Raw genomic sequence first — 116,943 nt, 5'->3', positions numbered from 1 at the left:
TTTGAAGAGTGTAAGAAAAGATACTGGAGGGGAAAGTGTGACAAGGGTCAGAGAAACTATGGAAATGGATGGAGAGGTAGAGGGGCACGTTTTAGCCTCTGCAGTCTCTGACTCCGAAGTAGGAAACCCACTAGGCCTTTTCAAAATGGAGATTATGAGGTTGAATAAAATGTGTGTTAGAGCTACTTAGAGCTCGGAAGGATATATAAAGTCTCTTTAAAATGAAAGGACCAGCAATCTCTGGAAACAGCAAGCTTCTCAAAAACTTACTTCATGGTATAATCACCTGGAGGGCGTTAAAAATTGGACCCTCGAGACATACCCCACAACAATTAAATTAGAGTAAAAGGCAGGTTCCAGTATTTTAAAACATACCACTGAATTTGGGAATAGGGAGCACAATGTCAGTGCCAGGGATGTGCCCAGGACCGAAGGCTAACCCTGTGGAGTCTAACGGCCCGGCTATCGGCAATGGGGTGCCACCCAAGGAATTTAAGGGGGGAAGGAAAGATGCCACAGTTTGGGGGGGCTGAAATGAGCGAAGACCAGAAGGAGGCGGTCTGCCGCGTGCTGGGGAGGACAGAGGCGGTGGGTGTCCCTCCGCCCCTCGACGCGCCCTGAGCGCTGGCCCGGGAGGCCCATGAGCCACCAGGAGGCGGCGTGCCAGGGCCGCGCCCTCTGATTGGGTCGGGGGCCCCCGGAGGGTGGGAACGCGACTCGGATCCCCTCAGTCTCCGGGACCACCCGGCGGGGGCCGAGCGCACATCCCGGTTCCCGAGCGCTCGCTTCGGAGCGACCTTGCGGTCCTTCTGCCAGGCGCCTGGACGGCGCCCGCCCCGCCTGACGGGGAATTCGACATGAGCGAGGCGACGAGCGTCGCGCAGCTCGGGGCTCCGCTGCCCGGTCCGCTCCCGACCTCCGGGGACGGCGCGGGCGCGTCGGACGCGCGGTGAGTGCGACGTCGGCGTCTGAGGGGACGACGCGGGAGGCCCGAGGGACGCGCGCCGCCGTGGTGTGCGTGCGGAGCCATGGCTTCCATGACCGCGGGCCGCCGCTGGCCTCCGAGGAGACGCAACTCGCGACGGGGCCCCACGCCGCGGGCCCGCACTTCTGGCTCGAAGCTCACGACCCCGGAGACCGGGCCTCCACGCCGCGGGCCTCTCCCGCGCCCTGGCGTGGGACGGGACACGCTCCTCGGAGCAAAGGCGACACCTTCGCCTCCCGCTGCGAGGCGACACCTGATGGCTCTCGGGCCCCCGCAGCCGCGTGGGAACGCGGACTCGGCCTGCGTGGCTCTCCCCCTGCCCGTACCGCACGAACCGCGGGAAGCAGCCTCCCGCCTCGCCCCGGTCCCGGAACGCGAGGCCTCCGTGTCACCTGCGCGCTTGTCGAGGAGGCGCCGGAGACCCCCGGCCATGTGGGACCCGCGCGCGGCCAGGTGCGTAGCTGGTGGCGTGGAGGGCGCCTGGGGCTTGGCGGGGCCCGCGAGTCCCCGCGGGGTCGTCCATCCCCCGAGACCGCGGCCTGGCGCGGGAAGGGCGCGCGCGGCGACCCGGCCGAGGCCGGTGCGGCCCAGCGGAGCTTTTCCTGCGGGGACGCCCCCCGTGGGCCTCTATGCCACCCTGCGGACGGACGCGCCTCGCGCTCCAGCCGGGCTCGAGGTGCGCGGAGCCGCGCGGGAATGGCAGCCCGGGATCGGCGGGGAGCGCGGGGCGCGGGGCTGTGCCCTGGGAGTGGGGAGGCCTCTGTCCTCCATCCCTGCGGCCTCCCTCCGCGGCCCACCTTCCGCGGCCGGCCCACCCGAGTCGCGGGGCGCTTTGCGCAGAAACGCGGGCTCAGCCTGCTGCTCGGCCGGGCTCGGCCTGGCTCAGCCTCCCCGGCCTCAGCCAGCACTCTTGCCCTCGGTGGCTCTGCGCACTCGTTACCCACCCGCAGCGCCCGCAGCGGGGACTCGCTGGCCGCCTGCCTCTGCTCCCAGCGGGGGGCGTTTCTCTGTGCTGCTGCTTTTGAACAGTTCGTAGGGAGATGTGCTACTTGAAAAACAGTAAAACAGAAAAATATAAGGAGAAGGAAGATAGGGCTGTGAGATCTGCAGGCTGGGGACCTCCATTATCAATGTTCCAATCTCTGCTTCTTTAGCTGGAGAGGGTGACCTAAAGAGGCCCGAAGTCCCTTACACCAGTGTTTATCTTCAGCTGCCTAGCGTTGAGCTTTTCTGGTGCCAGGCTTCGTTTTGGTTTTGAGGAAAGGCTATCACCCTTTTGGTATGGTCTTTTGTTGAACAACCTGTTTGGTGCTTTCTAGAAAGGACCTTCTTGTAGAGGGATGAGAAATTTTTTCTTTTTTCTTTTTTTCCTATCAGGTTTGTTTTGTAGGATTACAGGATGAGTTCCTTTTTGTGTGCGTCTTTAAAAAAATTGTTTAAAAAAACCTGTACTAGATAATGAGTTTCATGATGACATGAATATTACTGTACTTGGCTCCCCCTTGATTGTCTCTGCTGCCCTCAAATCGTCCCCCAGTTTCACATCATTTATTCATATATATGTATATATATTCTACATATGAGAAAACATACAGTGTTTGTCTTTTTTACATTTAACAGACTCTATTATTATTTCAGTATTTCAAGAAATTTTTAGTGCACACAGGGTTTTTCATACATATATGTCATTGTGTTTTGCTCAAATTCACTCCCTATCAGTCACCTTCCATTTACTCAAATAGTCCCTTTCTGCCTTCATGCTGTGTGTGTGTGTGTGTTAAATCTAGACTGTACATGTGAGAGAAAACAGCATTTGCCTTTCTGAGTCTGGCTAATTTGTTTTACTTGATGATCCAAGTTCCATTCATTTTCATGCAGATGATGTCGTTTGATTCTTTCTGGATGAGTAAAACTCATTTGCGTGTAGGACCACTGACCCACCTCTCTTGATGAGTGCCTCCGCTGATCCTGCTTGGCCATAGTGAATACTGCGGTAGGACATGAATGTGCGAGTGTCTCTGGTTTGCTGCCTTCTGCCTGATACCGCTGAGTGTCTAGGCCACACGCAAGCTCTCTTTTTAGTCTTTTGAGAACCTTCCACACTAGTTTCTGCAGGGGCTGCCCCACCGCTTTACACCGACACCACCAGTGTAGTAAAGTTCCTCTAACCCCACCCATCTCCTTACCAGATTTTGTCGACAAGAATTTTCCTGATGATACACATTCCGACCAGAATGAAATGGAATATCAGTGTAGCTTTGATTTGCATTTCCTGATGGATAAGAATGTTGAATGCATTCACCATATTTATTGGTCTCTTGGCAGTTCTTCTGTAACTCCAGTTTCATGGCTTTTGACGCCCTCTTCTGGCCTCCTTAGGCACTGATCATGCATGCTGTGCACATTCATATGTATATATGTATGTGTATATATGCAGACAAAACACAAACAATGAAAACATTTTTTTTTAATTTTGGAGTTCTTTACTGATTTCTAGAGATACTAATTCCTTATCAGATTTGTATGGTTCGTGAGGATTTTCTCCCATTTCACTCTGCTGATTGTTTTCCTTTGTTGGGCAAATGCATTATAATGTCATGCAATCCTGTTTGTCATTTAATGCAATTATTTCCTCAGATATTGACACTTTTCTCAGGAAGTCTTGCCTTTCAGAGTGTCAAGGCTTATATTAACCTGCTAGTGATCTAGTTTCATGTATCTACATGCGAATATACAGTTTTCCCAGCACCTTTGGGAAACCTTTGTTTCCAATGCACATTTTGACGTGTTTGTCAAAAGTTAGGTGGCTATAACTGTCTATGTTGATTTATGAGGTCCCCCTATTCTAATAAGTTGGTCTGTGTGTCCTTTTTGGGCCAGTATATTGTTTTTGTTACATTGGCTGTGTAATATCATTTGAACTCCGGTATTGTGATTAATACTTATGTCATTGTTCATTCTACTGATTGCTCTAGCTCTCCAGGGTCTTTTGTGCTTCCATATAAACCTTTGAAATCTTTTTTTAAATTTCTGTGAAGTATGATGGAACTTTGATGGGAGTTGCCTTGAATCTGTGGACTGCTTTCAGTAATACCGCAACATTCTCTTCTCTTCTGTGAATGTGGGAGATCTTCTTATCGTCTAGTATTTTCTTCAGGGTTTCAAAGTTTTCGTTATGAAGGTCTTTTACCTCCTCGGTTAGGTTTGTTCTTAGGTTTTAATTTTTTAGTTTTGAACTTTGTGAATGGATCCCCCCTTCCTGGTATCTTTCTTTGCATGTTCATTATTGTTATGTAGAAAAGCTACTGGTTTTGTGTGTTGATTTTGTGTTCTACTTTGCTGAGGGTATTTGTCAGGTATCAGAGTTTTTCAAGTATAAGATGATGCTGTTTGCAAATAGGAATAAGCTGGTTCTTCCTTCCCACTTGTGGCTTTTTCTCTTTCTTTTTTCATACCTATCGAGTTAAGACTTTGAGCACTATGATGAATGACAGCAGAAAGAGCGGACATCCCTTTCTCATTCCAGATTTTACAGAAACTGTTTTCAACCTCCCCTCACTTGGTATAGTGTTATAATAGCTTCTATTATATACTCTGCTCGTTCTTATTTCTTTGAGTCTTTTATCATAAATGGATGCTGAACTTTATCTGAAGTGTTTTCTGCATTGGTTGAGGCGATCGTATGATTTCTGGTCATAGGTTTATTATATGCTGTATTATGCTTACTGGTTTGTGTATGTTGAACCATCCTTGCATTTCTGGTATGAAACCAACACGGTCATTTTCTTGAAGTATTGATTCAGTTTGCAAACATTTTATTGAGAAAGTATGCATCTATGTTTTTCAGGGAAATTGGTCCATAGTTTTCTTTGTATCTTTATCTAGTTTTTGTAATTCAAGTAATTCTAGCTTCATAGATGAGTGTGGGAGTGTTTCTTCCCTTTCCATTTTATGGAGCAGTTTGAGGAGCACTGGCGTATTAGCCTTTTAAAGGTTTGGGAAGCTTCAGTAGTAAATGTGTTCAGTCTTGGTTTTTCGTTTGCTGGGGGGGGGTCTTTATTATTGCTTGAATCTCACTGATTACTATAGATATTCCACAGTTGCTTATATTCTCTTATTTTTTTATCTTGCTAAGTCATCTGTCTGACCCTAAGAATTTATCCATTTTGTATAGACTTTCAGTCTTTTGGAGTTGAACACTTTAAAGTCTCTCCTGTTGACCCTTTGAATTTCATTGGTTTCTGCTACAATGTGTTCCTCTTTAACTCTAATTTTATTAATTTGAGTTCTTATCTCTTTTAAGTCTGTTAGTATTTGTCTTATTATGAAATCGGAAGCCCAGTGTTTGGGGCTCACTATATTTACAGTTATTCTGTTATCTTGATGGTTTATCTCCTCCTTATGCTATGGCCTTTATCGCTCAGACTAATTATGTCTTGTAGTTTACTTTATTTGATGTAAGAATATTGACACTAGCTTGTTTATGGCTTCTATTTACTTGGTATATTGAATTTGCTGTGTGTTCTTGGGCATTGTGGTCATGCTTGTGTGCCTTTTCTTCTCTTTCTGTCTGAATACTGCATAACCCAGACCTTGTCTTTCATCCCTGATATTCTTCTCTTTGTCTCTTTTAGTCTATTGGTGACTATTTCTACTTAATACAAAATTGAGTGAAATATAATTTCTAACATTAACTTTTTTAAGATTTAGTTTTATTTTAATTTTATGTGTATGATTTTTTTCTGCATGTATATATCATGTGTGTGCCTGGTGCCAACAAAGGTCAGAAGAGGGCATCAGATCTCCGTGAATGAGAGTTACTGATGGTTATGAATCACTACGTAGGTGCTGGGAATAGAGGTGCTCCAGCCCTCTGCAAGAACAGCCAGTGCTTCTAACACCTGATCCATATCCAGCCTCACATTTTTAAAATGTCAGTTTCATCGCTAGGTTTGCCATGCTTAATTGATGCTTTCTCTCCGATGGTACTGACTTTCTCATTATGAACTGGGCCTGTCCTGTAGGTAGAACTGTCAGTCTTGTGGCATCCGTGTTGCCTAGCTCACTTTCCAGATAAACCCTTTGCCACCTGTCTTCTGTAGGACACCATGAAGCTGGAGCCCTGTGAGGCTTGTCCCTTTCTGCTATGCTGCCCCTCCGCTCATCCACACTTCTCAGTTGTCTTTTCTCTACCTCTGTGATCTTTGATGCCTTTCTACCATCTTTGGAGTATGATGCATTCTTTGTTAACCCAAATTCTTATGTACCATGTCATGTAAGTCAGTTTCTCAGCTCCCATCTTACCCTCAGGTTTCCAGGTTGGGTTCTTGAGTCCAATTATCCTTTGTGGGTGTTTAAATCCTTTAGAAGAGATAGCGATGGGGGTGAGTTTATGTGGCATGCCCACTCAGAACTGGATCTCACTACCACAGGCCTGTGGGTTTCTAGGTCTACTTTTTTTTTTAAAACCAGGGCCTACTGCAGAGCTGTTTCCATCAGCCTACATGCTTAGATGAGCCTAAGATAGAGCTAAGAGCTTCAGTATAGTAATTTCTTTACAATGATACTTATATTTAGACTTTTTTAATTTTTTAAGCATATGTGACCTTTTAAAAATCTGGTCATGATTCATTAACAGAATCACAGTCATTTTATAATGAAGGCGTTGATAACTAGTTATGGGTGCATCTATATTAAACACCTGTTCTCTTAACTTCCCAACCACGACAAACAGACCTTGTTCCCTTGGAACTTCATTTTGCTGGTTGGTTCTTGTTTTCTGAGGTTGCTATCAAAGACCAATTTCTATGGTCTGTGCTCTCTTGTTATTTTATCATTGCTCCTTGGGATGAAATTCCTCCTAGCTGTGAAGATCAAGCCTGCGGGTGTTCTGATGGAGGGCAGCAGAGAGATTCTGAGGACACTTGAGAACTGAAGTGGAGCTTGAAGGCTGACTTCTGGCCCTGCTTAGTGTTTTCCTCTTTTCCCAATATTTACTTGATAATTCTGAAACGTGTATATGACCATAACTTTCTTATATTTTGGTTGTGAGCCTAGCCTTTTACAGCTGAGCCATCTTTCCAGCCCGACCATAACTTTCTAATACAGTGTTCTACTATGTGTAATGAGTTATAGCATACATAAAACTTATTTTATAGGCTATGTGTGTGGATGCACTTTAATACTACATATATTTAAACTAATTTTCTTTCACTGGCCATTTTTTTTAAAAAAATAACAATGAGGAACAAGATCCCTCTGCTCTTTTAGATGGAGAAGTGGAGATGAAAAGTCAGTGCTCTAGCTTCAGAAAGACCACTTTTCCAGCAGGTTTCCTTAAGAGTGCAGAACGTTATAAGAAATTTTTACATGCAAGATTGGTAGACACACACACACACATACACACTTAGCAAAGATAATGCTTTAAAGTTATAACCAGCAATCAACAGTGGAGGCAGAGCTGGGAAAAGTGTTGAAAGAAAAAAGAGCCTTGTACTGGCTAAACAGGTACTTCTGTGATTGCAAAATGATGTCACTGTGTAGAAACCAAGAATTGTGTTCTTTTTTTTTTTTTTGGAGACAGGGTTTCTCTGTGGCTTTGGAGCCTGTCCTGGAACTAGCTCTGTAGACCAGGCTGGCCTCGAACTCACAGAGATCCACCTGCCTCTGCCTGCGCCACCACCGCCCGGCAAGAATTGTGTTCTTTTGATAGCTATGGCACTTGACCATTTTCCTTGACTGGACATTTTCCTTGTTATCATAGTGTATGAAATGAATATGACCTTGTTTCCTTCTTTTGTTAAAAATCTGAAAAAATAACCTTTACCTATGATGCCCTGGGCTCAGTTTGCTTGAATTAGCTCCATCCTTTGCCTAGATGTGGCCTACTCTCACTCACCATAGCCTGCTTCACTAAACTCCATGAACCTGGTAAGCTAGTGGGACTGTGTGTCTTGTACTCAAGGCAAATCTGAGTTTATCAGTATCAGCATTTGAAGGTCAAGTACCATTTATGTAGACTCTTGATTTGCTCAGCACTGTTCTTGAGGGCAGCACTGATAGTGGACAGGATTTCTAAGCTGAGAAACAAGGAAAGTTGGGAGGAAACAAAACTAAGGATGCACAATACAGCAAACACAGAGAATTACCTGGCCATCTTGATTCATTGATAAGAATGTTCAGCAACTTGAATATAACTGGGGTGAGCAAGGGTGGGTTTCTCCTTTATGGTCCAGCATCTTTCCAGGGCCCTCTCCTTTGCAAATGTCCATGCCACTCCTCTTCTCTTCTCTTCTCTTCTCTTCTCTTCTCTTCTCTTCTCTTCTCTTCTCTTCTCTTCTCTTCTCTTCTCTCTCTCTCTCTCTCTCTCTCTCTCTCTCTCTCTCTCTCTCTCACACACACACACACACACACACACACCATAACATGTGAATGAAGGTCAGATGATAACTTGCTGAAGTTGGTTTTCTGTCTCCACTATTTGGCTGGGTCCAAAGGATCAAACTCAGATGTCAGGCTTGGTGGCAAGTGTCTACCCACTGAGCCATTTCACTGCCCACAGGAACTGATCTTTACACTGCACTTTGTTCAGAAAGCCGCAGTCTGCGAAGATTTGTCTTCAACCTCATCTTTAGCATGTAGATTATTGTGAGAAGGGAAACGAAGGCTTCCACTCATGCCAAAGTTTAGTCTTACTCCTCTGATCAGGCCTTTGGCTATGTTTCTGTGGTTCTGTGTTCCCTCATTATTCTCTCTGTATATTAGGGGAGGATTTTCATGATTGACATCTAGATTGAAAGTTAATTCAAAACAAACTATTAGCAGTGTGTATGCATGTGTATGCATGTGTGTGTGTGTGTGTGTGTGTGTGTGTGTGTGTGTGTGTGTGCTGGACTACTTGTAGTTTCTTGCCCACAGAATGTGCAGACGTGATATTATAATTTACTGTGAAGTGAACTTGTAACTTTGGTCAACCCTGAACCAGCTCCTTCTCTGACCCTCAGGGCCCACCCTGCCTCAGGGGCACACACATTGCTAGTAGCCAGAGCCCATGTAAGCCTTAGCACACTGACCAGTACTAAGTGTGTCCTCGGGCTCTCTGACATATTTCTTCTTACTTGTTCTAAACTTATGTTTGATTTTTTTTATTTGAGTTAGTTCTGATCCTCAGAGATACTTGATGGCTCTGGTTTGAGTGAATAAGGGTATAAATTGACAAGCTTTGCTAAGAGTGATAGGACATACGTTCTGCTGGGCAGACCTGTTGGAATAGATGGGTGGAGATGTGAGCAAGCTCTCAGATTGTAGCTCTCAGCCTTCCCAAGAAGAAACACTGGAAGTCAGTTTTCAGCTGTGTCTAGATGAGGAAGAGGAGTTTAGGCATGCAGGATGAGAGGCGTCCGGAGGGAGAGAGGAAGATTCGAGGATATAGCACCAGATGTTTGTTAGGAGTCGTCATCCAGACATTGATAGTTTATACTATCCAGCCTGTGTGTAAACTATAAGGGCTCTGGGAATCAGCATTGTGTCTGTGGGAGTGTGGATGAACATACTGTGTAAGTGGCCCATGCCTGACTTCATGTTTGTCTTGAAACAGGTATGGATGTGCATTTTCTCTGTTTGTTTAGGTTGGTTTTCTGAGGATTTGCATTTAACATTGAAATTCATTGTTTATGTTTTTCTTGTCTCTGTCGCTCTCTGTATTTCTTGTCTTGCCGGGAGATCCTGAGCACAGATTTTGGTTTCATACTTGAGCTTGTGCCCTTCAAGGAGGCTTCCTTCTTGTGTAAGCCTGTTTCTTGATCTGTCAAATTGGAATAACTGTATGTCTCCTATCTTGGCTTTCTTCAGTCATGTTTCCTGGAAAATGGCTGAGAACGCTTTAGCATGGGGCTGTCAGGTAGGAAGTATGCAGCACATTTTCCTGTTGTCCTGCAGCTGCCTTGGGTTACTCTCATAAAAATAGTGACCAGAAAAGAGTGCCAGTCTGGGGAACATTCAGAGGCTTTGTGAGCTGTAGCAGTTGGAGTCTAACATGGCAATTCACTTCCTAAAGCAGCAAGAACGAGGGTCTCCCATCCAAGTACTAACCAGGCCCGACCCTGCTTAGCTTCCGAGATCAGACGAGACCGGGCGCGTTCAGGGAGGTATGGCCGTAGACAACGAGGGTCTTAATAGAAGCTTGATTTCTCATAGTCCAGGAACACCCGCCCCATTGCTAGATCTTCTTCATGAAGACCACTACTTTGATTAGTTTATTTAATTTTTAACTATGCATGCATATGTGTGTGTGAATGTGTAAATATGTGCACATTAGTGCAGTGCCTGTAGGAAATCAGAAGAGTGTGTCAGATTTCCTGGAGTTGAACTTGAAGGCGGCTGAGAACGTCCCAATGTGGGTGATGGGAAATGGGCTTGGGTCCTCTGGAAGAGCAGTATGGCAGTATGAACTCTTAACAGTGGATCAGCGGCCGGGAGATGGTGGCGCACGCCTTTAATCCCAGCACTCGGGAGGCAGAGGCAGGCGGATCTCTGTGAGTTCTACAGAGCTAGTTCCAGGACAGGCTCCAAAGCCACAGAGAAACCCTGTCTCGAAAAACCAAAAAAAAAAAAAAACAAAACAAACAAACAAACAAACAAAAAAAACAACAACCCAGTGGATCAACCTCTCCAGCCCCATTTTATTATTTCTTAAATGTCCTTGTACACATACACACACACTCTCGCCCTTACGTTCTCTCACTTCTTATATAAGTTACTGTACAAATTGTCCTTCAATTTGCTTTATTCAACTTTAATGGCATATTTTGACAGTTTTTACACTTCATATAGATGTACCTCTTATTTTTAAATATCTTAGTATCATTCTACTTTAAGATCTACAACACTTTACATAAATTTATCTGTTGAACTTTGCATTTGAATGGTTTTGCTTTTACAGGGAATCATACAGTGAATAAAACATATTTGAAGAACAAATTCCCAGCAGCTGAAAGCTCTGCTCCCTGTGTGAACACTGATGTTTCTGTGGACTGATGCTTTATCTGGTCACCAGTGTAGATGAGAGTGACCGCCACACCCTTGCTGACCTCAGTGCCCTCAGCTACTTTATGGTCCCTTGATGAACAGGAGCTGTGGTTTTTGTGGACTCATGTCTGTCACTTTCTTTAGGGTTTTGGCTTTTAGTGTGGTTAGAGTCCCCTTCTCAAATGTGAGAGAAGACTACCTATTTTTTTTTTTCTGTACTAAAACTGTTGTAAATTCTGGTAATTCAGGAATCTGTAAAAACATAAAAAGGTTTTGAAGATGAATCTCCTTCCTCTACTTTTCCCCCTGTCTCCAGTAAGGTTAAGTAATTTTACTTCTGAGTTAGTTAATTTTGTGTTATGTGTATGTGTGAGCACATGAATGTGTGTGCACATGTGCACATGTTTTGGAGGCTGCAGTTGACACTGCGTGTCTTCCTTGATCACTGTCTCCTTGAACGCTGCTCACTATTCAACTGGACTTTCTAACCAGTGAGCTCTAGGGATCTGCCTGTCTCCAGCTCCCCAGTGCTAGGGTTACGGACACTGTGGTGCTGTGTCCAGCTCTTTTATGGAGATGTCGGGAGTCTGAACTTAGTTTGTCATGCTTGTGTTGCATGCATTTTACTGACTGAGCCAGAATTTATGTTTATATAAACAAATGCATATTTTATATTCTTATCCAACAGTTGTCTACTTATTATTTATGTATTGCTTATTTTATCAGAAAAGGGAGCATAATACACACAGTATTCTGTATCTGCTTTCTTCAAATTTATTTTGAAAATGATTCCATATCAGCACATGCATATCTAAAATATTTTTGTAAAGCATATTATATAGTATGTTGTTGGGAGGCGAGTGTGGTGGCTAATGTTAATTGTCAACTGGACAGAATCTGGGAGATGGGAGATGAGCTTCTGGGCATGCCTGTGGGGATTATCTTGTTACTTTAGTTGAGGGTGCAGATCTGTCTACTGTGGGCGGCACCATGTCCACAGGTGAGATCCTGGACTGTGTTAATGGAGAAAGGAAACTGAGGAGCAGCACGCATTCATCACTGTCTGTTTCCTTATTGTGGTGGGTGCCAAGTGAGCAGTGTGGCCAGCTGCTCTGAGTTCCTGGGGCCCTGAGTTTCCTGCTGTGGTGGACTATATGGTGTGAGCTGTGAGCTAAAAGAAACCTGTTCTCCTCTAAGTGACTTTTGTTGGGGACTTTAGTTTTCTTTAGTTTGTTAAACAAACGCTCCTTATTGGGCGTTGAGGTAGGTCCCAGATTGAAGCTGTATGTATGCATCACCTTGATATCAACAGATGTCTTCTAGAACACTGAAGACAATCTAAAAAGATGGGACAACTGATGCAGCCACGGGTACTGAAGGAACTCTAGCAAATTTGTACACCTAGGTAGCCAGCCATCCTCCTTCTAGAAAGCTTACTCAGCTTTTTCTGAACCCTATCACTTTGTTGGCAGCATCTATTTCTCTCTTGTGGCCACAGACCTAAGCTTCCATGTTCTTTTTATCATCTGGGAGGCTATTTCATTACTCTATTAAAAAATTCTGGGTAAATTTATTTATTATGTATAATTTATTTATTTATTTATTATGTATACAATATTCTGTCTGTATGCCTGAAGGCCAGAAGAGGGCGCCAGACCTCCTTACAGATGGTTGTGAGCCACCATGTGGTTGCTGGGACTTACCACAGGGCAGGCAACCCTGACTGCTCTTTGGACTGGAGAAGGAGGGGGAGAGGAGTGGGGGGAGGAGGAGAGGGGTGGGAGGAGGGGGAGAAGGGTGGGAGGAGGGGGAGAAGGGTGGGAGGAGGGGGAGGGAAATGGGAGTCTGGGAGGGGGTGGAAAGTTGTTTTTTTTTTCCTCCTTTTCTCAATAAAAAAAATGGAAAAAAATAAATCTAATTTTAAAAAGAAAAAAAAAATTCTGGATATGAGTATTGGTCTGTGCTGTGGTTAGTGCCATGGAGACCAGAACAGGTCACCAGGTTTTCCTGGAATCCACAGTTACAGACAAATGGTTATGAGATACTATGTTGGTTCTGGGAACTGAATCTGCAAGAGCAGACAGTGCCCTTAACCACTGAACCATCTCTTCCTGTGATCCTTCACCTTCGAGGCCTGCCGTGGTGGGGCCCTTTCAGGCTTCAAACTGCACTCTCTACTGCTGCAGCTGCGGAGTTCTCTGCTTTTGCAGATCTTTTGACTAGATAGGGCTCATCCACATGTGCAGGTAATAGTCCTGTCTTAAGTACACAAAAATAGATCTATAAAGTTTCTTCGGCTGTGTGGTGTAGTCACAGGTGCTGGTCTGGTGACAAGGGGGTGGACATTTTTGGAGCATCCATTATTTGGCCTACCACAGAATGTGAAGGGGAAGTTTCTTTTCCAGGCTCTACCAAGTCATGATTCACTCCTTCTCAGTTTATTTAAAAGCTACCTTTACCCACAGGGAATTATGTGATGTCACATATTTATTTCTGGATATTATGTGCTGTTCCGTTCACATGCTTATTCTTTTACATATTAGCACCACTTCAAAAGATGTAGGTAAGTTTCTACAAATACATTTAAAATGCTAAATAATATTTTTCACTTAGCATTTCTTCTATTAAGAGTACCTTAGCTACTCTGACTTATTTAACCTCTTAAATGGATTTGAGATATATTTCACTAATTTTTTTATACATCTTTGTAAAAATTAAAAAATCAGTTGGGGTTTGGGAGATGACTTAGCAGATAAGGCCACTGTCAAGCTTGATGAGTTTGTCCCTGGAAGCACATGGTAAAAGAAGAAAACCAACTCTTGCAAGTTGTCCTCTGACCTCCATGCATGTGCCAAAGCACAGTCCACCATAGATAAATAAACGTAATTAAATTTTAAATCAAATTTTGTTGAATTACAATCATTAGTAAAATTATCTGACAATTTATAATCACAGATTTTCACAGACAGAAATGCAGGGTATTTGTAAAAGTCTAGACTGTATTAGGTAAGTAAAATTTATTTTACTTTTCCTATAAATCAGTCTTGTAAACTTAAGGTTGTTCATAGATATTTAATAAAGATTCTCTTTAAAAGTTCCTATAACAATTACATGCATATGTTTACTAAATTTAGTATATTGTTATTCTAGTTTTTCTTTCAAAATCTCTTTCCCCAGGCTGACAGATACAAGTTATTTTAGTTCTCTGTTAATTTCAGCTTGTAAACACTAAGTCAGACAGCAGAGTGAAGTTAATTAACCTCTCTAGGAATCCTGCTTTTGCTTTTCTCACAGGCTGAGCTGTTCCATTTGTAATCTGAAATTTAATGAAAACCATATTTTGAAGTACTGCTTAGCCAAGGAACAAGAGTGAGTCAGTCTGAGGTGAGTCAAGTCCTGGTCTGAGTGTCAGGGACATTTATGATCTAAAAATTGACTGTATTGAAAATTCTGCACAGCAACAAGCCAAGTCCGGAACAAACCAGTAAAATGTTAGGCCTTTTCCCATTCTACAAACAAACAAACAAACAAACATTTCATGAAATCATGTCAGATCATTTTCTTCATGTTTGCTTTGCAATGTCAACAGTGGTTTTATTGAGTTGCAGTTTGGTTTGCCAGTTATTGCTCATCTTTTAAAGGGAATTAGGTAGAACAGAAATTTAGTAGTTTGGAGAAGCTGTGGAGTAGAAAATGACTTCTAGCTGTTATGCTCTGGGTACAGAGAGGGCATCTAGGAGCTGTGGGCTACGTGTGCTCAGCACAACCTAGGACCCCACATTTATTCCAACTCTGGTTCTAGTTGTTCCAAGAGAACTTAGCCCGTGATCACAGGTATTACTTGTTGTACATTAAGGGATGGTCAGAATGGAAAGAAGCATGATGCTCAAGATGGCAACAGGAAGGTCAGAGACTACAGAGATATCCAGCCCTGGATGTTCATACATTGGTCATACAGGGAGTGGAGACTAAATTTTTGACTGAGTAAAACAATATTTTGATGTTTCTCCTGCAGTTTTGCCTAGAACTGCATTCCCCAGTAGAACTTTTTGCTATGATGGAAACAGTTTAGAACCACTCTTTAAAAAAAAAAGCCATAGCCACTAACTTTGTAGCCATGGAACATTTGAGATGTGGTTAGGGTAATTGGAGAATGGGAACTTTATGCTGGAGAGATGGCCCAGACATTAAGAGTGCTTGCTGCTCTAGCAGAGGACCTGGGTTGGATTCCTAGCACCCACATGACAGCTCATATCCACCTTTAATTCCAGTTCCAGGGAATCCAACACTTTTTTTTTCTGATCTTGGGCTCCAGGTTCATATGAACATGCAGTCAAACACTCATCACATATAAAAATGCATATTAAAAATAACGGGTGCTTTGATTGTATTTTATTCAACTTGAAGTGTCAGTATCTATATTTGGCTAGTGATGCCATGTTGGACAAGCTGTTCTTAGAACAGCATGGAAGCTAGATAGAATGGCAGTAGTCAGAGCAAAGCCACTGTGCTATTAACTATAAGAAAGAGCTAGGCAATAAGGACATTGGCTTATTTGGAGACACTTTGCTGTTGGAAACCCTACAGCTCCTGTCAAGCTTCTATTTGAATAGCTGTCATTAGAGAGCCAGATACTGACCTCCTCCCTACCTCTGCTCCCATTTCCACCAGTGGGACTCAGGTCTACCTAGGGGACTCTGGGAAAGTTCTACTCATTTACAAGCATTGAGTGGTGACAGAGCCAGGTAGCTCTTCTTGTCCCACTCTTCCTGCCTTTAGGATAATGCCTGGAGTTTCAGTGATTTTCTTCATCCTCGAGAAGACGAGTGTGATGGTATATACAAAGACAGATGCTGTCACAGAAGGATGAGGAGTTGTGCTCTTCCTGTCTAACTTCTGGTTATATGAGAAAATTACCCTTCTTGGTTCAAACACTGTGATATGTTCTGGGGATGCATCCTAACTGGTGCAAACCCATAAATGTGCGTCCAGAACTCCTCCATTCCTCAGACCAGTGTCTCCCACCAACTGTCTTGTGGTTCTCTGGGCTCTGTCCTCTTCTTTTGAGGTTTGACTTTCTGCTTAGTGCAGAAGGACATGGGGCCACACATCTACACATCTCAGTACTTAGCTCATAGTCTTATTTTCTCATTGCTCAAAGGAGCAGGCAGCTCTTCTTTGGAAACTTTGAAGTGTTTTTTAAAAAAAAAATCCTGTTGCAGGACTGGGGATTTGGCTCAGTGCAGTAGTTCTCAACCTGTGCCAAAGCACCCAGGAGTCACATATCAGATATCCTGCATGTCAGATATTTATATTGTGGTATATATCAGTGGCAAAATTACAGTTATGAAGTAGCAAAAATTTTATGGTTGGCGTCATTACAACATGAGGAATTGTATTAAAGGGTCACAGCATTAGGAAAGTTGAGAACTATTGCCTTAGGAGGAGCAATGCTTGAGGGGCAGACATTAGATATGGGACCCATCCCCAAAACCTATGTAAAAAGTCCAGACCTAGTGCTGCATGCTTGTAACCCCTGCTATAAGGAGGCAGAGATGGATGGCTCCATGTAGCTCGCTGGCCAGCTAGTCCAACTAAATTCCTAAGACTCAGGCCAATAAGAGGTCGTGTCTTAAAAAAAAAATAAAATAAACAAGGTAGACAGTATCTAAGGAACAACACCCAAGATTTTCCTTTGACATACACTTGCATGTATACCCACTCCTGTGCACATGAACATGTAAACATTACCCTCCTCCTGCAAGAAAGAATCCCCCTATTGTCTCAGAGTCCTTCTAAAAACATCTCTTTAGTCCTTCAAAAAAAATTTACACTCAGCACTGAACCATTCTCTGGCAGGGAAATACAATTTGCTCATCAAACCCTTGGCAAGTAGAGTGGAGCCAGCTTCTCTTAATGCCAAGGGACTTGGCAGTGGAAGTAGATAATAGAAGCAAAATTGGGCTTAGTTAAGCAAGAGTAGCTAATTTAAAGAGCACAAGAATGGCTCATTTAAGCCAAATGGAGAGGTCAGCTTCCTAAGTTCCAAACACCATTGTTATTAAGCTTCAGCCATCACATTTCTGCTATAAAAGTTTGATCTACTTTTAGTTTTTAATTACAAAACCATCCCGACACCATTCTTTCTAACAAAATAGAATCTAATGAGAACCCCTAAACCACTTACTAGTAATAGGTGTCTTTAGAAAATTTATTCCCTGAGCTGCTTAGTGCTTGTATGAATGACAGGTGTCAAGTTCCTGTCCAGGCCCCACTCTGCTCACAGCTGTCAGCAGTGATACTATTTGCTAACAAAATTAACTAACACAGGTCTGATATCCTGTTATCTAGTAATTATTTATTGAAAACAACACAACCAAAGACGTGTTCCTATTCAAAACTCTTAACAACAACAATAAAAAAACAAGAACCCAGCATGGCCTGATGATTGGGTCAGTTAGGAACTTCAAAAGGTGAGACCCATATAATCAGTAACTCAGGAAGAGACTCACAGGATTAGTCACCAGAGAAAGGCTGTTTAAAACCACAGGATACCACCTGGGTTAAATTAAAAAGACCGATAATACCTAGCATCAAAAAAGTATTGGTGATTTATGTTTCTAATATTCTCCTATTGAGAGCCTAGGTTGAGCCAGTTTGGAAAAGAGGCAGTATTTACTGACACTAAACAGTGCATTCTTCCCCACGGCCCAGTGATTCTATTTTCTAGAATGTGGACTTCTCTATTGAAAGACATGTACAAAGTATTTATAAAAACCTCATAATTATCTCATAATTGTTGGTATGTATTATCTGATGATAATATACACTTATTAATGTGCTCATTTTCATGATCACAGGAGGTAAATGTTGGGCACTGTAAGCTGTAACATGCAATGCCTGCCCCAGGATAGGCTTTAGCTGCTTTCTTGTCAGTCGGGAAGGACCCCAGCACGACTCCAAAACAAGTAGTGTCTTCCTGTCCTTTCTTTCCTGGGGTGCATGCCATTCAGCACTACCAGAGCTGGGGGAGGCTTGGTGAATCCTATCAGCTTCTGGGTTTCTTGGCATAGCATAGTGTACATGAGGAAATAAATACTTTTAAAGTAGAAATACAAGTTAAGAAAATACTCTTTTACACCGTACTTGTATTTGAAGCACAATTAATAAAAACTCAGAGAGAGAAATTGGGGTTCAACCTGAAGATCCGAAAAGTAAAGCAGCCAGCCACTGGCTCTTACCTCTGTTTCAGTCCAAAATGGCGATCCTGCTTCTAGGAATCTCAGAATGAGACTGTGTCTGAGATCCTCCCGTTTTATAATCCTCTCTAGGTATGGGATTAAAGACATGTACCACCTGGTTTCTATGGCAACTAGTGTGGCTACTGGGATTAAAGGTGTATGTTACCACTGCCTGGTCTGTAAGGCTGACCAGTGGGGCTGTTTTACTCTCTGATCTTCAGGCAAGCTTTGTTTATCAAAATACAAATGAAATGCCATTACTTGTATTTCCTCTGAACCTCAGTTTTATTTATTTATTTTATTAAAAAAAGAAACAAAAACTAAATGCAAAGCAGATGGGGTATGGCAGCACGTTCTATAACCCCAGCATTCAGATGGAGTTTAGGGGGATCCACAGTTGAAGGATGTTGTAATAGGAGCGGCGGGCTGTGTTCCTGCCTCCCCAGCTCCTGGTCACCTGGCTAGCTTATGCCCAGAAATAACAACACACAAATTATATTCTTTTAAACACTGCTTGGCCCATTAACTCTAGCCCTTACAGGTTAATTCTCATATCCCGATCAACCCATCTCTAATAATCTGTGTAGCATCAGTCTTACTGGGAAAGATTCTAGCCTACATCCATCCTGGGTCTGAGCTTCATGCGTCTGCCTCAGAGAGCAGAGCTATCGCGTCTGCCCGGAAGAGGGGAGCATGGTGTCTCTGAGCTCACTTCCTCTTCCTCCCAGCATTCTGTTCTGTTTACTCCTCCCACCTATGTTTTAACCTATGAGGGCCAGCCAAGCAGTTTCTTTATTTTTTAACCAATGACCTTCCTCCATCAGAAGGATCTAAGTTACAAAGTAAGACCTTGTCCCAGAATACAAAGGGCTGGAGCTGCAAGCTCAGTGGTAGAATGCTTAACCTGTTCAGTGCCCGGGTTTGATCACTAGCACTGTCACACACACACACACACACACACACACACACACACACACACACACGTGTGCACACACGCACTGCAAGTTTATCATCTTACCTTTCAATTTTGAGACAAGATTTCAATCATATTCATCTTGTTCAGCTGATCTAGAATGTTTCTACTTGCAAAACGGAACCTCCACGTCCCTAACAACTCTCCCTTTCTCCTTTCCCCCACTCCAAGCAACTTCATTTTGCTTTCTGTGTCTATGAATTTGACTACAGTGGTACCCTAGAGAAGTGAAATCATGCATTGTATGTCTCTTTGTGTCTGGTTTATTTTATTAACATATTGTCTTCAAGGTTCATCTGTGGTATAGACTATGTTATAATTTCTTCTTTTTTAAAGGCTAGCATTACATTGTACATATCTCACACAGTTGTTGATTTGTTTACCAGTAGATAAAATTTGTTTACTTTAAAATAGATTTTTTTTTATTTTATATGTATGGATGTTTTTGTCTGCATGTGTGTTTAAACCCAAGTTGTCTGGAAGAGCAACCAGTGCTCTTAACCATTGAGACATTGCTGTAGCCTCTGTAGCACATTTTCTTTATCCGTTCATCTATCGATTGTCACTTCGGCAGATTCTATAATGTGGCTATTGTGAACAGTTATGGTAAACACAAGTATGCAGGCTTCCCTATGGTAAGATGACCTTACTGAGTGTCAACTTTCAGTTAAATTGAATTGACCATAGAGATTTAAAAAAAAAAACTTAAAAAAAATCTCATTATCAGGAAGTGGAGAGATGACTCAGTGTAGAACATTGGCTTCTCTACCAGAGAACCTGAGTTCAATTCCCAGTGCCCACATGACAGCTCACAACTGTCTATAACTCCAGTCTCAGGGGATCTGATGCCTTCTTCTGGCCTCTGTGGGCTCTGTGTACACACAGTGCATGGACATACACAAAGGCAAAGCACTCATCCATATAAAAATAAAGTTGAAAAACAAAACCCAACAAATAAACAACCCTTGTCAGGTTTTATATGAGGTGGACCACAAATATTTTTAGCCATGTTTCTCTCCTGAGAATCATCAAGGTTTTCATTTTGAAAGTTCCTTAGGTGAGACTGGACATTTTATATCTTAAGATCAGAGAGCAAAAGTATGCTTTTACCAAGAAGGTTTTGGAAATATTCATATAGATTAAATATCCAGGAAAAACACTAGTTAAATGTTCTGTTTTTTTTTTCTTTTAGGGCAGACAGTGTCATTTTTAGTACCCTTTATATATTAATCTATTTCTATTTTTTATTTTTAAAGTTTCCACAGGCATTCTTGCCTCTGCCCGTGTTGGGGTCCTGACTTGCTGGTGGTTTATGTAGAGGACTAAGATATGCTTAGCTCTGCAGTTATAGCCAAGGTATCAGCAGACCCTTCATTGATTGATCATTGTTTTGGCTCTGGTCTCTTTCTGTCAGGAGGTGTGATATTGTCAGAAGTGTATGTAATTTTTTTCATAGAGAGACAAGTTCCCTCTCTGGCTAGCACCAGATGCCAGCCTTCTCCTCCCAGGGAGAGACTCTTGGGGAAATTCTAATTTCTTGGTGACCATTGTTTCAGTAGTCTTACAACCAAAGGAAGGAACTTGTGCAACTGTAGAATATCATCATTCCTTCTAGGCCTCTTCTAGTCTGAGATCAAGAGACAGACTTCATGGAGTTTTTAGAGGTCTATTCAGGACAGATTGTGAGACAAATTCAGCTACTTTTAATTCTCTTTACATCTCGTGTTACAGCATGAGTGAGTGAGGTCTGAGTTTCCAGTCAGTTGTATTGGATTATTCATCGTGTGGAATGACTTACAGATAAGATGAAAATTAAAATCTTTTTCTCTTTGCTAGATTTGGATTTCAGTGGCTTGTCTTTGAAATGTGTTAAATAATTTGTTTTCTTCTTTTTTGGATATTTAAGCTCCATTTCAGCTCTGGAGAAAAAGGTGAACAAAAGTTAATGTAGTGCTGTAAATATTAACAAAAGGCATAACCAAGCAGATGACTCAAACTCCAAGCCACACACAATGCCAAAACAAACAGGAAGCTGGGTTTCTACACTTGGAGCAAGTGCATCCTCTGCTAGCGAAAACGTGCTTGTAACTCAGATTTTCATTCATCCATATTCTGGGGGCTCTAGTCCTTCAATTGGCCTGTATGCAAAGGCTAGGTAACCCATGTTTCTCTTTAGAGGTAACAAGTCAGAAAGAGCTGCGAACAGCAAGTCCGTCAGGCAGTGGTGATGCACACCTTTAATTCCAGCACTCTTGAGGCAGAGGCAGGCAGATTTCTGTGAGTTCAAGGCCAGCCTGGTCTACAGAGTTAGTTCCAGAACAACCAGGGCTACAAAGAAGAACCATTTCTCGGAAAAACCAAACCACAACCAAAAATAAAACAAAACAATAGAAGAGCAAATCAGAAGCTGTCAGCAGGAGAGGAAAGTGTTACAAGGGTGTCTGAACTAAGGGGTCCTGTGAACAGTTCAGAACAATTTCAGCCTTTTTTCTTCTGGACTAAGACGAACTAACTAAGAAAGGAATGTAGGATGGGTTTTAAAAGTACAGCTGAAAGATGTAAGATTTGACTGAGAATAGCTGAAGGGCTTTCCTCTCTTTCACCACCTCTACTTCTCCCTTTATCCTTAAGTTCATATGGCAGTGGACAGTAGGGCTTAGAACATTTGGCCATGCTGGCCACAGTCCACTGAGAACTTTTCATTAGCATGTAACATTTTTGCATTGGAACAGGCATAATTAAATGCAAAGAGAATTGTAAGTCGGGGTATTGGGGACTCAAAACCAAAGGTAAACAGATTAATTGTTATAAACAGGCTGCCAGCAGGAGTTGAAGTTAGTATGGTAGCTGGATCAGAGAAGCCAGAGGTGTTCTTGAAGCTGTAGAAGCTGTGTCAGCTGCCATCCAAAATTTACTCTCAGACACAGACTAGGACAGTAAGTGGTTAAAGGTTATGTGCAAATGTCTCTGACCACACGTGACATGTGACAAGTGATTCCGGATTCTGATCTGAGACTTTCCCAGCACTAACAAGGCTAACGAAAGTCAGGGCAATAGACATGCCTACTGGAATGGAATCTCTTAGTTAAGACAAGCTCCTCTGAGAGCAGAATTCTGCTTAATGTCTTTGGGATCCTGAATTCCCAGCTCTTAGACTTGTTGAGAAGACATAGGCTAACACCTCTGACTCTTGTATGAGAGAGAGAGAGAGAGACAGAGACAGAGACAGAGAGAGAGAGAGAGAGAGAGAGAGAGAGAGAGAGAGAGACAGAGACAGAGAATGACTATGTATATGTAGTTTTTGGTAAGTTTTAAAGCCAAACTTGTATTGTGTAAGTGAAGGTGAGAAGGTGACCTCATCCAGTTTCAGTTGTTGTTGTTTCAGGGATCCACAATAAAGTTTTTTCTAAATAGACACTGGCATGATGGGAACCAAAGGACACCCAGTCTGCATGGATAGCTGCAGCAGGCTAGTCTAGCCCTACTCCTGTGTTCTTCCCTATGGACTGGACTCATTCTGTGACAAATGACACACAAAGATAATGGAATTCAAAGACTGTCTCAGAGAGGAGGAAGATCAAATCAGATTCAGAGTACTCATACCCAGAATATTTCTTTTGTCCAAAAACTAGTTGATAAAATGTTTAAAAATTGTTTTAAAAAGATTTATTTATTTTTATGTATATGGGTGTTTTGCTTTTATGTTTGTCTGCACATACTATGTCTGCCCTGCCAGAGGAGGCCAGAAGAAGGTGTGAGATCACTCAAGACTGGAATTATAGACAGTCATGAGCTGCCATGTTGGTGTTGACTCTCCAGCCCCACAAAATATTTATATTATCTATCATTTTATTATTATTGTTTTTTTTTAATAAAGAGCCAAAGAGTCCTCTCATCCTGGCCTTGGAAGTCACCTACTCATCTTTGGAGAGATTTTTGTCTGAGGTTGCTGTCTCTACTGTAGTCACCCTCTCTCCTTTTGACATGGTGCATAGAGGCAGTGCAGAGTGTGGGGCGGACTGTCTCCAGCATCTGCCCATGCAGCATCTACCTAGTGCTCTCTGTAGGTACAAGTGTCATTGTACATGTGAATATCAGAGAAACATTTGCAGTGGCGTTCAACTAAACTCTTACACTCTCGTTTTGATACTCGTAAATAGCATCAAAACGAGAGTGTAAGAGTTTAGTTAACGTCACTGATTATCAAGGTCATATATTGTAAAGTGCTGAGAATTCAAGAAAAAATATGACGAAAACCCTAACCCTACTTAGTCTCAGTGGTATGGCTGATGCCATTTTGTCATATTTTTCAATGTATTATTTACTGAAAATTTAATTTTGGATATATGACTTTGTGTAGCTCATATTTTTCTTTTACTAACTCTGTCATTAAATGTCTGTTACATGATTTTTAAAATAGCCGGTGTATGGCATTCCAGTGCATGGGTAAACTATAATTGCCTTAGATCTGTTAGGAGCAATGAAACACTTAGGGTTATTTCCAGTTTTCACTGTGGTAGACATCCATAAGGCTATTTCCCTGTAAACAGTTCCCCCAAATTTGAAATCACTTCTGTCTCATATGTGTAATAACGAGTGACCTAAAACTCACTTTCCTGCTTTAGCATCGGAAGGCTGGCATTAAAACAAACCAGCACAGCTGCTTGCTGGACTTTTCTAGCAATAGAAATATATTTTTTAAAAGGCAGGTAGTGGGGATTTTCATGTTCTAGCTCTCTGTTAATGGCCAGTTTGATAAATATTTGTTTGGCAAATGGCTGACAGTATTCGGTAGAGAAACATAGCGCTTTGTTCCCTTGTAAGTCAGTCCTTGACATTTTCTCCTGTCCTCCTCAGTCAGACCTGAAAAATGCAAGTCACAGATGAGAAGTGTGGGTGGAGTGTTGTGTTCTGACTGGTATAGGAATCATGGGTCTCATTTTCATAAAGTTCTACCTAAGGAATGCAGTGGGGTTCAGACATCTCCTTCCCAGCCAGCTCTATAGGTTATAACTAATCACCATCATGCTTGTTCAGTTCAGTTCCTTCCTCTAACTCCTTGACAACAAGATTTGAAATGATAAAAGTAATGAGAATTATTACATACCCAAGAATTGACTTATTTGATCAGCAAGACGCTCAACAAACTTTAGGACCTCATAGGTACGTGGTATACATGGACGCCTGAATTGTCATTATTTAATACTCTCCCCACTACTTTGCCTTCAGTGCTGCCACACCGGAAGGGGTATCTCTTTTCAAATACACTTTTCTCTGCATATTCTCGGTAGTTGCTTATTAAGGCTTTCTCAGGCCTCTCCGCTCCTGCCTTGGCTCAACAATTTTAGAGTCCCCAAGGTGGTCATTGTACCCTTTTCATGTCTGGCGTTAAAATGTTTCTACCACAGCTAAAACAAGTGGCCTTGTATGCTAGGTCACTGAACTGTAACAGTGAGCAGAAGAGACTATGACTGAAAAGAAGGACTTTTTGGAGGATGTAAACACTTCTGGGTCAAATGCTCCAAGGCTCGCTTTGTAGCGTTTTAAGAGGAAACCGGGGCTGTTTCCTAGCCACTTTCACATGAGGTCTTTGGAACTGCAGTGCATGTCTGTGTTGGTTTGTAATTATATAAGGTTAGAAGGGAAAGAAGGACTATCAGCTGAATTGTACTTGTCCTACATGCATGGGATCTAGGTCAGAAACTTGGAATTGATCAGATCTGGGGTAAAAACATCTCTAGGTAAGTGACTTGAATCTCCTTGAGCCTGTTTTCACATGTAAACAGTGGGTACAGTACCTCCTCCTGGGCTGTAGTGACAAGTGAATGTGACTGTCTTAGTGCTTGGCACCTGCTGGGTATATACTGTCGCGCGCTTGGGAGCAACTCCTAGCAGGCCACTGAGCACGTGGAATGTTCTTGCCACAAGGAAGCTGAGAAAGGAAAGGTCTTCTCAGGGTGTGCTCTCTCAAGGTGGGTGGGCCTAGAATGACCTGCTTCCGCTGACTCCATAAAACAGGCTTGAAAGTGACTGTACTCTACATGGGTCTGGTAGCAAGCAGGGCAGCCAGCTTCCCACTTTCTACAGGATGAACCTATTTGCTTGTGTTCATCTGTTGAAAGAATCTGGCATACAGGTTCTTAAGAGTGTGAACTTCTCTTTGGCTATCCAAAAGTGTGCTGAAGTCATCCAGATTCTTTTGCGTTATACAGTGCGGGTGAGTGTTGAGCTTTTCTAGCCTTTGTTTCCTTTGGCCTAAACAAGGGCTTTGTTATCTATGTTTTCTCCACACTTCTCATGGCCTAGTTTCTGTTTCCTTTCTCATATCCTGCTTCCTCTTTGTCCTCTATACATTGTTAGTACAGAAGGACAGGAATGCTATTGGGACAGGGAAAATGGGGTCTGCTAGAGAACACAACAGAACTTCCCCTCCCATCTGGTTAAGGGACTATAGTTTCTGGGTGGCTGGACCCCCAAGCTTTTTCATTGTCATTGTTTTCATCTGGTTGATTTTCTTTGCTATTTACCCATGGCCACAGGCCCATATTACAGGCTCTAAGGCCCACTGGACCTACATCACTTTAGAAACCTGTTTTTAAACATAGTAGTGTCATGTGACAGGCTTAGAAATGACTGAGAATGCCAGCGAGTTTTATTTCTATAGGTTATAACTATCAATATAGTTTGAATTATACTCAAAACTGAGAAAAAGTATTATTAATGTATTAAAATATTGGGGGACTATCTAGGTGGAGGAAGGGAACCTAGCCAGGGTAGGGTACGGATACAGGGGAGGGCAGTGGAAAGAAGGAGAACAAATGAGGACAAAGAATAGTGACCCATAAAGAAATAGTATGATGGAACCTATATTTGATAAGCTAGTCTAAATAACAATAATAGATACATGAAGATATTTTTATGAATATATTTCTCAAAATAAACAATATCACAAGAAATTTGCTTTTGGAAATCTTTTTTAAAAAATATATTTATTAATTTATTATGTATACAATATTCTGTTTTGCGTGTATGCCTGCAAACCAGAAGAGGGCACCAGACCTCATTACAGATGGTTGTGAGCCACCATGTGGTTGCTGGGAATTGAACTCAGGACCTTTGGAAGAGCAAGCAATGCTCTTAACTGCTGAGCCATCTCTCTCCAGCCCGCTTTTGCAAATCTTACCTGCTTCTGTATCTAGTTTGTTATGATGCCATTTCTGGAAAGTTCCCTGTGTGTATGAAAAAGCACATGGTGCCTCAGCATTATTGCTCTATTAGTTTCCTGTTGCTGAAGAGACAAACTGCTACACACTTAGTGCCTTAAGACTATAAATTTGTTCTGCTATGATTCTGGAGTCTGGGGTTAGCAGGGCTGCTGCTTTGCTGGGTGGGGGAGGGGGCAGAGGCAAGCTCTGAGGGGAAGCACTGTGTCCCTCCTACAGGTAGTTACTTGTGTAGTGGGGTTCTCCCTCATCCAGAGCCTTTTCTGTTTTGTGAGAGATGTCCTATGTGTGCCCTTTATTCCCTTCCCTCTTTGCTTAGTATCCGCTGCTGACCCCACTGCTGTGTGTTTCAGGGCTTACATCCCTCCACTTGGAAGGCTAGTTGGGAAGATTTGTAACCTGCTTTCCTTGATTTATTGGCATCAATATAGAATGTATGGGCTCCAGTTATTGGAGCATCACAGACGATTCGAGGAAGGATCTAAGAAGTTCTCTTTATGAAGTTAAGCCTCTTGCTTTTTGGATAGTTGTTATTAATGTCTCCCAAAAAAATTAGCACAAGCTCTTTGCCATGGTTCATTATCTTCCCATAATTTCTTTAGTTCATCAGCAGTGAAAGGCACTATAATTTCTGCTGGGTCTATGCCTGCTAGTTGACGAAGTTTCAACTTGCCTTTTATAATCAACTTAGAGACTTTTTCCACATAAGTTTTCAATTTCTTACTTGGTTTATGTGGTAAAAGATCCATTCCAAGATAATATCATCTCTCTGCATTAAAATTCCTGTAGGAGAAATTTTTGATGGTAGTATGACTAGAATACAATCGAGCTCTAGATTCACCCTGTCCACATGTGCCTGTTGTAATATTTCCTCAATCATTGTCAGTTCCTTTTCTGCTTCAGCTGTTAATTCTCTGGGACTGTTTAAATCTTTATCACCATCCAAGGTAGACAGATTGTAATAATATATACAGCTTTAATGGGGAAATAGACTTACAGAACCACAGGTTCCCGCAGAGAACAGGAAAACAGAAGGGGCGGTGGGCTCGCGTGCCAGATTTATATGTAAACATTAGCCCGAGGTGAACACGCCCCCTAATGGGCTGGGCTTATCCCTCCAGGGAAGTTAATGAAGGCAGATACAGAAGGTTGAGAATGGAGATAGTAACAGATAATTTTTACAGTTTTTGTTTTTTTATCCACAGTACGTAGATAATTCTTTTCATAGTGACTTGGACTTCCTTTTCATTTTACATGTGTGAAAATAGCAAGTCTTGTGTTCTCTCCCTGTGCCTAGCCCAGTGACACTTGGGCTCCCCTGACACTGTGGTGCATTTGGAACCTTCTTTCTTCTTCCATCCTGCTTCCAGCATTACTCTTACTGCCCTGTATGCTCTGGGCGCTTGTCCTGCCATGCTTCAGAGGCCACCTCTTTGGCTGTCTTCCAACTATGTTCCTCCTTACAAACAGTGGTTAGGAGCTAGTACCCCATTCACCTAGAACCCTTGTCTTCCACAATGGGTGCAAGTACCCTGGAATCCCCTGCCTGTACAGCCTGTGTTCTGAGAGGTTCTTCCTATGATATGGTGTGCATGTGGAATGGGTCATGCCTCATCTGCACTCTTTAAGGTCTTGGTAGGAATGCCTTCCCATCCCCATCTGTTTGGCATCATCATTTATACATTTTCACCAATGTTCTCTACAAATAAAGACATTTGTAGTGATCAGTGTGGCTGATGGGGTTAAGATGTTGAAAACATTTATCTTTAAAAGTATGAGCAGAGATTTGGGAGCAGGGAAACAGGTTTCTACATTGTAAATGCTCCAATCTTTTTAGGGGGCTACAAAAGACAGATCTCATATGCCTAACGGGTATTTCCAACTGAACTCTGCCTGCTGGCAGCAGCCAGCTTCAGAGTGGTGGTCTTTGAGGACTATGCCCTGAATTTGCAGAATGATGGCTTTGCTGATTTCTGGTTTGTTCTTGCTCACAGGGCTCCCTCTCGGGAATTGGCTGTGCTGTTGTGCAATAAATCCAATGCATTTTACAGCCTTGGGAAATGGAACGAGGCTTTTCTTGCTGCCAAGGAGTGTCTCCAATGGGACTCAACCTATGTGAAGGTATGGTAGCCGTGGCTGCTTCCCTCTTCTTACGTTGCTTGTTTTTCTTCCTTCTTGTCAAAGTGGATGTTCTAGGAATGCATCTCTTTGAATGCACTTGCTCTTCAGACAGAGGTCTGTGGGCTGAGAGAGCCTTACTCCAGAGGAGTAGGTGCGGGGTTGGTGAGTGTTGAGACTCTGCCTGGGACAGTGGAATCTGACTCCCTGGTAGATGGTGCTCAGTGAGAGGCTGGAGGAGCTCCTTAGACCTGATGTAGTTAGACGAAGATGCTTGTGCTTCATTTTAACAAACTCCACTTCAGATCAGTAAATCGTGGTGGTGGTGTATGTGTACATTTCCTGTTTGAGACAGGGTCTCACTATGCAGCTCTGGCTGGCCTGGAACTTACTATATAGACCAGGTTAGCCTTGATTTCAAACAGATTTTCCTGCCTATACCTCTTGGTGCTAGAATTAAAGACTTACACCACTATGCTCAGTCTGGTAAGCATTAATCTGATTTTTTTTCAGTTGAAATGGCCCAAGTGTTGACAACCTCACCATTGGTGTTTCAAGACACACAAAAGGAGTGTTAGACCCTGAGTAATTCATACTAAATTGAAGAGAAGTATAGCCAGGAAGTAAAATATGAGGCTTTAAGTTAAACAGTAGTCTGTAGCTATGTGACTATGAAGTGTGTGTTAAATGAGTGGTCTGAGTAGTTGAGAAAAGCTCCTCCATGAACTGGGAAAAACACCAGACGTTAGCCTTTCTGTTATATGCTCTGATGTGCACGAAAGAGTCCTGCTACAACTCAGGTTCCTTAACTGTAAAATGAGATGATGCCTAGGGCTGCAAGAATTAAGGGAATACTGTAGATGGAGGCAGCTTGTTCGTTTCTCAGCTGCCGGCACCCGAAATACTCACACAGAAACTATATTAGTTGCAACACTGTTTGGCCAATGACTCCAGTGTATTCCTAGCTAGCTCTTACATCTTGAATTAACCCATTTCTATTAATCTGTGTATCACTACGAGGCTCATGGTTTACCAGTAAGGTTCCAGGGCATCTGTCTCCTTCAGTAGTTACATGGCATTTCTTTGACTCCGCCTACTCTCTCTCTATATCTTTTAGTCTGACTTTATTCTGCCCTGCTATAGGCCAAAGCAGCTTTATTCATTAACCAATAAAAGCAACACAGAGACAGAAGGACCTCCCACATCAGGATACTAAACAAAATAGTTGGCAGCAGAACACAATAGGAAAAGGTGGGGAAGTTAGAGCCACAAATGACTCAAATATTCAGAGGGAGACTTGAAAATTTGCATTATAAGTAGGCATTTACCTTTAGTACATGCTAGGAAAGCACTCCTCTACTGAGCTCCATTCCCAGGGTGGAGGATAGACACTTTAGACGTTACTGAACTTGAAAATGGAAGCACATTTCTGAGACGTCTTCTCAGGTGTATGCTAGGGTGGAGAGTAGTTGGGCCTGGCATACATTCCTACAGTTCTGGCTGTGGCCTGAGGAAGTTTTGAATGATATTCCCGGTTTCCTTGTGTGGTGATTGTCCTAGTTTCTAACAGCATAGAAAGCACAGCCGCTCCTCCATTCTTACTCAGTGCTCCTAAGTGTCTTTTCTTCCCTGTCTCACTGTTCTCTGTAGTAGAGGAAAATGCTAACTTCTTTTAGTTCAGTGGCTGGAGCCTCAGTGAATTAAGCTGAGAAAAAGCATAAATTTGATTTGTTGCTATTTTTATGGCGATTTCTTAGAAGATTATAATGAAGGAGACAAGTCTGAAAGTTTATGCTATTTTTTTTTTTTTTTTGAACAAGAATGAAAAGACAAGGGAAAGGGGCTTAGGGGTAGGAACTGTAACCTGTGGAGGAAACACATGCAACTCAAGGGCTGTTTTAGGGAGCAGATTTGTGTGCAGCCACCTCAGTGCTGATGGCTGTTCTTCACTGTGACCCAAAGCTTCCTCAGTTGGGTTTATGATAATGGTCCCCCCAGGAGATTCTGTGTGCAGGGAGAGGGAGGCTCCAGCTCCAGGAAGGCTTTACTCTGCCTCTTTGAATCACAAATGCCTTCATCATAAATTAATCTTCATGCTAAAGCAACATGTGTAGAGTTAGAATATTCCCATTCTCTTCATCCCCACAGAATAAAAGATGACATTTTAGATCTGAGGAAACAAATAAATGGGAAATTCTGTGCTAGCTCACATGCTTGGGAAGACCCCAAAGCCCAACAAACCCAACACAGTACAGATATAGTTTTCCCCTTTTCTCAAGTTGCTACTGGAGCTCCTTAGACATTCTAAGAAAGGTTAATTCAGACAAATAAATACTGAGAGGTTTAAGATTAAGTGGAATTTCTAAGTGCTTGCTTTTGCATCAACCCAGGTTGTGATCCCTTCTGTTAATTCTGACAGTAGTCTTGGTGGGTCCCTGCCACTGCAGTTGACAGAACTGGGGAGGCAGTGTGCTTTTATTCTTATGTGGAATCCTACACTTGGGTATTTGTAAAACCAGACCATTCTTCCTCTTAAATATTACTTATGTTATGCTAATTAACTAATTTGTGTGTGGGAGCATAATCGTGCCCTAATATGTGTGGAGTCAGAGGAAAACTTGTGGATTTGGTCTTGCCTGTACATGTGGGTCTTGGACTTGAATTCAGGTCATTAGGCCTGTCAGTAAATGCCTTTACTCACTGAGCCATCTTGTTGGCCTCATCTCCCTTTTAGTTGTAATTTTCTTCTTTTCACAGAAAAAATAATATGTTTTTTTTTTGCTTCTTGTTTCTATTGCTTATAATACCGAGCTGAGTAGCTCTCAGTGCTTGTCATTGCAGTTTTTTCTTATATACCAGTGGAAATTGTGTTTACTTTGAGTAAAGGGAACAAGGAACAACTTCTGCATTTGCACAGAAGTCTCACTTTTTCTGAACCCCAGCCATAGGACACTTCATTCTCCTGCTCAGACTGTGATACACAGTATGAACAATAAGCTGTACTCATGCTTTCCCTCTCTGTCATCTGAGATGTTTCAGAGGCTATAGAGATGGACATGGTTACACATTTTCCTAACAGGTAAGAGGGATCAGAAAGACACAGCACAGAGTATAATGTGGAAAGCCATCTTAGAAGCTCTTCTTGGGACTGGGGACATGACTCAGGGGAGAAAGTGCTTGCTGTGCAAGCATGAGGACCTTAGTCTGGACCCCCAGTACTCCCATGCTTGTAACCCCATCACTAGTTGGAGAGGGAGATAGGTGGATTCTGGGGACTGGTTGGTCATCTGCTCAGTCTTGTTGGAATGGTTTAGTGAGAGATCTTGTTAAAAAATAGTAAGGTGGAGAGCAATAGGGGAAGACACCTGAATTCGACCTCTGCTTTCCACATAAGCCTCCCCCCCCCCAGTCTCGTGTACACACACACACACACACACACACACACACACACACACGGGGGGGGGGAGAGGATCAGAGACAAAGAGAGTGAGTGTGAAAGAAGGGGGAGAGCTTCTTTGAACACAGTGAAGGCTCTGGAGTAGGATCCTCATGTGCAGTCTTGCTGTTCTTCTCTGTCGTGGCTGCAGGCCAGAGGATGGAACATCAGCTTTACCTTTTCTTTTCCAGGGTTACTATAGGGCTGGTTACTCCTTGCTGCACTTGCTCCAGCCTTATGAAGCTGCTCGCATGTTTTTTGAGGGTCTGCGACTTTTGCAGAGAACCTCAGACCAAGTGCAGATTCCTGATTTCCTTGTCGGAATCTTCACAACTTTGAGCAGTAAGTCAAACTGGGAGAAAGTATTTTAAACCTGTCACTTACTTCAAATACCTCATGGGAAAATGACTTCAGGGTGTTCTTCAGGGTGACTAGAATATTCTGTTGGAATGAAATTGGTCCTACCAGAAAGCATTTTGGAAACTTCAGTGGCTTGTACCTTTGTAAAAACAGGAAAGTCTGATTACTTTAATGACTTAAAGCTTTTGGAGTCTTATTTTATAGCTTGTAAGTTTCCTTTGTTGGTGGGTAGAGATTTCCTACTTACTAAACTTGTGTTAGATGATTTTGTTCTTTTCTGTGACTTTCAAGTATTTTTCTCTAACCTGCTAAAATTATTTTTTAAATAACGCTATGCATCTCAGTGTGTATTTATCTTCTTTCTTAAGTTTTCAGACTGTGTAGCAAGCATTCATATGCTGTACCATTTCATTGACACCTTGTTTATTATGAAATTAACCTAGAGGGATGATGGAAGGTCCTGTGATGCCTCACAATATGTGTTTGGCATTATAGCTGTGACACTCCTTGCCCAGGGATCAGAGACCTTATTGCTCATTCCAAAAGGGCTCAGAGGGAACTTGTGTATTACATCCCTTGCCAGAGATGCTGCAGTCTGCTGCGCTGACAGTATCTAGCCCTGGGCAAACTTAAAATGATTGTTACCCATTCAATCAGAATGAACTTTATACTTTGAAGTGAGTATTCCTCCTGAGGTCTTTAACTTACCTTTTGACTTTATGTGGTCTTCATTGGGGAACATTTCCTCAAGGCTCTAGACTTCGCTCACTTGAAAGTTTCTAAACTATGGAATTTTTTTTCAGGTGACTCCATTGTTTTGCAGAGTTTCTTGCCCTGCTTTGATCATATTTTCAATGCTGGATTTTCAACAGAAGTGTGGCAATCTGTAATAGAGAAGTTGGCAAAGAAAGGATTATGGCATGTGAGTACAGGAGGTGGCTCTCACACTAGGATAACACACTCTTTTAAAATCATTTCTTCTCATGATACCAAAGGAATGTATTATTTCTTTATCTTGATACCAGAATAGCTTCTTAAAAACATATATTTTTATTTATTCTCTGTGTGGATGGCCTCTGGTATGTATAGTGTATGTGATGTGTACTTCTTTGTGTGTGCATATGTGCATGCAGATGCATGGGCATGTGTTTGTGTGTGTGTGGTGCTTGGGGAGGGACTGAGGTTGATGTGGAGTGCCTTATTCAGTCACTCTCCACCTTATTTTGTTGAACAGGATCTGTCACTGAACCTGGAGCTCATCATTAGGCTAGAGATTGACCTGTCTTCTCTTGTCCCGCTGTTTCTGTTTCTGGCTGTTTCTGTGCCTGGCTTTTTAAGTGGATGCTTAGGACCTGAACTTAGATCCCTTTACTTACATGACATGCACTTTACCAAAGGAGCCATCTTCACAACTCAAGGTTTCTGTGTAGTTTTAAGAAATTGCTAATTGGGCCAGGCGGTGGTGGTGCATGCCTTTAATCCCAGCACTTGGGAGGCAGAGGCAGGCGGATCTCTGTGAGTTCGAGGCCAGCCTGGTCTACAAGAGCTAGTGCCAGGACAGGCTCTAGAAACTACGGGGAAACCCTGTCTCGAAAAAAAAAAACAAAAAAAAAAAAGAAATTGCTAATTGGTGAATAACAGCTAAAAGAGGCTGGCGGTGTCCTTGAGCCTTAATCATCTAATTACTACTTAGATCTCAGATTTACTCCTTTGAATCTCAGATTTTCATTTGTAAGTTGCAGCATACAAAGTTACTTTACTTTTTTTCCTCAGGGTTTTGCTGAAAATTTAAAAAGAACGGTTAAGCGGGTGTTAATCTGCTAGTGTGTGTTGAAGTCTTACAATATGCTAAGCACTGAGATAACAAGTTTTTTTTTTTTGACTGCATGTATGTCTGTGTACTACATGTTTGCCTGGTGTTCAAGGGGTGCAGAAGAAGACATCAGGTCCTCTGAACTGGAGTTATAAGTGGTTGTGAGCTGTCATATGGGTGCTGGGAAATGAACTGTGATCATCAGGAAGAGCAGCCAGTATTCTTTTTTTTTTTTGGTTTTTCGAGACAGGGTTTCTCTGTAGCTTTGGAGCCTATCCTGGTATTAACTCTTGTAGACCAGGCTGGTCTCAAACTCACAGAGATCCACCTGCCTCTGCCTCCCGAGTGCTGGGATTAAAGGCTTGCGCCTTTAGCAGCCAGTATTCTTAACCACTGAGCAATCTCTAACTACTGAGCTAAGGATCTTTATAATAATCTGACATGTTCACCCTACACAATCAAGGGAAGGTTCAAGAATCCAGCCCAAGGGGGCAGGCCCAACATCCTAGCTGTGTGATGTCTAGGTCGTTTTCAAGTACTGGAGACTGAGGCATCTTAAAAGCCAAGCCAGCGGTGTTGACTGTCAGAGTCCTCAGTGTATTATCTAGGGCTGGACATGGACAGTGGGCCTGTGGAAGGCGAGCATTAACTGTACACCAAGCTGAAAGGATCTAGAAGCAAAATATGGCCTTAGTCTGAGTTTCTACACTCCTAGTCCAATGGCAAGGATGTGTATGGGAGAGGTGTCTCTAGGCATGGTTATACAGAGCCTGGAATTTTAGGTTTGTGTGACACCAGGCTGCCCTCATCTCCTGCTAAGATGTTTGATATTAGAGAATCTTGTCTTTAGCAGGTTGTGAGGGAATGTGGAAAGAGCTTTGCTTACAGTCAGCCAGGAAGGTGGCTAGACAGAGAGACTGGTTATCATGACTTAGTCTGACAAACTTTGTAGGTAGCTTAAAAAGTAGATGAATCTTGTTTTTGTTTGTTGTTGTTGGGTCATACAATAATAACCTTTCTGTTCTAATAAGTCATGGAGAAGATTGCTATGCCAACCTTTTCTTGTTCTTCCTTGCAAGCAGTCATTTCTACTCTTGTCAGCAAAGAAAGACCGGATACCAAGCAATATCTATGTCTCTGAGTTGTCACTGAAAAGCCTCTTTGAGGTAAGGGGGACGATTCTAGAAATGTGCCTTTATAGGAGACTATGTCAGTTGTGTTTAGGACTTCCCCAGTAGCTGCTTCATTGTAGATGTGTTATTTATGGTGATCTTGGGCTGAGAATAGTTAACTCATGTTTTACCGATTCAAAACTGCGAGGTTGAAGGAACTTAAGTTTTGTATTGATGTAGTAACTTTCATGACTTTGTTTGTGTGTCTTGTTTTTTTTTTTTCAAGAAGTATGTCTTCATCGGGCTTTATGAGAAAATGGAGCAAGTACCCAAGCTGGTTCAGTGGCTCATCTCCATTGGCGCAAATGTTGAAACCATAGGACCCAACCCTCTCCATACCCTCATGCGGCTCTGCATCCAAGCAAGTGAGTGTTCTCCTGTTTGCATACCTACCTAGCTTCTTGACAGCTCAGAGGCACAGGACTCTGCCCAGAGTTGAGCTACTTGAAGGCAGTCTATCCAAGCGATTCTGGTTTTTGGTGAGGACAAAGCATATTTATTTCTCCTGGCACTGAGTAGTTGACAGAGATTCAGCTTGCAAAGATCTTGTGTTTTTAAAGTCTAGACAGAAGAGTAGAGCTTCAGATATGGATTGGAAGAGAGAACTGTTATGAAAGAGGTAGCTTGTCTAGCTCTGACCCTCAGCATGTTTTTCTGTGTAGCCCAGAGGACCTGCAACTGTGTTTTGGGACTGTGACTGGAGGATCCTTGAAAGGACCATGAACTGATACTTTAACAGTTGGTTGTATTGCCAAGGACTGCACACACACTATCTTTCCCGTTCTTTTCTTCCCCCTTCCTCCCCGTCTCTCTCTTAGTAAAGAAAAAAGGGCCTTTATACATGCTAAACAAGCTGTCTGCCACTCAGCTACTCTCATCTCACACCCATTTAATTTTGAGTCTCTCTCTGGCTTTTAATTAACTCTTGGATTTGTCTTCCTCTTGCCTTGGCTTCCACAGTAGCTGGGACTACAGGCAGGTTCCACTAGACCTAATAGAACTTCCATTTTCATAAAATAGACTCCTTAAAGCTTTATCATTTGCTTTACAAAATTAAATATTTGAGTTTGTCATTAACACACAAACACTCATACCAACACTTAAGATAGAAACTTGTGTTTTTTGGGAGGTGTAAGTTTGATCTTCCTGGACCAGAAGGAGCTGAGAGAGCTCTGTTTAGCTCTTCTAGGCTGTGTCATCTTCCTGGAGAGGATTGGGGTGGCAGTGCTTGGGACTTTTTCTTTTGTCTTTTATTTGTACTCCACCATTATCCACTTGATATACTTGGGATTTTGTACACGATGCCATTCTTCCTCTTACACAGGGATTTGTAGACAAATATGTAACGGCAGAGCCTGACTAAAAGCAGTCTAATCCTGGACCCAACTTTTAAATGAGGAGACATGTGAAGATTAGAATTTGCTTATGTCCTGAAGGTCAAGACTCCGTCCTTTCTCTTCTGTACAATAGCTGGAACCAGATGTAGCTTAGGCCATGCCCTTGCTTAGCTCCTTTCCCTGCCCTGCTCTGCCTTGTTCACCCCTTTACTCCCAAGTTTTTCCCCTCAGTAAGCTACATGGGTGATGGAGGAAGGTCATTGGCTAATAAAGGAACTGCCCTGGCCTATTTTATTGGTTAGGACATAGGTAGGTGGAGTAATCAGACCAGAACACTGGGAGGAACAGGAAGTGAGCTCAGAGACGCGACAGCTCTCCTCTCAGGAGCATACGCCTGAGAGAGACGCCATGCTCCTGGATCCTGGGCAGACGCACGCTATGAAGCTCCGACCCAGGATGGACTAGGCTAGAATCTTCCCGGGGTAAGACCGGTTCTCACAGATTATTAGAGATGGGTTGATCGGGATAACAGGATTAGCCAGTAAGGGCTAGGGCTAAAGGGCCAAGCAGTGATTAAAAGAATACAGTGTCTGTGTAATTATTTTGGGCATAAGCTAGCCGGGCAGGCGGCCGGGGGTGCTGAGAATGCAGCCCCGCCGCCCCTATTACCACACATGGGTAAGATTCCTGTTAGCCTTCTAGGGTACCTAACCTGAGATTATAATGAAATGCCTGCTTCCCTTCATACCTTCTGCTGGAGAATAGAAATGTGTGCTATAGTCACCATTTTGCTCCCTTAGGGGGAGCATACAGTTGATTTGCTTTTTTAATTTTATGTAGAAATAATATTTGTAACTTATTTCTGTCCAGGAGAAAATCAGCTTTTCAGGTGGATAATGGAGCACAAGCCTGAGTGGAAAGGCCACATCAACCACAGAGATGAAGCTGGCTGCACTGTCCTGCATGTTGCTGCTGCTCACTTCCCAGGCTATTCCATCAAGCGTGAGTAGAGCTATTATGCTGGAAAACGTGTTGTGGGTCCAGTGCTTGCAGACATTAGAAAACCCACACAGAAGACCAGACTTTGCCTTGAATTGACTATGACTGGGAAAACAGGCGTAAGCAGGAAGGAGGTAGGTGAGAGGAGAATCACTGGGCTCTTTCAAGTGACTTCTGTGGGGTTAAATGACTCAAGAACTTAGACTTCTGGCTACACTCCACATACTTCCTTACTGTGTGCTACAAAGTGCCTTTATTCTATGCCAGACCTGTGAACCAGGCAACCACCATGGTCTTCATGGCCCTTAGAACCTAACGTGGGAATTACATCCTATTATACAACACAGTGCTATACAGTCCACATGTAGGAGAGAGAGAGATTGGCATAGCTGAAGAGAAGTTGGTTATTGTGACATGAAAAGCCTTGTTAGACTTTGAAGGAGGAAAGCTGCTCACTCCCATTGACTCTTTGATGACACTCTCTTCCCCCAAACTCTCAGACCCATCATTTTGTACTTTCTCTTGTTTATGTAAGAAAACTTTTTTTTTTCATCATGTGTGGTGGCACATACATTTAATCCTAGCATTGAGGAGACAGAGACAGGTGAATCTTTTTAGTTTGAGGCCAGTCTGCTCTACATAGTGAGATCCTGTTTCAAACAAATACAGAACATTTTTGTTTTCTACAATGGTAATGAATTCCCAGTGTCAGTGGATGGAGGTGGCAGGAATGGTGGCACTTATGCTTGGTGGTGTAGTAGTATCAAAGAGTACCACAATAGCCCGGAATGGAGTATAACAAAGGTTTATTTATTTGGGGATTAAACTCACAGTAAGGGTAGTGATCGCAGTCCTTTGTGTACACTGAGAACTGGAACTGAATCCAGCAGAAAAGAAGGGCTGCACCTACTTTTCGTCTGCACTTGTAGTGCATGACCACGTCCTAAGTGGGGTGGTATCTTAAAGGCTATTGGCTTAAGGAGTTCCCACAACATGGTGGTATTATCATCTGGAGCAGATTTGGTGAGTGAGACTGAGCTGTGATCTTTTGATGGCAAGCAACATTGGAAATAGAGATCTCTCTCTCTCTCTCTCTCTCTCTCTCTCCCTCCCTCTCCCTCCCTCCCTCCCTCTCCCTCTCCGTCTCCCTCTCCCTCTCCCTCTCTCCTTCTTCTTCTGTTTCTTCTCCTTTTTTAATCAACACCGTGTGTGTGTGATGTGTGTAAGTAGAAGACAGCTTTTGGGAATTGATGCTCTTTCTTCCATCATATGGGTTCCAGAGTTGAACTTAGGTTGTTAGTCTTAGTGGCAAGTGCCTTTACCTGCTGAGTCATCTTGCCAGCTCACGTAGAGCCTTTTGAAACAAGCCCCAGTTAGTTTTCATTGACCATCTGATACCCTGCAGGTAGGAAGTTTTTAACCTCCCTTGTTTATAATTGCTTTAGTTCCCTGTGCTGGGTAACAAAGTACTGACAGTGTGGGGACTTGTAGTGACACGCCCTTCCTTTGTTTGACACACATTTTTTACTCACAGACTGTTGTGGGTCAGTAGTCTGGCCTGGTGAGACTGGGTCTTCTAGTGGTTTTCCAGAAAGGCCGAATTCAACATGTTGGCTTTGGCTATGTCTCATCTGGAATTCCAGGTCTGGTTTCAGGCATATTTGGTGAAGCAGAATCTAAGATGCTGGGTTAAGGTCTCAATTTTCTTTTTTGAATGTCTTCCAGAAGTTGCTCTGAGTTTCCATAGGGCCACATATAGTCACTCTGTAGCATCCTCTACCTTTAAAACCAGAAGGAGAGAACTGGTGCATTAAGTCCCTCTCATCTTTGAATCTTTGATGATTGGTTTTCCTGTATGATCTTCAGAACTTTGGCATCTGACTCTCATAACTAGGTCATGCCTAACTGGATAATCTGTCTTAATCTCATTACTGAAGTACCTAAATTAATAAATACATGATTGGGTATACAAACACCATGAATCAGGACTCCTAGGGCTTAGTATTGTGCCAACCACACTAAGATCTTGATGTATAGGAAGTATAAGTTTTTAATTTTTGCATGGTGAGAGAAGCAGCTGTGAGTACAGAGATGGGAGATCCCTGTCAGACAGCAAGCTTTAGTGAATAGTACACGGGGGAGATGAAGGCTAACACTGATTTAATTCTCTGTACCTGCCTAAGTCCTGTGCTCCCCAGGGACATACCTGTTTCAATCCGAAGCGTGTCAAATCTGTGATCACTGAGACACCTTGATGCTTGTCAGATAGGTATATCAGAACTCAAATGGAGCTGATAGCCAGAAGGTTAGAGAGTGGTAACAATGACAACAATAGAAAACCCTGATGCCAAAGCAGTTGCTACTTTTTTCTTATATCACCAGACAGGCTCGTGTGTGTGTGTGTATGTGTGTGTGTATGTGTAGTGTAATATATATGTATATTTTATATATAAATAATTTATTTAATTTTTTCTGGAGCAATATTCTCTTTCCTCCCCAGGGGATAAAGAAATCTGAAGTCACAGCTTGCTCTTATCCTTACAGCTGTAACTGTTGCCTAGTAACCAGATTTCCCCTCTCTTTGCTTGTTGCCAAGGAGAGGGGAGAAAGGTAGAGAGGAGCGCACTTCTGAACCTCTTAAAAGCTATTGTCCTTCCCACTCCACACCAGGACTCCTTGCTTTGGGGGGGGCATTTGGGTGGACTGCCTAAACTGTCAGTTTAGGTTCCTAAATAAGAGGAACCCGAGTCCCTGAGCACTCATGGGGACTTCTCCTTATAGAAGGAACCATGAGCATCCCCCCTTTTCATTTTGGCCTGCCCTAGGACAAACAGAAGATGTGCAGATGCTACTGAGCTTTGGAGCAGACCCTACTCTGCTAGATCTACACTCTCGGTCTCCTGTGGATGTTCTGAAGAGGAACAAGAACTTCAAAGCTATTGAGAAAATTAACAGTCACCTGGAAAAGCTGGCTTCGAGTTCTAAGGGCCTATCAGGTACAGCACAGTGAATTTATTTTTCTGGGGAGGTGTTAGGGAACTGGTTCTGGATATTAGATGCAAATTAATTTATCTTTTCTTTGTACGTGTAGATGGAATTGAGATCTTTCCCCTCACTGTTCAGAAAATGTGTTTGTAATGACAGAATGAGATAACTCTTATAGAGCATCTCTAGTGTTCTTGGAACATTTCTAGGTCTACATTTCAATAGTATGTATGCACATGGAAAAAAGGGAAAAACATGTAGAATAGAAGACGACCAAAATTAAGTCTACTGCTCAAAAATGATCACTGCTGACAATTCAAAATAAACTTACACCTGTATTTCTTGACTGTTGATTTGTAGAGACTGCAGTGTAAGAGTGGATGGTTGTTCCAGTTCTACTGCTGGGCTTGTATGGTGATGTCGTTTGTATCATTTATCTTCTATCCTTAACTCTTTAAGTTTTCCCTGCTTCATCTATGGGTTGATTCTAAAATTGGAAACCAGTGGGTGGCATTTTCAGGGTAGTGTGATTGTATAAAATATTATTCTTCCTACCATAAGCGGCATGGCTGGGCCCACAGAAGTGAATCATCAACTGTTTTGAAACCGTTGCTTTTTCAATGTGATCCTCTTTAGGTAGTGCTCTCTGATAGCTCCTGTACTCATGTATGACTTTTATACTTCTATTGATTTCTTTTTCGATTTGTAAGACTGCCTACTCGAGAGAAGTTTTTCATGGAGGAGGCATGGTGGTCAAAATAAGGAGTTTATGAAAATGTCTTTATCTTCATATTGATTGATAATTTGGATATAGTTATTCTATTTTATTGATAGCAATTTGCTATCCCCTCTTGTTATCCTTTGTAGTTAGGCTGTATTTCTCCATCAGTAACCTGCCATCATTTAGTGGCAACCTTTTCTGGTATTAGTAAATATATCATCTCTTTAGTTTTAGACAATATTCTATAAAATTGTGTGACAACTTTGAAAAAATATTTAATTTCCTTTTAACCCTTGTTTCCACTGTTCAGAAGTCTGATGTTAGTCATTTCTTTTTCTAGAACATTATCTAGCCTCAAGTTCTCAAATTTCCTTGGGACATATCAGGGTAGAGGTCTTATTCTTTTGTGGCACTTGCTGGTTCCTTTTAATCTTTCTTAGCTCAGGGAAAATATCTCCTATCATTTTATTCTCTTGCAGCTTTTTTCTACTACTATTAAGTCATTGGATAAGTTTCTTGAGTTTGTGTGTGTGTGTGTGTGTGTGTGTGTGTGTGTGTGTAACATGAGGGGGCCTGCTTGTTAGGGTTTCTGCCCTGCCCAGTTCCCCACATCCGGCAAGCCCCAAAGAAAATCACACAGAGTCTACATTAAGTTATAAACTGATTGGCCCATTAGCTCAGTCTTCTTATTAGCTCTCGTAGCTTATATTAACCCATTATTCTTATCTATGTTAGCTACGTGGCTTGGTACCTTTCTCAGCAGGGCAGCTCACATGTTTCTTCGGTAGTCTGGGCTGGACTGGGAGGAATGGGCTTCCTCCTTCCTAGAATTCTGTTCTCATCGCCCCACCTCTGTTTCCTGTCTGGTTGACCTGCCTATACTTCCTGCCTTTATTATCAGCGTTTATTCAAAATATGATTGACAGAATACAGACAATTCTTCAGTACACACACACACACACACACACTTAATTTGGTCTTCGTCTTTTCCTTATGTATTTCCCATTGTGCACTGTTACATTTTAAAACTTGAAAACCATGATTTTAATTTCTAAAAACTCTTTCTTGTTTTATTTTTTCCCTCAAGAAATTTTATTTTATGTGTATGAGTTTTGCAGGCATGAGTGTCATTACACCACCGTGTGCCTGCTGCCCTCACAGGCCGTAAGAGTGTTAGAGCTCCTGAAACTGGATTACAGATGGTTGTAAGCGGCCACGTGGTGCTGGGGATTGACGTGGTTCTCTGGCAGAGCAGCCAGTGCTTTCAACCACCAAACCATCTCTCCAGCCTGTTTCTTACTGCAGTGGCTTGGCTTATTGTTTTATTTGCTTCATCTTGGATTGCATTTAAGAATGCTACTATATCTACGTACATTTAAAGAATGCCCCCCCCCCCCAAATTATTTATGTTACTGTTGAGGTTTTGCTGATCCCCTTCCCTTTTTCTCTTTGGCACTTTTGCTTTCCTTTAACTATCTCCTGATTTTCTCATCATTTATATTTGTAAAGGAAAGACTAGATTGATAATGCATATGAAATGGTCAGTGTCTGTATCCTGCAGATATTTAAGTTCCTCAGAAAGATTCACTCCCTTCAGTGGCTAAATGAAGGCAGCTATGGGGAGTGAGTTATTGGGGGTGGAAGATAGTCTGATGTCATCTCAGGATTATTGGAATTGTCAGAGTTTGGTGAGATTTTTGTTCTTGTTGTTTTGTTTTTAGAGACAGGGTTTCTTTGTGTAGCCATGGATGTCCTGGAACTCGATAGACCATGTTGGCTTTGAACTCACAGAGATCCACCTACTAGTGCCTCCTAAGTGCTGGGATTAAAGGTGTGCGCAATCACCACCCAGCAAGAGTTTTTAAAAAAGATTTATTATTTTTGTTTAATGGATATGAGTGTTTTGTCTATGTATGTAAGTGCACCATATTGCTAGAGTCTAGAAAATGGGTGTCAGATCCCATTGTTACATTGTTGGCTGTGAGCCAACCTACTGGTTCTGGGAATCAAACCTGGGCCCTCCTGAAGAACAATAAGTATTCTTAATCCCTGAGCAAGCTCTTCAGTACCCATAAGACAAACCTCTTATGCCGGGAAAATTGAACCTAATTTTCATGAACACCTCCCCCCCCACACCGTAGCATTTCCCCACTGTCTTAACTTTTACTTATTAATTTAAAATCTCTTCTGTTGTTTCCATGAGGCCATGGTAATGAGAAGAGTGAACCATATTTGTGGAGTCTCAACTCTCCCCATCCCATGGGCGTTCAAACTTCAGACTGATATACCAGGCTTTGTTTTTAAATGTATGCATGTTCTAAGTAAACTTTCCCTTTTGTAGGATAGTTTAATTCACCAACCATTGTGATGTGCTTTTTGATAACTTGTTTATATAATCTCGATTTCAGAATGACCTTCATACAATTTTAGAAATCTAAAGTTTTGCCTATGAATTTGGAAGTTTTAAGATAACAAAATTAATCCTAGCACTTGGGAGGCAGAGGTGGGCAGATCTCTGTGAGTCCGAGCCCAGCCTGGTCTACAGAGTTTGTTCCAGGACAGGCTCCAAAGCTACACAAAGAAACCCTGTCTCAAAAACAAATAAACAAACAAAAAAGCGATAATAAAAAAAGGACATTAGTTAATAGGAAGTGGTTGATGTGTTTGCATAATTATTATTAATTCTTATCTTCTTAGAATGGCTTGAATTACTTTTTTAATGGGACCTTTTAATATCATCTAACCCTAAAGACATGTCATCTGAGACAGGCTTTAATTTATTATGATGATAGGGTTGGAACCCAGGGACTTGTCCTTGCTAAGCAAGTGCTCTCTCCACCTCTGAGTCGCACCCTAACCTTGACACAGCCTTCCTCCTTCTCCTTGACATTAATTAAGCAGCCAGGTTTTGGAACCAGGTGAAGCTCAGTGAACTCTATGCTGGCTTCCATTGTGCTCATCAGAGCTAAGTTGTGCTTGCTAGCAGAGAAGCAGGTACAAGAGGAATGAATGTGCAGTATTCCAGGATTGCTAGTTGGCTTCCCAGGTAGTCTAGTTGACAGTGGTTGCTCCAGTCTAAAGCCCCAGTTCTCCCTGGCCCCAGCTCTCATTGGCCCCAGTTCTCTCTAGCTCCAGCTCTCATTGGCTTCAGTTCTCATTGACTCCAGATCTCATTGGCCCCAGTTCTCCCTGGCTCCAGCTCTTATTGGCCCCAGTTCTCTCTGGCTCCAGCTCTCATTGGCCCCAGTTCTCCCTGGCTCCAGCTCTCATCGAACCAAATTCTCATTGTCAGATATAGATTATACAGAGATGAAAAAAAATAAAAAAAAATAAAATAAAAAAAAAGATTATACAGAGATGTTTCAAAACATTGATCATGAAGATATTTCTTGCTATGCTGAAGGAATAGTGAAAGAAAGTTGAGAAATATAGAATTAAAAGTGAAAAAAAAACCCCAGCAAGATACAATCAAGCAAGAAAAGGAATTCAGTGTCAGAAAGGGATTGTTGAGTTCTCTGTTTACCAAAGTGTTCCTAGATAGAGCCCTTATAGAAGTCTGTCCATGAATGTAACTCTGCATGGGAACATTTCACACTGCTCCTTTGAATGTATATAGCTGCATGGAGTTGTATTTTGTTTTTAAGATTTTTTTCCTGTAGTATGATTTTAAAAACTAAGGAGACAGTTGGATAATTTTCTAGATCAGCTCTATGTAATGTAACATCTGAGGAGATGGAAGTGTTCTACATTCCTTTAGTCTGACGTGATATCTATTAGTCACATATGGCTATTGATGAATATGACTTATGGGTTTGGAGAACTTAAAATTTACTTTTATTTATTTAGACTGTATGTAAGTAAGTTACTTGTCACTATATCTGGCTGCTTTTAGATTTAAGCCCTTCAAGAGGCCTTTCTGTTCAAGTAGAAGTGGAGAAGATGGAAGAACCAAAGGAAAAGAGTGTTGGGGCACAGCCATGAAGATGAATCTAAACTTTAGTTGTGTGCGCCCTGCGTCCTCATTCTCATCATTTGCGAGGACAAATAAAGGTTCTAGTTTGTGGTGGCTCCTCCTGTAGGCTGCTTGATCTTCGTCTTGATCAGTCTAATCTGATACGTGCTGGTGTTTGCACAGGTGGTCCTGAGCGCAGCCCTGTTAGAACAAGTATTTGTTTTCCACCTGGGGGAATGAACAAGCTACAGAATAGAATCAAAAGGGCTTTCTCCATTTACTCTTTCCAAAGTCGTGTACTCTGTTTACTGGTAGTGGTACTGAGCTCTTTGGAGGGCAGCCTTTGGTATCACGTGGGAAACAAATGATTTTGCTAAACATTTCTACTGTTCTCAAGACCAGGGTTTCTCATTGTGTGCATGCAGATTGGGATTTGGGAGGTTCAGAGGGGACTCTAGATTTGGCATCTCTCACCAGTCACAGAGGAATTCTATTTTGAACAATGAAGCTTTAATCTTGGCCAGTCAAGATTATAAAATTGTCTTTGACAGCTCTTGGTGGCCACCACCAGGTGGCACCATGTCCACTTGCTTTGTTTGTTGTTGCTAGACCTTTTCTTAGGACCAGGAAGACTAAGATGGAGTCTTTGTCCCTGGCTGCCTGTGTTTTCCTCCCTACCTCCTGAGGCTTTGCCTTGTGAGTTTGAATCCAGGCTCTGGAAGAGCTGGGTGCTCTTCTGCTATGCTCTCTCAATACTGGGAGGGGGTTGCTTCTTTTCACTTAGTGCAGACTGGGGCATTGACATAGAATCAATTATATTTTCCTCCTTTTTGTGAGCCAATTAAAAAAAATGCATGAAATGTAGGAAAGAAAATGTTAATTTTCTACAAATTCACCTACCAGGAAAGTATCTATGAAGTGATCATTTAGTTTTGTATTCTAAGCAGTTATATTTTTATATTTCTTTTATAAAATGGGATTGATATGTTAGTTTGATGATTGAATTGTGTGTAATAAAACATACTAGTTTTGTCTTTTATACCTTGAGTGATAGAATTGGGGTAAAGCCAAAGTCTCTTTTGGAGATGATATATTTCTACTTTTTGATGACTTCTGAATTCTCTTACAACTTTAGAAACTCCCTTTAATTTTGACTTCAAATATTTTATAAAATTGGAGTTTTGTGTAACAATAACAATCTATTGTTAACTACACCTCTGTGTATTTTTAGTCTGTCTTTCTTACTAAGTTTCAGTTAATAGCCATATTTTTAAAAAGTCTGTGGGCATAAGCAACTTTGTTTTCTGATGTTTCTTTTGTCTTTTACTAAGCTGTGAACATTTTGAAAACAGGAAGAGAAAATTTAGCTAATCAAAGGGCACCTGCAGCCTTTAATCCAGGAACACCACTTGCCACATTTATGACGCCCCTAAGTATTGTGTTGTTTGTAACATTGTATGCCTCCCTGATGTCTGCACTGCCTCCTTCACTAGTCTTTGTCATGCAATCATGGGTTTCCTATACAGCCTTGTCTCTTTGAACCTGTTCATTTTCATCTGACTTTTATGCTGATTTTCTTGGGGGAGGAATGATCTTTTGGAAAGACTTTTAAAGGTGTGGTGCAGAGAGACAAGTAGCAAACTCCATCAGCCTGGTGGGAAAGGAAGTGCTCTACAAAGGGCCCTGTTCTTTCCTTCTTTACTGTGGCTCTTAGTGTGCCCATAGGCACTTTAGGAAGCAGGGAAGAGGCAGTCAGTCTCTGTAACACCTTGCTTATTTTCTGTCTCAGCATGGGTCTCCAGGCAGGGGATGAGGGGTCTTTGACAAGTGGTTGCCATGTCCTTCCTGTAGTATGTGGTGTGGTGGCTCCTCCTGCTGCTTTACAGCTGAGGCTCTTTGACTACTAGTCCGAGGGTATTTACCACAGACATTCGTGTGTGTGTGTGTGTGTGTGTGTGTGTCTGTGTGTGTCTGTGTGTGTCTGTGTGTTTCTGGTGTTTGACTTTATTTGTTAAAATGGGATCCAGGTGTATAGAGAAGGCATATTAGATAATGTTGTAACTCTTCAGGGACCCCTCAGGTCTCTTTTACCATTGTGTATGCCCCTGACGTTGGAGTGCCTTCACTTTGACTTTGGGTTTATGGAGGCTCTTTTGCTAATGTTCTTCAAGTGTTTTGCAGTGCTGGCAGTAAAAGCTGGTGCTGTAAGAAGTTTTTATATGCCTGTCTTAGTTAGAGTTTCTATTGCTGTAAAGAGACACCATGACCATAGCAACTCGTATAAAGGAAATACGAGTGATTAGGGTGGCTTATGTTTTCAGAGGTTTAGCTCTTTATCATCATGGTGTGACATGGTGGCAGGCAGAAATGGTGAAGTAGCTGACTGTTCTATATCTTTGATTTGCAGGTAACAGGAAGCAGTCTGAGACAGTGGGCGTGGCTTAAGCATATATGAGCCCTCAAAGATCCACAGTGATGCACTTCCTCCAACAAAGCCACACCTCCTAATAGTGCCATTCACCATGAGCTTATGGGGCCAATTACATAGTAAACAGTCCACCATCCTTCACTTAAAATGCTCATGCCCAATAGCTGTTAGGGTGAGGGTAGGTAAACTGGAGTGTATATAAGGTCAGCCTAGTTTTGTATATTAATGGGCCAAGGATTAATGACACCACAGACTCTAGGATGGGACCCTCTCCTTTGAGATCTTTTAGATGCAGACATTTTGGGCAAATTGCACTTAGAAAGCCTTTGGGCTTGGAACTTCATGGCACCTGAACTATCTTCGTGTAAACTTACTCAAGGTTGTGAAAGTAAAACTTCAATTACTGGAGTCTGGCAAAAATCTTCCCAAAGGCTCTGTGTTCTATGGTCTGTGGCCCCAGGCCTCTTAGCTTCTCTGAGGATTGTGTGTGCTGCTGCTGTGCTCCCTTTGACTCATCTGTCTCCCCTCCCCTAACATTGACTTCAATGGTTTGTAAAAATACTTTTTGACTTACACGCTAGAAATGCCACAATTGCTTCATTGTCACCTGAACCCATTGCCTTTTCTCTTTAACCCATCCTGTCCCCAGGCCTGCTTTCAGTGGAATTAAATCCTGTCTCTACCCTTTGACTAGTCCAGCATGCTTGGATTTGTGGACTCATGTCTTTCTTACAACACTTGAATACTCCCGCCCCTGCTTCCCTTTTGGTCATAGCAGCTGAACCAGTAGCTGTGTTCAGAGGGACTGTCTTGGCTAACTCAGGCCTGACTCCTTCTCTCTGGCAGGGAGTGTGCTGCTACAGGAAGACAGGAGCAGCTTCTGAAGGTCAGAGCTGCAAAGATCTGTCTGAAAACTTTGCCTTTATACTCTTTTTCTGATCCTTATTAAAGTAAGATGATAGACTAGCCTATATTTCATTTCTCTTGCATTAAAATGAATATTCATTTCAAAGATTTAGAAAAAGATGGGAAGCAAAAGCCAGCAAAAGGAAATCAAGTTTCTTTTATTTGGGTAATTTTTCATTTCTCCCATCTGCTCTAGTTGGAGGAAGAGAAATCATAGGAACCTTTTTTGGAGCGGTTTATTCTTATTTTGCATTTTCAGTGATAGGATATTCAGACCAAGTACAGAAAGCCCAGTAAATTTGAATTTCAGATAAACAATTTTTCTGTGTAAATATACCCACAGTATTACATGAATTTTACTAAAAATTGTTTGTTCATTTGAAATTCAAATTTAGCAAAGATCAGTGGCTCATACCTGTAATCAGTACCAGCTGCTTAGGAGTCTGAGGCAGGAGGATTTTGAGTTCAAGGCCTGTCTGGGCTACATAGTACATTCGAAGTCACCCTGTGTAACTCAGTGTGAAACCCCTTCCCCTTTCTCTCTCTTGCTCTATTTTATGTATGTATGTGTGTAATTTTACACGCCAGTTTCAGTTTCTCTTCCCTCCTCTCCTCAATTTCTTGAAAATAAAATGGGTCATGAATAGAGCTCAGTGGTAGTGCATACCTGTATGTACAATGCTCTGGGTTCCATCCCTAGGACCACAAAAGAAGGAGGACTGAGGGAGAAAGGGAAAGAAAGGAAAAAGAAAAGAAGGAATGAATTAAAATTAACTGGCCTTCCTTATTTTTTGTAATTTTAAAATTATATTTCTTTATTGGTTGGGCACAGTTTGCATATAGAGTTCAGAGGAAAATTTATGGGAGCCATTCCTTCTATCATGTGGGTCTTGGAGATCAAATTTGAATCATAAGCTTTGGTGGCAGATGCCTTTCCCTATTGAGCCAACTTTCCAGGTTCACCTATACAATAAATTTATATAGTAGGTTTGGCAGTCTCCTTACTGAAGGATCTATTACATTTTTTCTAACCTTAAGACTCACCAAGATCATGAAAAGGGATCTTCCCAGTTTATCTCTAGACATCAGCAGTCAGATTGAAATCCTGTGTCCCATGACCCAGTTAGGAACTGAAGACTAACGCATCTCTGACACCGTTTGGATTTTCAGCTCTTCTTTCATATTTCCTTGTATTTCAGTGTTTCCAAACAGAGTATTCTCTCAATGTTATGAAAAATTGAACACAGATCTTTCCTAACTCAAGTATTTGCTCTGAACCAAACATTTTGTCTTCAAACACATCTTAATTCTGGACGGTGGGCTAGGGTCTGTCTTTTCTACTGGACATTTTTAATCTTGGTCCTGAAGCCTGAGTCAGTACCTGTTCTGATGTTTGTTAGTGGTTAATGACTTGTCCAAAGTAATACATTTATTTCTTCATAAAACTTTCACAGTGCTTAAAAGTTTTGGTTTATAAACCATTTTAATAATGTGTATATGTTGGATTTTAGTTGGGTGAGGAAGAGAAATCATATGAACAATTTTGGAGTATAGTTTATTCTTATTTTTGAAAGAAACTCCTGCTGGCCTGGTTTATGACGTTAACCGAGATTGTGCCAATACCTTCATCAAATTCTTACTGGAGAGACAAAAGTGGTCTGAAGTCCTTCTGCTGCTCACCCGCAAAGTCAGTGGGCAGCCGCATCTCAGAAACTGCCTCATCAAAGACTGTGACCTTTCAGACCTGGACATCTGTACTGTCATTCCCCATCTCAGCTCCTGGGACCAGAGGAAGACCCAGCTTCTGAGCCGCCTGATTGACAGTGGAGGTGAGTGTGCCTGAGGGCCCTTGAGGTATCTGCATAGAGGCTCAGCTACAGCCTAGCTGTCCCTTCCTGTAGAGAAACCAACACATTGTCATCCTTTTCTCCCAGTACCTCCTTGTTTGGAAACAGTGAGGGTTTAAAGAATGTTTGACCGCTAAGCGAACTGCCTTGAGGAATGCTACATTCTTGTGAACTCCAGTTAGTCCTTTCCTAGTTTTCTCTTATGTGGGAAGCACTATGTATGTGGAGGATCCTTGACTCTGGCTTAGTCACACTGGTCAATTCCACCTGGCTTTTGTCTAAACCTTTTCTGCCCTGGATATTTTATGCAACCTTTGTCCACTCTTGTGGCATTCTTTCCCATGATCGGACTGGGACTTTATGGTACTTGTTTATAGAGAAACAGCCAAGTAGTTCATGGGTGAAAACATTGGATGCTCCAATAAGAGCACTGGTGGCTGTGTGTCTAGAATTGCAGTACATTATGCTAGATTGGATTTAATTTAAAAAACTAATTGAGAAATAAGAATCTCTTATTACCCAAATTCCCTACATCACTATTCTTGCCCTACTAGGTGTGTGGTCTTGAGTGAGCAGGCTGTCATGCCCTTACCTGTTTATATAACAGGAATAATAGCAATCTGTATTTCTTAGAGTTGCTTTGCATATTAAATGAGCTCGTGTGTGCAGGCTTTTGGAAGAGTTCCTTGGCTCTGTGGTTTTCTCTTTGTGTTGTAGCCCTTTATAAAGCATAGTAACACATTGATCCTCGTCTTTGACAGTGCTGCATGCAGCACAGAGCCTCCAGGTATTGTCTCCACTCACAGGGAGATGAAGTACCTTTTACAGGTTATTTCTTCAAGCCTTTTCCTTGTGTGTGCTATCTCAGAAATTACTGCTGTGACAGAATTTTTTATTCTTTTTATTTTATTTTATTCTGCTTTTTTTCTTTGATCCAGCCAACACTCACAAACAGGGATGGGCTGCTTCAGGGAAGGGGTTTTAGAGGCTGCATTGCAAAGGGAGTGTGGACTGAAGTGGTGAGTGGAGTGGAGGTGTGTCAGGGAGGGGAGAAGTGAAGAGTTAGGAAGTATACTCAGGTCCTGACTGTGTCAGGCAGGTGGTGTTAGAAAGCATTAAGGTTTCCATTGTTCTTGTGCCCTGTCCTCACTTTGTGGTAGGAACTGTGCTAAGACTAGAGGGGGGACAGGACAGATGAGGGACATGGCCAGAGAAGGAGCAGGGTTTTCCCTAAGGGCCCAGGAAATCTTACTGCTCAGAAAGGGTGTATGTGGTGGGGGGACATCTTGGAAGTCAGATCAGCAACTTTCCTCTCTCATTAGACCAGACTCCACCTCCTTACAGGGTCATGATCATCTTTTTTCTGCCTCTTTCCCCCATTCTACTCCCATCCTAGCACTGCCTGAGGGTCTTCAGGAGAGCCAGGACAGGCCACTTCTCATGTGCCTGAGACACGAGGACTTCGACTTGGCTTTTCTTCTCTTGACCAAGGGTGCAGACCCACGTAGTGTTTCTCTCATGGAAGGTGACACTCCTTTGCACGCAGCACTCCACATCTTTCTGGACATCAATGGTGAGCAGTCCATTTCTGGAGAAGGAAGCTGGCTATTAGAAATGATGCTTTGCTCTCTTATCTGGGAAAACGCCATCTGAAAAGGGCCTGTTTCCTCACCAGGTCTAAAGAAATGACCAATGCATATCACGGTGAATGATCTGATTATAGTGGGAGTGGGGTTTAAGTTCTCAGGTTGGTTGTGTGTAGCTTACAAATACTTTCCATGTTATTTTTTTTTTTATCATTTTTCAAGAATCCTGACTTACAGGATGTTGCTGTAATATCATTAAGTTACTTTAGGAGGTACCACTGATAGCCAGGATGCGGTTATTTGTTGACAGGGGCTATCTTGCACATGGCCTCTGCTTATTGGTTGCCAGTATACCTTCCTGATTGTGACAACCAAACTGCCGCCACATTGCCAGATTCCCCATGGGGCAAGTTACCTTGGTTAAGAACATTGCATCATTTAATGAGTATCACTTCTTTGGAGAGGGTCAGTGTTGTATGGTGCCTCAAACTGGCACTGCTTTCATGCCCATGGCCTGCTGTTCCCTGAGAAGAATGGCTTTGCACTCACAGGATTCTGTTTGTCTCTTTCAGCTGACATGGGCTTTAACTTCCTCAGCCACCTGTTGGACTTATTCTTGTCCAACCCTACCAAATTTTATTACCTTAATCCTAATGTTCAAGATAGCGATGGGAACACGCTGATGCACCTCCTTTTCCAGAAGGGTATGTTGAAGCGCACGAAGAAGCTGATAGATTTGCTGGTGAAGTTTGACATCAACTTCAACCTGAAGAACAAAGCAGGCAAAGGCATACGGCACCGTATTAAGAAAAATGATGCTCTGCTTTTGGCCTGGAACAAAGCTGTGACAGAGAATAGGCGGAAGAACCGCCAAGACCCTGCTGCCCACCTGGGGAGGCTCTCCAGATCTTCTGCCCCTGGCCAGATGTCTCAGCTCAAGTCCCAAACTCCCTTCAAGTCTCTGCCATGTGGTGCCACTGGCAAAACCCTTTCATCTGGAGTCACAGAGATTCTTCCTGATGTTCAGGTAACCAGGCATGAGCCTGAAGCCATCAGGACACGTTCCGTGAGAGACCGCCTTGTACAGGACATCACAGTTCTGATCCAGAAGGTTGAGTTGGATATGTCTCTACCAGAGGACTATCCCCAGCGAGGCTCTTTCAAGGTAGCAGCTGGTACAGAAGGGAAGAAAGACAAACTCCAGGGAACCCCGAGTATAGGAAGCTCTGACTATAGTAGAAACAACCCTATTGCCTCTGAGGCTGGGGATGGGCATGCTCAGGTAGACCCAGGGGCCTCCCAGCTTGTTCCTGTAGGTAACAGATTGGGAGTAGCCAGTGATAATCAGGACAACTGGACTATGCAGGAGATTGAGGCCTGTCTGCAGGACTTTGATAACATGACCTGGGAGATCGAGTGCACTTCAGAAATGCTGAAGAAGCTGTCCAGTAAGGTTATGACCAAAGTTATAAAGAAGAAGATCATCCTCGCCATCCAGCAGTTGGGGAATGGTGAATGGACCCAGGGCCTGCAGAAGAGGCTGAAACACTCAAAAGGAAACATACAACTCTTTGAAGCAAAGCTGGACAAGGGTGCCAGGATGCTATGGGAGCTTGCCATTGATTTCTCTGCTCGGTGCAGTGAGAACTCTGAGAAAATTATGGGTGCGGAACGGAGCACCTGCTCCCTGGAAAAATCAGGGCGGGTCTATACAGAGATCATCCGCATCTGGGACATTGTCTTAGATCACTGTAAGCTGTCAGATTCCATCATGGCCATCTGCAGTGCCTATACCCGCGGCTTGTCCTGTGTCCTCCGGAAGAAGCTGAAGGGTATCAACAAAGGGCAAGTATCAGCTAACATGAAAATCCAAAAGCGAATACCCCGATGCTATGTGGAAGACACAGAGGCTGAGAAGAGTGTAGAACAGGTAGATCCTGAGTACTTTCCCCCAGCCAGTGCTGTGGAGACAGAGTACAACATCATGAAGTTCCACAGCTTCAGCACCAACATGGCCTTAAACATCCTCAGTGACATGACAGCAACGGTGGAGTATCCATTCCGAGTGGGTGAGCTTGAGTACGCTGTGATTGACCTCAACCCTAGGCCTTTGGAACCCATCATCCTTATTGGGCGGAGTGGCACTGGGAAAACAACCTGTTGCTTGTACAGGCTTTGGAAGAAATTTCAAATTTATTGGGAGAAAGCCGAGCAGGCAGGAAGCCCATTGCTGTCGAAACAGATCTTGCCAAAGAAAAGGTTGGAAGTAGAGCCCGGAAAAGAAGGTCCAGGTAGGGAGGAAGAAGAAGATGAGGAAGAGGAGAGTTCCATTAAAGTGGAAACAATGGATAATATAGATGAGGAGCAAGAGAATGAAGCTTGTGCTGGGGGAGCCACAGTGGAGCCAGCAGGAGACAGCCAAGTAGCAGAAGGATGCGCGCCAGAGCACCCACAGCAGCTGGAACATCTGCACCAGATCTTTGTGACCAAGAACCACGTCCTGTGCCAGGAGGTGCAGAGGAATTTTATTGAGCTCACCAAGTCTACCAAGGCCACCAGTCACTACAAACCACTGGATCCCAGTGTCCACAAACTCCAGGACCTGAGGGACGAGAACTTCCCTCTGTTTGTGACTTCCAAGCAGCTGCTCCTCTTGCTTGATGCTTCTCTGCCAAAACCATTTTTTCTGAGAAATGAAGATGGAAGCTTAAAAAGAACCATTGTAGGATGGTCCACACAGGAAGAGTTTAGCATCCCCAGCTGGGAAGAGGATGATGAAGAGGTTGAGGCAGATGGGAGCTATAGTGAGGAGGACAAAGCTACAGAAACACATGCAGGTGATAGTGATCCTCGGGTCTATGTGACATTTGAGGTGTTCACCAATGAGATATGGCCCAAAATGATCAAAGGGAGAAGTTCCTACAACCCAGCACTGATTTGGAAAGAAATAAAATCATTCCTGAAGGGTTCTTTTGAGGCTCTTAGTTGTCCTCATGGGAGACTGACTGAGGAAGCCTATAAGAAGTTAGGGAGAAAACGATCCCCCAATTTCAAAGAAGACCGGAGTGAGATCTACAGTCTTTTCTGCATGTATCAGCAGATCAGGTCCCAGAAAGGGTACTTTGATGAAGAAGATGTCCTGTACAACCTGTCCTGGAGACTGTCAAAGCTCAGGGTACTCCCCTGGTCCATCCATGAGCTCTATGGCGATGAGATTCAGGATTTCACCCAAGCAGAGCTGGCACTGCTGATGAAATGCATCAATGACCCCAATGCCATGTTCCTCACTGGAGACACCGCCCAAAGCATCATGAAGGGTGTGGCCTTCCGCTTCAGCGATCTGCTCTCTCTGTTCCACTATGCCAGCAGAAACACAGTAGATAAGCAGTGTGCTGTTCGAAAGCCCAAGAGGATTCACCAGCTGTACCAGAATTACAGATCTCACTCAGGTACCTCAAGCCTCAGGCTCATCTGCTGGGGAGGGGCTGGAGCATTGGCCTTGGGCTGTGTCTGTATCAGAAGTCGGTGACTCAAGGTTTGCTAGTAAATATGTTCATAAATAAGAAAACTTATATTTTTTTGCCTCCACTCATCTGTAAATAGATCACTGAAAATGTGGTTTGATAGAAATGAATCTTTTTTTTTAAAGAATTTATTATGTATACAGTGTTCTGCCTGCATGTATACCTGCAGGCCAGAAGAGGGCACCAGATCTCATTACAGATGATTGTGAGCCACCATGTGGGTTCTGGGAAGTGAACTCAGGACTTCTAGAAGAGTAATCAGTGCTCCTAACCATTAAGTCATCTGTCCAGCCCTAGAAATGAATCTTTAGTGACCGTGTGTCCCAGGGAGTTTCTGTGATACAGACATTTCAGGGCAACATTCAAAGTGCTCTGGACACCTTTGCTAACTAACTCTCTCCCCTTTGTGGTGACACCAGTTGTCTGGCCAGGGCACATTGCTCTAGCCTGGCAGAGATTGTTGATGACAAGGAACAGTTTTTCATATGCTGGTCTTTAACAACTTTTGTATCTCTCAGAATTTTACAGAAGTAGGAAGTGACAGCAGGCAGGCAGGAGCAGCAGCAGGTGGCATTGTTGACTGGTACGTAAGTTCTGCAGAGGCACCAGGGAGTAGAATCTTTAGCTCTACAAATGCTACAGCTCGTGTGTAGGGGAGTTAGAGTTTCTTTTCTTTTTTTAATTTGAAATTTTAAAAATCAAAATACAAAATACACATACATCACTTTACCTACCTTATTATACTTCCCCCAAATTCTCCCACCTGCCCCCTCTTTCTCAAATTCATGGCCTCCGTTTCTTTTTTCTTTTGGTTTTTCGAGACAGAGTTTCTCTGTGGCTTTGGAGCCTGTTCTGGAACTAGCTCTTGTAGACCAGGTTGGCCTCAAACTCATAGAGATCCAATCCGAGTGCTGGGATTAAAGGCGTGTGCCACCACTGCTCTGCTGGCCTTGGCTTCTTTAATTATTATTTTTTACATGCACACATATGCATGCATGCAAACACACACACACAACCTACTCAGTCTGTTCAATGTTGTTTGTATGGATATGTTTTCAGGACTGACCACTTGGAGTTGGATAACTAAGTAGGGGTTTACTCCTGAGGAAGACTAATTATCTCTCTCTCCGCAGCCCAGCAATGGTGGTAGGCCTGCTTTCCCCCTTCCACATCAGCGTGTCTGTTGGTGTTAGCATTGCTCAGGGAACAAGGCTGAAAGTCAGGATTTCTTCACCCTTGGCAACATTTGGTGATGCACTTTCCAGGTGGGCTTAGGCACCAGGACTCTTCAGCTCTTGACAGTGGCCAATGTTATAACTCCCAGGCCTGGAATCTTGGAAACCATTGACTCTTTGGAAGCCTTGACAGCTCTTTGGAAGCCTTCCAGCCACCTGGGCCTGCAGTGTGTCTTTGGCTCTTTAATGGACTTTCTCCTTCTGCAGCCTCAGTTCCCTTCTTCCTGTTCATTCTATCCCACTTGTCCCTGTCCTGGTTGCTATGCAGAACTCAGTACTTCTTCTTCGTTGGCCAGCTACGTGCAACTGCTCAGCTGCTGCCACCTCTACCATCATGGCCTCCCTCTCTCCTGTCACTGTCTTCATGACACTCTACTGCTCAACTGACTGACTACTTTCTTCATATGACCAGTACAGTCCAACCCAAAGTAGAGGAGAAAAGATCATTCACTTCTAGAAGCTTTTTATTGTGTCCAATATTGTGCACCAAGGGAGGGAGGCAACTTAGGAGGATGCCTCTCAGCATCTTGAGCCAAACAGCCTGCTTATAAAGCCAGAGAAGGGGTACTTGTACCAATCACAGCACACCTGGAATGCAAACGAAGGCTGTCTCTTTAGTGCCATTTCCAGCAGCCCTTTTGCTAAGTCACGAGGGGAATTACTGTTCCTCTGTAGGTGGAAATTGTTGCAGGGCCATCTAGATTTTGTTGAACCCCTAGAAACTGAAAGAGTCTGGACTGAGGCTGTGCCTTCAGGAACTGGAGCAGTCAGCTGCCACCGTTGCATAGTTTCTCAAGGCATTCGTGGGATTCCAGATGGGCTGGCACTGGCACAAGGGTAATTTCTTGGGCTGTTGGACAGACATTCCTTTTGCTCAAGATGGCCAAGACAACAAAGGATAATCCAACAGCTGTTACTTAGGGGATCAAAGTGCCCTACCTCCCATCTTCCTTACTTATTTATAAGACATTAAAGAATTTATTAATGCTGGGTATGGTGGTGCACACTTTTAATCCCAGGATTCTGCAGCCAGTGGCAGGCAGATCTCTGAGTTCAAGGCCAGCCTGTTTTACATAGTGAGTTCCAGGATTGCCAGAGCTACATAGTGATATCCTATCTCAACAACAAAAACCAAAAGAGGACTTATTATTAACTCTAATAATGAATTTTGTGTTTTAACTATGCTTAACATTTGCCTAGTGCCATCAGGAAAAGGCAGGTCTGCTTTATCTGTCTCAGAAATACTCACTTAAAGTAATATCCAGTTAATAATTCATCAGTCCTTAAAACAGCTTTTCTCTCAAACTAGCCAATTGGGAAATAATATACACTTAAACACTTTTTTCCTTTTGCATTTTTCATGTGTCTGTGTGTTGTGTATGTGTGTGGATGTGTTCATAAGTTTGTTGGTACACGTGTGTGGGTGTGCAGATAGGTGTAGTGGGAGCTGTGGGGCTGCATTCTGCCACCCAGCTCCCGCCACCGGCTAGCTTATGCCCGAAATAACAACACACAAACTGTATTCATTTAAACACTGCTTGGCCCATTTCTATCTAGCCTCTTCTAGGCTAACTCTAGCACCTGGACTAGCCCATGTCTAATATTCTATGTAGCATAGCTAAGGTGCGCTTACCGGGAAGATTCTAGCCTACGTCCATCCTGGGTCGGAGCTTCATCGCATGTGTCTGCCCGGGAGCGGGGCATGCGTCTCTCCGTCGTCTGCCCCTGAGAGCAGAGCTGTCGAGTCTCTGAGCTCACTTCTTCTTCCTCCCAACATTCTGTTCTGTTTACTCCACCCACCTATGTTCTAAGCTATGAGCCCAAGCAGTTTGTTTATTACTTAGCCAATGAAATCAACAGATTGATATATGACACTCCCACATCAGATAGGTGTACATGCATGTGTGTGTAGAGATCCAAGGCTGAAGTTTCTCTAACTTATTCATTGAGGCAGACACCCCTTATTGTTGTCTTCTTTCTACTCCCTAGCAACAACTCATCTCTCTGTTTCTATGGAGTTCCCTGTTATGGATGTCTCATATGAGTAGAAAGATACAGTATGTGGCCTTTTGTCTGATTTATGTTAATTAATATTCCAAGATTTACCAAAGTTACATCCAAGCATAGCATGTGTGTATGTGTGTTTTTCCTTTTTTATGGTTGGCCTGTATTCCTTGTATATGGTGATAGCAAAAAATTACTTTTCTAGTTTCCTGGATGGTATTCTAGTTGTTCAGCACAGTACTTTTGTGCCCTTTTTGGGCTCCACTGTTAGTGTAAATCTTTGGCCCTTGCTAGCTCTTAACGAATAGGGAACCACAGTGGCAACAGGTTGTTTTAGGAACAGCAGTTGCTAATTACATTCATGATTGCTCTATATTGGAAACTTGTAATAATTAAAGAATCAGATAAAACGTTTTCTCCTTACTATTTGATAAAAGTAAGTTGTGATAACACATGGAATTTCATGGTATTCTGCCTTGATCATTATAATTTATCTGGTACTAGGCAAGTAAGGGACCTAGAGAGACTCAGAAAGATAGGTATTCAGTCTAACTTAAAATCCCATCACTTAGATGAGTCCAGTTATTTCTTAGCTGGTGGAGTCCATTAGTAGCAACTCCATTGTTTCATCTGTCGCATTGGGTTCCTGTAAGGGTTTCGTGGAGGGACTTTTATGAGGGTGACTATTCTATCTCAGGCTTTAGTCAGTATTGCTTCAGAGCATAAGTAAGAAACGAGACTGGCTGGAAAAAAGCTTTTTGCAAAGTCTGTTCTCTGGCTCTGACACTTTTCCTTTGTATGGTACTGTTTCAGCTGGGTAAACTTGGAAGAACAGGGTGATAGAGGCTGTGGTTGTCTCCAGGTAGCAATTACTGATGCTGTTACCATGGTAATGTTGCTTTCAGTGCTGTGGGGACCAATGAGAGGATTCAGTGATTCTTGATCTTACTATACTCTTATCATATTTATATGGACAGTCCAGTATCTGTAGTTGTGGAGACATATCTACCTTGAGTTTCTTAGGCAGTGATCTTTCCATTATTATCAGAAATTGTGGTTGAGGTCTCATAAATCTGCTTAGTACAGCAACACATTACTGCCTTCACCTACTATACCTAGAGTGATCTGGGTTAGGACCACATTGTTAACAAGTGGGAACGGGATATAAACTTGAAATGAAGTATTCTTCCTGAGTCAGTAATATATACTGCCTCCTCTGTGAAAAAGAAAACCAAACAAATAACCATAAACCTCAGCCTTGCTGTGTGGTATTTGACAGATACTTTCTGTTTCATCCTAGGAATCCTCAATCTTGCATCTGGAGTGGTGGACTTACTTCAGTTCTACTTCCCAGAATCCTTTGATCGCCTTCCAAGAGATTCTGGACTTTTTGATGGTCCCAAGCCAACTCTCTTAGACTCTTGTAGTGTAAGCGACTTGGCAATTTTGCTGCGAGGGAACAAAAGAAAAACCCAGCCCATTGAATTTGGTGCCCACCAGGTAAGCTTATTGGGATTATATGTTCTGAAATAAGTCAGTTTGAAGTTGCAGCCATGAAGCAGAGGCAGCAGCTGAATTACTGTATAAGAATCCAGTAGCTCTTGATCTAGGATGGGTGTGTGCTTAAGAGAGGCCATTGACTGGGACTGTCTTCCCAGTCCTGACTGACCATGTCCACCCTGGCCATTTCTCTTTAAAGTCATTACTTGTTTCCTAGGGAAACAGATGAGACTTTCCTTTATTTGACTTTGTAGAATCTGATATTGTTTGGGTTTATTTTACTTTAGGTGATTCTCGTTGCCAATGAAATGGCAAAAGAGAAAATTCCAGAAGAGCTGGGGTTAGCACTTGTGCTAACTGTTTATGAGGCAAAAGGATTGGAATTCGATGATGTCCTCCTTTACAACTTTTTTACTGACTCTGAGGTATGTCCCACTGAGTACTTCTCACACAGTCCAGAGCGGAACTTGTGCTCTGCAGAAGACAGTCTGGAGATAAGGCTAAGAGTTTGTCACAGGTGCCTGTGTGTGTTGTAGAACATCTTGTATTTAGTGCGGGGTTTGTGAGTTAATGGAGGGGTTAAAAGTAGTTGTGGGTTGTTCCACAGTATCTCATGGGCTGCTTTTCCCTCTACACATCCCTGGCTCTCTTGTGTTCATGTCTTCTGAATGGCTAGCACTCGAGGGCCAGTTTTCATTAGCTGCTCTTATCATTGGCTCCCAGGGATGCCTAAGTTGGAGCAGGTTCTAAGGAGAGCCATACATGAGGCAAGGTTTGCAGTGTCCACTCTATGAGTTCAGAGATGGGCAAAGCCAGTTGATAAAAAGACAATTCCACGAAGACAGTGAAATTTGGTTCCAGTCTCCTGGATCAGGTAATGTGGGTGACAGGAGCAGCCACCTTTTCTCCAGCCTCCTTTGGCATGCTTCACTGTCACAGCTTCACACCACAGCCACGGTAGCCAGAGTCCATGGATTGACCCCAGTGATGTCTCTGCCAGCACTGCCTTAATGTAGTTCCTGGGTCCTTGTCATGTGTTTTTCTTTTTAAATTTCCAAATTACTGTTAGGGGAATCACTAAGTCAAAGACCATTGCCCTTTGGCCTATATCCGCTGGTTTCCTTTCACTAGCGTAGTCTTTGTGTGGGGCCTCAGGCTGGCTGCTATGGGTCTTCTTAGTGCTACAGCGGCTGTGTTCTGGTCCCTGTTGCAGAGTTTTTGTTACATGCTTAGAAAGGCTGTTTTTTTTTTTTTTTTTTTTAAACTTAACTCTGAGCACCCTTTAGCTTTGATACCTTAAAATCTATCCCTAATCTGACCCTTGAAACAGAATCCTTCTTAAATGTCATGTTTGATTTAGCAATATTTATATATGGTACTGCAACAGATACCTCACAGTTCATAAATAACTTTTTGAATGCAGTGTCTCATCCCACCAATGCTCGAGGTCCTGAGTATTTTTATTACTTTCATTCTTTAGGTAAAGCCAAAGGTTATTGGGTTGAGTAAGTTGCCCATAGTTATGATATTTACAGCAGAGTCCGAAGAAAACCCAAGTTTTTTGAGCTCCAAATACTTTCCTTTGTCCTCCTTCCTTGTCACACGTGACTTGGCTTCTAGAAACTTCCACAATGAATAAATATATAGTGCCACTTCTTATGTGCAGCCCCTTCCTGGTAGATTTGTTAAGAAAAGCAGATGCATGCTCATTAATCCTGCTACCATTTTTCATCTCTGAGGTCTAACTTTTTTTTCCTAATAACACATCCACTGGTCATGGTTGGACTGAGGCTCTCCTGAAAGAGAAAGGGGTAAGAATTTGTTGTTCCTGTCCTTTATTAAGTGCCATTTGTATGCACATGCCAGTGATAAAGTCAGAGGTCAAAGATTTAAGGATCCATGTGGGGGAACTTTGCTTTCAAAAGAAAAATCAGTTATTCTTTACCTGCTCCCAGGAATGGCACAGGCGTCTCTCTGTCCTTCCACTGAATTTGGTGAAATTCAGAAACACGAAAACAACAAACACCTAAACAAATGGTAACATTTGTTTTATTCTGTGTACATAATGAGACATCTAGTAAAGATTTTGATATGGTGCTTCCTGGTGTAATGCAATTGTTCATTCCCTGGTGCAAAGTATGCCCCCAATTTATCCTTTACAATCTCCAGACCAGAAGAATGCAACTGGGAGAGGAAATGCATATAATAAAAAGGAGAGGGAAGGCAGGCAGATCAAATCTCCTCACCCTCCATGGTCTGCAATTCAGATTTCTTTCAGGTGGCTGGATGAAGGTTGCTGAACAGTAATTAATATTTGACATGGAACAGTGGAGATCGTCTGTCTTTGTCCCTCTTAGTGTCCCAGGCAGGCATTGCTTTGGAACATCTGGCATTTGGGCCTGGGTGGGGGTTTGGGCCTGGATGTGCATGGGCATGGGTGGGTACTGTCTGTAGTTCTTTTGTCTAGATTTATTTTGCCCGTTCACCACAATCTCAAGTTGTCTTCTGAGTGGGGAGGCAGCCAAGAGGTGGTCAAGCCAGACCCTGGCAGGATGTTTCCTCACCTTAGGGGAGAAGTTACTCTCTCAGAAAGCTGTAAACTATCCTCCTTGGGAATTGAGAAGGGTGAATGCTATTTATGCTACTTTTGAGGGCATTCTTTCTTGCACACTAATATGTGAGAGGGATGGGGGGAACTTGAAAACCACAAATTTTGTGGGAGACTTGCTAGTGGAATCCAGGCCTTTTCCTTGCAAGAAGCAGCTCTTTTCATTGCCCCAAGTGCTGCAGGCCTGTTATCTTGGCGATTAACACATATTCCCCTTCCTGTCTCCATCTTGAAAACAAGAAAATATTTGCTTCCTGGAAATATATAGCCACAAACCATCTGAGCAAGTTTGCTTCTCTCCCAGAAGTTTTAAAATATGTGACGCTTCCTTCCCTGGCCCCTCTGGCAGTCTTTTTGCCCCTTTGCCTGCCAGGCGGGTCCTCTTGAATGTCCGCATTTTACCTGCTTTCCTTGACTCTGCTTGCTAAGTAGCTTTACAAAGAGGATGTCATGAGTATGTCCTAAAGAGTTTTTCTAAACCTTTCACCTGTTCAAATGACTTCATTTATGGTTGGCATCACTTTTCAGAGTATGGTACTGAACCCCATGATTGATTTTTATAGCAAAAACAGCCAGCCCTGTTTATTAGATCGTGTTTTATGCATGTAGTAAAGCAGAACAACTTAAAACAAGCATCTGTCAGCTCTGTCCACTTCATGGTTTGGGCACCCTTGAACATTACAATGATGTCAAGTTGGCACACTTTATAAAAATGAAAGGCTGGGAGAATAAAGTGGCTACATTCAGAAGACATGGTGAATTGTGAAATTCAAGACTCCTAGGGATTTTTCATTTTAAGTACCACATATAACTTGAACAATTCAGCCTTGCGGGGGTCAGAAACCAGTTCTGAAGCTTGCTGACCAGTTTCAGCCCACTGGCTCTTTCTCACATCCTGGAACTAAAAATGGATTTTACATTTTTGAATGGTTAGAAAAAACTCAAAGAATAATATCTCATGGCACATGGAAATTATATGAAACTCAGTTTAGCACTGACCAATATCTTTATTGAAATATAGCATGTCCATTCATTCACATGTTGTCTGTGGTTACTTTAGCACTGTGGCAGGTTGACCAATGAAAGACCATGTAACATGCAGATATTACCCCTTGCAGTGGTTCTCAACCTTCCTAGTGCTATGACCCTTGAATACACTTTCTCATGTTGTGGTGACCCCATAATAATTTTTATATTGCTATTTCATAACTGTAATTTTGCTACTGTTATGAATCTTAATGTAAATATCTGTGTTTTCAGATGGTCTTAGGCAACTCTTGTGAAAGGGGTCATGACCCACAGATTGAGAACCACTGCTTTAGCATTGCTATCCCCTAGTCATACAATCACATTAGCTTTGGGGGTTTGGGTAAAAGAAAGAATACATTAAAAGCAAGTACTATACCATCAATGTTATCTCCTTTTCTTGACCAACAAAGTGAAGTTGTTCTGTTATCCACTATAAAAAACATCGTGTCCAAGGTCAGATAATAAGTGGAAAATTAGTTATTAATATGCCTCATCTACCTCATATCATGTCACATATAGCATCTGTTTTTCTCTCCATTCAGTGGTTGATTAATTTAGATAATTCTGCCACCTGTGCCTAAATGTTGTCCCTATGTGGTATTTCTTAACCACATTGTGAGAAGGAGTAAGGTTCCCTCTGTCCTTACTGCTTGCTGACATTCTTTGAATTACTGTAACACCTTGGGCCCTTAGCATTCTTGCCCATAGAGGGCACCTATGCCTGGATTCTCAATCATCTTACCCAAGTGTTGGTGTATTTTCATGGTAGCTTCTTTGACTTCTGCCTGTGCAACATTAGCTCTTCCCATCTATTCTGAGGCCATGAGATACATCCCTCTATACAACTTGTGTTGAAGGCTCCACACCTGTGCTTGGGGCTCAGTTTTCTGTGGAGCTTGGGAGGTATTTCAAAAGCAAATTCTGTTGTTCTTCAACTTGTTGTTGTTGTTGTTGTTTAGGCTTACAAGGAATGGAAGATCATTTCCTCGTTCATACCGTCATCTGACTCCAGAGAGGAAAACTGGCCATTGGTTGAAGTTCCTCTGGAGAAATCAAACTCCTCTCAGGCTCGGCCCCTTATGGTGAACCCAGAAATGTACAAGGTGAATATCTGCAATTTTTTCACACAGAGATTTAATATGGAACCAGCAAATAAGGCTTGGAAAGAAAATGAGAAGAAAAATGGAGCCTTGCACCTGGCTGGCCTTTCATTACATTGACAGTGGGAATGGGGAAAGAAAGGCAATGTTGTCTGTCTCCTCCCTCTCTGCAGAGCACTGGATTGATGGAGGTGGAAGGGCCTTCCATTCACCTCTGGAATCCAACTTTATTCATAAAAGTTGATGAAATAACAGAATGTGTCTGAACTGGTTTAGTAGTAATGATAGTTGCTGTACAAGTCATGGCTGTCTTAATTTTAAAAAGCAAGTAACACACACACAAAAAAAAAAACTTAAAGGAAAAGTAAGTCACAACAGTTGTGAGGTCCTGGTATCCTTCTCAAAGGTTAGCAGTAATTTTTTAAAATTTAATTTTAAGTAATGTTTATTTTAATGCTTATTTATGTGTGTTTGGGTTCCTGTGGCAGGTGGAAGAGGATGTTGGATCTGCTGGAGATAGAATTACATTTATTTATGAGTTACCTGTTGGGAACTTATGTGACTTGGAATAGAATTCAGTCATCTGCAAGAGCAGCTAGTGATCTTGACTACAGAACAGAACAAACTCTCTAAAACTTTTTTTTTTGTGGGTCAGTGAGATGGGTCAGTGGGCAAAATACTTGTAAGGCAAACCTAACTACCTGAGTTCAATTCCTAGAACCTATATAGAAGGAGAAGGAGAGAACTAACTCCACAAAATTGTTCTGTGACTTGTACACATGTGTCCTCACATGCACATATTCTACCCATACAAATAACAAGTAAAATTAAATTAAAAATTAGCTTAGTTTTTATACTTTTCTCAGATCAGAGTAAACCCCTTAAATCATGTTCACACTGTCACTTGGACACAAGGCTCATCATCTTTGTCTTCAATCTTATTGTTAGCTCCTCAATGGAGAGCTGAAGCAGCTGTATACTGCCATCACACGGGCTCGGGTCAACCTCTGGATCTTTGATGAAAACCTAGAGAAGCGGGCTCCTGCTTTCAAATATTTCATTAGGAGAGATTTTGTCCAAGTTGTAAAGACAGATGAAAATAAAGGTAAGATCTCATTAAACTATTCTTGCTGTTGGAGATGTGTCTCGTCTGTTCTGATGGTCATGTAGAAAGGGCAGTTTTTGTTGTTTTGTGTTTTATAGTGCTGAAGATTGAACCTGGGCCCTTATGCATGGGAGGCCAAGTGCTCTACCACTGTTCTGTGCTTCCAGTCATGGGGTGTAGAGTTTTGTTTTGCTTGATAGCACCCTTTCCATGCTTTTCTCAGAAAACGCATTTTAGCTTTTTTATGTTAAAGTGTCTGGAAAAGAGTATTTGTTGTGCATTTGGGGTGAGTTTGCTACTTTAGGGAAATCTGTTATTTGTCCTTTAAAAGCGAGTAATTTGAGTATGGGCTGCAGGAACTAGGTCACAGTGTTATAATACAAGTTACTAAAAACTTTTGGGTAGCCTGATTGAGATTGCCTATCAAAGTGAAAAACACATAGCCCTAGTTGTAATAACAAGAAAATGAAAGTAGTCCAAGCATCCAGTATGGGAAAGGCTAAAATGCCATACAATTATTAAAAAGACTAAGATGGATTTCTACTTATTGGTATGGAAAGATGTTTAAGATATGATATATAAAAACAAGAAAAATACAAACAGTATAGAATGATACATTTTTTTTTGGCATTAGGTTCTTTAATTGCTCTGGGAAGGAGTTTCCTCAATGATGGCAGGAAGTTATTGAACTGGATTTAGCATAGGGGCCTGAGAGCAATCCCTCAAGGAGTTTTGTAAAGGCAAAGGTGGTCTTGAATGTCTCTTGTTGATCTACATTCACTAGCCTAATGTTTGCCTTTGCCACATCTTCTGCATAATCAAGAAGTGACAGGCATTCTGCTTAGAATATGTTCAGGAAAAAACATTATTTCTAGGATCACCCTGTTTACAATCCCATTTAAGGTGACCATGTTTGCCAACACTATAATAGTTAACATTTTAATTTTTCCTTAAAACTCTGGAAATCAACTCTTCTATCCATGTATCATCATGATGAGATTTAATATAAGATGTAGCTCAGATCCAGAATGATCCAATTTTAAAGAACCTTATATTAACACAAATACAAAACTATGTACATCAGCATATAGCAGAATAGAAAATTTACATGTACACATATGTTATGTGTATGTGCATATGAAATCTGTTTGAGTGCCTATGACTGTCAAACCAAACTCATTTTGCACACCGGCACATTAAGAATTAGGTTAGTGAGTGTCTTAGTTACTGTTCTGTTGATTTGAAGAAATTCTATGACCAAGGGAACTCTTACAGAAGAAAGCATTGAAATGGGAGCTGCTTGCAGTTTTAGAGAGTTAGTCAGTGATCATTGTGGTAGTAAGATGGAAGGCTGTATTGGCGTAAATAAATGCAATGCAGATATTAAAGAATATTTACCACTTTAATGATAAACTTACAGAACCGAAGTTCCCGCGTAGCACAGGAGGTAGGAAGGAAAAGGGGAGGGCGCAGCCTCCGCGCGCTCTATTTATCCGTCCACAAACCCCGCCCCCTAAAGGGGCTGACTTAACCCTACATCTCCCCCTTTTTGTCTAAATAAGACAGAACTAAACCAAATATAACTATAAACAATAATAACAAATGATAAATATAACAAACAATATTGAGAACAAAAGTTTTGATAGACATTCTATCTCAAGGAGTCTAAATAATGTAGAGAGTAACTACAATTAAATAATCTTCAACTCCATCAAAGATCTGAGAAGGGAAAAAATATTACTTAACAAATGAGAGATATCTAAAATGTGCAACAAATGACAGAGACAACTGACTACCTGGGCAATCACCCAAAGTCTCATTTGCAATGTTGAGTCAACCAACTTTGGCTAAGGCCTAACATAACTGACATACATTATCAAATGCAAGGAACTTTCTTAGAATTATCTTACCCTGTCTTGGCAAGATAAGACAATCCTGTTTCATATCTTAGTCAGTAGTTGAGGTATGGGCTTTTCTTAACCCAAAGGCCAGTTCTGCCAAGAAGACAAGCTCCCAGTGGAGTGTCTTTGGTGCTCAACGATCTCTCGGGAGTAGGGTGGTGTTGCCAGGAGTAATTGTGTCTTGTTGGCACAGAATTCTAGGTTAGATTAAAGGCCATTTTCTACAGCTCTTCAAAGAGGCTGAAGATTATACTATCTATACTAAAAATAATCTCTATGTATCTAAAAGACCTGATTAACCTAAGAATAAATATGACAAACATATAATTCTTTATACCTATCTAATTTGAAAACTAAGAGAATAAACAACTGTGCAATATGAAGACAATGATCTTCACCTGTAAACAATGTCATTAGATATCAAATGTAAACAATGTTATTACATAAATAGTATCAGAGGTAGAAATGTACATTGTGATATGATAGATATATCCATACAATATAAGCATACTCTTATACAAAAATAGAGGTAGGAACACTCACATTCAATATTCAATATATCAATATACAAGGAACAGTACCAATATAATTTTCTAAAAACAGTAAGTCACAAATACCAATCATCCCATCAAACCAGTTAATCCCCCCCCCTTTTTTTTAAATATACCCCTAATTCCATACAATATCTCCCCATCCCCTTAACCCTAAACCAACCAGTAAAAGATGTCCCTAACCCTGTGGGCAAACTCTGTTGGGAGAGGAGACGTCGTCCTCTTAGATTGCTTCTAGCTGACATGGGGGCGACGTTCTTCTTAGGGGCCCCTGTGAAAGCAAATGATGGTAAAATTCCCAAATTAACCTTTGACCTAAGAAAATTATAACTAGTCTCTGATGTTTTGAGAAGGACCGGCCAGAGTGTTGTCAAAAATGTGCATCATTTGAAATTGTCTCCTGCAGTTGGTACCAAAAAACAGGTCTAATATTAGCGCTTAAAAAAAATCATGATGTCATAAAAACCAGATTGAGTTGATGTTGTGGGGCCCCATCTTCATTTTGGAAACTTTAAAGATTACTGTAGGAAAATATGTTGCTTGTTATGGGAAATTTAAACATTAACAACAAGGACATATAGTGACATATAAAGAAAGACAAAGATATGAGGAAAGGCAAAGAAAGCTTATCAAGTATAAAATTATTCTTATTCTGTCCCATTTCATGGCTCCTGACCTGAGACAGAAACTCTGAAATATCCCTTATTAACAGGCTTGGAATTGAAGAGGGACTGAGCCATAGTCCAACTCCAAAACCAGCTCTACACATTTATAAAGAAGTGTTCAATAAAACATATAAATATATATAAAAAAATCAATACTTACAATATGTATAGAATTTTATTGTTGATGTTTAGTGGGTCGTAACTATTTTCCATCCATCAGTAATTAAATATTCAGGGTCCCTTAAATTCTTTGGAGATGAGTATTTTCCTGTGGAGATAAGAAAAGAACCCTGCCCCCAACCTAGCTGTAATTCTTACCATCTGAATGCCGGTCATCCTTGTGAATGAATTGTCATGTGACCCGAGCGCCAGCGGAGGTGGGAGGGGAACAGAGACTGATCATGCTGTTACAGAGGCGCTGCCGATTTCAAACCGCCGGGGAGTGCTAGCTCTCCCGTCCCGCTTGATTCTCTAGCAAGCAGCAGGGAAAATCGAGTCACTCAGAATCTCAGCTGTGTCCCCAGCCGTAGTCGAGTTGGACCAGCTGAAAGGGTACAGTCTGCATCCCCAGGGAGACTGCCGCTAGGAGCGGTGGCCCCAAGAGACTCCAATTTGGGCCGGGTCTCGGCAAAGCCCCACGTTGGGCGACAAATGTATCGGCGTAAATAAATGCAATGCAGATATTAAAGAATATTTACCACTTTAATGATAAACTTACAGAACCGAAGTTCCCGCGTAGCACAGGAGGTAGGAAGGAAAAGGGGAGGGCGCAGCCTCCGCGCGCTCTATTTATCCGTCCACAAACCCCGCCTCCTAAAGGGGCTGACTTAACCCTACAGAAGGCATGGTGTTGGGGAGTAGCTGAGAACTTTACATCCTGATCCAAAGTAGCAGGCATCAGGCAGAGAGAGACACCTGGTCTGGCATGGGCTTTTGTAAACCTTAAAGCCCATCCCCATACCTCTTCCAACAAGGCCCCACTTCCTAATCATTCCTAAATAGTTCCACTAACTGGGGATCAAGCATTCAAATGCATGTGCCGATATGGGCCGTTCTCATTCAGACCACCACAGTGAGATTAGTTGGACTGTCTGACTGTCTGGCTTCTAAACGTCATAGCACAGAGACCAAGAATTCAGATAGCAAGAGAGTCATCATTTGTATCAATTTAACTCCTGGTTATTCAGGGCCCCATGGCTAGCAGGTCAGAATAGACAAAATGCATAAATATACATTTGCACAGTTGCTACTTCTGAAGTAGACTTTACAGTGCTCACCTTTGTATAGGTCTTTATGTGTTTGTTGAGTAGATGTAGACATCATTTTCTTCTTCAGAAGGGTTTAAAAATTATATATTATTATTGTCATAATTTTCAAAGACTAGCTAATTAAAAAATAAAATCCTCTGAGTAAGATAGTCATGAAGAAAAACAATCTTCCCTCTGTGGAGAAGAAGACCTCATTTTTTCTTGAGAATTAGTTAATGAGTTGGCTCCTCTAGACTGTGGTTAATTTCTCTAAGGAAGAAGCAGAGCTTATCTACTGTAGAGAGGTTTGCTGGTTGCCTTTCTATTTCTGGTTATTGCTCATAGCTCAGTTGGGGACCAGGATCCAATCTTCTTTTTTTGGGCTGTGGTGAGAAGGGTTGAAGGCTTAAAATTAAAATCTCATCTTCTCAGGGACCTTGCCATCTGAGTAGTTATATGACCTTGTTCAGGCCCAATTTCCTTATCATGGGCCCTTTTCCCTTCCCATTAAAAGGAAAAGGAGTCGGTTGGCCTAGTATATAATTTTCAGTTTATCCTGTAACTTTTTTTTCCAAGACAGGGTTTCTCTGTGTTCTAGGATAGCCTGAAACTCACTCTGTAGACAAGGTTAACCTTGAATTTAGAGATCTGTCTGCCTCTGCCTCCTAAGTGCTGGGATTAAAGGTGGGCACCACCACCTCCTGACTCACTCATATTCCTTTTAATTACCCAATATGCTCTAGTACCCACTGGAGGGATGATTAAGATAAGTAGTTTTACTTACAAAGTTAAAATGTTCAAGAATGACAGTTTCTTTTGTATCATGGTAGCAGTATTAGTACAAGAGCAAGGGCAGTCTTAACCATAAGCTATGGTTGGACACATAGACTCTTCCAGTGCATCTGTCTCTCCAGTACAGGGGAATATGAGGTGAGTATGGCACTGATACATTTTGGAATTTTTTAGCATGGTTACCTTGTCCTCTTCAGGTGTAGGATGGGATTTTCTTTGGGACTATACTCCCACCTGGTGCATAGAGACCTCACTCAGGGCTGTGGTCATTGTTGCATTGTGCTTCAGAAGACTATTGGAAGGAAAGCAGGGAGGGAGCAGGCTGTGAAGTCTGCTTGGTCTCTGATCCTTCTGGTTGAGACCCATTGCTTCTTTGGTTGCAACCCATTAGTCTAGGCATCTCTGGTCCCTTTAGCTTTGATCTGGCTTCCTGACATTGTTGTGGCGTTCACTGTATCTCTGGTACTTAATGAACTGTGCATTGCTGCTTGTTGCTGATGACATTCTGAGGGCCATGGGTGGGGAGGGTTGGTATGGAACAGAAAGGACAGACTGTAAGTGGTTATAGTAATGTTTTCCCACCCACAGCAAGGTGTTAGGCTGTCTACTGTGGTGAGGACAACATATGCACTTGGATGCACAAAAATGGATTTTGTTCAGCTTGGAATTTTCAGCTTTACAATGGTATAGAATTGATACACCAGTAGAAACCATATTTTGAATTTTCATCTTTTCCTCAGCTAGTAATAAGTGGGTACAATTAGCAACCACAGTGTCCTGGGTTGCTAAGACATGGTATCTTGTAAATTAGTTGTATTTAAAGCCCTTTTGAATTATGATATTTCCCGTTTACTGTGGGGTTTGTTGAGATGTAGCTCCATCAGAAGCTTAGTAGCATGTATTGTAAATGCCTGTCCTCTTGTCCCATGCTGAATTTTGAGAGCTTACTAAGAACTAACTGGCTTTTTATTTTCAAGGAATTAATAATTGCTATGTGTCTTCTTGTTTATAGCTACAGTCAAGAAAAGTAGACCAGAATTTAAAAAGCAAATTATGTGTTTCTCACTTTCACCTCCTCCTTCTGAAACATACACCAACCTGTTTTGGTGCTAAAATACTTCTTGATGAAGTCTAGAAGGTCAACACAGCGCATTGCCTGCAGTACAGCAACAAATGTGATTTCTCCCATTTCTACTAGCTAGAAGGCCAATATCAAGGAGTAGGTGGGGTTAGTTTTTTTCTGAGGCCTCTTTGGGCTTCCAGATGAAGAATACCTTCTTACTGTGTCCTCACATGGTCTTTCCTTTGTGTGGTGCAACTGTGGTGTATGTGCGAGTGTGTGTGTGTGTGTGTGAGTGTGTGTGAGTGTGTGTGTGAGTGTGTGAGTGTGTGTGTGAGTGTGTGTGTGCGAGTGTTTGTGTGTGTGCGAGTGTGTGTGAGTGTGTGTGCGAGTGTGTGTGAGTGTGTGTGTGAGTGTGTGTGTGTGAGTGTGAGTGTGTGTGTGAGTGTGTGTGTGAGTGTGTGCAAGTGTTTGTGTGTGCGAGTGTGTGTATGAGTGTGTGTGTGAGTGTGTGTGTGAGTGTGTGAGTGTGTGTGCGTACGAGTGTGTGTGTGAGTGTGTGTGTGAGTGTGTGTGTGTGTGAGTGTGTGTGTGTGAGTGTGTGTGTGTGTGTGTGTGTGTGTGAGTGTGTGTGATGTATATGTCCTGATCTTTTACTGTGAGACTGGTTTAAGGCCTATCCCAAAGACTTCGTTGTATAGCTCTGGTCTCCAAAGAAAGCCCTATTTTTGAAGTAGTAGAGATTAAGAATTCAGCAAATGAATTTCGGGGGATATAGTTTAGGCCAAACAGATGTAAGTCGGGGGTTACTGCCTAGAGAAACAAGCTCACTTTTCACTTTCATTTTAGACTTTGACGATAGCATGTTTGTTAAGACCTCAACTCCTGGTGAGTGGATCACACAAGGAGACTATTATGCCAAGCATCAGTGCTGGAAGGTAAGGAGCCGGGGCCAGAAGCCAGGGTGATGAATGTCTGTGACTGCTGGCCTTGGCAGACCTCATGGGAAGGTTTCCCACTATCAAATTGGTGACTAGGACACAGTGATGGTGGCAGTGATTGTGCCGTTTCTGAGTTTATCCTGACAGGAGGAGAGCCCCCTGCCCTGTTCCTTCCCAGTCAGTGCAGGCATGGTAGTCCTTCATTTCAGCAAAGTGCCGGCAAATAGATAGATAGATAGATAGATAGATAGATAGATAGATAGAGAGATAGTCAGTCAGTCATGGTCTGTCCCCTGCCAAGGGGCCTTCCTATTTATTTCCATGATTGATTTTTGCAGCTCAGCTAAACCATCACAGTCCCAATCTTACTTTATTTCTTCCCTTTGTCAGCTGCAGCTTGCTAGAGATGTTCCCCTCTGTAGCTGCACAGTGTCTGCTTCAGCAGCTCCAGACACCCCACTATCAGCAGCATCCCACACAGGAATGAGGGCAGGCACTAGCTTCTTTAGGATCTCTTTTTAGATCCAAAGTTCCCAGTGGACTTCCTCATGCTTCTTCTTGTCAGTACTAGGTCACATGCCTTTCACCTCTGCAAAGTCATCTGGGAGGGTAGTCCTCTTGACAGTTTAAGCCTTGTATGTAGAGTAGATTTTTTGATCTGGCAAGAAAGGAAGGAGAATGCTGTGGGTAGCAACGATATCTACCACCACCGACTGAGCTCAGGAAACTTACAGCTCTTGGAGCTGACTGCTGAGCACCTGGATGACTGGGTCGCCATGACTGCAGCTGAAAGCAGCTGCGCTGGTTTTGGCAGATGGCTTTCTTTCCTTCTCTGCAAATGGATGGGGTCCAGCCTCTCAAGTGTCCCAGAAAGATGTCTGCTGCTTCCCTTCCATGTCTGAACAGACACTGTGTGGCTCATTTTGTTGCTCTAGCAACTCTTATTGTTGGAACCTGTAAACTAGGTCTGAGTGAAGGCACTAGACAGTCATGAAGACTCTAGGACTGTAAGTCAGAATTGATCAAAGACAGGCCCTGTGGTATAGACAGAGACAGAGCACCTCACATTTCCCTTCATCTCAGTTCCTAGAAAAGTTTGGTTTGCTATGATGGGAAATAGTTACATGTACAGAAAAGGGATCATATCTGGGTTTTTCATAATAAGTACCCCCACCCAAACTTAGTGGCTTATCACAAGTCGTCTGCGCAGGTCTCTGGGCTAGCAGTTTGAACCAGCTAAATAGCTACTGGACCCACCGGAATTCGTGTGTCTACCCTTGGCCGCCATTCAGTTGTATTCTGTTTCTGGTGATTGGCCGGTTCCTGGCTCTGGTAATGGGGGGATGGGTGTGGGGTCAATAGGATTCTTGGAAAACTTCAGCAGATCTTGTTCCTTCAGCAGATAAATTTGGGCTAGTTCATATTATGCCAGCGTTCAAAGAAATATGTCAGTCCTGAAGGCCTGTTCTTAGAATTAGCCCTGTGGCACTTCTTATGAATTCTCTTGGCTACATAAGTCAGAGGCCACATTAAAGGACAGGGAGACAGACAGACTCACTAATGCTGGGGTAGAAGCAGCAAAAGTATATTCAAAGGAATGTGGCAGAGGTCAGAGGTGTGAGGGGCTCTGGCCACCCTTTTGATTTCTAACAATGAGGTGAAGAGAAAAACCATGCTATTATAGAGGTATGTATGAAAGGTTATTTTCAAAATATGCAATATTTAGCTGGTGAAATTGATAGAGCCCCAAAATTTTTCATTATTGATCCTTGTTATAATTGGAAAGAAGCACTGAACATTTGGCTATTGTTTTAAAACCAAAATATTTTTTGGCAGGGTGGAGGGAGGCAGCAGGGAGGGAATGGCAAGGCAGGCTGGGCAGCAGCAGGTGTGGGCACCAGACTGGAGTGTTATAATATAAAGTCTTAACTCTTCATTCCTTTCAGAACATCATTGATGTTGCCCATATGTGTTGTCCATGGGTTTCCAATTATTTATCCCTTTAAAAATACCTTTTGAATGTTTGAATCTAAAATTTTTTTAGGGGAGCCGGCACAGATGAGAATGTTATAAAAAGCCTTCTCCTCGCCCGACTTTATTTTGACCCCCGCTAAAGGACTTCAGGACTCAGGTGGCTTATTGAGTTTTTGGCTGCATGTCAATGAATGTGTCAGAACCACCATGCAAGATCATTCATCCAGCAAATAATTGTTGAGCTATGGGCCAGACATTATATTTAGATCCTAAAAATATGATGGTGAACAACAGTGATACACAGACAAGTGCACAGTTCAGCAGTTCCAGGTGTCACAGATGAGAACCAGCTGTCCCAAGAGCCACCTGTCCTGGACACAGGAGGTCAGGGAAGCCTTTGAGAAAGGGTATTGAGCTGAGATTGTAGAATAAGTGAAGTGAACTAGGCAGAGAAGGGAAAGGGGAGCATTCCAGCTAGAACAGTGCATGCAGAGGGCCAGCTGGGAATGCGGGTGGACAGGAGCAAAGAGCATGATGGGAGAGGTCGTTGTGTCTGATTTACCACAAAGCACCACTCAGTGTCTCCAGTACCAACATTGAGACCTAATGCCAGTGCAGTGTGAGCCTACTGCTTCTGTAGCTTGTGCTTTGAGACAGTGCAGGACCTCCTGTTTCAGAGAGCAGCTTTTCTGCTGGCCAGGATTTGGGTTGTGCTTGGAGACCTTTGACACTCCTTTGCACGCCTCATAGTCAGAGGTTTGTTGACACAGGTTTGCATGCTTCAAGGATCTTAGGTGCTCTGATGCCATCTCTACTACATTTCTACGCCACCACGTCTACACTGCTGTCCACCAGCACACAGGCTGCCACTATAGCTAGCAACCATGTCAAAGCCCAGAAAAGCTGCTGGGTAATTTTGGGCCCTTTGCTCCATGGCTCTGACTAAGGTTGCTACTACATACAGTGAGGAGGGGTATGTCTTCTGTACTTGGCCATTAGAAGATTATACAGAGTTGGTGTTGTGGTGGCCTATAGATCTACATGTTGTATTCACTTTCTTCATGGCTACTGACTATTTCCTAATGAAACCTTTGGATTGTATTAGCTGGTCCCACAGCTGGACTCTGTCTTTGGAGACTCCTCTCTTTAAATCACTTGTACTTTCCTGCTCTTCCGTCAGATTGGGCTGGGCCAGACACAGGACTCTGTCCATAGCAACATAATGCATGCATTAATTCTTGTTCTGTTACCTCCATTACCTTGCTGGGAATCAAACCTTTGGCCTATTCCAGGTTGCAGCTAAGTGTTACCAGAAAGGAGATGCAGTTGAGAAGGAGAAGTTGGCCCTGGCCCACTACACTGCCCTGAATATGAAGTCAAAGAAAGTCAGCCCCAAGTAAGTGTCTTAGGATTGATTCTCATGCTCTCTGATGAGAGTGTGAGGTTGGATATACCGGCCACATTTCATGACAATGCTGATTCTTTCCCTTTCCCCCAGGGAGAAGGAGCTGCAGTATTTGGAACTGGCTAAGACTTACTTGGAGTGCAATGAGCCAAAGCTGTCTCTTAAATGTTTGAGCTATGCTAAGGAGTTCCAGCTCTCTGCCCAGCTGTGTGAGAGGCTGGGAAAGGTATGGCCCCAACCCAAAGATGCTCCTTGAATAATGGTGCTTCATTTGAGTAAATGGAGGGGTGGGCCATCATTCTCTGCTTGTGGCAGGAAGAGACTCCAATCCTTAAAGGAAGGAGAGGCTGGCCCTGTCATCTGGGATCCTTTTTTCTCCACTTGCTCAAGAGTGTGTTGTATGTGTTTGTGTGTGTATGTGTGTTTATCCACATCTGTGTTACTATTCAAGTCCTGAAGTCAGCCATAGGGAGGCCAAGTCACAGACCCAAACCAGACGGATGTTAAAATATTCTTGCTTTCTCTTTGCCTAGGTTCACAGTCTGGAGTCACTTGAGTAAGTAGTTTGGTGTATGTATACGTGGAGGGTTTTCTCTGTTTCCAGTAATTACCTAGATAGATCATCATGGTCTGATCCTGTAATCATGTGCAGCTACTTGATAGAAAGTTAAGTTAATTAAAAGAAAGTAAAGTTAAAAACTTGACCCTCAGTGTCACTAGTCATATTGTGAATGCTCATCATTCCAGAATGGAATCATCACTCAAAGCTCTGTTGGGCAGAACTTCTAGTGTGGAACACAGCTTCTTAGTGGTTAGCAAGCTGACAGTGGGACACAAATGGCTGCTTGTCTGTGGCAAGATTAAAACAGGAGAAGAAAGTAAGCAGTTAGAAATTGTTCGTAGCTACATTGCATTGCTGTAACATCCAAGTTGTGGGCATTTTCTCAACAGTTCCTTTGCTTTGCTTTTTTCCATTTGTGTGCCTGTGCCCAAAAGTGATGTCAGGAATCATCTTCCATCTTTCCTTCACCTTACTCACTGAGGCAGGATCAGTGAATCAAACCCAGAACTCACTGATATGGCCATTTTGCTTGCTAGCTTGTTCTGGGGATTCCATCTTTCCTTTCCAAAGCCACTCCCTCACTGGGCATTTTAGTGGGTTTTGGTGATCAGAACTCTGGCCCTCAGGCTTGTGTAACACACACTTTAACTACCGAGCCATCTCCCTAGCCCTGCAGTTCCTTGTGAGGGAATCAGATTTGGTACAGTAAGAATTTAAAACAGTCTGGCAGTTGCAAAAAGTGTGCTAGAAAGCATGGGGCTGTGAACTGTTGTATTTTCTACCCAGGTTTCCTACTCCCTATTTGGAACATGGGTTTCTGTGTATCAGTGTAACAGTTTCTAGGATCCCTAGCACACCCGGGATATTGAAGTCAGAGTGGGGAATGGGGAATGAGACCTACTGAGAAGTTGGAGTTGTGGGCCCCATGTCAGTGTCTAAGAAGATCAGTCCCTCCCAATGCTGCAGCCCTGGCTCCATGTTTGTTATGGGGTGTGGCTTATCTGGGAGATGGAGTAGAACAGGGAATAGATGTTCTACATTCTAGGAGTTAAGATAGTTTCTATACTTTCCAGTTTCTTTAGTCTCTGCCCTCCAATCTTTGGTGTTACCATCTAGAACCCTAATGGGAGGCTACAAGATACAGGCCTTGCCTGTCACTTTCCCCTTTGCCTCCCAGTACTGTCCATGGGAAAGGGGCTAAGTATCGCTTGTCTCTTTAACCTCACCTCAGCCTCACATGCTTGCATTGCTGAACACTAGATCATGGCATTTTCTATACACGTGGGATTTAAACTTGTCTAAACTTGTCTTGTTCTGTGTTTTGGCTTTCCCTTGCCTCTTATGTTGAGCTCTGGCTGTGTCTCTGACCATGGTAACATTGCAGAGTGAGTGTTCTCTGTATCACTACCCCCTTTCTCCAGTGATGAAAGTTCAGGTGTGGTGTGGCATGACTCAGTACTACTGTACCATTTGTGATGTGTTGCTAGAAGTGGCCTGCAGCCCTGGGTCCTTAGACACTGCTATCTCATTTTACTAGGTATGTCTACTTTGCTGTCCAGAATGGCATGCCATGTTGTATGTAAAGATACTGTGTTCCCTATGCCCTTGACCATGTTTAGCAGATTCTTATTTTTGCAAGCCTCTAGATGTTTCTCACTGTGAATTAAATTTTCACTCCTCTAATTGTTACTGCAGCTGTTCACATTTCTCTATTGTAAATGGCGGTTTATAGCCTTCCAGTATCTTTAAAATTGTCTTTTCAAAAGTCTTTGTAGCTACAGGATTTTTTTTAATGTTCTAGAACTGTTAGATCTTATATGGTAGCTTCTAGTCAGATATGGCTACTTAAGATTAATTAAAATTAAATAAAATTTAAATTTCAGGTTTTAGGTTACAGTACCCTATATATCAAGGTCTGTATTGAGAGTTAGTTAGTGACCAGCAGATTGGGTCACACAGTAATGAGAAACATCTGTTCTCTTAGAGAGCTGTTGGACAGTTCTGCTTTCAGTGCTTAAACTGGTTTTCTTTCTTGCTTCTTCTCCCTCTTCCTTCTTTTCTTCTATTTCCAGTGTCGGGAATTGAGTCTGGGGCTTCATACACATCTTAAGCAAGTGCTCTATCACCAAACTGTATTCCAGCCCTGAAAATTGTTTTTCTTAGCTTTATTTCATGAGACTTTGTGGAGCAGTTTCAAGTCATAAAATTCATTTAATGTTTCTCCTAAGATTTGAATTGTTAGGTTTTGTTGGAAACATTTTACTTGCAGGTCACAGATAATCCCATACATTTTTCTCAATAATTTTTGTATCTAAACCTTTGAACTTTTATTTTTTTTGTATATGGGTGTTTTGCCTGCATGTATGTATGTTTACTGCATGTGTGCAGTATGGGAGGAGGCTAGCAGAGGACATTGAATCAATCCCCTGGGACTGGAGGTACAGATGGTTGTGACCTACTGTGGAGGTGCTGGGAATTGAACCTGGGTCCTCTTGCAAGACAGGCAAGTGTTGTTAACTGCTGAGCCATCTCTTTAGCCCCTGTATTTAAAACTATAATCCACCAAGACTCCATCTTTGTATATGATGTGACCTGGAATTTAACTTTCCCCTTTATTTTAAAAGGAATTAGTTTTTTATTTTATCTATACTAAGAAATAGATACATAATCACTTTTACTATTCATGTGTTAGTTTTTTTAAGATTAAGAAAGCCTAGAATACTTTAAATAAAAGCAAAACTTTACTGTTGTAGATAAGAGACGCTGCCTATTTCTATAAGCGAAGCCAGTGCTTCAAAGATGCCTTCCGGTGCTTCGAGCAGATCCATGAATTTGACCTTGCACTTAGGATGTACTGCCAAGAGGAGCTCTTCGAGGAAGCCGCTGTTGCAGTGGAAAAGTAGGTGGTTTTGTTCCTTCACATCTTTCTGCCTTCTCCCTTCTCTCAGGGGATGGCCTGCTGTGGTAGGTACTCTGATGCTTCTGAAGTGGCTGACCTGTCAGTCTCCCTCACAAGAGAGCTGCTTCAGTGCAGTCTCAGAGCTCCTTGAGAGTGGATTCTGCCTCTCAGCTTCGCTCTTCGCTCTGACCCGTCATCATAGGAGAGGACTGGAGATGAAGGATGTGTCCTGGCGTGTTTATAATAGGGTACACTGACTCTAACAGTGGAGTGCAAGTGCTCCTGAGAGCGATATCAGTGTAGCATGATTCCAGTCATGCACACCGAACAAAAGAGAAGAACTGCAAGCTAGGTAAAAACAAAGACTGCTATAGCCACCGTATGTCCTTTTCAGTGTCACAGTCATGTTTGTCAAAGCTGAAACCCAAAATGGTTATTATGTTTTGGTTTTCAGTATGCATAAATTTTTCCTGGACAATGAAACATTTCTAGAAATGTTTGTGTACCAGACAGCTTTAGGTCTTTTCTCTAATATCTGCTCGTGGGAGCTTTAAGTTGCTTTGTACTGCATTTTGGAGAGACTTCTCTTTTTGCTGATAACAAGTTGACATGTGTACTTTTTTGTCAGGCCCGCCAACAGCTAATATTGACATGGAGACTTACTATGAATTATAAAAGTTCAGCCTTAGCTTAGGCTTGTTCCTAACTAGTCCTTATAACTTAAATTAACTTATGTTTTTTAAATCTCCATTCTTGTATGAGGCTTGTTACTTCATCTGTACTGCCCATCCTGCTTCCTTCACATCCAGCTGACGATTCCGCCTTTCTTCTTCCCAGAGTTCTCTCTCTGCCTGGAGTACTGCCTGTATTCTCCTGCCTAGCTATTACACCAATCACAGCAACACATATTCACACAGTGTACAAATGTTCTACAACACTCTGTCTTTGCAGATATGAAGAAATGTTAAAGAACAAGACCTTTCCCATTCCCAAACTCTCCTATTCTGCCAGTCAGTTTTACTTGGAAGCTGCTGCAAAGTACCTGAGTGCAAATAAGAGCAAGGAGATGATGGCTGTCCTTTCCAAGCTTGACGTAGAAGATCAGCTGGTATTCCTGAAGTCTCGGAAACGCCTAGCAGAAGCGGCAGAATTGCTTAACAGGGAGGGTCGGAGAGAAGAGGCTGCCCTGTTGATGAAGCAACATGGTTGTTTCCTGGAAGCTGCCAGGCTCACTGCCGACAAGGACTTCCAGGCCTCCTGTCTCCTGGGGGTTGCCCGCCTCAATGTGGCCAGAGATTCTGACATAGAACATACAAAGGCTATTCTGAGAGAAGCACTTGATCTCTGCTATCAAACTAGCCAGCTGTCCGGCATCGCAGAGGCCCAGTTCCTGCAAGGGATTATCCTCAGGGACTTTCAGAAGCTTAAAGATGCCTTCATCAAGTTTGACATGCTCAACCACTCAGCAGGAGTGGTAGAAGCTCTCTATGAAGCAGCCAGCCAGTGCAAGTCTGAGCATCAGAAGGTTCTGGCCCTGGCTCCAGGGGGCTTGGAAGTCCTTCTCAACCTGGTCAGGGCCCTTAACAATGTAACAAACAATGCTGAGAGGGAAATGGTCAAATCTTGCTTTGAGTTCTTTGGAATTTCTCAAGTGGATGCCAAATATTGCCAGATAGCCCAGAATGACCCTGGGCCTATATTAAGAATAATTTTTGACCTGGATTTCACCTTGAGTGAGAAGAAAACAAAAGAACACTTCTTAATAGTGACTGATCAAGTGAAGTTAGCCCTGAACAAGCACCTCTTGAGCAGACTGTGTCAGATCACACAGATCCTGCTGGGGAAGACCTACCCAGGGGTCTGCATGAGATTTATTGTGGGTCTGAAATGTGAGGATGAGAAGTGTGAGGATTTCCACAGGCCCCTCAGGCGCTGCGAGGCCAAGTGCATGGTTCAGTCAAAAATGCACCTGGTGGCAATCAACGGATTGCTTCTGGAAGCCAAGAAAGTATTCCCTGAGGTCTTAGCTGAAGAACTTGAAGAAATAGACTGTATTTTGTCTCTAGATACATATGGCCTTTGCAAATCCTTTCTAAACCTCCTCTTCCCTCGGCATTTCCATCAGAGAATGCTGTCTGAAAACCCTATGGCATGCAGAGAAATCCTAAAGCCAAATTACAAGTTCTTCCGCTCCTTCCGGTTTGCCTTGAAAGAGTACATCCAGGACCTTTTTCATAAAGAAAGTGCACACAGCCGCAGGGAATCCACAGACCTGTGGCTGAGTGCCATGCAGGCTTTCCTGCTGTCCTCCAGCTACCCTGACGACTTTGAGAAGCTGCTTCACCAGGAGGAGGACAGTTACAACCGGGAGCTGAAAGCCCTCGAGTCTGACAGAGAGGACAGAAACAAGGTCAGGGGCTACAGAATGAAATGCGTTGAAGGGAAATTTGGCATGTTGGTGCCCAACAGGGAAGATGAGAGTGTGGAGAAGTCCTATCTGTGCTTCATCAGGCTGCTGGAGAGTTCCATGGACCAGCTCTATGTGCATAGGAACCCTGAAGACTACAAGAGGCTCTTCTTCCGCTTCATGAACGTCCTCATTAGGAGATGCAAAACACCTCTGGTCCCCAGCATTACCAACACGGTGGTGCTGCTGGAGTTGCAATTCATTCACTGTGGCGTGGTGCTGGCCCGTCTCTGGAAGAATGCCGTCTTGTGCCTCCCCAAGAGCTACATTGCACTCTTACACTTCTGGGAGTTCCTGTTCAGCAAGAAGGACAGGGAATCTGGGGACGTGTTCTCCATCATCCAAGAGTACAAGCCAAAGGATGTAGCCAGAGCCATCCGGGACTTCCGGTCCCACCTCTCCTACCTTGTCAAGGTGCTGTGTGGTTACGAGAATATGAACTTCAATGTCTTGCTTGATGCCTTCAGTGAAATAGACTATGTGATCTCAGGGGAGGCAGAACGGACACTGGTGCTGTGTTTGGTGATGCTGGTGAATGCGGAGGAAGTCCTACAGCCCTTCTGCAAACCGCTTCTATACCGCCGTTTCCGGGAGATCGAGACAAGGCTGCAGTTGATGAGTGGGAATTGGCCAGACCAGGTGCCCAAGAGGCTGCTGAAAGTGGTACAGCGGGTGCTGATGGCTGTCAGTGTGAAGTCTGTGGCTGAGGCGCTGCAGGACCTGCTCTTTGAGCGAGATGAAGAGTACCTGGTGGATTGTCACTGGCGGTGGGACAGTGTGCATACCAAAGGCACTGTGGTCCGTGGCCTCTGCCATGAAGAGGTCAGACTGAACCGCTTGCTCTGTATGGGCCCTGTGGACCAGTTTGCTGACCCAGAGTGGGATTTTGGTGAAGATGAGACACATGAATTAGAGGAGTTGGCCCTGGAAGATCGAGATCATTTTCTGGCTGCCATTCTTTTCCAGAAGCAGCGAAAAGCCTTGATCCAGCGCAAGCTGCGCAGAGCCTGCCTGGTGGTGTCACTGTGCATCAGCTGGAGAAGATGGATTCAGACAGAGCACAGCAGCGAGGAGGCTAGGGAGCTCAGGGTTGGGAACTTCAAAAGGGCTGATGTAGACAGGACCCAGTGTGACCTGTGTGGCGTGAAGTTCATCCGCAGCCCCGAAAGTTACTTCAGTTCTGGCAAAGCATTTGAGGGAGCATCGGAGGCTGTGATCATTTCCAGGGCTGAGCTGGAAGGGAGAGAGGGTCGAGAGAGAATCAGTGAGTCATATGAGCAGCACATTCACTTGGAAGGTCACCGGAGGCAGCAAGCAGCCTACCAGAAATATCTGGAATTTTTCCATGAAAAGGTGGACCCGGCCATAGAAGAAGGCAAAGTAGTGGTGCAGGACATTGAGCAGAGCATCTGGATCCGTGGTCACCTGGGCTCCAAGGAGCAGAGCCACATGCTGCAGAGAAAGGTGCAAGAGCACATCAGAAGGGTTTCAGATCTGGTGGAAGAGCTCTACAGGCGGAAGGCCTGGGCTGAAGGTGAGAGCCCGCCGAGGATTGGTCCAGGGACTGGTACTTAGGGTGTAGAGGTGGGATGTTAGTATTAGCAGAAAGACAAGAAAAGGCTCTTCTTAGATTCTAGCAATATCTCACTGTTGAGGCCATCCTCAGTTAAATATGTGTGATTAGTGTAAGCTGAGATAGTTTCTCTGGGTACTTCAGATGAGAAAGTGGCTTGCTGTCTAATGCTATGGAGCAGATACAGAGAGGATGTTTAAAGTCGTGAGAAAACTCCTTGAGGTGCCTTTGCATTACTCACCCAGTGATCTTTCCTGAGCATCAGCAAGATGCTGAACCCTAGGGTAGGAACTGAGGACACAATCTCTTCTTGGGGTAGCCTTGAGTCATGCTCAGTGTGAGCCTGTAATAGTAAGTGCTCTCATCTGCTCTGCAGTCAGGTTTCCCCTTTGCTTCTTTATTGGCAGTTTCTTAGCAGCACTGGAAATTAGCATAAAATGAACAAAGTTACATTGAAGAAGTTCTGTATTCAGTCTCTTTCCCCACGTTAGGGCTTAATGACCTTTTGAATACAAGTTTCCCAGAAAGCTTTGCTTTTGGTATTCCGCAGGTGCACAGCTGTGGCTCTGGGCTAGCATTTAAGGCAGCCTGTGCTTGTGCTGGCAGAGGCAGCTTTGGGATGTGGGGAAGCTGGCATAGTGCTTAATGCTCTAATACCTGAAGCCATCTCTTTACTCAGAGCCTCTGTTCTTTGGTTTCTGTAGCCGAGGAGGTGATGACTCAGCAGGTCAAAATTCTGGCTTTGTCCGTCAAGAACGCACAGGAGTGGCTAAAGAAGACAGAGCTCCGCTTAAAAGATGAAGGTAAGGCCTGTTCTCCTAGAACAGGTGATACTTTGGATCTTGTGGGTTCTGGTACTGCTGGCTTCCAGTTGAGTGTCAGGTGGGTTTGTCAGTGATGTCAGGAGTATCTGCCAAATCAGTGATAGAATTTCTCCATCTGATGAAGGGCATTATTCTGGACTTGTACTTGCTTATGAGTTATTATAGATGTTCAGTCATCGTTCAAACTCAGCACAACAACTCCCAAGGATAGGTAGTCCTGTAAAGCCATCCCTTGATAGGAGTGTTTGCCTATGCGAGTCTATCACGTCAGCCAGTGGGGCTCTAAAGTGTCCAGTAGAGGCCAGCATGGGCCAGTGACTAGGAGGGCTGCAGAGGGCTCCACCTTGTGGAAAGCTGACCAGGTTTCCTAGCAGGAGTCACACTTTTCTGTGATACAGGATTTCTTCCCTCTTGCCCTTCCCAACTGCCGCACCACAATTCTTCTTCCTCTGAGTGTTTTGTCCGCTTGGAGACCCTTCCAGATGCTACTGGAAAACCCTAACCTTCAAACTGAGGAAAGCTTGGAGAAACTTGGTACAAATGCCTTTGCTATGCTGTAGTCCCTTCTGGGTACCAGGACTTGGTGATTATTTCAAAAGAGATAATTGTCATATCAGCTCAAGGAGCCAAACTATGAAGCTTTAACACTGGAGAAGAGTGCTTGCTTGGGTTCTGCTTGGGAAGCAACACCAGTGCACAGTGGAAAGTTCTCTTCTCTGCCACCCTGGCAGGGAGCTTCATTTCTTTACCTAAAACAATGATTTCAGAAACATCAGGTTTTACCTGGATGTTAAACTCTGTTCTGTGGTAGAAGAGGAAGTTGCCGTTTTCACGTGGGTTTTGCTTTTTTGCTTCCTAACTAGGTATTGTTCAGGAAGAGGAATATGAAAACGAAGTTGAAGACTTTGGTGAACTCCGCCCTAGAAGGCGTTCCCGGAAATGTGGAAAGCAGAGAAAATACTAACATTTTCATACAGCTATTGCCTCTTAAACCTTCAGAACATTCCATCCTGTTTTAGAATTCTAAATGCTGGGGCAGAAGAGAAACAGAACATGAATTAGTATTTAAAAAGGACACGTTTGCTCTTCACTATTATTGCCCATTTAGTGATAGCATAGGGTCAGATTGCTCCCTCAAGTGTAGGGACCTCCAGTTTTTCAAGTTCAGGTCTAACAGTAGCCCTGCTCCCCCAGACACCACACATGTCCAGTTATGGGGGAAGTAGTTGAAAAGAGTGCTGGAACTTCTCTGCCCAAAGCTCAGACTCCCTGGCTCATCACCACTGTGTGATGAGTTGGCAGCAGAGGACTAGGCATTTAAGATTGGCACATCTCATCTTGGAGCGCCCCTGCTCCAGGTCAGGAAATTCCTCTGCGGATCCCTTATCTCCTGCCACACTGCTTTAAATCAGCAAGTAGAACCAAGACTTTTTGTGCCCAGAGTTCATTTGGGCCTTGCCATCAGCCACCCTGAGCCTAGACTACCTTCTGGTTGTCTCAGTGGCATCTGTGGTGTATTTTCCTTTTCTCCAGCGACTTTTCTGCCACCCCCTTTGTGATCATTCTCAGCTACTTGTGCAAGTCATGGTTAGACTACCTCAGTATGTAGTCAAGCATCCGCCCAGCAGCCTTTGGACGTCCTTTTCATTCAAGGAACCTTTGAGGGTGTTTCCAGCCTGCTCCAAGGTGGTCTTGCTTTTGCCTTGTGTAGATGATATGAGAAGCGCCTTGCGTATACTTTGTATGTCTATATTTTTTGGTTCTTCCCGCTATATTTGATACCCATGCTCAGGTTGACAGCTCGAGTTTCTGCCTGCTGGGCTCTTCAGGTGGGAGCACGGACAGAGGAACCAGTCTTCTGATGGTAGTCTTTGGGATTTGGCTGTGGATCACTGCCATGTGGCCTGTAGGCCCTGCCAGAGGACTTGCATGAGGCTTATGTTCCCCTCCACCCACTGCCAGCAGCTCTCAGCCTGGGCTCATTTGGGAAGCCTTCCTTCCTCTGATGGTCACTGCCTGCCCTCTTGCTACTCAGCCCAGGCTCCCATGGTCCCTGGAGGCTTCGTCTCACCACAAAACCAGCTTTTCTTCCACGTTGCTGCTGCTATTACTGCTCACGGTTGCCCTCCATCATCTTTCTAAAGATGCATTTCATCGAAATGTTTGTTTGGTAATTTTATTAAGTTATGTTTCTCATTTTCCAGATTTTTTTATGAACTTGCCAGAAAAAAATATCTAATCAAATATTGCTGTCCTATCACAGTTTTATAAAGTTACAGCATCTCTCTTATCTGCTGTTGTCTTTTGTTTATTTACAATTCCCTTTGAGAACAAATGTGTGACTGTTGGTGCTGACTCCCAGGCCGCCGGTTGTTGCTGACTTCCTGTGCCTGCTGAGATGGAGAAATTCAAGGTCAGAGAAACATAGCTGAGTGCAGCCTCTTATGTGTTGCTGAGGACCAGTCTTGTACAAATTCCTTTCAGTCTGAGTGTTTCTGTACAGTAGGTTTTGGAGTGCATGGACTTTGTCAATGCTGTGTACCAAGGATCATGGCCCTAGAAGGTGGGAGGCCTGGAATCAGATTCCTTCCCTGCCCATAGTGAGCTGAATAACCTGAGATGACCCGATGAGCACAGTGTTCAGGTGCCCACCTTCCACAGGGCCTCATGACAGAGATCTGGTGCAGTGAAGAAACAGTGATGACAGAGAGGCCAATTCAAGAGCTGGGCCTCAAGTTTCTCTTTAACAAATTGGCCTAAGATCCCTTCCCATCTGACAGAGGAGGCCTGTAAGTTGTAGAATTTGAATACCTTCCGGTCTTGGTGCTGTGATGTCCATGTTCACTTACATGAGGTGGCAGGACATGATCATCTGAGCTGGAGCACGCCAAGTGTTCCATCCTGGGATTTAGATTAAGGGTCTCAACTTTCCTGGGCACTGCCATCACTGCTGTCGTGTGAGCACCTGGGCTAGGGCCTGTGGAAAGGGTGAGATTGTGGATAGATGGGACTTACACTCCTCCCTCACAGGAAGGACCTGCAAGCCAAACAGTGGGGTTATTCCTATGGCCTAGGAAAATGATCCGAGTTTCAGACTCTTAAATCTTAACAAAGCAACTTGTGCATCTTATGCAGTCTTTATATGAAGCATTTCATTTGTATTTTTAAATGCTATTGGCCCAGAACATGGGAGCCACAGGCAGGAGAACACCCACAAGTTCAAGGCCAGCCTGATCTGTGTAGTAAGTTTCAGCTCAGCCAGGATTACCTAGATCATGTCCCCAAAACTTGAAGAAAAAAAAAAAAGAATATGGATGAAAGCTTCCTACACCTACCACTCTTTCCCCATTCTACTCCATACTATATTATGAAAGATCTCCTATGTGTATGTGTGTGTGTGTGTGTGTGTGTGTGTGTGTGTTTTGCAGTTATGCACCCAAACCCATTCTAAACAGCCAGACTTGCTGCTTCCTGTCCCCAACCCAGGACATGAGCGAGAAAGAGACTCAAAGCTCTGCAGGCAGGGGCACCTGGAAACTAGAATGGACCTGGTGTCTTAGTGTTTTTATTGCTGGGATAAGTGCCAGGACCAAAAGCAACTTGGAGGGGGAAAATATTTCATCTTAGAACTCTCAGGTCACACTCCATCCCAGAGAGAAATAAAGGCAGGAGCCTGGAGGCAGGAACTGAAGCAGAAGCCAATGGTGGAGTGCTGCTTATTGGCCTGCTCTTAGGGCTTTTCTGTGAGTGGAGCCCACCAACATCAATCATTAATCAACAAAATTTACTACAGACTTGCCTATCGTTTATTCTTACAGAGACATTTTTCTTTTAATTGAGAGTCCCTTTTCCCACACGACTAGCTGTGTCAAATAGACTAGCCAGCACAATGCAATAATGGATCCACTTTGCAGATTTGGGGCACAGTGCTGCACTAGCAGTATGGTAGTGTCCCCTTTTCTGGGTCATTTCTCCCCAGGTACAGCTTCCTTAGGGTCTGTGTGGCACAGGAGTCAGAATTCACAGGTTCTTCAGCCCGTGGAAATCAGAATTTTCTCAGTCCCCTCCTCCCTAACTGCTACACCTCTCAAAATGAAGGTGCGCTTCCCAGCAGCTTATCTGGGCCTAGGCTGCCTTAAAAGTGTGCCAGGGTCCATATCTATAACTGTCACTGTCTGTGTTCCCCAGAGTCACCCTCCAGTTTAGAATTTGGAGATACCCGTCTCTGATGCAGATGTTTTTTTTCCTAGGTGATTGAAACTGGTTTTTAGCCTGATCTTGTCACTATAAATCTGCCTCAGAGAGTCTGCCTCTGGAACAAAATGTCAGTGGAGTGGTGAGGTGCCATCTTCCCACTCAGCAACCCCTGTTCCCATCAGCACAGAGTTTAAGAGTTCATCGATAACTTTGACTCCACTCTTCAGGGAGAAGCCAAGTCTTTGACAGTGAGACAGTGGAGCCTCCAACCTGACACCCACTCACTCACCCTCCCTCCCTGGGAAAATGCCCTTCCTCACTCAGGTGGAGGGAGAAGCCATCGATCAGCAAGGTACCTAGGACATGTGTGCGTGCATGCATGTGTGCATGTGAGTGTGCACCTTTGTGCCAGCCGGTGTGTGGAGGACAATAATAGGTACCTGTACTCACCATCCACCTTATTTGAGATAGGGTCGCTCCTGTCTGCTACTGCAGGCTAGCTGGCCCTCAACTTCTCAGGGATTCTCCTTTGCTTCCCAGCTTCTCAGAGGAGCCCTAAGATTACGTGCGTATGTGCTACTGCACCCACATTTTTCTGTGGGTTCTGGGGATCAGAGCTTAGGTCGTCACGCAGTGTTTTGCCAGCTGAGCCGTCTCCCCAGCACTGCTGGGTGTTCTTTAGGTGAACTGTTTAGAAGAGCGTCTCCAGGTCCTGCAGGACTCCAGCGCTGGATTCTGCTGTCTGCTTAGGATATGCACAGTCACTACGTGATTATTTGCTGGGACTTTGGCTGCCACAGAGGAGCAAGTTGCAGCCACCACAGTATCTGGAGTGACACCTATGATGAAAATGTGACTTCCTATACTGACTATATGAATCCATACAACTCTTGGAGTCCAGATGGGCATTTGTAAAATGGAAGTAGCGACCTAGCTTCTGGTCTGACTGTAAATGCCTTTTCCTCCCTGCCTACCTTCTACAGATGAACCAAGAGTCTGAAATGATTTCAAGTAGGGATTTGTGTCCTGAGCAGGGAGGGTGGTCGCAAACAAGGAAGAACTCAAAGGACAAAGCTGGGCCAGCTTTTGTGTACCCTTTGTCGAGAGGGGAACGTTTGTAAGATGGCTTTGTTACCAAGGCCTATATCCTTTTAGAGCTGGAGCCTATTTTTAACTTAGGTTTTAATGGTTCTACAGGCCAGCTGTTTCAAGAAAATATGTAGGTCAGTCTGTGATTTTGGGGAGTCATCATTTTTAAGGTTAGGGAGTGAGATGGGGGAAGAGAACACAAATAATTCTGGAGTTTCTGGAGGCGTCCACGGAGATCTCCACCCGCCCTGTGGAAAGCCGCCACCCAGATGCACCGTCTGGAGGAGCTGCATGCGGCCTGGAGGAGGAATATTCTTTTGTTACACTTCAAGTGAAGCATGCTGGTTCTTATTCTCTCTCCACTTGCCATCACCAAGCCATGGCTGGGAGAAGACTGACCAGACCCATGTTGGGAGGCTGTGGGGAAGGGCTCCCTTGCCCACTGCACAGGGTGAAAACCCTGACAGTATCTACTAAAATGAACACCGACTTGCTTGCAGATCCAGCACTCTTTATTCTTTGCAAGAAATTTAATTTGTGTGTGTGTGTGTGGGGGGGGTTTACCTGCACATATGTACATGTGTTTGTGTATGTGTGTGTGTGCGCACGTATGTAAATGGAAACCTCAGTTATCATCTCTCAGGAGCCACCAATCTTCTCTTTTTGAGACAAGGTCTCTCAATTTTGCCTGAAGCTCACTGGTTCCCCCCATTCAGCTAGGCTGGCTAGCCACTGAGCCCCAGGAATTTACCCGTCTCTGCCTTCCCAATACTGAGATTACAGATGAGTGCCATGCCCAGCTTTAATTCCATATGAATTCTAGAGATCAAACTCAGGTCTTCATGAGTCATCTCTCCAGCTCAAAATAAAGTTTTGATTGTGGCAAATTTTATATAACCATAAGATTTACCATTTTGTTTTAAGCGTGCAGTTTGGTAGTGTTGGATATATTCATATTGCCATATAACCCACCTCCAAAACTTCTACAGATCTATGACAGGAGTCACCCACTGACACCAGCTCCAGCTCTCCCATCTCCGCAGGCCCCAGAAGCCCACTCTAGATGCTTTATACAAGTGTCTATTTGTGTCTGATTTCTTTCACTTGGTGTAACATCTTCATGGTTTATGCACATTGTAACATGTGCCAGAATGTTCTCTTTTTTTCAGGTTATATTTCTGTTATGTGTTAAGTAATTACCAGCTTCATTTTCAGGGATTCATATTAGAGAACATTTCTACAACTGACAAGTAGATGCTTACTTCAGGGTAGTCTTGGAGAATGCAACACTTGAGGCACTTTATTGTTGGGGACTGCGGACCACCAGACCCTGAATTTCTTATAAACAACTTGTTTTTGTCTGCTCGGAGCAGCCTGCAGCTGCTCTGAGCACAAGACCCTTATGGCAGGGGATTGGTTCTGATGAGTCTGCAGCTGAAAGATCCCGAGAGCTGTGGCATGGCCAGAGTCCTATAAAAGCTGCCCCTGAGCATAATAAAGTGGACATTCTTGGCATTCTTGTCTCAAGGAAGTCCCTGTGGCCCCTAGGTACGTCTGTCTCTGTCTGTGTGTGTATGTTTTAAATTTCAGCCTAGTTCCCATAGCGCGTGTAGCAAGTAGAGCGCGGAATGGAACTGGGTAGTTTTACAAGTGGAGGCCCTCAGTGAGATCGCCCTCGGGAATGGTGAGGGTGGATTAAAGATGGCGGCTATGTGTGTTATGTGTGTTTGAGTAAGCATTTAAAGAGACAGAGTATAGACAGTTTATAAGTCATGAAAGGATGGAATGTGCACAGAGAATTTGGATTATGTATGCTATTGTGTTGCCTTTTGGTTGGTTGACTGGAGAAAGACATTTGATTCTGGGAGCTTCTAAAAAAGGTATCTTGACTTTAAAATATGAGTCTAAGGATATGTTGCTTTGGAAAAAAAGGTTCTGCTTTTGTTTCCACAGAAGATGAGGATCTGTGGATTTCTTCTAGACTGGTGTGGTTTGATGGACCAAGACCCCTGAAATGTGGTTGTGAATATCTCCTAAGATACAACGCCCCCAAACAGCAGGAAGTAGTTTGGAGAGAGAGCTGCGCTCAAATTCCCTAAGTGGTTGTTTAATTGGGGCTTGGGAGTCTGTCCGCCATTGCGGGCCTGACTAGTGGTTTGCAGGAGTGCAGGCTGCCAGCTCAGGTCCCTTCTGCGATTCCTGAGTGTGGGGCCTGCTTGCTAGAGCCCCCATGAGCGGAGAGGCAGCAGCTGGAGCAGAGCTTTGTGAGGGAGGCAGCCAATTGCTGTGAGTGCACATGGAGAGGCCCAGAGGCACTGTGGTTCCTGGCTCTGCGGTTCCTGGTTCTGTGCACCCATGGCGTGAGTGGAGGGCTTTGGAAGGCACGTTGTCCTGGCCTAGTCAGTGCCCGGCCTGGTGGAGCTGTCCAGGCTGAGACTTCCGGATCGCTGAAGGCGGCTGCTGTTGTCACCACTGCGGCCTCCTTCCTGGCAGCTGGAATTGCCTTCAACCAGTTGGCTGCTGTACTGGTACCAGCATTGAATACATAGCATGAACGTGTTGGCAAGGGCATTTTCCAACCTTATGGCCATCATATTTGTGCCATGCCCATGCCAGTCCAAAACCTTTGTCTAATTATATAGAAAAGGGGGTTATGTTGGGGACTGCTGACCACCAGACCCTGAATTTCCTGTAAACAACTTGTTTTCCTCTGCTCTGAGAAGCCTGCAGCTGTTCTGAGCACGAGACCCTGATGGCAGGGGAGTGGGTTCTGATGAGTCTGCAGCTGAAAGATCCTGAGAGCTGGGGCCAAAGCCCTATATAAGCTGCCCCTGAGCACAATAAAGTGGGCATTCTTGGCATTCTTGTATGAAGGATGACCCATGTCCCCGTGTCTCTGTCTGTCTGTGTGCGTGTGTTTTTAAGTCTCCAGCTTAGTTGCCTGCTTGTGTACCTTCCTGTAGTGCAAGCACTACATTTTAGAAGGCTACAGGTGCATAAGAGACTTGGTAGTTCAACACACTTTTGTCAAAAAATAAGTAAAAGCGCAGTCCAGAATTGTAGATGGTGTTGACCTTGAGAAATCTTTAAGAGGCAGATTTCATAAAATAGTTTTTTTTTGTATTTGTTAACCCAAAGCAATGGAAATGTTTCTGGAAGTCAAACTGGAGAGAGAGCCAAGAAGATAAATGTTTGTTGTTCAAAGAGATGGTTGGAAGAGAATTTGTTCTGATGCTTACGAAGAGGCACCTGGGTGTCAGCAAAGCCCTGGAAGAGGTGCTGCCATGTGTTTCATGGTGTCGAGAAGCTAATAGGAAAAGCCACTCTTTGGGACACCCTTGGAGAACTGGCCTCCCACTCATCTGTAGCCTCTGTTGCATAAGAAGGAGCCTCACCCCTAAGGTTGTTTGTACAATCCTTCATCCCAGGCCCACCTTAAGTCCTGCTCTGGGTAATCTTGACTCTCTCCTTTCTACCTTCCTGCCTGAGAGCATCCTTGCCCTCGAGTCCCAGGACTGGCACTTCCTTCTCCTCCCTCCCCTGGGTTTCCTTCAGTAAAAACTGAAGTCCTTCACACTGGCTCACACAGTCTTTTCTCCGTGAATACTGCGACAAATCCAAGAGGAATGCCACTGCTGCTGAATCTACTGTGCAGGTGAGATGGGGGCTTAGAGAACTCTATGGAGCCCTGATGCCCGGCATTCCCTCCCTAGCCACACTCTATGTAACTTCAGGTGGTGTGGAAGCATGGTGGACTTGTTCATGAAGTTAAGCATACCTTCTTCCCTCTTCCACTCCATCATCGGCTCTCTCTCTGTCTCTCTCTCTGTCTCTCTCTGTCTCTCTCTCTGTGTGTGTGTGTGTTAGTATGCACACTGCATACAGGTGCTTGATGAGGTCAGGAAATGGCATAGGATCCCTGGGAGCTTGAGTTACAGGTGATTGTGCGCCACCTGCTGTGGGAGCTGGGAACCAAGCATGGATGTTCTGGAAGTACATGCTCTTAACCACTGAAGCATTTCTCAAGCTCTTCCTTTGGCTTTTTTTATGCTGTCCTTGCTGGTACCAATGGGAGTGGGAGCACATGTTTTCTCATGGTCACTGCCCAGGTGTAGGCCGAGCCCTTTTACAGAATCTGTTTTCCTGTAGAGCTGCGAGGACTTCTGTCATCTGATAGAGACCCCAGGATAGCAGCATTGGCCTCCTCCAAGAATGGAGAGCTTCTCACAGGATATGTTCCTGGGGACATAGGACTATACACAAGTATAGGTGCTGGCATTTTCATTTTAGTCATCGCTGGGAAAAAAGACTTCCTGGGGCGACATGATGTTGGAAGGTGGCTGTATAGAAGGCAGGACACAGTCTGTCATCGTGAGACTTTGTGGTCTTGACAAATATCAGAGTCCTCCTTGTCAGCCCAAAGCAGTGCCCTTGATCTGTTGTGTTGGCTCACCAGCACTCTGCTCTCAGTAACCCAGGCTAGATAGTGCTCTCAGGGAGGCCTAGGCTCTGACAGTTCACTTTTCCAGAATTCAGTATTTCTTCTATCAAGAGCTTTCTAATGGGCTAAGAACATAGCTCAATTAACAGCACTGGATTAGCCTTCCTGAAGCTCTAGCTTTGCTCTCCTGTGTATGCTTGTAACCCCAGCTGTTGGGAGGTAGAAGCAGGACGATAAATTTAAGGCTATCCTCAGTTATATAGTGAACTGATTAGAGGCTGCCTTGGGCTATCTGAGATCCAAGGTGACCTCTAATTGATTAGATTTATTAATAGAGATTATAGAGATTTCTGGTTCACATTTTAAAAGCAGTTTATTTTTATTTTATGTACATGCATGTTTTGTTGCATGTATGTTCATGAACCATACATGCAACTGGTGCCCACAGAGACCAGAAGAAGGTGTCAGATTCCTTGGTACTGGAGTTACAGATGGTTGTAAGCCACCACGTGTCTACTGGGAAGTCAACCCAGGTCCTCTAGAAGAGCATGTTCTTAAACCACTGAGCCATTTCCCCAGCCACCCCAAACCAACATGTAAACATTTTAGAGCAAAATTCTTTTAGAATGAAAATATATTCCAAAGATGCTAAAGCTGATAGGACACATGCACTAAAGGAGTTGGGACATGGCTGGGCAAAGCTGTGAAGAAGGCACCCTCCCTCCCCCCCTCTGTGTATGTACACACATGTGCATGCGCATGCATGTGAGGGAGCTGGGGCATGCAGGAGGGTACGTATAAGTGAATTTATTGCCTATTCTATTCCTTTATGTTATTTTCAAAAGTTCAAAAAATGCACAGCCTTCCTGAGGGTGTCCAGATGGAATTAAATCCACTGTAGATGAAATGCGTCGAATCTGGGAATGTTTCTGAGAAGCAGTCTTGGCCAAGGAACGAACTCTGTTTCGTCTACCCTCGCTACTGGAGATATTTTAAAAAGCGAAGTGGGAGCATGCAGTATGAAAGGATCTAAAAATCCTTTTGTCATCTTTGTGCTGACGGGAGTAGGTGTACGTGGGAGGGTTTTGCAGGGAGAGGGACATTCTGCTCAGTGTTGGGTGGGATGCCTGTCCTTGGCCTTACTGTTCCAACAGCTACCCTATCATCAATAGCCAGGGCCCCTTTAAGCATGGGTTGGGATAAAACAATTCTCCCATGTTGTCACCTGGCTATGAACTGCCCTAAGTTACTCCATATTGTATAAAACAATTCTCCCATGTTGTCACCTGGCTATGAACTGCCCTAAGTTACTCCATATTGTATAAAACAATTCTCCCATGTTGTCACCTGGCTATGAGCTGCCCTAAGTTACTCCATATTGTATAAAACAATTCTCCCATGTTGTCACCTGGCTATGAGCTGCCCTAAGTTACTCCATATTGTATAATACTTGGCTTTAAGGCTGTGCTTTGCCCCCAGATACTATCTTACAAACAGTATTTGGCTCCATCTTTGAATATAAATACTAAGATGACTGCACCTTGATGACCATGTAAACAACACTGTCTGGCACCATCCACAAGGCACAGACAGATTAAATACCCGTTCTGAAAGGAAAAAGGTGCTACCCTACATTTGTCAAAGTAAATTGACTGCATGCATACGGATATATTAAAATCATGCCAGAAAAGTCAGGTCTAAGAAGTTCAGAGACACATCAGACTGAGGAACATGCTCACTTGGACGCATAAAGAAGAGGACACACTGCATGACCATGAATTTATGAGAATGTAATTTGTTGCAGCAGTAGAAAATACAGATTAACATTCCTCCAGCTTCAGAAAAAATGTAAAATGAATAGTTCTGAGAGAAAAAAGGTATTATCAAGAATAGTCACAGGCCGTTTAGGTTGTACGTAAGCAGGGCACGACAGTTGGTAATATTTCAGAGGTACCAACAGCCCTACCTTTAAAATGGTTAACTTTGACATCAGAAAAATTACAGGTACTGGAACAGCTGGTACAGGAGCAGCTAAATTCTCAACATATTGAAGAATCGACTAGTCCTTGAATTCTCCAATATTTGTTATTAAAAAGGAATCTGGACAATGGCAACATATCTGAGAGCTATTAATAAGGTGATCCAACCAGTGGGCTCTTTACAGCCTGGGATTCCCTTGCCTTCTTCATTACCAAAGGGATGGTCTATTACAGTGATTGTTTTAAAAGACTGCATCTTTACTATATCTTTACATGAGCAGGATAAAGAAAAATTTGCATTCATAGTGCCCACTTACAATAATTATCAACCTGTTAGAGGTGCCAGTGGAGGGTCCTGCCACAAGGAATGTTAAACTGTTCCATGTTGGATGACAAATGTTGTTTTTCTGTCTGCTTAATGGTCACACCTGAAGCTACTGATATGTTAACTACCATCTGTGCCTCCTGGCCTGCAGTCAGCCCTTAGCTTTACAAATTGCAGCCTGCTGGGATTTCTGTCCTGCCAGCATCAGCTTGGCCTCGGCTATTGCCATTGTTTTTTTTAAATCTAAATTGTTTCATTTACCAGTAAAGACTCTGGGAGTCAGATGTTGGGGTGAAAACCTGCTAGATCAGAGAAGTTGGGAAGCAACCAGATGATCTTTCTTTTTGGCTTGAGATCCTGCAAAGAGAGCCTCTCCACAGCATCCCAAGCCAAAAAGACCAAGAATCTCAAAGTCCCTCCCTACTCCTTCCTGTGTCTATCTGTATTGCTTGGTTCTCTGCGGTTTCTATGGTTAGTTCTTGTAAACTAGTCACTGGCTTTGCCCCTGATCCAAGGTTAGTTCTATTAACACAGTCTCAGAGTTTCACAGTGTGAGTGTGAGATGTAACTTCAAAGTCACGAGGATGGCACAGATGGCCAATGTTAAGACGCTGAAGTGCGATTCTTCTGGAAAAGTCCACACACACACACACACACACACACACACACACACACACACTTTGGTGTGTATCCTTTCCCTAAGTGTTGTTATACTTCTAGTAAAGTCTAACTGTTTTATATTAGTTTGTCCTGAAATACTTTTCCATGCTATGACCAAGGATCCAGTTCTCCCCAAGTTGGGGTTCCTAAAATACTATGGGGACTCCAAAGCCTGCTGTGGCTACAGATCACTGTCTGTGCCTCCATCCTGCCCCTGCAAACATTTCCACTCAGCTGCAGCATTATATCCCTCCTTGAATGCCTCTCTCCTAGGCATCCAATTCCAAGAGAAATTTCCAAATCCTTGGGTGCAAATTTACCTCTTTCTGCCCTGGGATTCATGCTTTGCGACCTCAACCTCGGAGCCCCCAGGCTTCTTTCTGTTGTAGGACTTTGGAGCAGAAGGTAGAATAGGGTTCTGGAGTATGACTTGCCTCTTCCTGCCCTGAGCTATCCAATGAAGCAGCAGTACTGAACATGTGCAGCAATATAAACGGAAATGAAATCAAATGGACAACTCAGTTTCCCCGTTGCATTAACCACATTTAAGTGCTCTGAAGACACATGACTGCTGGTCACATGTCAGACAATGCAGGTAGAAAATAGAGAACACTCTGCTTACCACTAGAGTTCTGACGGCCAGCTCCTGACTGCCTGACCCCATGTTAAACATACCGCTGGCACACAAATTGGTGCCCAATGAATATTTGTTGAACTAAAGTTTCAGAAGGAGAAAGAGATCCAAAGGCCAATGGTAAAATAAGTCTTAGGGTCTTTGGGCCTGCTCTGGAGACGTCCAAAGTGAAGTTACAGCTGGCCCTAAGGTACAGAGGCAGGGGTGGATGGGGGAAGGGCCGGGAGGGGAGCATCTGATGCTCATTATGAGCACAAGTTTTATGGAGGGCTGGGGGTGAGCAGTTGCTAGTTGAGACACATTTTCCTGTCTAGATGAAACACGTTTTCATTCACAGCTTCACACGGGATCAGGGCCAAGAGTGTGCACTTGAGTGGGTACATGGGAGACTGTCATAATGTTTGAGGAGGGCTGTCTCATTTGCTCCTCATTCCTCTCTGCTCCTCTGCCCTGCCCATCCAGATGGCTGGATTCCTGGGGGACCAGGACACCCTGGGCTGAGCTGAAGCTGAGAGGGAAGCATATGGGTATTCTATTGAGATAATGAGATGTGGTCAATGGGGGAAAGAGCTGGGCTCCATGCAAGTCTGGGAAACCTTCAGCTATGTGTCAACCTAAGCTTCAAACAGACATCAAGAGCAAACTGGTTTCCTGGGAAATCCCCGCTGTGGGTCCTCGGCCATGCATGGGAGGCTCTAAGCTATGTCAGGCTCAAATCAAGAAGCATATCCCTCCCTTTCTGAACTCTGCTGTTGTTTCTATAGATGCTTCTGGGAATTAATATCACAAGATGATTTTTAGGACTGCATGATAATACCATTATGTACGTTACACACCCATTTTCCTTATATATTTATCAGCAGGTGGGCGTGAGTTGTTTCCATTTTGTGTGCGTGTTATCATTGCTAGTGCTGCAGTGAACATGAGTGCCCTGATATCTGTGATATACTGGTGACATTTCCAGTATCTATCCAGAAGGAAGGTTGCTAGCTCATACAGCATTTGATTGTCAGTTCTTTGAGGAACCTCATTATTGTTGATCACAACACTATCAAAGACTAGATTTTTCTGGACCAACCAGATGACTTCTTTGCAAGAACTGTTTTACTCCTGATTTGTCTTCAACCATAGGATATAAAAGTTATGAGTCTTGATGACTTCTGTACTCTATGTTTTAGACCCATGTCTTAGTTCGGATTTTTATTGCTGTGAAGAGACACCATGACCATGGTGTAAGAGAACATGGACACAGAGATACACAGTGGTCCTAGCCAGTGCTGACCATTGCTGTTCTTGACATTGTTGAGCTTGAAAGATGTTTCAGAGACTGGGGACTTAGGTCAGTTGGTAGTTCTGGATTTTATTAGCTTACACTAGGTGTTATCACATCGTCTTGGCGTTCATGAGGTGGAATCTTACAGTTCAGACGTTCATGGTCATCCTTGGCTACATTGTGAGGTCAAGGCAAGCCTTGAAAAAAATAGATGTCTTATTCTTATCTTTCTCCGTGTTCTGGTATGAGGGCTACTGATGCTGCCTCCTTCCCATCCCATGTGCTTGTCTTTTCTCTCCTTTATGATCCTAAAACTTAGCTGCATGATAGTGGCAGGCATACACCTTTAATTCCAGCAGTTGGGAAGCAGAGACAAGCAGATTTTTATGTTCGAGGCCAGCCTGGTCTACATAGTGATTTCCAGGATAGCCAGGGTTACACAGAGAAACCCTGTCTCAAACAAACAAACAAATGAAAAAACCAAAAACAAAGTTAAAAACCTATAACCAACCAATCAACCAACTAAACAAACAAAATCCCCCACCAAACAAACAAAAAACAACACACACACACACACACACACACACACACACACACACACACACACAAAATCCAAAAACCATGGGACCCTGGGAGAGAGCTCTTCTACTTGGTAAAAATGAGCTTTGCCCACTGGGTTGGAGGCTGTCTGTCAGGTTTGCCTGTGGCATGGCGCTGTTGCCTAGCAGCCTGGTTCAGATGGTGACAACAGTCGGCTGATGAGATATAAGACTCCCCCTCTGCCTGCCTCTCCTCGTGTTCTCTCCTTCACCTGGAGATTGATTATTGTAGGACCAGCCAGGGGAGAACCTTCCTGCCCCTCTGGCATCTTTCAGCTCCACAGCTTTTGTTTACTATTTATTTAGTGTGTGTGTATGTGTGCAGGCACGTGGAGGCCAGAAGTTGCCACCAGTTGTCTTTCTTACTTTTTTTTGAGACAAGGTCTCTACTGCACCTGGAGCTCACTGATTGGCTGGTCTGGCTAGCTGGTGAGTTATAAGGACCTGATTCTGGTGCCCAGGACTGGGGTTACAAATGCACACTGCTGCCCTGTTTTTTTAATTTATTTTTTATTTTTTTAATGTGGGCACTCGGGATCTGAACTCAGGCCCTCATGCTTGCATGGCTAAGTCATCTCTCTCTCCAGCCCCTTCTTGGTTAGTTGTTGGAGGGTCTCACTGTAGAGTCTGGGATGGCCTCCATCAGCAGTTCTCCTGCTTTTGGCCTCTGTAGCCCTGGGATGCCTTGTTTTCTTCCTCATTGTCTGCCCCCTTTCCACTGGGATGCTGTTTCCCAAAGAGTCAGGCATTTGTCTTCATCTTCCTCTCTCCAGCTCAGATGGTTTCTTTCCTTTATCAAACATTGGGGGGAGGGCAGTAGAAATGTTAAACCTTGGAAGGACAGTGCCAAGCCTAGAACTTATGCTGGCTCATGTGCAGTAGTCCCCAGATACATTTAGACTTACTGTTTTTCATTAGAAAAAGAAAGAAAGAAAATGTGTGTGTGTGTGTGTGTGTGTGTGTGTGTGTGTGTGTGTGTTGTGTGCATGCACACGCTCACATGTGCAGGTGCCCGTGGAGGTCAGAAGAGGACAAAAGATTCCCTGGAGCTGGAGTTACAGGCTGCTGTGAGCTGTCTGGCTTGGGTAATGGGACCTGAACTCACACCCTTTGCAGGAGCGTTTTCTTAACTGCTGAGCCATCTCTCCAGCCCTTTAATTTGTTATTCTCAAATGAAAGCCCATCTTTTCTCCTTGTTTCTTACTCAGAAATCCCTAGCTCTCTTTCTCCTTCTTCCACTCCCACACACCAAGTCCCTGGAGCGTTTTTTGGGAGCATGTGCGGAGCAAATGGGTCTGGAAAAGCCTGCCGAGATGTGCACAGTTGGTAACGGCTGTGTTTGGTTGTTGCCATAGCAACTGTTTATGAGACAGCACAGATAAATCCCCAGGGTGTTGCTTTGTCATGCTGGAAGATGGATTTTTAGCCTAACACCTATATGGCTTCCATGGACAAGGGAAGGAAAATTGAATTTGCTTTATTGGGAGTTGAACAATGCCTAGAGGTTTTATATGAAAAATGACAGAGACCAAGTGGCTTATAGCAAACAAAATTATTCCAATATACAAATATTGAGGGAACATATTCAGTCCATAGCCCCTGGAGAGAGATCTCTAAAGGAAGCATTATTGCAGAGGCCAAAAAGAGTGAGATTCCAGTTGGTATTAGACTTTATTTAGCCTTGACTGTCCCTTAGGTCAGATAACACGTAGAACACATTTGCAGCTGGTTATGAATATTTCATGTCATGTCCTTTCTGGCTCTTTGATTCTATTTGCATCTTGCCTCTTTCAGGAAGATCACCCCTTTTACTCAATTGAACACTAGCTCCGAGCACTTGTGTGCGCCCAGAAAATAGGCTGTGCTTTTCACTGCCCTATCCTGGAGATGAAAGGGTTTGGGATGGTTTGGGAATCAAGGGGAAAGTTGAGGTGGATTGTTCTTTTGGGTAAAAGATTTCTCAGAAGAGTTACTGACACCATGCACATATAGACAACAGCCTGGGGGAGGGTCTCAGGAGAGTTGGGGCCCACTAAGCAGAGTGGTGGGGGTGCAAGGGGTGTCTTTTCTTGTAGGTCTCAGAGGAAAAGGGATGTTTCATGAAGTCAAGGTGCCTTGATTCCCCTGAAGATAGCAAGGGAAAGAAAGGGTGGCCTAGAATGTGTTCCTCTGAGGATGTGGGGTTACTGAGGAGGAGGGATCCATCTAGTTGAGGTGGACCCATCATACAGATGAATAAGGGAATGTGTCACTATCAGTAACCCTCCCTCTGAAGTCCTGGAATCTGGTCTAAAAGCTTCATATGGGAAGTAAGGATGACATTTGCCTAGTCCAGGTCTGGGCACTTGGTAGTCTATTAGGAGGTTAGAGATCCTCAGACAGGTTCTCCAGGAAGGTGGCGATGAGAAGTCTGGTTTGCACTCTACCCCTGACTATGCCTATCTGGTTCACTTGTGTAGCTTCTGCACACAGCCACACAGCACTGGTGTAGCATGTACTTGGATAGCTGTGTATGAGGACATGTCCCCATAAACTCAGTAGGAGGGTCAGGAGCTCAAGGCCAGCTTAAGCTACACAGCAACTTTAAGGAATTTGGTATGACCCACAGTGAGATTGGTCCTCCTGCATCAACCAGCAATGAAAACAGGCATGCACTTAGAATGATCTTCCGGAAGCAATTCCTCAATTGGGATGAACTTTTTTCAGGTATGTTTAGGTTTGGGTCACGTCAACAGGAACACTACTGTAGAGTAGCTCGCGGAGGCCAGAGGAAAGGCTGAACTCCGTGGGATGCACAGGTCAGATGTACCATAGGGATTGTTGGGAAGGGAGGTGGTGGAGTGGGTGCGCAGATCCGCTTCCTTAGTAGGAATTAGCTGAGGAGCCAGCGAGATGGCTGAGCATTAAGGAAAGGTGCTTGCCTCTAAGGGTAGAGGAAGATACCCAACTTCCATAAGTTGTCCTCTGATCTTCATGTACATGACTGTACCTATATACATGCACACACACACAGACACACACACGGTAAATAAATGTAAAAAAATTCAGCTCCAAATGCCAGTAGTCTTAATGTTGATACACCTTGTACTAGATGTGAAAACAACATATTTTGGGTTCATTTTGGATGGTAGGAGGAGGTCAAATAAAGAATTACTAATTGCTTGTATATTAATTGCCTGGGAACATACCAGTATTTTTTGCTGTTACTGTCTTTAAAGGTTGGGTTCCATGGGAAACTCACATTGAGAGGGAGCTTAGTTGGCAGTATGTTTATTAAATAGAACCCTTGGGATCAGTACTGATGGAAGGGAGAGGAAAGAAGCAGAAGTGGGCCAAGGAAGAAAACTTGAGCTGCAAAGCAGAACAAATGAGAGCCTTGAACGACCTGCTGGGGAGCTCAAGAGCCCCAAAGAGACCTAATGGCACCGGATGAGAATGGCCAGGCTTGCTCAGTAAGTGGGCCAGTAAAGTGTAGGCGATGCCCCCAGGGCTAATAGCTCAGGACTGTCCCCTGCTGGGTCCAGGGCCAGCGCCTCCTTCTGCAGCCTGACACAGTGAACATCTTATTTGGAACTTGGCAGCATGAGGCAGTAGCTGGAAATGTCAGAGGTAGAGACTTCTGGAAGACAAAATATGGAGGAATGAAGAAATAGGACAAATGGCGGAGGTAGGTAGGGAAGCATACGAGTGGACATTCCAGGGGCCAGGTCAGATGCCTGCCAGATGAAGCACGATTAATAAAACCTCAGGGTCAGAAATTTAGGTTCAACCTGAAGATCTGAAAAACAAAACAGCCAACCACTGGCTCTTACCTTGACCCCAGTCTGAAATGGCGATCCTGCCTCCAGGAATCTCAGAATGAGACTGTGTCTGAGAAGCACGTACTGGCTTTGTGGGAGCCTAGGCAGTTTGGATGCTCACCTTACTAGACCTGGATGGAGGTGGGCAGTCCTTGGGCTTCCCACAGGTCAGGGAACCCTGATTGCTCTTTGAGCAGATGAGGGAGGGGGACTTGATCGGGGGAGGGGGAGGAAAATGGGAGGCAGTGGCAGGGAGGAGGCAGAAATCCTTAATAAATAAATAAATTAAAAAAAAAGAGATTGTGACTGAGAGCTGTCTTCCCCCCTCCCTCGTTTTATATTCCTCTCTAGGGGTGGGATTAAGGGCATGCACCACTGGGATTAAAGGCATGCACCGCCCAGTTTCTATAGCAACTAGTGTGGCTTCTAGTATTAAAAGTGTATGTCATTGTGGTTCCTGGTATTAAAGCTGTGTGTTATTGTGGTTCCTGGGATTAAATGTACGTGTTACTATAACCTGATCTATAAGACTGACCAGTGAGACTGCTTTACTCTCAGATCTTCAGGCAGTCTTTATGTTTTAAAATTCAATTGAAATGCCACTACAGCCAGATACAGCCCCTCCTGTGCGACTCCATCAAGCTCCTATTGGTCTGTGTTTTTACATAGCGAGCATTTGCAGAAGCTGATCTCTTCACCCCCTCGTTTGTGTGCATGTGTGTGTGTGTGTGTGTTTATGTGTGTGTGATGTGTGATGATGCAGGTCTGCTCTGAGTGGGGCTGGAAAAGCAGGGTGGCTCAAGGCGAGATGAAGAACATCCAATGTGGTCGCACTACAGGGTTCTGGAAGCTCTCAGCTTAGAGGAAGAGGGCCTCTCTGCCTCTGGTCCCACCCACATGCAGACTCACAACCCAGGAGGGTGTCAAGATGATCGATCAGTAATTATTAGGACAAGGGATGGAGAAGAACTAGCTTGCAGAACAGACCTCCATGCGCAGGAGACAGCGATCTTGCACTTTCTTCTTGTTCTTTAGGGGAGCAGGGCTATTTTCTTTAACATAACTTTTTTTTTTAATTCGGGAATTTCACATTATATACCCTAGTCCCATTCTTTTCCCTATCCTCCATGTCTGCCCTCTGCCCTTGTAGCTTCCCCCACAAAAAGAAAAGAAAAAAATGAAAGAAAAGTAATAATGATTAAAAAAACAAACTTCACTTCACCCCTCCATCTTTCCCGCCTTTCCATCACATGTTGGTTCGTTTGTCACAGTGGCATTGGGAACCGCCATGTGTCGTGCACTAGACCCTTTTGCCTAAACAGCTTGCAAATGTTCATCGCAGTGAGTTGTTGATCTGGCTCAAGACCCCTGACTTCTGCTACACCATCAATACTGAACCCTCACCAAAGCTACTCTCAGACATCCCGTGCCCTGGGTCATAGAGGTCCTATGCCTATGGTTCTGCAGGACCAGTCCGTTCATGCTCTCCAAAGGGTCATAGATGGGATAGACGTGGACCACCTCAAAAGCCTAGATATGGGCCTGGGTATTAGCTGAGTTGGTTGGCCCAAGCCACCACTGGTGCTCCCCCGCCTACTTCAGGTGAGGGGCAGAGCCAGCTGTCCTTGTCCACATCAATAGGTGTCTCTCCTGTGCCACCCATGCTCAGCACCGCCTTCAGACATCAATATGGCTTTAGTCCAGACCAAGGGCATCCTCATGGCCTTTGGTGGTAACCCAGACATGGCAGCCTGGGCTCAGACAACATATGGCCTAAGGTGGCTGCATGGGCCCCTCACATCAGCCTGTTCTCACCGCTGTCTTGTCTCCGGTTCCACCTTTCTCCACAGCACATGAACAGTTCCCGTTCTCTTTCTCGCCCATTTCTCTACACAATTTGCTCATTGTAATGGCACCTGGTGATCCTTGCGGCGCCGCAGCAGGTGGGCTTCGAGCAGGGCTACCTTTGACCAGGGCATCAGTGAGAACTTGTCTGTGTCCATTCACATATATAACCAAGACCCTGTCTGCGTAAAACTAGGAGCATTGTATACAGAAGTGGTTAGTCTTAGATCCAGCGGGAAAGTATGAAAATTGTTGATTTATATTCACTATCCAATTTAGGATGCCAAAAGAGACTGAAATCCATGATGCTACAAGATCCCAGAAGACAAATAAAATGGAATCCAAGCATTGGTACAGGACTGTAAAATAGATAAACCGGAAAAACTTTAGCTATTTATCCCTCTCACCTTTACTTCCTCCTCTCACTCTGAAGCACACACACACACACACACACACACACACACACACACACACGGAGGGAGGGAGGGAGGGAGAGAGGGGGAGGGGAAGAAAGCGAGAGCAAGAGAGAGAACCAAGAAGAAAGTGCTGAGTCAGAACTTGACTCCACCGTAGCAAATAGAGTGAGGCGTTAGTGGATTGTGTTTCCAGCACTGAAACTGGACTTTGAGATGTTCTGACTTCCTTTGGTCTGTGTACTGTGTTGTTTACTACATGGAAACGTGAGCTTTAAGTACACTGAAAATGCTGGAAGTTTCCAAAGCTTTCTTTCTTCCACGTGTATAGTGTGTCATAGAGAGCAGACCACACTGTTAGCCTGGATCACAGAGTTCGGAAGACTCTACTGATGATGCAGTTGAAGAAGAAATTGATTCCCAGCCTTTGGTAAAGCCTAGTATGGCTGTCATTTGTAATGTCTTTCAATTTCTAGTCTTCCTCTTGACAGGAGGTGTGGGTGGTATAGAGGCAGTGAGAAAGGGATCCCCCTATTTAGGGGTGGTCATCACAGTCAAGGAAAACCAATATGGTCAGAATTGATAAGTAAAATTAAATGAAGTGAAGTAACATCATGACTGAATACGGGGAGGAGGCCTTGAGGTAAATCACTGCTGTTCTCTTGGTCTCCGTATCGTCCTCTCTTTCCAAACTGACGTTTCCTGTCCAGGATAATAATTCACTGATGAATACTAGAGCTCCATCCCTGTTATCCACATTTGTGGGTGTCTATGCCGTGTCTGCGGCTCTTGGTTAACCTCTTTTTTTCTCAGGTTGGATGCCCAAGCAAGCAGATCTGTTCTATCTCTCTGCTTCTCAAGGTCTGAGTCTCACCTTGCTGTTCGGGAACTCACAAAAAAGCATCCACAACACACAGAGAGCTGGCTTTTGGCATGGTCTGAGGTTTCCCGGGAGAGTCCGAGCTCCATGAGGACTCTTGCACCAGGTTTTAATTTGGAAACTGTTGTGTGGTTCCATTCAGGAGCCATCTCCTCCCCTCTGCTGTCCCCTGGGGTCCCCCACTTCCACACACCCCATTTATCTTCCCCTTCCTGTGCCTGTGCTCTAGGAAAGGGTTAGGGCTCTCCCTGGTGAGGTAAAGACATTAAATAAGTGTTTATTGAACCACTGTTCCGTGGCAAACTAAGCCCTGGGGATGGGAGTTGCTGTTGATTTGAAGAGCACACAAGCATAGATTTCCATCTATTTGGTTCACCCATGACTCCAGAGGGCCTAGATCCATGTGGGCTGTACTACACATTGCACGGTGGGTGGTGTGTGAGGAGTTTGAGGCAGGGAAGAGAATTCCTGATCAAGCCCCCTAAACAAACGCCCAAAGGCAGGCACTGGCAGGCTCCGCAGCTAACAGTGGGTGAGTGGTCACAGTTGTCTCCCAAATGCTGAACTGATGCTGACATCATGGCATCATTTCCTGTGCCAGACAGCACTGGAGAAGGAGCAGGTTGGATTTGGGGTGCTTCTGCGGTATCTAGAAAGGAATTACGTGGGTGACAAATTGACCAGTGGGTATCCAGCTTGAGGAAGAGATGGCCTGAAGGGATAGGCACAGAGGGATCCCTGAAGTGTGAGCAAAGGGAGACCCCCTCGAGCAATGGTACTTGAAGTGGAGACAGGAAGATGGATGCAGGATGAAGACGGGGAAGTAATAAAGACATGGAAAGACAAGACACCTTGTAGATGAGGATTTGATTGGTTTTTCTGCTGAGAAAGGCAGGGAACTTCAGATTGCACTGATGAAGCCCAAATTGTCCTTGGGGACCGAATGCGTTTTACAAAATGCATCTTGTTAAAGGCAATAAATAATTTCTCCCTAGGGCCAAGTGACACATTTCTAAAGATACCTCAGTCAAGGCTGTCAAGACTGTAAATGGGTGTGCTTACTCGGTCCAATGATGTGTAACCATTCCTACTTCTAAACAAAGCGTAACACATAAATCCACCTTACAACTTGTTTCAGAAAAATTTTCTGGTCTTTAAACCTTATAGCGAGTTATATTCTCTTGATATTGTTACTTAGAAAGATACAGACTTAATCACACACATGCGCATGCACACACACACACACACACAGAGAGAGAGAGAGAGAGAGAGAGAGAGAGAGAGAGAGAGGAGAGACATCAATTGTCAAGACATCCCAGTGTGACTTGTCCATGGTAAGTCCACATCTACGCTCTAAGTGTGATTTGTCTTTCCTGGAACACCTTGCTTTCCACTAAAAAATTCCAACTCTATATTGGCTTACCTTGAAATTTTCTTCTTTTTTTTTCGCTTTAATAACTTATGTGTAGGCATGTATGCTTGCGTGCATGTATGAGCACCATGCGGATGAAGGTACCTTCAGGGGCCAGAGGAGGGAATGGGCTGGAACTGGAGTTGCAAGTGGCTGCGGGTCATTGGACATGACTGGAAACTGAACGGGGTCCCCTGCAAGAGCAGCAAGCAGTCGCTTGAACTATTGAGCCATCTCTCTGAACCCCTGAGATGGTTTTCATTGTCTCGGGCATGAGTCCTGGCTTCACCTGTAAAGAACTCTCTGGTTATTGCTCGTCAAAGCATGGTGTGAGTGAAACGAGGTCACCATCTCCATCCAGCCACTGCTGACAGATATGGAGGGGTTTCAGTGGTGGTAGAGTGACTGATGGCCGTACAAGAGAATGTTATGATCTTGCCCCCCATGCTGAGAAAGAATACTCTGGAGAGCTGGTGAGGACACGGGAAGTATTCTAAAGAAAGATTCTTATGTCCTTCCAAGATGAGTATATGCATAAATATCTGTATATTTACATATATGTGCATCCATATATTTACATATATACATAAGCACACATACACATGTATATATATATATATATATATATATATATTTTCTTTCGGAATATGGGGAAACTGAGGCAGCGGGTATGGATCTAAGTGCCCAGTAAAATATGAGACCCATTGATGGTAATGATTCCCACTGGACACAACACTTCAGCGGAACTGACAGCCGAGGAGCAGGGCTGCAAGCCCGTGGGTTGAGGAGAGGGAAAGGTGGGTTGAGGGGCTGATCCCAGACCAAGGAGACAAGTTATCTCCAAGGGCAGATGGAAGCAGTTGGTAATTTTCATGTACCTTGGTAAACTAGATTTTGATAAGATCAAACCCTCCTCCACCTTAAGTCCTTGGGATACGGATCTTACATGGACATTAAGGCCCATGAGGTGGGCTTCTGTGGAGTGGGAAAGAGTTCAGCATCCAATCCTGCGGCTTGTTAGGGCGGCTGAAGGTCAGCCTCGCTCTGACACCTCGTTCAGAGGGCAGCGAGCCTTCTCCATCTGCTTCCATCTTCCCCAGCGACTCCCTCTTCGCCACCAGAGGCCTGAATCGACCGTTCCAAAGTCTGTGGACTGACCATTCCCCACCAGTGGCTGACATAAACCCTTGCTCCCTTGGTCGTAGCAACAAGGAAATCACAAATACGGTGGGTTGTCGGCTTCCCGAAGCCAATCTTTCTCATCTTGAAACCAACAGAAAAGAGTGAGGCAGCTCTGCCTCTGGAAGTGAGGTCAAAATCTCAGGGTTGCTCACCTCTGAGACATGGACTTCAACAATGCTCCCTGGACGTGAACAAGGAGTCAAGGTCACGTGGTTCACACGTATAAATCAGTGTATATAGTACAGACATAAGTACTATATACTTATATTTAACCCCACTTAAACATACTGTCATAGGATGGCCTTCAGTGAACCCTAAAACCAGCCATGTAGTGAGGACCCTCCCTCTCCATTTGATAAGGAGGAGACAGAACCTGGGTCGTTAGCAAATACCTTCAAGGCCTCTGGTCAGCCAGTGCTTGTGAGAAACCCTCGCCCAGGTCTAAATGGGAACTCTGTTCATCTCTTCTGAACCTATAAGCAAATGCCTGAGGCTGGCTTCTTTGGAAGCAGATGCTGGGGCAGAAAGTGAGGAACAGACAAGCTGTTCACTAGGAATCAAAAGCCACTAAAGCGGAAGAAGGTGCAGAGGCTGGGAAGCATCCTGTGGGCCAGGCTGTGTGTCCCGGGGAGTGGCCTCACCAGGAGTTGGCCTGAGGCTCTCTGAATGCCAGGCCTCCATGCCCCCTTTCCATGTGAGCAGTCTTAGCGAGGGCCTGGCCTCCCTGAGACAGCGCTCTGCAGCGGATGTTGCCTCTGAAGGGAGTGATGGTGGAGTTCCCTTGGCATGGCTCTCAGTGGCTGATCTCACTGCTGGAAGCAGTAAGACTTGCAGTATCCCCTTGATGTGAGTCACCCCGTCTATAACGAAGGGGGGCACTAAGCTCCAAGCCTGGAGAAGAGGGGAGGCTGAGTGTGGGCAGTTCTTTGTCTCTGGGAGAGCCTTCTGCTGGGAGAAGACCATGAGTGAGCGGACTCCACATGGAGCCTGGGGAGGGAGAAGCCTCTGGGAAGGGAAGGTGTGTGGAGCCTAAAGGGCAGACTTGGGCTGGGTTAAGTAATGGCCCAGTCAAAAGGTATGGGTCCTCTAGATCCTGAGCTGGGGGAGGAGCCTCCATGGATGTGCCTGTGTAGAAGCCACTCCCAGGATGGCTTCTTCTGGGTTTAACTTGACTCATGGAGGGCAGCACACGGTGGAGCAAAGAATAAGCGGGGAAGAGCTTCCAGGCCCAGAGTAGAGGCTGCACCGAGGCCGTGAGATGCAGAACAATGGAGCTAAGCCACAGAATGAGGCCAGAGGGATCTAAATCCAGTGAACAAGGACAGAGGAGAAGGCCGGAGAGACACATGGTGGACCAAGTTGTGTAGGCGCTGGGGGCCATGAGGAAGCTCACATGCACTCCTAGGCACAAGGGAAGTCGTTTGGGGCAGGAGGCAGAGGACAGAGCTGGAGGGGAGGTTCAGGGGCACTGAGCAAGGCTTTCTTTCTTTTTTTAATTTTATTTTTTTTCAAAAACTATCTTTTCTCATTTCAAATGCCAAATTCAGTCCCTACTTCCTCCCCTCCTCCCGTTCCCTCCATCTCCCCCACCCACATCCCACTCCCCATTCCACCCCCTATCCACTGCTCAGAGAGGGTCAGGCTTCCCATGGGGAGTCAACAAAGTCTAGCACATTGCTTTGAGGAAGGTCCAAGGCCCTCCCCACTATATCTAGGCTGAGCAAGGTATCCCTCCAGAGAGAATGGGTTCCAAAAAGCCAGAACAAGCAGCAGGGATAAATCCTGGTCCCACTGCCAGTGGCCCCCACAGTCTGTCCCTGCCATCCAACTGTCACCCACATTTAGAGAGCCTAGTTTGGTCCTATGCTGGTTCTCTCCCTGTCAGGCCAGAGTTGGAAAGCTTCCATTAACTCAGGCAAGCTGTTTCAGCGGGTGTCCCCATCATGGTCTTGACTTCTTTGCTCATATTCTCCCTCCTCCCACTCTTTGACTGGGCTTTGGGAGCTCAGTCCAGTGCTCTGCTGTTGGTCTCTGCTTCTGCTTCCATCAGTGGCTGGGTGTAGGTTCTATGATGACAATTAAGGTAGTTATCAATCTGACTACAGAGTAAGACCAGTGCAGGCACCCTCTCCACTATTGCTTAAGGTCTTAGCTGGGTCATCCTTGTGGATTCCTGGGAATTTTTCTAATGCCAGGTTTCTGAGCAAGGCTTTCTTAAACAAAGCATACAAACAAAGGTTTGGCTGTTTGTGTGTCTCTGAATTCTGCAAAGCGAGTGGGAGTTAGACAGATGGGGTAGATGAACTAGGCATCTGACAGTGTTCTAGGCCAGGGCTTGGCAGCATTTCCCCACGAAGGGCCATAGTAAACATGTTCAGAACTGTGGGCTGTGTGCTGTCTGCTGCTGTTAGGGCACAAGAACAGCCACAGACAGTTTTTCAATGAACAGGCATAGTCTGAATACCAGTAAAACTTTATTTACCAAACAAGCGACAAACAAGCGGTCTGTGGGTTATAGTTTGGCAGCTGCTGAGTTTTGTAGGCTGGGGGAAGGTTGGGCATAAGGGCACCAAGGGAAGATGCAATAAGAGCTTGACAAGGAGCTGATTCCAGGCCACTGTAGCTCTTGAGAAGGATGAAGAGGTGGGCAGGTGCTGGGTAATTTGATTTCAATACTTCGTAAAATTTAATTATAAAAATCGAGAAAAGGGTCCCTAAAATAACCCACAGCTTGCTGAATTTTCCTAAACCAGCTGTCTGTAACAACCAGCAGCGTCACACGCAGCTGGATCATAGGCAGGAGGAGGACTTCCCTGCACCCTTGCTCTGAGAAGAAGCACTATTTTGGTTTCTAGAACCAGAATATATGCATGCTTGGCTGCGCTGTGTTTATGTAAGTGTAGTTTCTCAGTGTGCACTTGGATACCCGACTCCTTTCACACTGGTGTTGCTGAGAATCTTCAGAGTGGCGGTGATTTTAGGTTGGACAGTCTCACTGGGTAAGCAGGTCATTGTTTTGGCCATCCTAATATGGGAATGTGCACCTAGGTGACCTTTGACCTCCTTCACCAGAATGACATGACATGGCATACATCAGTTGTCCCTTGAGTCTAGGCTGGATTGGAGACTGAAGCACAGCAGCCTGATCTTGAGTCTTTTCCCTGGAGGGAGTCCCTTGCTGTGCTGCCCTGGTTACCCAGAGCTCCTAATCCCCGGGGGAGCTTCCTCGGGCTCAGCGGGACTGAGCAGGAAGCGACATCCTTGGGAGTCTTCTTAGCTGTTCTTCAGAATGTCTCTGGGTCATGAAGTCCCATGACTTAGGTCCCACAGGAATCGTTGGGGGTCTGTTAGAGTCAGTTTTATGTCTCCGGGACACATTTTTTTTTCCCCGCTGAGCTTATTTCTTGTGACCAATTCCCTTGATGTTCTCACATCTGTCTCTAATGCCCTTGACAGAGGACAAGTTCTCTGGGAACTGGGAAGTGTGTCACGAGCTCTCGCCTTCTCACTCTGAGGTTTCGTCTCAGGATTTTCTAATCTAATGACATTAAATTACCCAGCACCTGCCCATCTCTTCATCCTCCTCAAGAGCTACAGTGGCCTGGAACCGGCTTCTTGTCAAGCCCTCATGGCGTCTTTCCTTGGTGCCCTTATGCCCAATGTTCCCTCAGCCTACAAAACTCTGTGACTGCCAAACTGTAACCCACAGACCAATCCTGTCGAGCCCATATCCTCCTGCATCCTTCAGCAGAGGGCTGAAGATGCAGCTCTGGGGGCCCCAAGTCCACAGAGCCATTGTATTAATCACTTTGCTGCCTGCTGTGGCCAAATACCTGAAAGAAGTTACTTAAGCCAAGCAAGGTTTGTTTTTGCTTCCAGTTTGAGGGGATATGGTCTGTCGCCTCAGGCGTGACATAGCAACACGAGGGGAGGCATCTGGCCACATCACATCTGCAGCCAGCAAGCAGAGAGATGAAGATGGGTTCTCAGCTAGCCTTTCTCTTTTCATGAAGTTTGGAGTTCAGCCCTTGAAACGGTGCTACTCACATTTAGGTTGGATCTTTCCACAAGAAAATCCTTCACAGACACCCCGGAGGTGTGTTTCCATGGTGATTCTAGTCAAGCTGACAGTGAGGATTAGCCATCCTGGCCATGGTGACTTGTGTTTGAACAAGAAACGTTCCCCACTGGCACATGCATTTGAAAACCTGGTCTTCAGCTGATGGTTTAGAAAAGTTATTGAATCTTTAGGAGGGGGAATCTTGATGGAAGAAGTACATCACTGAGGGGCAGGCTTTGAGGTTTTGTGGTCTGCTTCCACTTCCTGCTCTCTCTCTCTCTCTCTCTCTCTCTCTCTCTCTCTCTCTCTGTCTGTCTCCTTCCTGTGTGCAGATAATGTGCAATCACTCATGCTCCCGTGACTGTGACTTTCTTCCCACGATGGATGGACTGTATCACTCCGGAACTGTAAGCCCAAGAAAGCCCTTTCTTGCTAAGCTTGCTTTCTGCCAGAGTGATCTATCATAGCAACAGAAAAGTAGCTAACACCTGACTTTAGGCAAGAGAAAGACAAGGTGAGGAGCCATAAGACGGAGAACATGGTCTTTATTATTACATAAAACGGAGTAGCTGCGTGATGCTGGCTGAGTTACTTAGACAAGGTGTCTAATATATAAATGGGATAAATTATACCTATCTCTCATTTCCACAGCTTTCCAAGGTCAGAGTCTCAACATAAAGACGAACAGTAGGATTCCAGTAAATATCTCCTTCCACATCTTTTTGCTTCCAAGAGTGTTTTCCTAAGAAAGAATCTCTTAGAAGGCAATTCTTGAGAAAGAATATGTAAATAGTTTTTACAGACTCTTAAAGCCAACCACTCCTGAAACACCGTGACCCTGTGAAGCTCTCACATGTCCTCATCACATGCTCGCCGGAGTTGAGCACTGAGCATCTAAGCCAGAGGCCCTCATGGCTGCTCCCGTCTTGTTCCCCCCATCTTATCACTCTGAGAGTGACTGCACCTCACTATTTTCCCATTTCCATTTATATTAGCCACTTTTAAAATATTTTGTTTTCTTTTCTTTTTGAGATAGAGTCTCACTACATAGCCTTGGCTGGCCTCGAACCATAGAGATCTGCCTGTCTCCCAGGATTCAACGTGTGCTCTGCCCCACCCAGCAATTGTTTCTTCTTAAGGTAAGTTTTCATGATTCTTGACAACTGTATACACATACGCATATATGCCCACTGATTTCCCTCCCCTTCCCCCATACTGCAGTGTGCTGGCTTCTCCTCTCTTTAGGAGGTGAAGTCTCAGTCCTCCCCCTTGTAGCTGAGCTGGACTTGAGACTTGCTGCGGATGACAGAGTGTGCTGGGGGAAAGGGTGTTATGTCACTTTAGAGTCTGCGTGCTCCAGAGTGTGTGCACACTGCCAGCTGTTCTCTCAGAACAGCGCCCAGTCACTCTGTGCCAATCCTGACCAACCTGCTAAGGGACCAGAGACAAGCCCTCCTGGACCAGACAGTGCTTGTAAGCCACTCTGTCAGAGCATGAGGGAGCTTATCTGAACCTCTATCATTCACCACATCATGAAGCAATTGGCTAGATACGGGGCCGTGATTTTACGACACTCGGAGTTAGTGTTTTGTTGCTGTTGTTTATGGTGTGTGTGTGCTGGTTATGTATATTCATATATATGTATACACCTGTATGAGCCTACGTGTGTATGCAAGTTTGCACACACACATATGAAGGCTAGAGGTTGGTACCTCGTATCTTCTTTCATCACTGCCTACATGATTATTGGATCAGTGTATCTCACTTGTATTAGAACTTACCTATTCTGCTAATCTAGCTAGTCAGCTTGCTCCAGGGATCCTCGGATTCTGCCCCTAGCCTACTGGAATAACTGGTGGGTTGCTATGACTACGAGGCTTTCACATGGGTTCTGCACGTCCAAACCCTTGTCCATGCGTGTGCATTAAATACTTCACCCATTGAGAATCTCCCCAGCCCTTTATTCTCTTTTTTAAAAAAATAAAAATAAAAAATAAAAAGATTAAACATTTTTGTGTGTGAGTGTATGAATGTTTTGCCTGCACCGTCTATGTACCACATGCTTGCAGTACCCATGAAGGCCAGAAGGGGGTGTCAGATCTCCTGGAACCTGAATTAGAGGTGATTGTCATCTGCTTTGTAAGTGTTGGGAACTGAATCTGAGTCCCCTGCAAGAGCAGTCAGTGCTCTTAACCACTGAGCCGTCGTCTCTTTAGCCCCTTGATTTTATTTCTTGAGACAGAGTGTCCTGTAACTCAGGCCATCCTTGAATTCACTACACAGCTGAGGCCGTTCTAAATTTCTGATCCACCGGCTTTAGCCTCCTAAAGTGCTGGGATTTGGAGAACAGGCCATCACGCCTGGCAGGGTAGTTTGTTACACAGAACAAGCTGGCTATTACACTCCCAGGCTGTGACAACAGGATACCGTAAAATCAGCAGCTAGGTTCATTTCTTACCTCTGTTGTTCATTAGTTATACGACCTTCAGCCGGTTCATCCTTCAAGCGGGGACAGTTTCCACATGTAGTTTCTAGTGCACAAGACAATTTGTGTACAGCCAGCCAGCAACACAGCCTAGCACATTCTAGACGCTCAACAACTGAGTCTCAGAGCCGAGGCGACACCTTCTGAAAGGTCAAGGTGTAGGAGGCGCCATTATTCTGGGAAGCCAGTCTTTTGTCTCTGATTGTGTGTCACGCATGCTTTGGTAAGGGAAAACATTCTTTTAACCGTTATCTCGGTTCTTCGTTACCCGCGATTTCCACCTGCCCTCTTTAACTGATTTTTCCCACAAAGACTAAGCTAAATAGCGCCTGTCCCTGCAGGACACTGATGATACCCCAATCTTCACTGACCATCTCCAGAGATCTGGAGCACAAGACGCTGCAGATATAAAGGTGCAACATGAATCCCAACCCGTTTTTTTTTAAGCAAAAGTCAAGCTGCCAAAAGCTGAGGAATTATATAATTATCAGTTTTGCTTGCTGGATAATTGTACTTCTAAATGCTTGTCTCAAAATAGCGTTTCTCTCTCTCTTTCTTTCTTCTTCTTCTTTTCAAATAAAAGTCTACATTTGCTG

At 43.9% G+C, this 116,943-nt stretch overlaps 1 protein-coding gene across 1 annotated transcript; it reads left to right on the top strand.

The window, feature by feature from the left end:
- The first annotated feature begins 962 nt into the window (after positions 1-962).
- On the top strand, positions 963-89,408 carry Trank1 (tetratricopeptide repeat and ankyrin repeat containing 1). Its single transcript, XM_041677004.1, has 23 exons — positions 963-1,438; positions 28,443-28,569; positions 32,194-32,344; positions 33,166-33,284; positions 35,258-35,341; positions 35,574-35,712; positions 37,555-37,686; positions 40,509-40,679; positions 50,250-50,504; positions 51,919-52,095; positions 52,681-55,557; positions 60,172-60,371; positions 60,659-60,796; positions 64,968-65,111; positions 66,057-66,213; positions 73,279-73,367; positions 76,637-76,740; positions 76,843-76,975; positions 80,065-80,210; positions 81,162-84,211; positions 84,955-85,053; positions 85,938-87,487; positions 89,325-89,408. The coding sequence occupies exons 1-22, from the start codon at positions 1,029-1,031 to the stop codon at positions 86,036-86,038; spliced, it is 9,003 nt and encodes a 3,000-aa protein (XP_041532938.1). The 5' UTR covers positions 963-1,028; the 3' UTR covers positions 86,039-87,487; positions 89,325-89,408.
- Positions 89,409-116,943: the final 27,535 nt, after the last annotated feature.

This window comes from Microtus oregoni, unplaced genomic scaffold (genome assembly GCF_018167655.1).
Source record: "Microtus oregoni isolate MIOR12 unplaced genomic scaffold, Mior012 000028F_ref0000031, whole genome shotgun sequence".
Lineage (NCBI taxonomy): Eukaryota > Metazoa > Chordata > Mammalia > Rodentia > Cricetidae > Microtus > Microtus oregoni.
This window is presented reverse-complemented; position numbering and strand designations above follow the sequence as displayed.

Coding starts and splice junctions, on each gene's coding strand:
- Trank1 (XM_041677004.1), top strand. CDS start 1,029: ATGGCTTCCATGACCGCGGGCCGCCGCTGGCCTCCGAGGAGACGCAAC. Junction 35,713..37,554: donor GCGGCTCTGCATCCAAGCAA/GTGAGTGTTCTC, acceptor ATTTCTGTCCAG/GAGAAAATCAGCTTTTCAGG. Junction 60,372..60,658: donor TTGAATTTGGTGCCCACCAG/GTAAGCTTATTG, acceptor ATTTTACTTTAG/GTGATTCTCGTTGCCAATGA.